This window comes from Lissotriton vulgaris, chromosome 9 (genome assembly GCF_964263255.1).
Source record: "Lissotriton vulgaris chromosome 9, aLisVul1.2, whole genome shotgun sequence".
Classification (NCBI taxonomy): Eukaryota; Metazoa; Chordata; class Amphibia; order Caudata; family Salamandridae; genus Lissotriton; species Lissotriton vulgaris.
Window position 1 is genome coordinate 20,904,110 of NC_141697.1, and position 144,179 is coordinate 21,048,288.

The 144,179-nt window shown below is 49.5% G+C and overlaps 1 protein-coding gene across 1 annotated transcript; it reads right to left on the reverse strand.

Annotated features, from left to right (window-relative positions):
* Positions 1-50,091: 50,091 nt before the first annotated feature.
* Positions 50,092-108,670, reverse strand: FAM177A1 (family with sequence similarity 177 member A1). Its single transcript, XM_086936939.1, has 8 exons — positions 108,585-108,670; positions 76,088-76,258; positions 74,696-74,762; positions 68,600-68,697; positions 59,527-62,264; positions 56,583-59,371; positions 53,634-55,506; positions 50,092-52,055 (listed from the first exon to the last, which is right to left on the reverse strand). The coding sequence occupies exons 1-5, from the start codon at positions 108,627-108,629 to the stop codon at positions 62,064-62,066; spliced, it is 582 nt and encodes a 193-aa protein (XP_086793065.1). The 5' UTR covers positions 108,630-108,670; the 3' UTR covers positions 50,092-52,055; positions 53,634-55,506; positions 56,583-59,371; positions 59,527-62,063.
* Between the last annotated feature and the right edge of the window lie 35,509 nt (positions 108,671-144,179).

Genomic DNA, 144,179 nt, shown 5'->3' on the forward strand with positions numbered 1-144,179 from the left:
CGTCCGAGGAGGTCAAGACGAAAATCTAGGACAAGTGAAGGAGAAAGACCCTCCACAGACCAGACATATGATGTCCAAGAAAGACAAGAAGAAGACCAAGACAACCTAGTCATTAATATTTCTGACATTCACCTAAATAAATTACAAATGAAAACTCTGCAAAAAGGAACGTCATTCGTACCTACAGCTCACACCAACCACCTAGAAGTGAATATACGTTTTTTTAAACTTATGAGAAAACTCAGATTGCGTCATTTTTTCTCTAACATAGTAGGAGAACAACAGGATCAACAACAAAGTAAGGAAGATTCCCTTAAAGGTCTTACCACCACTAGCACCTATATGGCTCCCATCAGCCATAAGACTTTGCATTTGTTCGAACAACTGGTCAAACAAGATTTAAGTAAGATCAACTACCGCAAAAAAACTAAAAGTAAAAACCTCACCCAGAAAGAACTGGCTATTCTTAAAAACATAGCATCCAATCCCAACATCATTTGCCAGAGAGCGGACAAGGGTGGCGCTCTGGTCATCATGAATAAAGATTACTACAATTCACAAGCTCAAATTCATTTGAAAGACGAGAATACCTACATGGAACTTAATACAAACCCCACCAAGGAAATTCAAGTGGTACTACAAACCATAATTACGGAAGGCATCAACAAAGGATGCGTGGATGACAAAATGAAAAAATACCTCACCATGGATCATCCCAAAACACCCAGGTTTTATTTAACACCAAAGATTCACAAGAACCCTTTACAACTACCTTGTCGCCCTATAGTATCAACGTGTGGCAGCATACAGGAACCTATTGGCAAACTAATTGACAAATATCTTCAACCCTATGTCATCACCATGAATTCTTTCATTAAAGATACCACAGATTTTTTAAATAAGTTGGACAACGTGAAATTGGATCCTAATGAAAAAATACTCATGTGTACAATTGATGTACAAGCATTGTACACCTCTATACCCCACACACTAGGGATAGAGGCCGTGGAAACAGCTTTGCTTCAGATGGAATATGATGAAAACATGAAGATATTCCTACTTGAATTACTTAATTTCACATTGATGCACAGCTTCTTTAAATGGGAGGACAAATGGTTCTTACAAAAGTCTGGCACCGCCATGGGAAATCCTGCAGCCCCAGCATACGCGAATATTTTCATGCACCAGTATGAAAACAAATACATTCTACAAAATCCGCAATGGCAACAAGGGTTACGTCTATATTTGCGATATATAGACGATATCTTTATCCTGTGGAAAGATACAGAAGATCAATTGACCAACAACATCCAACTACTAAACCTGATTAATCCTAGGATCCAATTTACCCATGTAGTACATGAGAAACAAATCAACTACCTGGATGTGACCATCCTTAAAACAGATGAAAAGTTTGAAACCACTTTATACACCAAGACAACTGATAGAAACAACCTGCTAGCCTACCAAAGTTTCCACCCTACCCCTCTCAAACAACACTTACCATATTCACAATTACTTCGCGTACAAAGGATTGTCTCAGACCCGAAGGAATCCAAGACACAAGCATTAATCATGATCAACAAATTCAAGAAACGAGGATACCCAAATGAGGTGTTACAGGATGCCCACAAAAGAGCCACAGCAAAGAACAGGCAGATGTTACTCTCTTCTCAAAAAAGTAAAAAAACAACTAAAATCACATGCGTAAGCAAATACTCTACAATTACTCCACAATTCAAGAAAATCATCAAAAAACATTGGTGTATGCTCAAAACAGAACTGGATTTCAATAACATTTTCCAGGATGAACCCACTTTCGCATTTACCAGAGCCAAAAATCTCTGTGAAATCATAAAGAAACCAACCCTCACAAAACCTGCAACAACCTTCAAAGGTACCATCCCATGTAGAAACTGCAGTAATTGCAATAACATCATGGAGGGTAACACCATCACTCACCCCATGCGGGGCAACAAGATCAAACTACAGGTTAATGGCACTTGCGATACAAAAAACATCATTTATATGCTAAAATGCCCATGTGGAAAAGCTTACGTAGGACAAACTGAACGCAAACTAAAAACAAGATTAACTGAACACAAAAGTAATATAAGAACAAAAGTGGCTAAATCAGCGGTTGCTAACCGCTTTATTGAACAAAATCATCAGATTAACCAGATCAGAGCATGCATATTGGAAATTGTGGAAAAAAATGAAGAGAGATAACAGAAAGACTTTACTGAAACGTGAAAATTACTGGATATTTCATTTGCAAACCTTACGCCCTCAGGGGATAAATGAAAGAACTGAATTTAGTTGTTATTTATAATTCTGATATAATTATGCCTGTTGTATATCATGATACATTGTCTCCATGGTACTATACATTGTAACTATTATCCCTGTCATTTAACTTTAGTACTGCTTTGCACTAGACACATATAGGGACACTGGCCCTTTAATGGATACAAGCGCGCCTTTAAAACATCTTAGCACAGCCCACACGCGTCACACGCCAACTTGCATCGCGCGGAGAGCGTCCCGCTTACAGCGCCGATTGAATCCAGTTTCCTGCACATTCGGTAAGCAGGATTCACGTTTATATGCCCGTAGCCCACCCGTAATAGTTCGCTTTCATTTAATATCGGAAACGCGAGCGTTTGTTTTAAGCGCTTACAAACACTAGCAGGCTAATGCATCATGCCACTTAACTTGGTCATAAGTTCAAACAGTAACGTTACTACGTTACACCGAAGGCGTGTAGCCCACCCGAGGCCGGTTGAAATATTTTAGCATTAGAACCGCGAATATTGGTTTAAAGCGTCAACAAATGTTTGTTAGCTAATGCGCTACGCCAGCTAAACTGTTAGCGAGATTAATTCACTATGTTACTAGGTATGAGTGAACAGCAAACACAACATGCATGTATATGACTTGAACATCGGATTATAAATCTGCACGCGTAAATACAAAGGGTTACTTTAATAGTCGAATGTAGCAAAGTATGTACATCAGTTGAAGGAGTCAGATAATATGTAACAAGATTTAATGATTTAAACATTGTTTGTTTTGAAGAATTATTAGTGACAGATACCACTCCTTGTTTCATAGATTTCCCAGATGAAGGCCAGTGGGCCGAAATGCATTGGAATGAATCGTTTGGAACATACGGATTGTTGTAAAATTGAGTGAACTATCGAATATTTTCATGAATACATCTTCATAAGTATGAATAAAATACGGCAATGAAAAGCAACTTCAAGTTTGGAAAACTTTATTGATTAACATTTGCTGGTGGATCCAGCACATCGAAAATCAGTGCCCTTTGTGACACTTGCACTGGTTAGAGCTAGTGCTTTCCTCAGTTCATAATATATACTCCAAAGCAGGGAGTAAACGAAGGAGCACGATTCACGCCTTAAACCTAAAGATTACTACGGAGCTGTGCACGACTATCATGTAAAAGACCCTGCATTCTTGTCATCACACCCTTCTCCTGAGAGCTTGGTGATTCAGGCTGCATGTTCTAAAAAGTCGATTGGGGCTTTTCCGCAGGTGCCTGGCGACAGAGAGGCCAAGAAACAGGACCAAATTGCTAAGAAGACTTTTTCTTCGGCTAGTATGGCACTGAAATCTTCTAATGCCACTTGCCTTATGGGAAGATACATTCATGCTCTAATGGACTCTACACGTTCATTAATCCCTAAGGTTCCTGAGGATAGCAGAAAAGACTTTGAGGAAGCCTTGTCTGACTCTCAAGCGGCTGCCCGTCAAGTCATCCAAAGCGGGCTTGATACTACGGATTCAGTGGCAAGGATCATGGGCACGGCGGTTGCCACTAGGCGTTCAGCCTGGTTGAAGTCATCCGATTTTTCAACTGATGTGCAATCTGCTTTATTGGATTTGCCTTTCGATGGTGAGGGGCTCTTTGGAAGGAAAGCAGATGCGGCCTTGGAAAGATTCAAGGACAGCAGGGCAACGGCTAGATCTCTTGGCCTTCAGGTCAGAGGTTCTACGACCAGGAAATTTAGAGGTTTTGGCCGCTCCTTTCGTTCATATAGACAAGGACAGCAGCAGCAGCAGAATACCTTGTATAGATCATACAGGGGGAAGCAGAGACCACGTCCACGAGGGCGTCAGCCCAATTCCTCCTCCACCTCCACCAACCCCCCAGCCACAGAAAAGCAGCCCTAGATCCGCCATTCAGGATCATGTAGGCCCAGTGGGGGGCCGGCTTACCCACTTTCTACGAGATTGGGAATCGGTTACATCAGATCTTTGGGTTCTCAATCTCGTAGAAAATGGGTATGCCCTTCCCTTTCGGGAATTCCCTCCCAATTACCCTCCTTGCCAAGGGTATTGCTCAGAGGAACATCTGTTTCTCCTTCAGGAGGAAGTCCAAACTCTATTGAGGAAGGGGGCGATAGAGGTGGTCCCAGAGCGGGAAAGGGGTCAGGGATGCTACTCCCGGTATTTCCTGATTCCGAAGAAGGATGGCAGGCTTCGTCCTATCCTGGATCTCAGGATCTTGAATTTTTACCTGAAGCAGGAGAAATTCAAGATGCTCACCCTTGCTCAGGTTCTTCAGGCTCTGCTGGAAGAAGACTGGATGGTGTCGCTCGACTTGCAGGATGCGTATTTCCACATCCCCATCCTGAAGTCGCACAGGAAGTATCTCTGTTTTACGGTGGGGTCGCAGCACTATCAGTTTGCGGTCCTTCCGTTTGAACTTACTACTGCACCTCGAGTCTTCACCAAGGTGATGGCAGTGGTGGCGGCGCATCTCAGAAGGTCGGGGATTCCTGTATTCCCTTATCTGGACGACTGGCTGATCAAAGCGGAGTCGTCGGAGATTGTGCTTCATCATCTGCAGGAGACAACCCAGTTGTTGTACAGGTTGGGTTTTTCGATAAATGTACCCAAATCTCACCTGGTGCCCTCCCAGCGCAACCTGTTCATTGGTGCTGTACTGGACACAACTGTATGTCGTGCATTCCCTCCTCCTCAAAGGATTCGCGACATACAGGAAATGGTCCCTTTATTTTACAATGGAGCGGTTGTTCCGGTCCTGAAGGTCCTTCGCCTGCTCGGTCTGATGGCTTCTTGCATTCTCCTGGTCAACCATGCACGCTGGCACATGAGGGCACTCCAGTGGTGCCTCCGCAGGCAGTGGTATCAGCACAACGGAGATCTCAGGGAGTCAATGAAGATCTCCAGAGAAACTGCAGCGGATCTGTCTTGGTGGGGCGTGGAAGGCAACCTGTCTCAGGGGAAGCCTTTTCATCTGCCTCCTCCGGTGGCCACGGTGATATCGGATGCATCCACTCTAGGGTGGGGTGCTCATCTGGGGGATCTGGAGGTCAAGGGTCTTTGGTCTCCAGAGGAAAGGTTGCTTCACATCAACCTTCTGGAATTGCGGGCGATTCGTTTAGCGCTCAAGGCCTTCCTTCCTTCCCTTCGCGGTCAGTCAGTTCAAGTCCTGACGGACAACACGACCGCGATGTGGTACATCAACAAACAGGGAGGAGTGGGATCGCAGTGTCTCTGCAGAGAGACTCTGCGTCTCTGGTCCTGGGTTCAGGACCATCAGATTTGTCTGATGGCTAATCATCTGGCCGGAGTTCTGAACGTTCGAGCAGACGGTCTCAGTCGGCAGTTCTCTGCCGACCACGAGTGGAGGCTTCACCCGGAGGTGGTTCAATACATCTTTCGGATGTGGGGGACTCGGGTGGACCTGTTTGCCACTTGCGAGAATGCTCACTGCCCGTCATTCTGCAGTCTCCAGTATCCGATGCAAGGAGCCTTGGGGGACGCGTTTCAGTTGAGTTGGGGAAATCAACTCCTTTACGCGTTTCCTCCCATACCCTTGATTCCTCGGGTTCTGAGGAAGATTCGCCAAGACCGGGCCCAAGTTATATTGGTCGCCCCGGATTGGCCAAGAAGGGTGTGGTACTCAGATCTTCTCCACCTCTCCTCTCACCGGCCGCTCCGTCTCCCTCTCAGGGCAGACCTCCTCTCTCAGATGGAGGGGCAGGTTCTACACCCCCACCTCCAGACATTACACCTTCATGCCTGGAGATTGAGCGGGGCAACCTGAATTCCTTTTCCCTCCCGCCTGACATTGTGGATGTCATCTTATCCGCCAGGCGTGACTCCACTAAGTCCATCTATTCTTATAGATGGTCGAAATTTGTTGAGTGGTGTAGGGAGAAGTCTATTGACCCTGTGAGAGCCCATTTGTCTGATGTTCTCCAGTTTGCCCTTTCTCTGGCGCAACAGGGGCTTGCTGTTGCTACTGTGAAGGGCTACCTTTTGGCTCTGTCGGCATTTCTCTGCTTGCCTGACCAGCCGTCTCTTTTTAAATCTTCCGTGGTTTTGAGATTTTTGAAGGGCCTCACAAACAAGTTCCCTCCTTCACCTTTTATTGTGCCTCAGTGGGATTTAAATCTTGTTTTGTCCTTTCTGATGGGTGCTCCATTTGAGCCCCTTCACAAATGTCCCATGAGGCTTCTTACTTTTAAAACAGTCTTCCTCGTTGCAATAACCTCGGCAAGGAGGGTAAGTGAGCTTCAAGCTCTGAGTTCTAAGCCCCCTTTCCTGACCATTCATGCTGATCGAATGGTTCTCAGGACCAGGGCTGCTTTTCTGCCGAAGGTGGTGACTCCCTTTCATTTGAGTCAGTCCATTACCCTACCTTCCTTTTATCCTCCCCCTCACCCTTCTAAGGAGGAAGAGAGACTGCACCGTCTGGACCCTAAGAGGGAGGTTTCCTTTTACTTGGACAGATCCAAGGATTTTCGTTTGGAGGACCAGCTTTTCGTTGGGTTTTCTGGTTGCAAGAAGGGAAGAGCGGTCCATAAAAGAACCCTATCAAGATGGATCGTTCTCTGCATTAAGATCTGCTACTCTTTGGCCGGTAAGGAACCTCCAGAGGGTATAAGGGCTCATTCTACAAGAGCTAAGTCTTCGACCTCTGCGTTGGCTAGAGGTGTGCCTGTTGAGGATATTTGTAGAGCGGCAACTTGGTCTTCCCTCCACACTTTCGCGAAGCATTACTGCTTGGATACCGATGTCAGGAGGGACGGCCACTTTGCGCGCTATGTCCTTCAGGATTTCCTGGTTCAGAAGAGTGGACACCCTCCTCCGGGAGTGGGGACTGCTGTGGGACTCTATTCACAAGGTGAGGAATCCACACGGCAGATGTATCTATCAGAAGAACAAGTTACTTACCTTCGGTAACGCTTTTTCTGGTAGATACAATATCTGCCTGTGGATTCCTCACTGACCCACCCGCCTCCCCGTTGTCCACTCTTCTATGCCAGAGTTATTGTACTGTAATGTATATTTATTTTGTTGTCAAAGAAATTTTTCATTTGCTTTCCTGCATTTGCTTTACACTGTGTGTTTTGCCTTGACTATTGTATACTGTGTATACTTTGTATATATCTACTGTCATTGGTCCGTCCGTGTGCCTCGATGGCACGGAAAAAAGGGCGGAACTGATGTCATCACGCCGGCGTGGGCCTATTGTAGGCGTCGGTGACGTCAGCGGAGTCGCGAGCGATGTCGTGTCTCTATGACGTCTGAGTCCACGTCGGCGCGAGGCTACAAAAGAATTTCCGAATGTTGCTGACGCAAGGGGGATATTCACAAGGTGAGGAATCCACAGGCAGATATTGTATCTACCAGAAAAAGCGTTACCGAAGGTAAGTAACTTGTTCATCAGGGCTCAGGGTCCATGACTTCAAAGAGGGGAGACGGGAGCTTGGAACTGCTGGCTGGAGTCGTGTGGACGGCTTGTGAGTACAACGCTTGGCAGGGCTTCAGCACCCCTCCCCCCGGGGTCAATCGGCTGGTTTTGGCTCCATGTACGAAGGCTTCTCTGTGGTGTGGAGCAACGAGGGCAGCAGATTATTGCAACAAAAGGATCATAAAAATGCCATGCCCTGCACCGAGACGGCTATGGTGACTCTGAGCAGAAACTGGAGTACAGACACCGAGATTTATTTTAAAAAAACAGGGACTCATGCTCTGTCCCGCTGTATAAGGCTGCACAAATATGCATTTTTTTTAGCGAGCTTTGGCGTATGGAAACCTATGAAAATGTGCATTTTGCCACGATTTTTTCGCCTGGGGCAGACACCTGCATGAAAATTGCCGTTTCTTTTGCATATAATACACGTCGCGAAAGATAGTGTTTTTATCTCCCACAATGTATTGTGTGAAAAAGCTCTGCAAAATGTAAACTTGGGGAGTAATAATTCAACTTACGTTTTTCGGTGTGGTTCTATGACACGGATAAGCAAGTAGCCTGAATCGCGTTCCATGTAACACGCTGAGTAACAAGAGAACACAAAAGAACACTACAAACCAATTTATAATCTTGCTTCTAGCTTTGACTCAAAATGAGTACAGTCACATTTAAGAACACTTTCTCGAGAGCGGGGCTGCTCGGGTCAAGGCATGCTTTTACTCACCGGCTTCCTGGACTTGCAGCGCGTCTCCTTCCACCGCGGAGGGGGCAGGCACCAGCAATGTGCCTCTGGCCCCCTCCACCTCACGGACACAGCTGCTGCAGGGCACGGGGCTCTCCTCCTCACCCGGGAGCCCCGACACGGAACAGGCGGCTTCTCTGTGTCCCTGCTCCTTCTCCTCACGGCTGCAGGCGGGGCTCTACCGTAACACGGGAGCCCCACGGACTTCACCTCTCTGCTTCACTCCTCTGCACCGGAGTGCGGGGTAGGCTCCCGTCCCTTCCGGTTTCTCTGCCCACTACTTCCGGGTCGTTGCGGGCAGCGCAGCGGCCCGGAGGGAGAAAAGTGGATTTCGGCAGCAATCCGGGGTAGGCACCCGGTGTCAGGATTCAGCCCCTGTTCGGCACTGGGCGGCACGGAACTACAATTCCCATGATGCTGGGGTGCTGACAGGAAGTAATAAAACATGTTATGTCGCGCGAGAGGTTGCGCGTAATTCTTCCTGTTGTTTGTTCCTTGTCGGGTTGGCGAGGATCGTCCTGATTCCGGAGAGAGTGTTGGGAGCTGACGAGGCTTGGACGGAGCATCGGCGGAGTCCGTGAGTAACGGTGCGGTGCCTGTGATGCACCGCCTCTCCCCTGCTTGTGGTGCTCTGTTAGCGGACGCTTGCCGCTTTCGGATCCCCTCTATTGAGCACAGCGGGTTACTGCGAGCCTTCCGCCACGTAGCGCCGTATGTGCAAAGTCATTAGTGCCTCATAGATAGACTTTACAGCGGGTTACTGCGTGCTAGGAGGCAGCGTAACGCCGTCTGTTACGAGTGATTGGGAAGGTGTTTTCTGGACTTTACAGCGGGTTACTGCGTGCGGCTGCAGCGTAACACCGTCTGTATTTTGGGATCCTTACCAATCAGTGCTTTATGTGCGGAGCTTGGCGGTGGTCGCAACCGCAGGTTACCGTAACTTGTGGTATTTCCTTTGGAGTGAACCCTTTTGCTTTGGCTGTGAGCGTTCTTGATTTGTTTAATATTTGAAGATACTATCTTCCTAGGTAGGGGGGGTAACCAACGATTAACTCCACGGAAAACTTCAGTATTGTTTCATTGGGTAGCCTTCAGTCAGGGTGACTGTCAACCTTGTCTTGCTGCCTTTGGATTAACTGTTCCCTGTTGGTTCCCAGTTCCTGCATTGCTCGTAGGAATTACAAGCAGGGTAGGGGTCTGGCTAAAAGCATTTATGTAGAGTTTGTTGATAATTGAAGATACACTGATCTTTTATTCTGCTTTCCTCATCAGATGGTGTTACAGGGGGTCATATGGTGTTTTGTTCTAATCATATGCAGAGGACGTACAGGTATTCTTGACAACTGTGATTTAGCGAGAATTGATGAGAGTAGTTTGTGTAAAAGTATCTTACTGTGGTGTTTTTGTCTTTCAGAGCCTTTGTCCCTGCTGACCCCTCCCCTACCTGGTGTCCCTCACTTGATAACTCGAAGACCCTGGGGGGGAACCCCATGTCAGGGTACTTGGTGATGTCAGGAGATGGTCCTTTATTCTACTGCAGCTGAATCCTGCGAAGCCAAACCTGACACCCGGTAGATGAGGGATCAGAACGGCGTGAGCACCCGTATTTTAAGTAATAAAACGGGGCTAAGCACAATTTTAAAAGAAAGCGCTCCTAAGCGCTAGGGGGCACAAAAACGGCAGATAAGCGGTATTAGAGGGCTTTACACAACGCAACCGATTCATATGCAGGTCGGGCAGAAATGGCTGCCGCAAAGCTCCGAAATTTTCGGAATCGGGGCGTGTTTTTAGGTTTGAGTGACGGATGACGTCACAGATAGAAAGAACCTAAAAAACACGCCCCCGAATCTGAAAAAGACGGGGCTTAAAGGGAGTGACACCCCTCTCCTCCTATGGCTGGCCTGCATTTATGAGGCCAGCCAATGGAGAAGAGGGGCGGGTTCAAGCCCCCTACACCAAGAAACATAAAATCTGCGGAGCTCCGCCCACTGCTTACAGCAGTGCGACGAGTCCTCGACCTAAAAAGGCAGAATTGTTCATAAAGGCCTTTGATTAGATTTCACACAAGTTGGCTGCAAACTACAGAACTTGAACAACTACCAATCAGCCTTTTTGGTGGCAAAAGGTGCCAACTAGCTGCTACCAGACTCAGTTATCACCATTGATGGCTAGATATAGAACGCACGCTATGCGACCCCTACCAGACTGCCTCCACTATCACCATGTCGGGACATACGGTAACAGACCCTCGACAAGTACTTCCAGATACTATCAAAGCACTGAAATTATTGGACAAACACATGCCAAATTCCATTTCTAACTCAATGTTAGCTTTCATATGGCATAATTTATAGTAGAAGCGACCTGGGAGAACATCATGGACTAGCAGAGGCCTAGGGTTTATCAAAGACCTGTGTAATGACAACACCACTCCCTGCTCTTTTGTGGAACTCTAATATTTGGCCCAACTGTTTTTTTTCTACTTTTTTGAGACTTAAAGTGAAATTATCTAAATTAGGCCCGTTTGACCACCCTCACATTGTATCACACTTGGTAGCAGCCCCACTCCAACGTCACCAACACCAATACTAATGAAATGAGCTTAACAACTAGAAACCCTGCACATAGTCTCCTTCAGAAGAAAACTTGGCAAAAATCTGTGAACTAGCCGTGCGAAGTAAGGTTGTTCCCGCACTCACGCAATAAACATTTTTCACTATGAACCTACTTCACTAGACACCGATCAGTTTACATAAACTAAAAGTTCGAGGCATGTGGGCTGCTGAATTCATATCTGTGCATAGATCGCCGCCTAGTGTTGGGTCCGGATGATTGCACATTGTTGTCCTGGAAGAGTCTTCGAAGTATCACGAGATAGGTGGCTCCTCCCCTGGACTACAGTGCGCATGGGCATCGCCTCCATCCCCAGATTGTTTTTTTCCGCCATTGGGTTCGGATGTGTGTCGGTTCCCTCTATCGGAACCGATAGTTGTTAACTCTCTTAACTCGAGACCAAAAGGTCTTTAGGCTTGGCGCCGGTATCGTTTTTCGTTCGGGTTTACTGTTTCTTCAGCTCCGAACTCTCGCTGCCCTTCCGCGTGCTGTCGGCGCGGACGGGCCTACACGACGCTCCAGACATGGAACGGACTCCGTTTAAACGGTGCCCGGTGTGCAACGCGAAATACTCGCACCTCGACGTGCACCCAGTGTGCAACACTTGTCTGTCGCCGGACCACGACGAGGCCAGGTGTATGGCCTGCTCAAAGTTCCGGTGCAAGAAGACCCTCAAGATTCGTCGGGCTGCGAGACTCCAGGCCAAAATGTCTGCGCCCCCGCCGGACGACATCTTCGAAGAAGAAGTTGGAAGCGACAATGTCCAACAGGTTTCGGACTCTAGCCCTGCGTCCGAGGGGGGGGCCTACGACGCAGGAGACGAGGAGTTTGACGGAGCCGGCGACGAGGTAGGGGACGACGATGAGGCCATTGCCACCGTGGGGGATAGCTCGGAGGAGGAGCATCCCCGGACTGACTCTGGGGTCGACCCCCTTCCTGCGGCCCAGGTCGAGGGATCGCCTTCGGGCCTTACCCAAGACCCCGTTATTAGTCCAGCAGCCCCGCCTACGGGCCCGGCCATGGACATTTTGGAGGTGCCACTCACGTTTCCGAAAACGAAAGTGAAGCCTTCGGGATCAACACCTCAGGTTTCAAAACCGAAAGTGAAAGCGGTACAGATAGCTCTTGAGGCGTCAAAGCCTAAGAAATTCAAAATGGCCGACATGGAGAGTCCCGCCAAGATGGCCGACCCGAGGGCCTCAGGGTCGGTGCCGAAGGCGAAGTCGTCCGACGCGGCTGCGTCGGCGCCGAAGATGGTCGCGGTCGATGACCCGAAGAAGGCTTCGAAGAAGCGTCAAGGCGATCCCAAAGCTCTGGCTTCCCCGGCTCCGGCCGTCGGAGCCAAGGACGGTACCGCGTCGACTCCGAAAACGGTGACTCTCGCCGACACCACTCCCAAGTCAGGGAAATCACGTGAGGCGGTCAATCCCTCTCCAGGCCTTTCGAGGAAGGTCGAAGAGTCCCTGCAACGGATTCGGAAGGTCGCGGAGCTTCCCTAACCTGAAGAGGGGGTGTCGAAGCCCGCGCAGAAGCCGTCGAAGGCACAAGCGCCCATCCGCTTCACCCTGCCGCCGAAGTCGACACCGAAGGCCTTCGCTTCGAAGCAGGGGGCTGGGGTGCCCTCGAAGGAGGGGTCGACGCCCAAAGCGTCTCCAGTGGTGTCTAAGCCTCGGCTCCAGCCACTCGCGGAGGAAGAGAGTCGTGAGGTCATCATCGACGCCAATACTGGGAAACTGTCCCTCCTCAAGAGGAAAATCACCGCGGAGCTGGTGTTGGAACACTTTCGCATTCCTCTCAAACACAAGAAGGACTCTGCGGGTACTTCAGCACCTTTGGCGCCGACGTCTCCAAGTGACCTGCCGCGTTCGCCAACTCACTCCAACGCGGGGGATGGTGACGAGGAGGAGGTCGAGTACAACTATCCGGACTCGGATCCGGAGGAGGAGCATGAACCTTGGTCTGCCGGGGGCGACCCTGAGGACCCGCAGTCGGGTCAGGAACCGCAACTCTTTGCGGCGAAAACTTCGCCAACAGAGGACTCTGCTGCCTTCAACGCTTTGATCGAGAGAGCTGCAGCTAACCATGATGTCGAGCTGCACTCTGATCCTGTGGATGTGGACTTTTTATTTGACACTTTCTCTGTGGCCGAACAGTCAATCAAAACTTTGCCAATGCTCAAGGGAGTGCTCAAGCACGCGCAGTAGGTCTTCAAGGAGCCCACTCGGGCACGTGTCATCAATCCACGCATTGATAAAAAATATAAGGCAGCGCCCTCGGATCCAACATATATCAAGGGACACTTGCCGCTGGACTCTTTGGTGGTATCCAACGCTCGCAAGAGGGCGAACTCACAGACAACTGGTGGCGCTCCTCCCCCAGACAAAGAGTCGAAAATATTTGAGGCCTCAGGGAAACGGATTGCGGCACAAGCAGCTAACATTTGGCGCATCTCAAACACGCAGGCCCTACTTGCACGCTACGATAGGGCTCATTACGACACCCTAGAAGCACTGCTCCAGCACTTGCCTGACCAATACAAGGAGGCAGGGGAAATGTTAATTCAAGAGGGAAAGCTCATTACAAACGCTTCCATCAAATGTGCGCTAGATGTGGCCGATACAGCCTCCAGGGCAATCAACACCAGTGTGTTGCTCAGAAGACATGCATGGCTTAGGATCTCAGGGTTTAAACCTGATATACAAACAACCATCCTTAACCAGACGGTTAATCCTGACCACTTGTTTGGACCCGAGGTTGATGCTACGCTTGAAAAAATGAAAAAAGATACAGACACTGCTAAGTCTATGGGGGCCCTCCAGTCTCAGCAGTTTCGGGGTGGTTCCTTTCGCCGCTCCAATACCAGAGGCTCCTCAAGGGGTCAGGCATCGCAATCCACCCAGTACTACAAGAGCAATACCCAGACCTCATACACCAACAAGGGTAGAGGTGGCTACAGAGGCAACAATGTCAAGGGCAGGGGACGTGGAAACAACAGCTCCAGGTCCACCGCCGCCAACAAGCAGTGACGCCTTGTCACTGCCCCCCGACCACACAACACTGGTCGGGGGGAGACTCCAGCAGTTCCTGCCCGTGTGGAGATCCATCACCACGGACAGGTGGGTCAAATCTCTTGTCCAGTACGGTTACTGTCTGGAACTTACTTCCACTCCACCAAACATACCTCCAAGAAGCCGTCCTATGTCCGGCGAGCACTTGCACTTGTTGCAGCAGGAAGTTCAGGTCATGCTGCAAAAAGGAGCAATAGAGCTCGTCCCACTGCAGGAAAGGGGAACAGGGGTTTACTCCCTGTACTTTCTAATCCCCAAGAAGGACGGATCCCTACGGCCCATCCTGGACCTCAGGCCCCTCAACCGGTACATTCTCTCGGAGCATTTCCATATGCTCACGTTGCAGCAGGTACTCCCTCTGCTTCAACAGGGGGACTTCCTGGCTACGTTGGATCTAAAAGATGCATACTTTCATATCCCCTTGCATCCTTCCCACAGGAAGTATCTCAGATTCACAATTCAAGACCAGCACTACCAGTTCAGGGTCCTGCCGTTCGGGGTCACCACAGCGCCAAGGTGCCTAGCGACTGTGGCGGCGCATCTACGACGCCAGAACGTCCACGTCTACCCTTACCTGGACGACTGGCTTATTCAGGCAAAAACAGAGCAGCAGTGCGCAGACCACGTGTCCCGCACCATTCATCTCCTGCACGATCTGGGATTCTCTCTGAACTACCCGAAATCCCATCTCCAGCCCGCCCATGTACGACAGTATCTGGGCGCGTCAATAAACACTCTGGCAGCCACTGCGCAGCCAAATTCAGTGAGAATCGCCAGTATCCAAACGCTGATCCAACGATTCAGACCTCAGCACTCGCTTCCAGCGAAGATGTTCATGCAGTTGATAGGCATGATGGCCTCCTGCATCTCCATCGTCCCGCACGCGAGACTACATATGCGTCCGCTTCAGGAGTGCTTAGCACGTCAGTGGACTCAGGCTCATGGGCAACTGACAGACCTAGTGTTGGTGAGCGGTCGGGCATACAACTCTCTGCATTGGTGGAATCCACAAAACCTTTGCAAGGGCCGACCATTCCAAGAGCCCGTGCCACAGATTATCCTGACGACGGACGCTTCTCTCCAGGGATGGGGAGCGCATGTACTCCACTACACGGTGCAGGGACTATGGACACTACAGCAAAGGAAGATGCACATCAATGTGTTGGAACTGATGGCAATCTTCATGGCCTTGAAGGCGTTCAAAGTACATCTGTGCAACAAAGTCGTGTTGATCCGGACGGACAACATGACAGCCATGTACTACATTCAGAAGCAGGGAGGCACACACTCTCCGCAGCTGTCTCATCTGGCTCAGAGCATGTGGAAGTGGGCCATTCAGAGGAACATCTTCCTCATGGCAGAGCATCTCCCGGGCAAGGACAACCAGATGGCGGACCTGCTCAGCAGGCACAGCCATCAAATGCACGAGTGGGAGATACATCCATCAGTACTCCAACCGTACTTCCAACGGTGGGGTCATCCAGAGATAGACCTGTTCGCCACAAAGGAGAACGCAAAATGCCAAAGCTTCGCCGCCAGGTTCCCACACCCGCAATCACAGGGCAATGCGATGTGGATGAACTGGTCAGGCAGATTTGCGTACGCTTTTCCCCCAGCACCTCTGATACCGCTGGTGGCACGAAAGCTCAGGCAGCACTCGATGACTCTCATCCTGGTTGCTCCAACGTGGGCTCGCCAACCGTGGTACACCACGTTTCTGGAACTCTCCGTGGTACCGCATCAAAGGCTTCATCTCACTCCCAGCCTTCTGACGCAGAGCCATGGCGACATTCAGCACCCAGATCCGCAACAGCTCAACCTGGCGATCTGGCTCCTGAAGTCCTAGAGTTTGGCTACCTCAATCTTCCTCCCGATTGCATGAACATCATTCGGGAGGCAAGAAAGCCCACTACTAGAGCTTGTTATGCGGCTAAATGGAAGAGATTTGTCATTTACTGTGTTAACCACGATATTGACCCGCTAGATGCTTCCATTCAAAACATCATTTGTTACCTGTTCCACCTGTATCGATGCAATTTGGCGTACTCTTCCATCCGCATTCACCTGTCTGCTATGGCAGCATACCTCCAGAATAGGCAACGCCTGTCCCTTTTTAAGGTCCCTGCTATCAAGGCTTTTCTGGAAGGACTCAAGAGAGTCATTCCGCCAAGGACCCCACCAGCTCCAGAATGGAACCTCAATGTGGTTCTTACGAGACTGATGGGTCCTCCCTTCGAGCCACTGCACTCTTGTGAGCTTCAGTTTCTGACTTGGAAGGTTGCTTTCTTAGTAGCAATTACATCGCTACGGAGGGTTAGCGAGTTGCAGGCGCTCACCATCCAAGAACCTTTCTTCCAAGTACATGCTAACAGGGTTGTGCTCCGCACTAACCCTAAATTCTTACCCAAGGTTGTATCTCAATTCCATATGAACCAGACAATTGAGTTGCCGGTGTTTTTCCAAAACCCAGAGACGCTGGCGGAGCGGATGCTCCACACCCTTGACGTTAAAAGAGCCTTGATGTACTACGTGGACAGGACAAAAGATTTTCGCAAAACCAAGCAGCTTTTCGTTGCTTTTGCCACACAACACAAGGGAAACGCTATCTCCAAAGCTGGGATCGCTAGGTGGATCGTGAAATGCATTCAAATCTGTTACGCTAAAGCTAAACGCACTCTCACTATCCCACCAAGAGCCCACTCCACCAGGAAGTTGGGGGCCTCTATGGCTTTCCTAGGTAACATTCCCTTAGAAGATATTTGTAGGGCAGCCACATGGTCTACCACACATACTTTCACTAAACATTACTGTGTAGACGTGCACTCCAAACAGCAGGCTGCTGTTGGTCAGGCTGTTCTCAAAACACTTTTCCAGACTGCTGCAGCTGGCACGGGCGGCCGCCGCTAATGGAGGGACTGCTATATATTCTATGCACAGATATGAATTCAGCAGCCCACATGCCTCGAACTGCAAATGCTACTTACCAGTATGCATCTGTTCTTGGCATGTAGGGCTGCTGACATTCATATCGCCCACCCTCCTCCCCGGTGCCTGTAGCAGCTGCAGTACTCATACACATGTATGTATACATATGCTCATAGCATGGGCATCACTCACACACTTCACTCCATCTCTGCCAATGGCTAAAAACAATCTGGGGATGGAGGCGATGCCCATGCGCACTGTAGTCCAGGGGAGGAGCCACCTATCTCGTGATACTTCGAAGACTCTTCCAGGACAACAATGTGCAATCATCCGGACCCAACACTAGGCGGCGATCTATGCACAGATATGAATGTCAGCAGCCCTACATGCCAAGAACAGATGCATACTGGTAAGTAGCATTTGCATTATGTGACAATGATAAGTGTTGGAACTGCGATCTCTCCCCAGGTACAGCAGAACACATATTCTTTCATTGCACCCACCTTAGCTCATTTGGTCAACGATTGAAGATCAGCTATCAAAGAGAGTCTTAAATTTCCTGATGATCGACCTAGGCCCGTGGGCCTCACCGACCAATTTACGGGCCAGACGTACAAAGATGGTATTTTGCATTTCCTAAATACTGATTATGTAGAAATCGCTATTTGGAAAATGCAAAATGATATGTACTGATTTTGTGATTTCCTAATCGTGATTCCTACAAAGTAGGAATGACTATTAGGGAATCGCAAATAGGAAATGCCTTTGCATTCCCACCTATGAGTAAAATAAGAAGTGGTTTGCATTTCTTAAATTGCGATTTACTAATAGGAAATTGCAATTTAGATCAAGCCAAACCCAAGGGTGCCTCTGGCCTTAAGCCCCTTCTGGAGGTACTCCTAAATTCGTAGTGCACATGTAAGTGCACATATATCCCTGCATATGTGTGCTTCATGTTACATTAAAAAATGCATTTTTTTATTTTGCAGATGGTTACCATCGACTTCAAGACGATAGTAATAGCATTTCCTAAATGCCCAATTTGCATTTAGGAAATGCTATGTACATATGCTTTAGGAATCGCAAATAGGGAATCTCTATTTGCGATTCCTAAATCACAGTTGCGATTTTTACCGAATAGAAATAGCAAATTGCGAACAGGCCTTTGTACATCTGAAAAGACCATTTAACATTTCTACAGGCTGAAATAGCGATTCGGCCCCTTAAGAAATGCTAAATGGCTTTGTACATCTGGCCAAAAGAAAAATGCAAACAGAACAATTGATGGACAGAATGCAGAACAATGTCATACATTCACCCCAGTACAGAGATCTGGGCCTAAATCCATTGGTTTTGTGCTCCCCATGCCATTCCAGTTTGGACCCAGCCATATGCAAATCAGTCTTGACCCTGCGCCCAATGGGAACAGTCCAGCCTGAATGGCCAGCTCCTCGCTGGACTGAAAACAAGCATCCTAGGGCCGGTTTCACCTCTCATCAGTCAGGATAGCTTGACTCCAGTGGTGTGGAGAGCACGGGACCCACGTCTGAGCATACCCGTCCCACTCGGAGTGACACATGCAACAAGCATTTGCAATGCAATAGGTCTCGCATTAGGAAAGTCTGAGCTATTGGTATTGTAAATGACACATTTTTTATTTATGTGTTGGTTTTGAAAATAGCGAAATTAATAGCTTTGTCATTTACAATGCCAATAGTTAAAACTTTCGCAAATGTGACACCTATAGAATTTGTAATGCAATACGTGTTGTATTTACGAAAAGTTATTGTAATTTATAATGGCAATAGCTTAAACTTTTGTAAATAACTTTTGTGAAGATTATGTTCCGTGTATTTTATTCTGACAAAAATACAATAACAGAAGTGAAATATTAACATCTTTTTGTGACATTTGTAATAAAGCTTGAAACATTGAGAGAACATATTTGAACCAGTGATGCTGTGGTGGTGCTGAGTGATGCTGTTGTTGCACTGGGTGATGCTGTGGTTGCGCTGAGTGATGCTGTGGTTCGTTGAATGATGCTGTGGTTGCGCCAGTGATCCTGTGGTTGCGCTGAGTGACGCTGTGGTGGCGCTGAGTGGCACTGAGTGACGCTGTGGTGGTGATGAGGGATGCATTCTTGGCCCTGAGTGATGATGTGGTGGTGCTGAGTGATGCTGTGGTGCTGCTGAGTGATGCTGTGGTGGTGCTGAGTGATGCATTATTGGCCCTTAGTGATGATGTGGTGTTGCTGAGTGATGCTGTGGTAGCCCCGAGTGATGCTGTGGTAGCCCCGAGTGATGCTGTGGTGGCCCCGAGCGATGCCCCGAGTGATGCTGTGGTGGCCCCGAGTGATGCTGTGGTGGCCCCGAGTGATGCTGTGGTGGCCCCGAGTGAGGCTGTGGTGGCGCCGAGTGAGGCTGTGGTGGCGCCGAGTGATGCTGTGGTGGCGCTGAGTGATGCTGTAGTGGCGCTGAGTGATGCTGTGGTGGCGCTGAGTGGTCCTGTGGTGGCGCTGAGTGGTCCTGTGGTGGCGCTGAGTGGTCCTGTGGTGGTGCTGAGTGATCCTGTGGTGGTGCTGAGTGATCCTGTGGTGGTGCTGATTGCTCCTGTGGTGGTGCTGAGTGATCCTGTGGTGGTGGGCGAATAAGGAGGGAACTGCAACTCTTAGTTAAAGTGAAAGTACAATAACAGCTAATGTCTCCTTGCAAAAAACTAAGAAAAATATATATCTATTGACAGAGTGCGCAAAACAACTAGTAAATAGTAATAAAACACAATAAAGACATAGCCGTGCACAAGTAAATCAAAAATGGCAATATTTCCAAGCACACAACACACGCCTGTTTGTCCCAGTAAAAAACAATAATAACTAATTAATGCTTAAATTGCGAAGCACACAGCTAATGTTACCTTGGCGTTTTATAAGAATACAAGATAACAAAACAAGCATGTGTGTGTTGTGTGCATGGAAATATTTCCATTTTTGTTTCCCTCGTACACGGCTAGGTCTTGATTGTGTTTTATTCCCAATAAAAGAAAGGCCGTGCACGAGTGAATAATGAATGTGTAAATTGCCAAGCACACAGCGAATGTTACCTTAAACTTGTGTGAAAAGAAAGTGTTTCCGCTAACCGCCACCGAAGCATGCAATTTTGCTATTCTCGGTCGGATGTGTGACCTTGAACATGTTTGATTGATGTAAAACAAGACTTTATGCTAAAAAGTGGGCCCACATCCTCCAAACAAGAATATATTGAGATATGGGTCCAATTTCTCCGTAGCAAATGAGCATCTTAAACAAGCCAGACGACATCAGACATGCTTAGCATATGGCGTAGCTCTGTCGAAAGTAGCAGGCATCGGTTGGGCTGGCAGACTGACTAACTGCATGTCATGGGGTGGAGTTGTTCGAATTCTGCGGATTTGGTTTTGTTGCATCAGCTTGCGAACATACAGCTTTTTGCCTGTCTCCTCCCTGCATCCTACATTTAACACAACTGATGCAAGCGCCTCTAGCGATGAGCAACTGCGAGGTGATTCATTCAGCTATCCAGGGCGGTTATGCACTTAATCTGTCCCCATTGTCCTAGTCGGTTATTTGCCCTTTGGAATCAAAGGCGTTGGTAACAGGCCGTCTTTGTTTACGTCGAACCGTGCGTTTAGGGCTCACCTAGAGACTGCGTTCTCCGACGATGCAAAACATCCCCGCCCTTATTTCAGTTCTCACAGACTCCTGATGTACAACCATCAATACAGTGGTCACATTTGTACTTCAATAAGGGGGCTGCTGTTATTCTTACAGTTGTAATCTGCAGCTAGATGCCTGGCATTTTCTTGGTTTCTCTGGCCATGGCCCGATGTCTTGTGTGGGAATGTTTCGTTTCCCATTGGTGACTGAGGCCCACCAGCAGGGCCGGCCCTAAAACGATTGGACCGGGACAGCGCCCTGGAAAGAACATTTGGGGTTTGTTGTGGGGGTGGGGGATCGTTGCTGTGTGACGGCAGGAGGTGCGAGGAAGATGGGAGGAGGGCAGGAGGTTGAAGGGGTGCTAACAAGTACGTGGAGGAAAATGAAGGGCTGACTGCACAGGCTTTCAGGGGCCCGGTTGAGATCAAGTGGGATGGGCGAGTTCTATTTGCATGACATAGGCAGCGCTCCCCGGAATATTTGGCGCCCCAGGCCTGGGGCCCCTACCTCGCCCAAGGCCGGCCCTGCCCACCAGTGCTACAGCGCTTACATTTTATAACCCAGTTACTACCATTAGGCACTTCACTCTCCTGTGTTAGTAAATTCAAGGTGTACACGAGTTGGCGGTAGAGGTTAGCTACCTAGATGCACTATGACACAATAAATAAGGGAATAACAGTCCAGCCAGTGCATTAGCTTCAGAAAAGGATTACACTTTTATTTACAGGGGTTTGAAAAGGATAAAGTGCTAGAGGATTTTTGGGGCTGAAACTTGGTTTTCGGTAACAGTGGCTGTGTTGCTAAAGTTATGAGCTGGTGCTGCCAGTCGGTTGAGTGTGAATGTTAGGGTTTCATATGTTGATAACACTGTCTTTGAAGGTTCCGAAAAATGGACAGAAATACCAGCCAAAAATAAGTGTAACAACTATGTCTTGGCTTGTTTTTTATTTATTTTATTTTTTGCTGCAGAGTTTCTCATACGCACAAACAATAAGGGTAGCTCACCCAGGTCACGCATATTGATTTCAGTGTCCAAAGTCTCGGTGTCTAAATTCAATCACGAACACGGAGCTGAACAAAATTTGTTGTAGACTCTGTCTGCAAGCCTATTTCTCAGTAACGTTTGTTGTTTTTAGGTCTAGTTTACTCGACATCACTGGGCAAAACCTGGCGATGGCTGGGGGGGCGGGAAGAGCTGCTCTCGAAGAAGGCTTTGGAACAGATGGTAATTTAACGGAGAGCAGGGGGCTGAGCGGGAAGAGTTCCTGGCGTGGGAGGGTGATTGATGGGTGGGGCAGTGCTTGGGAAGCCTTTGATGTGGCCTGGCGGCCGTGGAGAAATGCTGCTGGTAGTGGGAGGGTGATTGATGGGCGGGGCAGTGCTGGGGAAGCCTTTGATGTGGCCTGGCGGCCGTGGAGAAATGCTGCTGGCAGTGGAAGGCTGGGCATGCTCGTCCACGATGAGTCACGTGACTCTCTCGTGCACTGTCCAAAATCCGCCGAATCCGCCTGTTAGGAAAGGAATTTTTTGGGTTGACAACAATAGGTTCGAGTAAACTCGACCTAAAAAGAACCGAATTGATGGACAGAATGCAGAACAATGTCATACATTTACCACAGTACTGGTGGCCATACATCTTAACACCCATGACATTGCACTCCTGGATTTCCTTCTAACCATTGCCACCAAGATTATCCTCACATAATGGAAATCATTCAAAGCCATATCCTACCGCACTTGGTGGGCATGGATAACATACCTCAGGAGCGCCCACAGCTCCCAGGAGACACTGCCAGGTAATCCCAAAATCTCACAGAAAGGATGGCAGACATTAGATAGATTTACAGAGCACAACAGTATCTCCCGTCACCCATGACTACGTCTCTGCCTCAACAATTACAACACACATATAGTGCTCACTGGGACTGTATTGACTTAACATTCACTGGATTCCCCTGCCCTCCACTTGTTTCATGCTCTCCCTCTATTATCCTTATATCCTGCGATACACAAGTCTAACCAGAACAAGAGGTAATACAAACTATACCTGAAGGTTTGCAGGCAATATATCTGGGTCACTCTCTATGCCCATTGGTAGTGCAAATGGTTATTTTCTTTTTTTTTTTTTTCTCCTTTTAATGCACAAATGCTGATTTCTTATGATCTGACTGACCCGACTAAGCTGTTAATATGTACGGACATAATCTTCCTAAACTGTAATGAGCTATAATGTACATTGTGGACAAAATGTGCCGCCTCGTTGGATGCGATGCATTTTCTTTGTTACTGTAGGGTACAATAAAACTCAACAAAGATTTACGGAAAAAAAGAAGATCCCAAAGACAGCTTGTATGATGGTCTAGTGTATTCCAGTGGACTGGACTCTCCCCCTAACGTGGCTAAGGAGGAGAGCGCCTCATTCGCAATAGTGGTGCGGAGGGCGGCTGAGGTCTTGAGCCTTACGCTAACCATAGTGGCAGTCAAGATAAAGGTTATGATTGAGGGGCTTTAGCCAGGGGTTGCGGCCACCGAACCATTACTCTTATTCAATGAAGCCTTTACCAACGTACTAGGTGGGGCCTGGTCCAAGCCCTGCACAGGGGTTCCTTGGCATAGGATAATTGCCTGCTGCAATCGCCCCACCCCAGATGACCCAAGTTTCTTCACCCAGCACCCCATTCCGGAGAGCTTGGTGGAGCCAGTCTACCACCCTCCGGGCATGATCGCAAGTACCACAACGAGACGCTACACCCACCAGATGGCGCCTTGGTTAATTCGGCGGCATTTCTGAATTTGTCATTAGTTCAAGGTCACCTCTCCGGGACCCCAGCAGGTGATCGGCGTCCCGACCCTTTGACGGAAGCACCTCTGCAGTTCGGTCCTCTGATACGGCTTATCCGCTTTGATTACTCAACCACTTTTCACAACAGCATACCCGACTTCACGACAGCGTACCCGACTTGACCGGCATTGCCTGTCTGTCTCCCAACACACCGAGGAGTGTTTCTCCAGCAGTTGGCTCATTCTAGCCTTCTCGGTTACTGGATAGCTCTTGGACCACACTGAGCGCAGTGCTCCCTGGCCACATCACTTTCCGAATTTGGCAACCCGGTCCTGTTGAAGATCCTGACTAAATAGGATCGAAACGCCGTTGACCCAACGTACAGCATGACTCACAGCACACTCTCAACTCTGGTTCTCAAACAAGAACATGTTTTCCATTCATTGATGACGAGCAATTGTTTCTGTACATATTGTCTTCCACTTTGTCCCCTTGCATCCTTCGCTGTGTTTTTTCACCTGTCACTCGCGCCACAGCATCTTATGCCAACAGTGCTTCTACAACTGTCCTGTATAAGATGTATTTTAATATATGATGCTACATGCACTTTCTAAAAATTTGATACTGAGAGTCTCTCTTTCTTTCGCGATCTTGCAATGTCTTGTATATACACGTATATTTGCCTTTCTCATTAAATCCGATTGAGATATTGTTGCTCTTAAAACAGATACACCCAGATCTCGATCCGGTCTATGGGTTACACTCCTGTTGTTCTTTCCATCATGGCCATCCAGTGGAGGGCAGGGTACAAAATCACCTGCACCACTGGAGGTCAATATCATCCGACCGTTGAGTTTTGCAGCTAGTCCAAAGGGACTTCTCCCTCCACTTTGTGACCAGCCATGCCACTTGCCTGTGACAAGCTGACGGAGGACCAACTTTCCTTGCTTCACCAGGAGGTGTTAGCCCTCTTGGCCAAGGGGGCTCTAGAGAAGGTGCCAGCATCAGAAGAAGGTCCTGGTTGATATTCCTGCTAGTTTTTGGTGCCCAAGAAGGACATAGGCCTTTGTCCTTTTTTAGACCTGCACCTTCTCAATCTCCTACTGAAAAAGGATAAATTCAAAATGCTCACATACATCCTGTCCCCAGGAGACTGGATGGTATTGCTAGACTTACAGAATGCTTGTTTTCATATCTCTGTCCTGCCCGCCCACAGGCGCTACTCGCGGTTCATGGTCCGACAAGAGGACTTTTTGTTTGCTGTGCCGTTCTTTGGCCTCACCAGCACCCTTTGGGTGTTCCCCAAAGTGGCAGCGGTGGTTGCAGCTCATCTGCAACGGTCAAGGATTCAAGTCTTTCCCTGCCTCAACATTTGGCTGTTGAAGGCGAGCTTGCCCCAGGCATTCGTCTCCCACCTTCAGACTATGGTAAACCTTCTTCACTCACTGGGGTTCACTATCAACATGAACCCAAAAAGACTGCACAAAAGAGTTCTGGGTGGATAATCAACTCTTTGTGGGGTACGTCACCTCCAAAAAGGAAAGGCAGTGCAGAGGTGAAGCATCTCACAATGGATCATGCTCTGCATCAAAATCTGCTATGCATTGGCCAAAAAGCAACCTCCTGAAGGTCTGCATGCTCACTCCATCAGAGTCAAGGCTATGACCATGGCGTTAGCTTGCGGAGTACCTGTCCTGGATATCTGCCAGGCAGCAAAGTGGGCATCTCTGCACGTGTTTAGGAAGTACTACTGCCTAGACAGTCCGAATTGGCGAAATGGACATTTTGTCTGTTTGGTCCTACAGGATTTTGTAGTATAAATCTGTGTCGCTGTCCCACCTCCTGGGAGATATCGCTTGGATGTTTATTCTAAGGTAAGGAATCTGTGGCTTAACATTTCTATCAGATAAACAAGTTGCTTACCTTTAGTAACTCCTTATCTGATAGAGATTCTGTCTAGCTTCAGATTCCTTACCGACCCACCCATCCTCCTCGCTCTGCAAATGGATTTCGGATTAAAGGATGTTTCCTTTTAAAGGACCCAACCTTGACGCACCAGTGGTTGGTGTTATTCGTGGGTTGATGCCTATGTAGGCAACATGCACCTCACTTCTCTTGGGGACGACACCACCTACTGGTGTGCAGGGAAACTGCTCCCACTTGTATAGCTGGGGACTTCTATACCCAAAACCAGACAGGAAATGTGTATTCAGTGTCATATACTGTACAACTGATTTAGGGTGGGTCTACTTTCAAGTGTCCTTTCCTGCCGCTGTGTAGAGTGATGCTTCTCACTCGAGGTTATTCTCAAATCTGAAGCACTCAAACAAAGGTGCAAAGAAGTGTGAGGTTTCTGCACCTGGCGGTCATCAGCCAAACGGAAGGGCATTCTCGGAGGGTTCCCTCACCTTGCACAGCAGAGGCTATAGTAACACCACTCACTCAGACTATCCACTACATGGCAGTGTTCAGGAAGCAACCCACACGAGGACTCTCAAGCGAACACCGCCTCGCAATTTGCCCCCAGCTCCAAGACATTGAAGCCGCTCCCGCAAGTGCACTCCACCCCCCCCCCTACCCTTTCCCCTTGCATGTTCACATGTTTACAGTGTCGGACTCCCGATTCCCAGCTGTAGCCACAACACCCTTCCGCGTCACGGTGGAAGGGCGCCACTAACCGCGCCCCCGACGGCACGTCCAGGCACGGGCGACATTTGCCACAACGACAGCTGGGCTGCTCCACTTGTCTGCTACACACGCCGCTAGCCAGGCCGATGACCGGCGTGGCGCCACGGCCCACAGGAGCTGTCCCCCATCAAGTCCGCGATTATTTGCGCATGCACACCACTGACCACCCGATACACCACACCATCATCAATGCACACTGTACTGCCTGGGGGGGGTCTTCTTTTTGGCACCATGCAAGCAGGACAGGCATGACGCGGCGCAGCCGTGAAAGGAACAATGGGACACGCCGATACGAACTGTTCTGTTTTCGTTTGCTGTATTCATGGTTTATTTATAGTAAAATTGTAAAATAAGACGTCAATTATGGAACTGTTTATTTGTTGACCTAATGTGATGTGAAGCACAATACCTGAAGTCCAGAATCCCAGAGACAAGTGGGGCGCAGCAGCGTACCCTCCCCTGCAGGCCTTCATCCTTACGTTCTACCGCCTTTTTTGCAGCCGGCCCGCAGGGTTGTAGGCTTTGCTATATGTACTGTACCTTTGAACACTAATAAACGTCTTACAAAAAAAAATAAAAAAATAAAAAATGGCAGTGTTCAGGAAGACAAGGCAGCAGTTTCTTGCTATGCCACCGTCCCCACTCCCCTCACTTCAGTGTCTAGGTCTCTTCTCTCCAGCCTCAAGAGTGTGAGTACTACGCTTCCACTGCCTGGGAAAACAACTCGCACCGCCTCTTGTGCAAAAGCCAGGCCGGTGGTATCCGAGATTGATCCCAAAGGCCTCCTTTATTCTGGCTTGCTCACGCACCATGTGTGCACCAAACAGGCTACACACAGGAACACACATTTGGGATGTTACCACAAAGGACTGGGTAATCGCGGAGGAGCAGAAATTTACACGAGTGGGTCAGTTGGCCTCCGCTTCTGTGACACATAATAAAGTCTGGTCACAATATGGAATCTCAAAACAAGGTATACCTCAATCAGTGCTCTATGTCCTAAACCCGGGGCAGGGACAGTCGTCCACTATTAATCATTGAGGGCACTCTTGGTGTGATACTCCGAGTCACCACAGGACAAGTCCAGGGCCTACTCATGTCAGGGAAAGGCCTAGACATCTTCCACATTAGTGTTACAGCAGGGCCAAAAATCAAACATCAGGATAGCAGATCCTCGCAGTTGGCTCTCAGTGCGGGGAACACGCCTGTTCACCACGCAGGAGACATTTCCGATCACAACCGGGATTATTTATGATAATGTATCTCCCCTGCTTAATAGGACGGCCCTGTAGAGGTAGCCCGCCCAGCCAGGAGAATATTATTTGTTGGACTGAACTGTTCCTCAGCATTTGAATGTATATCATTTATAGCTTACAGCGGCCATTTGTCCCTTTCCATATAAAGCATGTGTAGACTAAAATGCCTAATAACTGAGTTCTACTTATTGTCACATTTTTATCATCACGCTTTTAAATATTTCCCCAACTTATCTTGTAGCCTACGTAAGACAGCCATAGGTACACTTATCCATGTTTTTCAGAAAAGGTGATCAACAGCAGGACCAGTCCTCTTCTGTTCTTCCTCAGGTCCAGAAAGTGCTTTGTCTTCTTCTGATCATCCTCGGGTCCCACAAATATGCTGGGCACAAGCTAGTGGGTGGAAACGAATACTGGGCACTGCCTAACCAATGGGGTAAAAGTTGCCGGGGCAAACCCTACCCCCTTTGGGCATTTTGAAGATGGCAAACATCTTCCGCCACACTCTACTTGAGCTATGATGGCTGAGGATGTGTGTGGGGAGTGTACTATGGTAATCCAAGTGTCCTCCCACATCTCACATTAAAGTCCAGTTTGAGGCAGCCACTGTACCTCCAATAAAACACAGAGACAAGAGTAGGGTTTTATATCAACCTGAATTGTTTTGGCATCCTGTTTCCCTTCCTTTCAAGTGCACCTCCAGTGTTTTATGTAAAACCCCTAGACAGACGTTTGGCAGGACAAAGCAGGTGTTTCAACAACCAGAAAATGAATAAACAGGAATTAACTTAGCATCCTGTTCCCTGCCTTTCAAGTGCACCTCAAAGTGTTAATACGTAACCCCAGCAGACGTGTCAAGCAGTCTCTGACACTGTACTGTCAAAAAGGATTCTCACAGCCTCACCACCCTACATACTCTGGATGTTCAGAGGAGTCATCCCTGCCCATTCAGTTCAATTGTTTGCTCCTGGGGAGCACTCCGCTCCTATTCAAATGCTAATTACTGGCTGGCAGAAGTGGGTGAAATGGGGAGTGGAGTCCAGTAAGAACACCACTTCACGATCCTACCAAAGTATCCAAAGATATTGGAATAGAGGCCTCACTCGCTGAATCGTGGCCTGCTTCATCATTGGTGCCTATCCACACCCTGGTAGGGTGATACCACCAGGGTGGACTCAACCAAAAGAATGGGGGTTCTTATATAAGGTTTTTCCATAGAATGCAGGGATCCAGACAGGAGAAATAGAATTAAAAATACCTCACGCGATACCCAAAAGGCAATGAAAAATCCAGGTCAGTTGAATAACTGAAGCTCAATTAAAAAAGCTGGGCCTTTTTTTAGGTCGAGCCTATTCTATTCCGCAGGAATGGTAGGCTCGAATTTTAGTTAGCAAAAAAAGTTCTCAAACCACGGGCGGATTTCAGCGGATTTCCAACAGTTCACGTGAAATCATGTGACCACAAGCACGCGCATTTCCCCACCTCTTTGCCATCAGCCTCCCTCCCAAAGGCTTCCCCAGCGTGCGCAGTGCTCGCTGGCCTCCCTTCTCCTCCCCCCTAATTGCTTGTTTTCACGGCCGCCAGGCCGTGAGCTACATCAAAAAGTTTGGCTCCCCGCCCTTCTGCTTCACGGACGCTTCTCAGGCTCCGACATGCAGTGATCCGAGTTTCTCAAATGAAAACCGAATTCAGAACACCCACCCAATCCCCTCGGGCGTTTTTCTTTCCCTCGTTAAACAATCTTGTAGTCTCTCCATTTCGCCATGCTCTGCCTAGCTCCTTGCACGCCCCTCGCCTCCCGCTCAGCTCTCCCGTATTACAGCTGGTTCGCACCTCCAGCCTTCACCCCCTCCCTCCACTCCACAGCCAGGCTCCATTTCAAAGGCAGCCAACCTGGGAAGCCACCTCTAGTACAACTCGCACACACTAAACTATTGATTCTTTAGCACAGTTTCAATCTCCTGATGCATATATTAATGTTTTGCCCTCAGTAATGTTTTATGCTAATAATAACCATCGCAGCGTGCACGTTTTTTTTATACAACTCAATGGAGGCATTACCAAACTCCGCACTACCCAAAACGCACGTCGCCTACATCTCCCACCTCCGAGCCCCTCCATCCCCGGGATTCGAACCCCCTCCCGCCTAATCTTGACGTGTGCGCGTGCTTGCAGCCCACTAATCCTATTGTCGTCTCCCCGCATCGCATCCCTTCCACTAATCCCCTCTTTGTCTCCCAGCTAAATTTTTTTCTTGCGCTGAATGTCTCTCGCTTTCTTTCTTTGACTGCCTGTCTCTCTTTTTCTTCCATTGACCTTCTGTCTGCCTGTCTTTTCTACTTGGCCTCGCTCCTCTCTTTATGCTTCTATCTCACTCCAATACCTGCCTCTGCCTCTCTCACTAACCACTGCCTGGCTTGCCTCTCTCTGTGACTGCCTGTCTCAGCTTCTCTTTTTCTTTGACTGTCACTCTCCTCTACCCCTCCCGTGCCCGTGCTCTCTCTTGAGTCTGCTGCGGTCTCTCTCTCTTTGACTTTATCCCCCCCCCCCTTGCGTGCTCTCTCCCCTCTACAGCCCCCCTCTGCCTTGTGCTCCATGCCGCAGTCTCTTCCTTTATGTTTCATTTATGGCTGAGGCCCCACCAGCAGAACCAAAACCAATCTCAGAAATATTTTGGAACGGGGCGAGGGATTCTGCGAGTCAGCTTTCCATGAAACCTTGGCAAGCGCAACCTACGCAGGATTAGAAGATCGCTTCTTACTCGGACCAGGAAGGTCAGAGTGGGTGCTCCTTTTCAGGGGAGCGAGGGCCAGTCCAGAGCAACTGGACTGGCAGAGCAAATTCAAAGGTTCGTCGGTACTGGGGCCACTAGCCAACGGGCAAGCGACCGGACCACCGGGTCGAGCAGGAAAATGCAGAAGGGCCCCACGCAGCACTCGAGGAGTGTAGAGGGTTGAGCTTCGGTGCAAAAGCTGCTCGGGGCTGGGGCTTCTCAAACCCCAATGCACAGCGTCGAGGGAGCCTCGGGAGCTGCACGGTCAGCACTTCGTGGTTTTCCAAGATGGCCGGCCCCACGCTTCAGGTCGCCTCCACGGGTCTCAGATTCGCTGGGACTGTGGATCGGGCAGTTGGAAGGCGAGAAAGCTGGGTCTTGTCGATCTCCGTCGCTCGAGTTCCAGCGGGAACTGCAACAAAGCAAACGGTGAGGTGCTGGATGGTGCCTGTTTGCACAGGGTGGTCACTCCTTGACCACAAGGGAGAATCTTCAGTCTTCTACGTCGAGTAGGATGTCGAAGGGTCCAGAGTTTCGTTTCATAAGTTTCAGTCAGGATAATCTGCGTGCACTAGCACTGCTCCAACCTTTATTCCAAATCTGTGGGCTGGATCACCTGCTCTGGTGTAATCCTTGCATTCACCACCTGTCATCCCCCAGCCCTGTCACTCACACAACCCAGACAGTCAGATACACATACTGCAGAGGCGGGCTGAAATGGTTAGGCAAGCAAATGCTAGCTTTCTAAAAGTAGCATTTGCAAACACAGGATATTAAAATAAACTTTACTAAAAGATGTATTTTATTATTCTGAGTTCAGGCATACTAAACTTTAATTTCTACCATGTTCCCTGAGCCCGCTGGGATTATAGAGTGTAATAATTCCAGCAGCCCATCTTGGCCTAAGAGAACAGGTAGCCTTACAATAGTGAAAAACGAATTTGGCTGTAATTCACTATTAGGACATGCCACACACATCAGGGCTTGTCCTACCTTACACGTACAATGCACCCTGCCCTAGGGCCTACCATAGGTGTGACTAATATGAAGTTAAGGGAAGGTTTAGAGGCTTGCAAGTGTGTGCACTTGCCCAGCCAGCATAACAGTACCAGACTGCACGCAGGTTCTGCAATGGCAGACCCAAGACACATTTTAGAAGGCTGCTGGTGTGGGTGGCGCAACCAGCGCTGCAGGCCCACTAGCAGTATTGGCATTTACAAGCCCTGGCATACCTGGTGCACTTTACTGGGGACTGACAGTAAATCCAATGAACCAATCAGGACATCAATCACAGTTACACTTTACATTGGGAGAGCATATGCACTTTAGCACTGGTCAGCAGTGGTAAAGTGCCCAGAGTCATTAAACCAACAAAAACAGGTCAGAGAGAGTATTGGAGGAAGGCAAAAAGTTTAGGGATGACCCTGCCAAGAGGGCCAGGTCCAACAGGTATTTGGAATAACAGTTCAGACAAAAGCGGAACGGAGTGCGTTCCATCAGCAGCACATTTTTTGTTTGATCTAGATGAAGGGAAAAATGCCCAGCCGGGCGTTGCCCAAAGGCCGCTAAGGCGAGTCGAGTGATGCAACACAGTGAATTGCTTCTCTGCTTGAGAAGGAAATGAACTACGCAATTGAGACAGTACTGTTGAGTTATTCGAACCACCACTGGTAAACCAAAGGGAAACCAAAACAATCTTGAATCGGAGGATGAGAGGGTACATCCGAACCCGTTGGCGGAAAAAAAACAATCTAATAATGGAGTGAATGCCCATGCACAGTATCACCAACAGGAGTCCTAAATCCTTGTGACTTGAAAACATTCTTCGAAGAAAAACAACTTCCAATCATCCAAGCCCAACACTAGATGGTGAACTTATGTACAGCAGGTGTATCTATAGCCACAAATGTCTCAAACAGCCTTTTTCCTTACACATGTATTATATTATTTTTAAAAACGGGTGGGTACCCGCTCCCACAGCTATGTGCGCTGACACAGTAGATCTGGCACTTGGCGATCTGCAACAAGATCCATCTTTTAGTGGAACACCTATCGGCAGTGGATAACAACTTTGCAGACCTGTTAAGCAGGGTGAAGCAAGTCAACGAGTGAACTTCTCCCACAAGTTCTGCAGAATTGTATTTCTGTTCTCTCCGTGCTGTTGTGCCCCTGACTGTTTGCCTGCTATTGCTGTCTCCTCCCTCTGTTTTCACTGCTGTGCCCTTGATTGTATTTCTGTTCTCTCCTTGCTGTTGTGCCCCTGACTGTTTGCCTGCTATCGCCGTTTTCCTCCCCCTGTTTTCACTGTTGTGCCCTTGACTGTATTTCAGTCCTCTCCGTGCTCCCGCTGACCCACCCCGCTCTCCGCTCCCTGCCGCTGCTCCCCCGCGACCCCACCCCGTTCCTTCAGCCTCACCTCGCATCGCTCCCCTCCCCACGCCCCACCCCGCTCCCGCCTCCCAGCTGCTCCTCCCTCCCACTGAGTACTTAGGTGGGGTCCGCGAGGCGGGAGCTGTGACCTGACCTGACCTGGTCAGTGCCGGTCGCTCCACCCGCCGCGTGGCCCACCTGCGTGTGCCCAGTCCCTGTTTGCCACCGCCAATGCTAGTAACTTTTCTTTTTTCACTGCTGTGCCCGTGATTGTATTTCTGTTCTCTCCGTGCTGTTGTGCCCCTGTTTGCCTGCTATCGCCGTTTCCTCCCCCTGTTTTCACTGCTGTGCCCGTGATTGTATTTCTGTTCTCTCCGTGCTGTTGTGCCCCTGACTGTTTGCCTGCTATCGCCGTCTCCTCCCCCGGTTTTCACTGCTGTGCCCGTGATTGTATTTCTGTTCTCTCCTTGCTGTTGTGCCCCTGACTGTTTGCCTGCTATTGCCATTTCCTCCCCCTGTTTTCATTGCTGTGCCCGTCATTGTATTTCTGTTCTCTCCGTGCTGTTGTGCCCCTGACTGTTTGCCTGCTATCGCCGTCTCCCCCCCCTGTTTTCACTGCTGTGCCTGTGATTGTATTTCTGTTCTCTCCTTGCTGTTGTGCCCCTGACTGTTTGCCTGCTATTGCCGTTTTCCTCCCCCTGTTTTCACTGTTGTGCCCTTGACTGTATTTCCGTGCTCTCCGTGCTCCCGCTGACCCACCCCGCTCCCTGCCGCTGCTCCCCCGCGGCCCCACCCCCGTTCCTTCAGCCTCACCTCGCATTGCTCCCCTCCCCACTCCCCACTCGCCACCCTGCTCCCGACTCCCAGCTGCTCCTCCCTCGCTCCGCCCCCTCCACTCTCCATTTATGGCAGAGTCCGTGCGTACGCGCAGTGGGTGCGCCAAAGGCAAACCAGTCTACGCCCGTCCGCGCCAGGACCACGCCCAGCGCCAGACCCCCTGGCCCCCGCAGATGCCATCCCACCCGCCGGACGTACAACACCGCCACCCTCAGTGCACTCAACACCGGACGCCTGCCCAGCTGCCACCGAGCCACCCCAGGACGCACCCACGGACCCTTCACCTGCCAATCCTGCAAGTTCGCCTGCATCCGGAGCTGCAACCCACCCGCACCCGCCAAGCCAAGCACCAACAGCAACCACCTGAAGTGCATTCTGCTCAATAACCTCTCCGTCCACAGACACGCCGTGGAACTATGGAACCTGCTCAACACCACATCCCCGGACGTCGCCTTCCTCACGGAGACCTGGATGAACGCCTCATCAGCGCCCGACATCGCCATAGCCATCCCGGACGGATACAAAATCACCCGGAGGGACCGCGTCAACCAGACTGGAGGAGGCATCGCCATCGTTCACAAGAACACCATCCGCATCTCGACCAACTCCGAAGACACCCTCAGAGCCGCCGAACATCTTCACTTCCAGATACACACCGACCCCAAGACCACACTCAGAGGCACCCTCATCTACAGACCCCCAGGACTCCGCACACATTATTCAGCGAAGACATCGCAGACTTTATCAGCCCACACGCCCTCCCCTCCGCTGACTACATCCTCCTAGGGGACCTCAACTTCCACCTGGAGAACAACAACGACAACACCACCACCACCACCCTACTGGACAACCTCGCTAACCTCGGACTCAAGCAACTGGTGAACACCCCCACCCACTACGCCGGACACACACTTGACCCAATCTTCTCCATCAGCAAGCACCATCTCAGTCAGCCACTCCACCGGACTCCACTGGATAGACCACAGCTGCGTCCACTTCAGCTTCAGAAAGACCACAACTCACCACCTCCCGCAACAGGTTCCCCGCAGGAACTGGAACAAGATCACCACCGACCAGCTCATCGCATCACTGAACCAGAACCCTCCCACCAGATCAACGGACCCCAACCAAGCAGCCCACAACCTCGCACAGTGGATCACCAACTGCGCCAACGACCTTGCACCCCTGAAAACCCATCCCAGCAGGCCTGGAAGCAAGAAAGCCCCGTGGTTCAACGACGACCTCAAGAACTCCAAGAAGAACTGCCGCACCCTCGAGAAAGCCTGGCGAAAGAACCCGACCACATACAACATGACCGCCCTCAAGCACGCCACCCGCAAACACCACCAGCTGATCCACACCACCAAGAAGACAGCATTCAAGGAACGATTAGACGACAACAACGCACACAACAGCAAGGAGCTCTTCAGCATCGTCAAAGAGATCTCCAACCCCAGCGCCGGAAACAACAACATCACTCCCTCACAAGACCTCTGCGACTCACTCGCCACGTTCTTCCACAGCAAGATCGCAGACATACACAACAGCTTCGGCGAACAGACCACGCACCCAACAACAGAACCGACGCCCCCACCACCACCCTCCACGACTGGACCCCAGTCAACACCGAAGACACCATCCGGACGATGAACACCATCCACTCCAGTTCACCAACCGACCCATGCCCTCACCACGTCTTCAACAAGGCCGACTCCGTCATCGCAACCCACCTCCGGGACATCATCAACTGCTCCTTCAACACCGCCACCTTCCCGGAGAGCTGGAAGCACGCCGAACTCAGCTCCCTCATGAAGAAACCATCAGCAGACCCCACCGACTTCAAGAACTGCCGCCCCATCTTGCTGCTCCCGTTTCCCGCCAAAGTCATCGAGAAGACCGTCAACAGGCAGCTGGCCGCCTTCCTCAAGACGAACGGATCCCTCGACCACTCACAGTCCGGCTTCCGAGCCAACCACAGCACTGAGACCGCCCTCATCAAAGCCACTGACGACATCCGAACCCTGCTCGACAACGGGGAAACAGCGGCCCTCATCTTCCTGGACCTCTCCGCAGCATTCGATACGGTCTGCCACCGCACCCTTGTGAAGCGCCTCAGCAACATCGGAATACGAGAGAAAGCACTGGAGTGGATCATCTCGTTCCTCGCCGGAAGAACCCGGAGAGTCCGCCTCCCCCCGTTCAGATCTGAGGCCACCAAAGTCATCTGCGGCGTACCACGATGATCATCACTCAGCCCCACCCTCTTCAACGTGTACATGAGCCCCCTCGCAGCCATCGCACGCCAACACAGCCTCAACATCATCTCCTACGCCGACGACACCCAGCTGATCCTCTCCCTCACCAACGACCCCACGAAGGGATGAAAGAAGTAGCCGAGTGGATGAAGAACAGCCGCTTGAAACTAAACTCTGACAAGACAGAAATCCTCATCCTTGGATCATCACCATCTGCCTGGGACGACTCCTGGTGGCCCCCGGCCCTAGGCAACGCACCCAAACCAACGGACCACGCACGCAACCTGGGCTTCATCCTGGACTCCTCCCTGTCGATGACCAGACAAGTCAACGCCGTCTCGTCTTCATGCTTCAACATCCTACACATGCTCCGAAAGAACTTCCGATGGATCCCCACCAAAACCAGGAAGACGGTCATCCAGGCACTTGTCACCAGCCGACTAGATTACGGCAACACCCTCTACACCGGAACCACAGCCAAACTATAGAAATGACTCCAACGCATCCAGAACGCCTCCGCACGACTCATCCTGGACATCCCCCGCCACAGCCACATCTCCGGACACCTGAAAAATCTGCACTGGCTCCCCGTCAACAAGAGGATCACATTTCGCCTCCTCACCCATGCACACAAAGCCCTCCACGACCTAGGCCCCAGGTACCTCAACAACAGCCTGACCTTCTACACTCCCACCCGCCAACTACGATCGACCAGTCACGCCCTTGCCGCCGTTCCACGCATCCGAAGAGCCACCATGGGAGGAAGATCCTTCTCCTACCTGGCAGCCAAGATCTGGAACTCCCTCCCCATCCACCTCCGTCTTACCCAAGACCACCTCTCCTTCAGGAAGCAGCTCAAGACCTGGCTGTTCGAGCAGTACCGGTACCCCCCCCCCCCCCCCTCTCCCCCCTCAGCGCCTTGAGACCCTCCGGGTGAGTAGCGCGCTATACAAATTTCTTGATTGATAGAAGTATTTTCAACAGTGAGGAACTCCAGCCATTGACCTCTTGCTACCTCATAAAATGCAAAATGCACAAGCTTCATCACAAGGGACCCACAGTCAATGGGCTATGAAGTGGTCACGGATATGTTCTTATGCTTTTACTCCTCTCGGACTCATCTTATACAAAGTGAGGAAAAGGAGGCAGGTATCCATAAATCCCATAGAGGTGGCCCCAATTTGGGCCAGATAGCCCTCGAACTCCATGCTCCTGAAGATGTACACCAGTCCCCATGAGACGCTATCGACCTGGCAGATCTGATCATCAAAAATGCAACCAAATCAGGCACCCTGATCCTGAGCAGCGAACCTCGCAATCTGGCGCCGGAGGTCTTAAAAGTTTGCCTACCTAAACCTCCCTGAAGAGTGTATGACTATTTTGCGCGAGGCACTTGGGCCTACTGCACACATATTTTATGCAGGCAAGTGGAAGAGATGTGTCCATTACTGCATCTCCAGGCAATTAGCCCCCTTCAAGGTCCAGGTTCAAGATATCTTCTGTTACATTTTACACCTTCAGAAAGCAGGGCTTGAACATTCTTCTACCCGCCTCCATTCAGCCACTGTGGAGGCACATTCAGGAAGGTGAACACTATCCCCTTTCAGGATTCCTGTTGTTAAAGCATTCATGGGAGGGGGGGGGAGGGGCTCAAAAGGCTAATACTCCTAAGGACACCTCCAGCCTCAATGTGGAACCATAACATAGTTCTTACAGCTAAGGGTCCGACTGCACCTCCCCGGGAGCCACCATGGCTTTCCTGGGGGCAGACATCTGCAAGGCAGTTAACTGGTCAACATCAAACACCTTTACAAATCATTACTGTGTGGTAATCCTAGTCCGCCAACAGACTAAGGTTGTCCAGCCTGTGTTAAGAGCATTATTCCAAACATCTGCATCATCTGCACGCTAGCCACCGTTTGGGAGGAAACTGCTTTACATTGGATGCAGAGCAGGTGTATCTACAGCCACACATTCTATGGATGGATAATGTTACTTACCCTGTAAGCCAGTATTTACCAAACTGTGGGTAGTAACCTAATTTTTGGCGAGTCACAAAATGCCCAAGGAATAAATTAAGATGCCTTTACATTCTGTATTTATCTTGTTACATTTACCGCGCTTTAAAGACAAAGGTCAAATTTCAGGGTGTGCCTACAGACAAATTGCAGCTTTTTTTTAACATGGGGATTGGTGTTCACAAGCTCCTTTTGCCCTGCAGTCAGAGAAAGTAAAGTTAATTATGTGACAATCTTGCTTGTGTATAAGGAGGTGAAACGACAGACTATAGGATGTAATTGTTTGAACCGCACAACAAAATGTAAATGCCTGTAAATGTACAGTGCGCATTCAGCAGTTATGAAAGCAAAAATGACGCACTTTTTTTGTAATTCTCAAGTGTGATGGAAACAAAGATGTTAATAGGATCAAAATAAAGCAAGCCGCTTTACTTGGTGACCTACAAATAATAAATATTCACCGAATTCCACACTATCATTTGTGCGCGGTATTGTTTTATATTATCAGTAAAATAGTATGTCTGTGTAAGTTGAGTGGTTTTTTCCAAGGAAAATGTGATTTCTGTAATGAGAGTGCGCTACCACACAATGCTTTAGTAACATTAACCCCTTGCGTGCTCCCGTCGGCCAACGGGAGCACTCCCTCCCTGGTGCTGCGAAAGACCGTTGGCTGTCGCAGCCCCGCCCACCCTTAGAACGCCCGCACCGCGGCGGAATTGCCGCCGCAGTTAAGGTGTTAAAAAATCTAATGGCTTTTGTCCATTAGAGTAGGTGAGCCACAAAAGTTTGTCGTTCTAAAAATGTAATCATGGTTCTAAAAAGTTTGGGAAGAAATACTGAGAGCATTCGTTCACAGCTTGTGCACCCACTCCCTTGTTCACAAACCAGCAATGATGGCACTTTTTTTTACCTTACAAACACAATAAGATGATGGACGGAGCGCTAAAACTTTTCAGACAGCCACCCCCAGTCACTGTTAGATCAGGGTTAAATCCATCAACATTTGTCTGCTCACTTCACCACCCCAGTTCAGACCCAGTCATAGGCAAATCAGTCTTGACCCAGTCCCTCATGGGAACAGTCCAGACCGAACTGCCAAGCTGACTTTCATGGACCGGAAACAAGCATCCTGGGACCAGTTTCGGGGTGATACCCTCATTAGCCAGGCTAGCTTGATTTCGGTGGCAAAGTGAGCAAGGGACCCACATATGGCATACCCTGCCAACTTAGGGCGAACAAAGCAAATGCATGAGGAATATGGTCAGGACTAATTTGCATATGGCTGGCTCTGAACTGGGTTAGCGAAGTGAACTAAATAACGATGATGGATTTAACCCAAATCTAATAGTGAGTGGGGGTGACTGTCTGAAAAGTTTGAGCACGCCAGCCATCATCTTATTGTGTTTGTACTTTTTTTTACTTTCACACTATTTGCCAACTTGCAATGCACATTTCAGATCCTAGTAACCGTACTCTACACTCCACTTTCACCCACTGAGCAAAAAACAAATCTAAGGTTGAGTCGTTGCTGCTGCGCATTGTGAGCTAAGGGAGGATTCACAGCACATCCCATAAATCTAAGAAAAACAAGTTGTAATATCCACCCCCGACGCTAGACGGAAGCAGTATGCAAAGTATGTGAATCTACAGCACCACAAGCTACGAAAATATGCTTAGAGGGTAAGTAACATTTTCTTTACCAAGCTAGGAATGGCAATGCAGGAGATCAAGAGTTTACAGAAAAGCCGAGAAGTTCCCACAAAATGAATGACAAAATGATACACCAGTCCGGCAACTTTATATACCTGTGGTGTGATAACTCCTGATGAAGGACAGCAAACGATCGGAAATGCTTGGAGTGAATTGCAACTGTTTATTACTCAACAAAAGTTGAATAATTTAGGTTAATGAAGAAATTAAAGAATAAAGCAATAAAGCCCTGATTACAAGTTGAGCCCAATATGGTCCCCAAATCCAGTAAATAATATTAACCCAGGGTACAGTATTTATTAGATGTTGTAAATCTAGACTACTATTATAAAGGAAGAACTTTGAGGCGGGTAAACTCGGGAACCACAGCACCAATCCACACACCCGATACATCGTTGTAATCCTCAGGGTGTGCAGATGGACATAGGCTATATAAAATTAAAAAATACGTTATTTTGAAAAAGTTTATATCATAAAAAAAGTAGTCCCTTCGAAGCAGCGCCGGCCGCGACCTGCGTGCTGACGTCAGGAGCGCGGGGAGGTGCGGCGTCCAGGAGCGCGAGGAGGAGCAGCGGACACGGCGCGGGGGAGGAGCGGTGACGAGCGGCGGACATGGCGCGGGGGAGGAGGTGAGCAGCGGATCGGCGGGAGGAGCGGTGACCAGCGGCGAGGAGCGGTGAACTGAGGAGCGGCGGCTGAAATAAGCGGGCAGGCGGGGGTCAGGGCAGGCGGGGGACAGGGACTTACACCAAAACAGAAAGGAGAAGCGGTGAACTGAGGAGCGGCGGCTGAGGTAAGGCTCCGGGAGACAATGTCGGGCAGGCGGAGGTCACGGCAGGCGGGGGACGGGGACTTACACAAAAACAGAAGGATAGAATTTAGATCGGCTGAGGTAAGGCTCCGGGGGACAATGTCGGGCCAGGCGGGGGTCGGGGCAGGCAGGGGACGGGGAGGTACAACAAAACAGAAGGGTACAATTTACATTGGCTGAGGAAAGGCTCTGGGGGACAATGTCGGGGCAGGCGGGGGTCGGGGCAGGCGGGGGACAGGGACTACAGCATCTGCCATGGAGATTTATGCAGAGCGCCTCAACACTGGGCCTTAGTGTCATCCGGGGGACAAAGTCGGGGCAGGCGGGGGACAGAGCGGCCGGGGGCCCGGGCTGCTGGGCAATGTAGGGGCAGGAGGGGGTCGGGGAAGCCTGAATGCTTCCAGACAAGGTCGGGACGGGCTGCTAGTACTTTGTAATCTGAGTTTTCAACAACTAAGATTTGATCGCTTAATGAAAAACAGTGGTCGCAAGATATGGCTGTCCGTATCTCCCTTAGTTCACAATCATTTAAGGTGATTGAATTTTCTGCCCACTGAGAAAGTATCAACAAACTCCGAAGAGGTCTTCTTAAAGGGCATTTCTCCCTTAAGATAAGAGAGTTTGGGCTATTGACGTTCCCTGTGGCCATTAAAGCCAACTAAAACTTCAATTCCAATGATTTAAACAAGGAACATCAAAACAGGCAGCTCTTTCCAAACATCTAGCTCACAAGACATCTTGTGCCCAGGTTTTGGACACAAAGAAATAGTGACAGACTTTTCTTGTGGTGCATATCTGGCAAACCATGATCTGAAGAAGCGACCCTTAAATCAGCAACATCATGGAGGAGAAACTTGACAGGCAGCGTTCAGCAAGGGTGACTCGTGTGTTTCTCTGAAGATAAAAACTGATGACTTTTTTATTCCACTAAATCTACCTCTCACCGAAAGAATAACACAAATGTTCCTATTTTCGTAAATTGCAAAATATTGATGTGGCTTTTAGTGTTTGTGTATGCACTTTTTTAATAGATACATTCATTTGACCTAGTTACAGTTGAAAAAAAGGTGACACTCAAGTCAAGTCAAGTCAAAAAGATTTATATAGCGCGCTACATACCCAGAGGGTCTCAAGGCGCTTGTAGAAGGGTGGGGAGTTACTTGTCGAATATCCACGTTTTGAGTTGCTTTCTGAATGCTAGGTGGTTCTGAGTAAGGCGAAGGTGAGTGGGAAGTGAGTTCCAAGTTTTAGCTGCTAGGTAGGAGAAGGATCTACCTCCCATGGTGGTTTTGTTGATGCGAGGTACAGTGGCAAGGGCTTGGTTGGAGGATCGTAGATGGCGGGAGGGGGTGTAGAAGGATAGTCGTGTGTTGAGGCATTCGGGTCCGATTTCGTAGAGTGCTTTGTGTGCGTGGGTTAGGAGCCGGAAAGTGATCCTCTTATTGACGGGGAGCCAGTGGAGGTTTTTCAGGTGATCAGAGATGTGTTCTTTACGCGGGATGTCTAATATGAGCCTGGCTGAGGCGTTCTGGATGCGTTGTAGTTTTTTCTGGAGTTTTGCGGTGGTGCCGGCGTGGAGGGTGTTTCCGTAGTCCAGTCGGCTCGTGACCAGAGCGTGGGTGACTGTTTTTCTAGTTTCGGTAGGGATCCAGCGAAATGTTTTTTTGAGCATGCGAAGAATGTTGAAGCAAGATGAAGAAACGGCGTTGACTTGTCTGTTCATCGAGAGTGAGGAATCCAGGATGACGCCCAGGTTCCGTGCGTGGTCCGTCGGGATGGGTGCTTTTCCAAGGGCCTCTGGCCACCAAGAGTCGTCCCAGGCGGAGGGGGAGGTACCTAAGATGAGGACTTCAGTTTTGTCTGAGTTCAGTTTCAGATGGCTGTGCTTCATCCATTCGGCTACTTCTTTCATTCCTTCGTGTAGGTTGGTTTTGGCCGTGTTAGGGTCTCTGGTGAGTGATAGGATCAGTTGAGTGTCGTCGGCGTAGGAGATGATGTTGAGGTTATGTTGTCGTGCGATGGCCGCGAGGGGGCTCATGTAAACGTTGAAGAGGGTGGGACTGAGTGAGGACCCTTGAGGTACGCCGCAGATGACTTCAGTGGCCTCTGACTTGAATGGTGGAAGGCGGACTCTCTGGGTTCTTCCGGAGAGGAACGAGGTGATCCATTCCAGTGCTTTTCCTTGGATTCCGATGTTTTTGAGGCGCTGTAGAAGGGTGCTATGGCAGACTGTGTCGAAGGCTGCGGAGAGGTAGAGGAGGATGAGGGCGACTGTGTCTCCATTGTCCAGTAGAGTTCGAATGTCGTCTGTTGCTGCGATGAGGGCGGTTTCGGTGCTGTGCTTGGCTCGGAAGCCGGACTGTGAGGAGTCGAGGGATTTGTTTGTTTCGAGGAATGCGGCGAGCTGGTTGTTGACAGCTTTCTCGATGACTTTGGCCGGGAATGGAAGGAGTGAGATAGGGCGATAGTTTTTGAGTTCGTTGGGGTCAGCTGTGGGTTTCTTCAGGAGGGCGCTGAGTTCGGCATGTTTCCAGCTTTCCGGGAAGGTTGCGGAGTTGAGGGAGCAGTTGATGACGTCTCGGAGGTCTCGGAGATCACTAACTTTTGATCCACCAGCAGAGGCACACAATGTTCATAAATAGTAAATGTAAATGTAAATGTAGGTGTATTTATATAGCGCAACCTGTCACCCAAAGGGCATCCTGGCGCTTGCCTAGGGAACCCGTCCTGGTATTCCCCTGTGGGAGGCCCCGGCAGGGTGTCCACAGGGTGAAAGCCAGGCATCCCGCCGCGAGGGGCCGTCGTGGAGATTAAGCAAGCTATTGCCCAGAGTTGCAGAGTGAGATCCCGTGAGTCGAGTAGGCACCGGAGCGAGAATTGTCGAGGCCGTGGAATTTTTGAGCCCGAGACCCGCTGAGGCGGGGAATCGAACCCTGGTCCACGGTCGATCCCAGCTCCGGGTCTGCCGCCTCTAACCACTGAGCCACACTTCTCCGGACACAAATTAAGTCCCTCCAAAGCAGTCGCAGCCCAAGACAACAAACAACACAATGTTTTCCACATATACTCCATACATGTACAACAAATATAACATGTATGAGAATTATACCATGACAGGTTCAAACACAAAACTGGTCACTTGCTTCATCTATAACTTGCATCAACTGTAAAACAAATTGAGCTAAACCACCTAATACTGTGCAGTGGAGTATCAGGCCATGTACAAATTGCATTAAAAGGTTTAGCACATTAAAAAAAGCTCTGAGATTATTTTTGTTTAAAGCCTACTCTGGCACTTTTAAGTCCTTACGAAGGACACTTAGTAGACAAAAACAGGCCAAAACATGTCAGCCTCAATAAGCAGATGCAATAGAAGGAAAAGGAATACAGTTGCTAGTCCAAACATTTGTTACGACAGTAGTTGGAAGTGTGACATAAATAAAACCTCTCAATCATTTTATTGATCATAATAACAAATTAGCAAATGGAAAATGCAACTTACCAGTATGCATCTGTTCTTGGCATGTAGAGCTGCAGATTCTCTCACTTAGCATTAGAGCTCCATCTGGTGTTGGGCTTGGATGCTTGCACGTTGTTGTTGTCTCTGAAGAAGTCTTTGTAGTCACGAGATAGGTGACTCCTCCCTTGGACGATAGTGCGCATGGGCATAAACTCCATCCTTAGATTGTTTTTCACCATGATGGGAAATGATGAAGTTAGTAGAAGGAAAAAATATGTCCATGTATGTATATCTAATTAAGATAGAGCTGGAACAGATACTGGTCCCGGGGAGGCGAGTGGGCATGGGAGACTCTGCAGCTCTACATGCCAAGAACAGATGCATACTGGTAAGTAGCATTTTCCGTTCGAGGTATATGAGCTGCAGATCTCACACTTAGCATAGACTATACAGCAGTATCTCCCCTAGCGGTGATCACCAGTATCCGTTTCAGTAGTTTGAAAGAGTTTTAAGAACAGCTTGGCCCACAGAAGCTTGCTGCTTGGCTTGCACGTCAACACAATAGTGTTTAGTGAAGGTGTGTGTTGTGCTTTACAGATGTCTTCTAGGGGAATGTTCCCTAGGAAAGTCATAGAGGCTTCTAGTTTGCGTGTGGAGTACGCTCTAGGAGGAATTGTTAATGTGCGTTTTGCTTTTTGGTAGCATATTTGGATGCATTTAACGATCCACCTTGCAATCCCAGCTTTAGAGATAGGATTCCCCTTATGCGGTGGGGAGAAAGCTACAAACTATTGTTTTGTTTTGCGAAAGGATTTGGTTCTGTCAATGTAATAAAGAAGGGCTCTTAACATCTAGGGTGTGTAGAGCTCTCTCTCCTACGGAATCTGGGTTTTGAAAAAACACTGGTAACTCTACTGATTGGTTAAGATGAAATGGAGAGATGACTTTAGGAAGGAATTTTGGGTTTGTCCTAAGGACCACCTTGTTATGATGTAATTGTAAAAATGCTTCCTGTAAGGGTTAAAGCCTGGATCTCCCTTACCCTTCTAAGAGAGGTAATGGCAACAAGGAAAGCTACTTTCCATGTGAGGAACTGTAGTTCGCATTTGTGTAAAGGTTCAAATGGGGGTCCCATGAGCCTAGTAAGAGCAATACTTAGGTTCCACACTGGAGAAGGTGGTAACCTAGGAGGAACAATTCTTTTTAGGCCCTCCAAAAAGGCTTTAATTGCCGGGACTCTAAATAGTGACCCGTGTTGTCTGTTTTGAAAGTAAGCAGCAAGTGCTGCTAGATGTAAACGTATAGATGAGTATGCTAGATTACATCTCTGCAAGTGCAGTAGATAGCAAATGATATTCTGGATGGAAGCATCCAGTGGATCAATATGATTATTGGTGCAGTAAATGGCAAATATTTTCCATTTGCAGCATAGCAAGCCCTAGTAGTAGGTCGTCTGGCTTCTTCAATGATGTTCATACAGTCCGGTGGTAGGTTAAGGTAACCGAACTCTAGGACTTCAGGAGCCAGATCCAGCTGACCAGGATGTCTGATCTCTCCATGGTTCTGCATTAGCAGGGATGGTGACAGGCACAGTTTTTGGTGCAGAACTAGTGAGAGTTCCAACAGTGTTGTGAACCACGGTTGGCGTGCCCATGTCGGGGCTACTAAGATTAGTTTGAGACTGTTGACGGAGCTTGCGTACCACTAGTGGAATCAGTGGGAGTGGCAGAAAAGCGTACGCAAATCTGCCTGACCAGTTCATCCATATTGCATTGCCCTTGGACAGCGGGTGTGGAAACCTGGCGGCGAAGGTTGGGCATTTCGCGTTGTCGTGTGTGGGGAACAGATCTATGTCTGGTTGGCCCCACATGTGGAAAAATGGTAGAAGGACTTTGGGATGTAGTTCCCATTCGTGAATCTGTTGTGTATGTCAACTTAACAGATCTGCAATCTGATTGTGAACTCCTGGAAGGTGTTCGGCAAGTAGATATATATTTTGTGGGATGGCCCATTTCCAAATGTTCTGTGCAAGCTGGGATAGTTGCAGAGAATGTGTGCCTCCTTGTTTTTGTATGTAGTACATGGCTGTCATGTTGTCTGTCCGGATCAAGACAGCTTGTTTTGTACATGTACTTGGAATGATTTTAGTGCTAGGAATATTGCTAGTAGTTCCAGGTGATTGATGTGGAGCACTTTTTGTTGAGTGTTCCATCTGCCCTGAGTTGTATGTCCGGGGAGATGGGCTCCTCATCCTGTGAGTGATGGGTTTGTTGTAAGTACTATCTATGGAACAGTTACGAGGAACGGCCGCCCTTTGGACAAGTTTTTTGTGTCCCACCACTGCAGAGAGCGATGTATGCTGCTGTCTACCAACACCAGGTCTGTAAGTTGTCCTTGAGCCTGATTCCACTGATGTGCTAGACATTCCTGTAATGGATGCATTTGAAGTCTTGCATACGGTACAATAAGAATGCAAGATGTCATCAAGCCTCTGAGCTGCATTAACACTCTGGCTGGGAGAGAGTGTCGGGCTTGAAATTTTGTGACGAGGACTTGTATGCTGGCTATCCTGGCTGGACTGGGATAGGCTAGAGCTGTGGAGGTGTTTATTGTAGCCCCCAGATATTGGTGTATATGAGAGGGCTGGAGATGCGACTTGGTGTAGTTGACCGTGAACCCCAAGTTGTGTAATGTCTGAATGGTTTGGTGAGTGTGTTGAACACACTGATTGAATGACTTGGCTTTTATTAGCCAGTCGTCTAGATATGGAAAGACATGGATGTGTTGCCTTCTGAGATGTGCTGCTACTACTGCAAGGCACTTTGTGAACACTCTGGGTGCAGTGGTGACTCCGAATGGAAGGACTTTGAACTGATAGTGTTGTCCGTCCAGTACAAACCTTAGTTACTTCCTGTGAGAGGGATGTATGGGAATGTGGAAGTAGGTGTCTTTGAGATCTAGTGTGGTAAGGAAGTCGCCTTGTTGCAGCAGCGGGAGCACTTGTTGGAGAGTGATCCTATGAAAATGATCTGAGTGTATATATAGGTTGAGGGGCCTGGGATCGAGTATTGGTCTTAGAGTCCTGTCTTTCTTGGGTATTAGGAAGTACAGCGAGTAAACCCCTGTTCCTTGATAATGTGAGGGAACAGGCTCTATTGCGTGCTTTTGAAGAAGTGAGAAAACCTCATGTTTCAGGAGCGTGAGATGATCTGTGGACATTGGACGCTGCTTGGGTGGTATGTGTGGGGGGATAGCTGTAAGTTCCAGGCAGTAACCAGACTGGGTAATTTGTCTCACCCCCTTGTCTGTTGTGATGGAATTCCAGACCGGTAGGAACTGTGATAATCTCCCCCCGACTGGAGTGGGATGGTCTGGGGCGGGCAGAGGGAAGTCACTGTTTTGTGGTGGGGGAGATAAGAGTGTTATTACCTCAACCTCTTCCTTTATTGTTATTTCCTCTGTATCCGCCTCTAAAGTATCCTCTATTGGGGGATGCTTGTGTAGTGGCTTTAAATGAAGAGGAGGTCTCTGCGCCCAGGCTCTTGGAGGCTCCTCTATAAAAGGAGTGACGGAAGGAGCCACGTGTTTGTGGAGACTGTAAAGCGCCCATGTATTTGGCAGTCTCAGTGTCTTTCTTCATCTTTTCTAGTGCAGTGTCCACAGCCGGGCCAAAAGGTTGTTGTTGGTTGAACGGCTGGTTGATGATGGTACTCTGGACTTCCTGCTTAAATCCTGAGATGCGCAGCCAGGCATGACGCCTAAGGAGCACACTGCTATTAATGGATCTAGAGGCAGTGTCTGCTGCGTCAAGTGCGCATTTAATTGACACGTTTGAAATTAGCTTATCCTCCTGGATAAGATCATTTGCTTGTGTTTTATATTGATCAGGCAAATGTTGTAGTGGGGCTTCTAACTGGTCGCAGTGAGCACTATCATATCTTGCGAGCAGTGCCTGCGTGTTGGATATGCGCCTGTGGTTGGCTGCTTGCGCAGCTACCCTTTTGCCAGAAGCGTCTAGAAATTTGGATTCTTTATCAGGGGATGGCGCCTCCCTGGAGGTTTGGGAGTTGGCACGCTTTCTAGCGTTGGAAACTACTAGAGAATCCAAAGGCAGCTGTCCCTTAATGTAAGCAGGTTCTTCAGGGGCAGGTCTATACTTTTTTTCTATTCTAGGATTAAGAATCCTGGCACGTACAGGATCTTTAAACACTTCGGGGGCATGTTTAATGACTCCCTTGCTCATTGGCAATATTTGCACTGTCTTTTGTGACTGTTCAAATGTATCCAGAAGGAAGTTCTCTTCTGCTGCATCTGAGTGCATTAACTGTCCAAAACCAATATTATCGTCTGGGGGAGATGGTTTTGAGAGGTATGTGTGTGGGCTTGGGACGTCTGGTATATCTGTTGGGACAGGGTACTCCCAATCATCTGGGTCAGTTGGATACGTGAAAGGGTCATTTGGGTCACCCCCCACACTTAGGTCATCATCTGGGGGTGTATGAGGTGGAGAAGTTTTAGGCCGAGGTGGTGTAATAGATTTAGGGAGAGGAAGTGGGTTAGAAGGAAGTATAGGAGAAGAAGGAGGCATAGGTGATGTGGCAGAGTCCTTCTTCACAGGCACTGGAGGAGCAGGTGCTGTGTCTAACTTCCTCTTCTTACATGACACAGCCGTGACATGTCCTGTTTCTGGATTTATATAAATCTTTTTCTGCTGAGGATCGACAGGATCCGGATGAAAAAGATCCTCTTCCTCAGGAACCACTTTCGGCACAGATTTTTTCGGTACCGAGTGGGGCTGGTGTTGACTTTTATTGTCTTTGGCCTTAGAAGGCGTGGTAGAGTCATTAGGCTTAGGTTTTGGTTCCGAGGCTCTTGGTTTCAGACCCGAAGCGGGATCTTTAGGCTTGGAAATGTTCAAAGCCGGGTCATCCACGGGCCTCAAGGTTTTCGGGGCCGATTTGTCTTTGGAGGTGGAAGGCATCGGAACCGATTTCGGAGCCGATAGTTCTTTTGATTTCGTGCCCAAGGTGCCGGTGGGATTGGTACATGCAGTTTGCTCGGTCCCGAGCTACTGGAAGGCTTTTATTTTTTCTTCTGAGCCGGGCCTGGAGGCGGGGCTTCTGAAGTGTGTTTTCGGTCGCGACTGGGGCAAGCAGGAGAAGTCTTGACCATTGCCTTCGGTTTTGGTGGTGGGGTTCTGGGTAGGGGCAGTAGTACTCACTCGTTGACCAGGAGTGATGGGGTCGTCCAAGTCTTCTGCCTCCGATACGATTTTGAGTTTTTCGGAATCTTCTTCTAGAACATCTGGGCCTTCGTCGAGGATGTCCACTGGTTCCGCCTGATCTCTGCGCTATGATGTGCCGTTGAGCCCTTCGATCTCGAATGGTTGTCTTCGATCGAAAGTATGCGCAGGCTGGACAGCTGGCCTCGTCGTGTTCAAGTGATAAGCACAGGTTACAGACCTTGTGATGATCACTGTGCAGGAAATTTGTTCCACACTGGGGGCATTTCCTGAATGGCGTCCTTTCCATGTGCCGTAGGTCTCATCGCGTGAATAAGCCCAATGGCCCGCGCCGACTACCGGAATCAAGCTGATGAAAGTTGCGAAGATGTTCGATGTAAATCCGAAGTGTTTGTGGAACTTTTTCATGTCGAAGTAGATTGAAATAGAGATTTTGAACTGGAGCGCAAAAGTTGCATCCGAACCCAATGGCGGAAAAAAACAATCTAAGGATGGAGTCGATGCCCATGCGCACTATCGTCCAAGGGAGGAGTCACCTATCTTGTGACTACAAAGACGTCTTTCAAGAGAACAACGTGCAACCATCCTAGCCCAACACCAGATGGCGATCTAATGCTAAGTGTGAGATCTGCAGCTCATATGCCTCGAAAATAATTTATTGAAAATTTCATCTGAACTAGCAAATTCCTGTATTTGTCCATAAAATAAATATATGGATGTTCGCAAACAATATAAAGGCACTGCTATCAAGGAACATCTCCCTAATTAAAAAGTGTCACAAAATGAATTCCAATCTGGGAATACCAACTCACATGCTAACTTTTAACTGTTCCAGATATTGTTTAATTAAAGCTAGGAGAAAGCCGGAGTATTTATAAGTATTTTTTTTAATTGCGGGTAAAAGAACGGAGTGTAATCCTGTAAAATGCATGCAGCTGATTGGTTAAAGAATGGTGCTTACTATCAGTAGTGCTTCATGCAGCATGCAGTGCTTTTTCATTCCTTTCAAAACCTAAGATGGAGAAAAGTCAAGAGCAGGCCACAACTTTCAGACAACTATAGTTTCAATCAAATAATTAACAAAGAAAGAATAGTCTGCTTTGTTGAAAGTTTATTAAATAAAAAAGAGAATATTAAACAGTTTTGTTAACAGCATTTACAAGAAAACAAACAATCAATGCACTTTTCACATCGCGCACCTACGGGCAGGGCAATGACCCAAGTGCTCAGTCTAAGGCACAGTGTGTTACAGAGGCGGGTTTTACCCAGATGGACTATAAACACCAATACTTAGGCACACTGAGAAGAGCTCGAGGAATCTGTACGCAGGGCTTCAAGTGAGCACAAAGCAGGATCAGAAGATTGAAAAATCCTACTTGGGTTCTGCTTGTAGATTTCAGCTCTCGCACCAGGAAATCCAACTGCATGCACTTAGTAAAATCTGGGTCTGACCGTTGCTACATTAAGGGACACCCAGGGTACAACACTCAGAGGTGTGCACTACTTCCCAGTCAGAGTGCGGGCTACTGCGGCACACATTCCAACTCATCCACAAGGGAATCGGCATTCTTGATTCCAGTGTGCCATTTCTGGGACGATGGATCCAGGCTACTACCCAATGTCCCAAGTCAGAGGACTTCTGATAGTCTTACCTGCGCGTTTTATACCTTGATCGGGTGCTTACCTTCACAAGTCAGAAAATGTCTTGGAAGCGCAACACCTCTGCCGGCCCAAACACGCATGTGGTAAAAGAGGCTCAACAGCACCACAACTATGCTGGAAGCGCTGGCCCATTGCAGATAATTACTCATAAAGGTGACAGGGATCTGTTATAGAGCCCACCTCCTCATGCTACCCATTGTGCAGGGGTCCACAAAGCTGGGGAGCCTTCTGTGTGCCCGACTCAAAGGGGTGTCTGGGGACATGCAGAGTGGTGGCAACAAGGTTGACTGCGGTGACCTCAGCCACCTCACAAATGATTCTGAGGCAAAACAAAGTTTTAAACGGCATCAATAAACATCGCTGAAATGTTTTAAATATTAAATAGTAAAGTAATTGTAAAAGTCTTATATTATATATATATCCTCTGTGCTCCCCACGCAGCCTCACAAATCCTAAGATATGTGGAAGGTGTTTTTCTTTCATAGTGGTACTGTTCCAGTATGATTTTTACTAGTGAACTGGTCACGTCAGGGATCACCTGTGTTCTGACCCTGTCCAAAGAAATGAATACCAAAGCTGAATATGCTCTGATGAGCTGCTTGGACAAGAGGTGCCTTTGCGTTATCAACACAGGAAAAAAAATGTTTCATGGCTTGCCAGCCAGCAACAAAAATGAGATGGCGACTCAACTGTGAAAGAAATGCACAGCGCAAAGCGTTGTGCCTACTGGACAGTTCTTCTTAGGTGGAGATCTAGCATGAACACTCGCCAGAGGGCCATCACAGCACTGGTTTTGGTAGAAGTCCTCCAGGGAACATACATCAATGAAGTCTTGCACCCCTGAAGTTGTGTGAACTGGTGACAAGAGGACCTCCTGACCTGTAAATAGCTCCAGCTGGGGGATGTGTCCATCCCTCCTGCTTGTGTTACACCACTTTCCTCCAGGCCCAACAGCCCACGACTTATCATCTGATTCCAGGACAAAATCAATCAAAGCAGTGTAGACTGATGAACCTTTGTCAACCATCAGAGGATGCTACAAGGAGGAAGCACACTCAGCTTTGTAGTTCTTAAAGGTGGACTTTTAAAACAACAAGTTACACTGCTCTTTTGTTTGAACTGCTGTGAGTCGGTGTGTCACAAAGGAACTTGAACCATCCACTAGATTCCCTTGAAGGGCTAGACCGCGCGCTAAATTTGGAATCGCTCCTTTCAAGGCACCGTCGATGCCACAGATTCTATCCCGCCAGTTCCAACTTGGGATCTCTGTGGTCTTTGTGTAGAGCTCTGTGGCAGACACGGTACATATATTCTCAGACCTGACCCTCTTGTGTAGCTAATTTCATTTTTGGGTCTTCCTCTGAAGCTACTTTCAGGCCCAGGCCGCCCTGGGCAGCTAACTTTAGGCCCCGGCTTCCTGGCCCAGCTACTCCAGTTCCAGACCTCCTTGAACAGCTGTGTTTGGACTGAGGCCTCCTAAGGTAGGTTATTTCAGAACCAAGATCCATTTGTCAGCTAACTTCAGGCCCCTGCTTCCTGGGACAGCTACTCCAGTTCAAGCCCTCCTTAGACAGCTAACTTGAGGCCCCTGCTTCCTGTGACAGCTACTCCAGTTCAAGCCCTCATTAGACAGCTAACTTCAGGCCCCTGCTTCCTGGGACAGCCACTCCAGTTCAAGCCCTCCTTAGACAGCTAACTTCAGGCCCCTGCTTCCTGGGACAGCCACTCCAGTTCAAGCCCTCCTTAGACAGCTAACTTCAGGCCCCTGCTTCCTGGGACAGCTACTCCAGTCCCAGCCCTCCTTAGACAGCTAACTTCAGGCCCCTGCTTCCTGGGACAGCTACTCCAGTCCCAGCCCTCCTTAGACAGCTAACTTCAGGCCCCTGCTTCCTGGGACAGCTACTCCAGTTCAAGCCCTCCTTAGACAGCTAACTTCAGGCCCCTGCTTCCTGGCCCGGCTCCTCCAGTTCCAGACCTCCTTGAACAGCTGTGTTTGGACTGAGGCCTACTAAGGTAGGTTATTTCAGAACCAAGATCCATTTGTCAGCTAACTTCAGGCCCCTGCTTCCTGGGACAGCTACTCCAGTTCAAGCCCTCCTTAGACAGCTAACTTCAGGCCCCTGCTTCCTGGGACAGCTGCTCCAGTTCAAGCCCTCCTTAGACAGCTAACTTCAGGCCCCTGCTTCCTAGGACAGCTACTCCAGTTCAAGCCCTCCTTAGACAGCTAACTTCATGCCCCTGCTTCCTGGGACAGCTACTCCAGTTCCAGCCCTCAGACAGCTAACTTCAGGCCCCTGCTTCCTGGGACAGCTACTCCAGTTCAAGCCCTCCTTAGACAGCTAACTTCAGGCCCCTGCTTCCTGGGACAGCTACTCCAGTTCAAGCCCTCCTTAGACAGCTAACTTCAGGCCCCTGCTTCCTAGGACAGCTACTCCAGTTCCAGCCCTCCTTAGACAGCTAACTTCAGGCCCCTGCTTCCTGGGACAGCTACTCCAGTTCCAGCCCTCAGACAGCTAACTTCAGGCCCCTGCTTCCTGGGACAGCTACTCCAGTTCCAGCCCTCAGACAGCTAACTTCAGGCCCCTGCTTCCTGGGACAGCTACTCCAGTTCCAGCCCTCCTTAGACAGCTAACTTCAGGCCCCTGCTTCCTGGGACAGCTACTCCAGTTCCAGCCCTCAGACAGCTAACTTCAGGCCCCTGCTTCCTGGGACAGCTACTCCAGTTCAAGCCCTCCTTAGACAGCTAACTTCAGGCCCCTGCTTCCTGGGACAGCTACTCCAGTTCAAGCCCTCCTTAGACAGCTAACTTCAGGCCCCTGCTTCCTGGGACAGCCACTCCAGTTCAAGCCCTCCTTAGACAGCTAACTTCAGGCCCCTGCTTCCTGGGACAGCTACTCCAGTTCCAGCCCTCCTTAGACAGCTAACTTCAGGCTCCTGCTTCCTGGGACAGCTACTCCAGTTCCAGCCCTCAGACAGCTAACTTCAGGCCCCTGCTTCCTGGGACAGCTACTCCAGTTCAAGCCCTCCTTAGACAGCTAACTTCAGGCCCCTGCTTCCTGGGACAGCTGCTCCAGTTCAAGCCCTCCTTAGACAGCTAACTTCAGGCCCCTGCTTCCTGGCCCAGCTCCTTCAGTTCCAGACCTCCTTGAACAGCTGTGTTTGGACTGAGGCCTCCTAAGGTAGGTTATTTCAGAACCAAGATCCATTTGTCAGATACTTTCCGGCCCAGGCTTCTTTGAGCAGACAGATCCAATCCAGAGGAGTCACCGCCAGTTTGAGCTCTGGCATCTTTAAGCGTTATGTTGAGCATTGGGAGAAAGGGCAGGTGCCCATGGGCAGCTGGTTAGGGACCCTCTGGCATTGTTCAGCTCCTCATATCAGAGGAGGCAGATGTGTCAGACCTGCTGCAGACCCCATGTTGAATGAGGCACAAAGCGTGTCAGTCCCACCTCTATGTTCACCAATATGTTGTACCCACAGGACAACACGGAGTCCATCGGATTGTGATGCATATTCTCAGTATGGAAAGGTTTCGCCCGCCACAGAGCTGTGAGCGCAAGCACCTACAAGGGTGACATTCTTTAAAATATGTGATTACATCAGAAATAAATATTAGTCTAAGGACAATAAATTAATTTCAGAACAAATTATTTAGTGCAACACCAATATCTCTAGCTAAAGCAAAGCTCAATCTTGCCAATGTTACACTGACAACTCTGGGTTCAAAGTAGAACTTCCTTTAAAAAATGTCATAAACGGGACGGTTGGTATGAACATTGGCAGCCATCATTCTTGTCATATATTCAGAAAATCCGGAGATCTCAGGGAATTGAAAGTCGTAGGCATGTCCAGATGTGAACTGGAAGTATGTGCAGAGCTACTCTTAAGCCTCCAAGTAATTTACAGAAATATTTGTAATTCTTTAGGGTAAGGAACAACTGTCCAGTAACTGGATTACTAGTTTCCCTTCACTGGAGCCTTACAGGAGACCCGGAATGACACGTGTGGCATATATATCCCTTTCCAGTTACACAATGGTAGCAGCATATGTGGGACTCGGTCACTGCTTTGCATAAACGCACCGTGCCATCTCCACCAAGCAAGGATCGGAAACCAAACATTTCTACAAATATCACAACATCCTGCAAACCCACACTCCAGAAGAGCACAGCACGGCGTGTGCCTTAGACGGGCTCCATCTGGTGGTGTGGGTGAAGGTGTGGAGAGGGGATTCTCTGTACTGAAGACTGGGGTGTGTACGAATGGCTGGTGTTGGCAAAGCTCGCAGTCACGCAGTAGTACGAGACAAGTGAAGCAGCACTCTACAATGACATATGTACGTACAGGTGTGCTGCAGAGGAGAGCGCTACCGGCAAGGTAAGATATAAGGCAAGGATACGTGATTGTGCCAGATGCACACAATCACAACATCCAGGGAGTGCACACACACAGCCTTTTGGATGGGATTCGAGAGAGGCCTATAGACAATGTCCAGCAGCCTACTCTGAACTCAGGGGGCATTCACACACTGCTGTAACCACCGCCCTACATGTCCAGAGGGCACTCACACACTGCGGTAATACCACCTTACATGTCTAGAGGGCACTCGCACACTGCTGTAATACCACCTTACATGTCTAGAGGGCACTCGCACACTGCTGTAATACCACCTTACATGTCTAGAGGGCACTCGCACACTGCTGTAATACCACCTTACATGTCCAGAGGGCACTCTCGCATTGCTGTAATACCACTTTACATGTCTAAAGGGCACTCGCTCACTGCTGTAATACCACCTTACATGTCTAGAGGGCACTCGCACACTGCTGTTATACCACCGTACATGTCTAGAGGGCACTCGCACACTGCTGTAACCACCGCCTTACATGTCCAGAGCACACTTTCACACTGCGGTAATACCACCTTACATGTCTAGAGGGCACTCGCACACTGCTGTAATACCACCTTACATGTCTAGAGGGCACTCGCACACTGCTGTAATACCACCTTACATGTCCAGAGGGCACTCTCGCATTGCTGTAATACCACTTTACATGTCTAAAGGGCACTCGCTCACTGCTGTAATACCACCTTACATGTCTAGAGGGCACTCGCACACTGCTGTTATACCACCGTACATGTCTAGAGGGCACTCGCACACTGCTGTAACCACCGCCTTACATGTCCAGAGGGCACTCACACACTGCGGTAATACCACCATACATGTCTAGAGGGCACTCGCACACTGCTGTAATACCACCGTACATGTCTAGAGGGCACTCACACACTGCTGTAATACCACCTTACATGTCTAGAGGGCACTGGCACACTGCTGTAATACCATCTTACATGTCTAGAGGGCACTCGCACACTGCTGTAATACCACCTTACATGTCTAGAGGGCACTCGCACACTGCTGTAATACCACCTTACATGTCCAGAGGGCACTCTCGCACTGCTGTAATACCACCTTACATGTCTAAAGGGCACTCGCTCACTGCTGTAATACCACCTTACATGTCTAGAGGGCACTCGCACACTGCTGTTATACCACCGTACATGTCTAGAGGGCACTCGCACACTGCTGTAACCACCGCCTTACATGTCCAGAGGGCACTCGCACACTGCTGTTATACCACCGTACATGTCTAGAGGGCACTCGCACACTGCTGTAACCCCCACCTTACATGTCCAGAGGGCACTCACACACTGCGGTAATACCACCGTACATGTCTAGAGGGCACTGCGGTAATACCACCGTACATGTCTAGAGGGCACTCACACACTGCTGTAATACCACCTTACATGTCTAGAGGGCACTGGCACACTGCTGTAATACCACCTTACATGTCTAGAGGGCACTCGCACACTGCTGTAATACCACCTTACATGTCTAGAGGGCACTCGCACACTGCTGTAATACCACCTTACATGTCCAGAGGGCACTCTCGCACTGCTGTAATACCACCTTACATGTCTAAAGGGCACTCGCTCACTGCTGTAATACCACCTTACATGTCTAGAGGGCACTTTTGCACTGCTGTAATACAACCTCACATGTCTACAGGGCATTCACACACTGCTGTAATACCACGGCCTTACATGTCCAGATGGGACTCTCACACAGCCTCAGTGCTTGCAGTTCCAGGCCCACAGCCTCCTCCACCTTCTTCTGACTGAATGAAATATTTATGAATGTTAAAAGCCTCGCCTTACTTAGGTGCATGCAGCCTCCCTGCGCTGTAACTATTTCATTGGAGAAGTAGGTCAGCTGAATTCAAGGTGGCGGGTGGGCAGTGCGGGCTAATGTTACATCTGCACGGGATGTAGCAAGAGTGTGCTTTACATGTTGAAGGGAGATTGTAATCGTTGTCGCCTCCTGGGAGGGATTTTGGTTACCTTTGCTTTTGCGTCACTCTTACCACTGGTCAGGGACTGCAATCCAAAGGCCAACAGCTCAACAAGAGACAGTTCCTTCTGGGCTGCTCTGATGAGCTGACCAAGATCGTGCTTTGGGGTCTACGGGTGGTCAGCCACCCTGGCCAGCCTTCAGGCAGCCACTGGTAATGCACAACACGGTGCGCGACAGGTAAAGACTGGATGTTAAAGACACGGAGAAGCTGCTTTGCACCTGTCCACCCACATTACTGCTCAGTATGAGACAGTAGCCTCACTCGCGGCCACAATGGAAGCTAAGAGTTGTTTCTGGTTATTTAACAGTCGCTACTTTAAAGAAATGTCACCGCACACCTGCTGCAGTTTGGAAAAAAGTGTGGACTCAAAGAGCCAGACCTGAGGAGCACAGACACTCTGCCAGGAGCCACTGACAAACCATAGGGGAAATATACACTGAACACTGGTATTCTCATGACTAGACTGAACTCCGGATAAGAACTGCAAGAATCTGTAATCAGACCACGTGTGAGGAGGATCAGAACTCCAGAATCCCTCGAAAGTAAGAGTGCCTTCAGATTAACTTGTCCAATAGGCCTGCAAGCTCAGCTCAAGTGTTTCTCGTGGTCAGATATGCGTTGTGTGTGCGACAGTCATATTTACCTAGAAGAAAACCTCTACTTTTGTAACAAGAACCTGATGTAAAGGAAAGAAGTAAAAGAGAGATAAGGGTTTAGAGTTGAAGAATACATTCTTAACACCTCTTCTCCATCTAAGGTATCTCGCTGGACGTCAACAGTCCAACAGTTTCATGTGGTGCACGTATGTACCAAAGGTAATGTTGCTGCCTTGTATACAAGGCTCCCTCTCGTGGAGTGCGGTCTTGGAGTATAGACTAACTAGATGGCAGCTGAGTGGTGCCAAAAGCATGCACGTTTTATAGGCTGTGTCAACAATCATTGACAGGATTTTCTCTTCACAATAGGTCTGAAAACCCCAAAAAAACAGAAATAGTCTGTCTTACAGAGTAGTAATCTCCATCAAAAACAGTCCTGGTAGAATCACTGGATGCAATCTGTCCAGAAAATGGAGAAAAGTCACTTGTGTTTTCTTACTGTGAAGGCATCGTACAGGCAGAGCTATGGTTTAAAGGCCTCTTGCACTGCTTCCACTTTAAATGAATCTGTCTGTCAGTGTTTAAGTAGTCTGAGTACTGGATACAGAACATTGTTTATTCTCAGTCTTTGATGGAATCACCCTGAAAATGAGGTAAATAAATATCTGCGGCTGCTGAGGGCAGGAAACACTATGCATTACAAGCATTAGACCAGAATGTAAGGACTACTTGCATGGCATAGACCTGCTCAAAAGGAAGACATTAGGAAGCCTGTCTATGTCCTCTTAAGCAAATATCCATTCCAAAATGATCTACGCCAGCCAATCACAGGCCTGGCTCATCCTAGTCAATGGTTTAAGACCTCGCCATACGCAGGCTTGGATTCCAGTGGAGTTTTCTTTTTTGTGGAGGGAATATCCTCCCACCTAGAGGTAATGAGAACACCTCACTGAAAAACACTCCAGTGTTTTTAGCATCGGACGTTCAAGCTTGAGGGTCTATCGTCATTTTTAATAGAACGCAAAAACCAGTTAGGGCGAGTGTTTTGAAGACTTTGAGTCAACAGCTTTCAAAGTACATCGCTATTTGCACGAAATCCTGGATTCTGAGCATGTGTCAGCCGATGTTTTTGGTCCCTGGTAAGATGTTAAGAAGTTTCAAAGATAGCCTGACACATTCCCCGCCCATGATATTCAATCCATATTAAGTCAGCCTCCCACCTGTCCTTCTAAAAGAGCCTCACTGACAGGCCTGCGATTCATCGAAAGCGGTCTCCCATTCTCCCCTCCTTTCCAGTTGTTTGTGGGTCTATGTCTGGAGTCTTAGGCTGGAGCTTGTGATAGGCCTTTACACACCCCAGACTCCTAAGAACCTGAAATGTGAAAAACAGCAGGCCACGTCTCTCCCTGCAAAGAGCTGCTCCGATTTACTGCTGTCCTGCAATCCCAAATCACTGCTGTGCTGCCTCTTAAATGTTGTCTGGAGGAAACGATGCTAGAACTCTCAGCGCTGTTAATTCCTGCATCAAACAATTATGTCTGATTACAGAGTCTAATTGGTGAAGCTTCTAAAGCTCCGTTCAACATGAAGAAGGATTTGATTTGATCTGGGGAGATGAGCTTCAGCATGAGGGTCCCGGGAGCACCCTCATGCTTCACGAGCTTCAGTCTGAGGCTCCACAGAGTGCGCTCAAGCATCACAAGCTTCAGTCTTCAGAGTGCGCTCAAGCGTCACAAGCTTCAGTCTGAGGCTCCTCAGAGTGCATGCAAGGGAAACAAGCCTGTCTGAGGGTCATCAGAATGTATTCAATGGAGACAAGCTTCAGTCAGTGAGTCTTCAGAGTGCGCTCAAGTGTCACAAGCTTCAGTCAGTGAGTCTTCAGAGTGCACTCAAGCGTCACAAGCTTCAGTCAGTGAGTCTTCAGAGTGCGCTCAAGCGTCACAAGCTTCAGTCAGTGAGTCTTCAGAGTGCGCTCAAGCGTCACAAGCTTCAATCTGAGGCTCCACAGAGTGCATGCAAGCAAAACAAGCTTCTGTCTGAGGGTCATCAGAATGTAATCAATGGAGACAAGCTTCAGTCAGTAAGTGTTCAGTGTGCGCTCAAGGGAAACTAGCTTTATTCTGAGAAACTAGTACTGATACACCTCTAAGTTCTACTGGATGTCTGTGGCACTATAGTGTGCCCTTTTCTGCCTATGTTGGGGCGCTATAGCCCTGTTCTGCCTAGGCCAGGGAGTTCTTGAAAGCTTCTATATTACCGGGTACATTCCCTTTCTGTGATCCACTTGCATTCACTGGTAAAAGACGGCCACTGGATCGTTCTAATGTAGAAAACTGTGCTTCGCAGCACACTGGAAACCTTGTACAAACAGTTGTGCTGGTGACTGGGGTTAAGGACCTTAAGGTAGTAGCCAGAGGGAATCTTTCTACCTAGGGACTGAAGGAAAACATGTCTGAGAAAAAGACCAGTTTGGGGCGGCAGATTAGTCCATGCATACCAGAACCCCAAACAGTGTGCACAAATGAGTATATAAAGATTACAACCAATCCTTTGATCGACACCCAAAAGGTTGTGTTAAACAAATGTACTACAGATCCAGCTATTAAAAGCTATCACCAGCTAAAGCATGTGGTAATAGCACAGAGGTAAGTGAGTCACTGACTGTCTATGGACAGGCCCGGGGAGACAAGGGCCGCAATGGGCAGAGCCTAAGAGGTTCCATATTTCTGCTGACAAACGCAGTCGACTTCCTGGACCTTTACCAGATTGGTCAAGGCCCTCGACCCATCCAGATAGACATCAATGAGACACTGCTTCTGGCCTGTCAGACACACCCCAGACAGAGAACAAGGCATCTTCGGCTACTAACGGAGGCCAGGATTACCCTGAACCACTACATAGAGAACTCAGGACTGCCTTTAAACAATACAGAGACATACCAAGAGTTTCAATGCTCCAAAAGCCACAGGTCTGCAGACTTTGAATGTTGATGGACGGAGTCTGAGAAGCTCAAGGCCTCTAGGGGCTGAACATAGAATGTTCTGGACTTGTATGAACACTGCTCAGAGAGCATCTTTTCTCATGGGACAGGGAGGGCCTTAGCCTCTATGGACGAAGCTTAAGAGGTTCTACTGGTTCAATGGAGGCTACTGTGCAGGGTCCTCCTAATGGAACTATATCATCCCAGAGGGACTGGTCAGAGTGGGGTACTCTGAGACACTGGAGGAAGCAGACAAAGGTGCACCTGCGGCACCAGGAGCCAGTCACAGAATAGGTTTAGCTCCACCACTACATGATACACATTGTTCAACAGTGACCAGTTTATCCGACCTTAAGCTGTGTGGGTGGAAGGAGTAGGGAAAATGACTACAATCAATTTAATTTGCTACAATGCCCTATGCAAAACTCCAAAATCAAATAAACAATGATTAAGGGACACAATTTTCAGCCGAAATTAGCTAAGAATATATCTCCATACCTGAAAATATTCAAAATGCCTTAAACCTACAGCAGCTACAGAAAATTGAACTTTTTTAATCTGAGGATATAGTGCCTGAGTTAGTGTTTGGTGGATGAGTTACTTCTTCACAATCGTGATGGATATACCGTCCGCCTCATTGAAGAGTATTCTAGCCTACGGCACTGGTAATAAGGGGGACAGGTTATCCATCACATTTGTGACGGAGTAACCCATCCGTCAAAGTTTAAAATGAGGCTGTTAGTCTTGTATATCACCAGTTCTCAAAAAGGTGTTTTGACAAAAAAGGTTGCATTATCTTGAGGCAATGCTTCAAAATAGAAGACGTCTTCTTTAAAGCGAAGGCTGACCTGAACAGTACCATACAGGAGACAACAGGTCCAGGTGGACGGACCATTTGCCTGCCAGTAAACCTGGCGGTGAAACATCTGACCAAAATACATTTGAGGTATTAGATTGTTAACTTTGCAAGACAGTATGTTGGATTAAAATGGAATAAAGAATGACGTTATTAATTCCATCTACCTCTGGTCAAGCAACTCCTGGGATACAGAATGTGCAGCAGAGAAGGAATGGCTTAGATAACAATACATGGGCGTAAGACTAATCAGCACCCCAAGTCTGGGGCACTGCAAACATAACAAATAAACTGCAGGCAAGAAGGCAAAGAAAGGTGAAACAGTCGCTCTACATCATGACCATGAATGCTCACAAAGAGACTGACAATTTTACACAATGCATTCATCGTCAGACCTCCTACCCATGCAGGCCCTCACAAAGGGAAGAAAGTATGCACTCTCAGTCCGGGGACACGGCAGACGAACGACAGTTCTTCATTGAACAAGAGTGGTTACGTAACAACAGAGCCTGTGAGAGGCTTCTATTCACCACAGTAGGAGAGCTCACTTTCCAGTCTACTACACGGGCACATTCGGCAGGTCGGGCATGCGTCCGGCAGCTGCCGACTCCTCTCCTTCCATCTCAAAGTTGGCGTTGACAAAGGAGCCAGTGCCTTCAGGCTGCGCAGTGCGAGCAGGGTCGTTGCTGGACTGCTGCTGTTCTTGAAATCGCCTTTCTGCCTCTTCAGACATCTTGTTCTCCTCCTCTTCCTCCTCCTCCTAATAACACCGACAGAGCTTCATAAAACTTAACATATGGGACAATATTACATGCCAAGACCAGGGCACTAAATTTTAGAGCAATCAACTTTGCAAAGAAAGGGATTTTGCCAAGGAAGTCCTAGCAAAAGTGCAATGATGTGAAAAAAATAAGAAAGAAATTAAAGGGAGCTATTTGAAAAGCTTCAGGCCTCTGCGCTAAGCAATTAGTTGTATTAAAAGAAAGAAATAAAAACAAAAGGAAAACACAATAGTTTTTAAGGTGTCACAAAAACAAATTTTAAAACATTAATCAGCATTGTGCTGAAAGATTTGAGAGAACAAAGAACAGTATGAAAAAAATGGCAGGGAGTCAAAGGCACAATCACAGCATGAAAGTGTCAAAAAGGATGAAATGAAGATAACGTTTTGAATATGGAATTCAAAAAGCTTGTGCAAGGGCAGAACAGGTGTAAACACATTCTGTAAAATCTAAAGTGCTGAAGCAGTTTTTCAGTACAGAATTCTTAACAAAAAACAACTATGGAGTTATAGATGAATCACGAAGAGCGGGTGGGAGGTGGGTGGGTGCAGGACTCCTCACAAGAAATATGGTTTGGTTGCAGCTCGCAAAGCTGAAGCTGGATAAGGCACTGGGTATGATGGCGTACAGCGTATGCTATTAAAGTAAAGTAAAGGCTGTGCCAACACAGAGAACAGCCCTGATTAAACTCCCTCTACAGACGAAAGCTCCAAAGTACAGTGACTATAATCTCACCTCATGAAAGGAAGAGCAGAGAAGGGAGACTAGTCAGTCAGATCACTCACTCTCCAACCTTGGAACGATCGGGCTCACTGCACATCTTAGCTGAGCACTCAAGGGACACAAGGTTCCGTCTGAGGGTCTACAGAGCACCCTTAAGGGAGACAAGCTTTAGTCTGAGGGTCTACAGAGCATGCGCAACGAAGATGAGCTTTAGCTGGAGAGTCTACAAAGCACGCTCAGGGGACACAAGCTTCAGGCTGAGGATCTACAGAGCGCGCTCAAGGGACACAAGCTTCCGTCTGAGGCTCTACAGAGCACGCTCACGTGTGATGAGCTTCGGCCGGAGGGTCTTCAGAGCACACTCAGGGGATACAGTCTTCAGGCTAAGGGTCTACAGAACGCGCTCAAAAGGTGTGAGCTTCGGCTGGAGGGTTCACAGAGCGCACTCAGGGGACACAAGCTTCCACCTGAGGGTCTACAGAGCGCGCTTAAGGGAGACAAGCTTTAGTCTGAGGGTCTACAGAGCATGCTTAAGGCAGATGAGCTACGGTTGGAGGGTCTACAGAGCACGCTCAGGGGACACAAGCTTCAGGCTGAGGATCTACAGAGCGCGCTCAAGGGACACAAGCTTCCGTCTGAGGCTCTACAGAGCACGCTCACGTGTGATGAGCTTCGGCCGGAGGGTCTTCAGAGCACACTCAGGGGATACAGTCTTCAGGCTAAGGGTCTACAGAGCACGCTCAAAAGGTGTGAGCTTCGGCTGGAGGGTCTACAGAGCGCACTCAGGGGACACAAGCTTCCACCTGAGGGTCTACAGAGCGCGCTTAAGGGAGACAAGCTTTAGTCTGAGGGTCTACAGAGCATGCTCAACGAAGATGAGCTTTAGCTGGAGAGTCTACAGAGCACGCTCAGGGGACACAAGCTTCAGGCTGAGGATCTACAGAGCGCGCTCAAGGGACACAAGCTTCCGTCTGAGGCTCTACAGAGCACGCTCACGTGTGATGAGCTTCGGCCGGAAGGTCTTCAGAGCACACTCAGGGGATACAGTCTTCAGGCTAAGGGTCTTCAGAGCACGCTCAAAAGGTGTGAGCTTCGGCTGGAGGGTCTACAGAGCGCACTCAGGGGACACAAGCTTCCACCTGAGGGTCTACAGAGCGCGCTTAAGGGAGACAAGCTTTAGTCTGAGGGTCTACAGAGCATGCTTAAGGCAGATGAGCTACGGTTGGAGGGTCTACAGAGCACGCTCAGGGGACACAAGCTTCAGGCTGAGGATCTACAGAGCGCGCTCAAGGGACACAAGCTTCCGTCTGAGGCTCTACAGAGCACGCTCACGTGTGATGAGCTTCGGCCGGAAAGTCTTCAGAGCACACTCAGGGGATACAGTCTTCAGGCTAAGGGTCTTCAGAGCACGCTCAAAAGGTGTGAGCTTCGGCTGGAGGGTCTACAGAGCGCACTCAGGGGACACAAGCTTCCACCTGAGGGTCTACAGAGCGCGCTTAAGGGAGACAAGCTTTAGTCTGAGGGTCTACAGAGCATGCTCAACGAAGATGAGCTTTAGCTGGAGAGTCTACAGAGCACGCTCAGGGGACACAAGCTTCAGGCTGAGGATCTACAGAGCGCGCTCAAGGGACACAAGCTTCCGTCTGAGGCTCTACAGAGCACGCTCACGTGTGATGAGCTTCGGACGGAGGGGCTTCAGAGCACACTCAGGGGATACAGTCTTCAGGCTAAGGGTCTTCAGAGCACGCTCAAAAGGTGTGAGCTTCGGCTGGAGGGTCTACAGAGCGCACTCAGGGGACACAAGCTTCCACCTGAGGGTCTACAGAGCGCGCTTAAGGGAGACAAGCTTCCGTCTGAGGCTCTACAGAGCACGCTCACGTGTGATGAGCTTCGGCCGGAAGGTCTTCAGAGCACACTCAGGGGATACAGTCTTCAGGCTAAGGGTCTTCAGAGCACGCTCAAAAGGTGTGAGCTTCGGCTGGAGGGTCTACAGAGCGCACTCAGGGGACATAAGCTTCCACCTGAGGGTCTACAGAGCGCGCTTAAGGGAGACAAGCTTTAGTCTGAGGGTCTACAGAGCATGCTTAAGGCAGATGAGCTACGGTTGGAGGGTCTACAGAGCACGCTCAGGGGACACAAGCTTCAGGCTGAGGATCTACAGAGCGCGCTCAAGGGACACAAGCTTCCGTCTAGGCTCTACAGAGCACGCTCACGTGTGATGAGCTCCGGCCGGAAGGTCTTCAGAGCACACTCAGGGGATACAGTCTTCAGGCTAAGGGTCTTCAGAGCACGCTCAAAAGGTGTGAGCTTCGGCTGGAGGGTCTACAGGGCGCACTCAGGGGACACAAGCTTCCACCTGAGGGTCTACAGAGCGCGCTTAAGGGAGACAAGCTTTAGTCTGAGGGTCTACAGAGCATGCTCAACGAAGATGAGCTTTAGCTGGAGAGTCTACAGAGCACGCTCAGGGGACACAAGCTTCAGGCTGAGGATCTACAGAGCGCGCTCAAGGGACACAAGCTTCAGGCTGAGGATCTACAGAGCGCGCTCAAGGGACACAAGCTTCCGTCTGAGGCTCTACAGAGCACGCTCACGTGTGATGAGCTTCGGCCGGAAGGTCTTCAGAGCACACTCAGGGGATACAGTCTTCAGGCTAAGGGTCTTCAGAGCACGCTCAAAAGGTGTGAGCTTCGGCTGGAGGGTCTACAGAGCGCACTCAGGGGACACAAGCTTCCACCTGAGGGTCTACAGAGCGCGCTTAAGGGAGACAAGCTTTAGTCTGAGGGTCTACAGAGCATGCTTAAGGCAGATGAGCTACGGTTGGAGGGTCTACAGAGCACGCTCAGGGGACACAAGCTTCAGGCTGAGGATCTACAGAGCGCGCTCAAGGGACACAAGCTTCCGTCTGAGGCTCTACAGAGCACGCTCACGTGTGATGAGCTTCGGCCGGAAGGTCTTCAGAGCACACTCAGGGGATACAGTCTTCAGGCTAAGGGTCTTCAGAGCACGCTCAAAAGGTGTGAGCTTCGGCTGGAGGGTCTACAGAGCGCACTCAGGGGACACAAGCTTCCACCTGAGGGTCTACAGAGCGCGCTTAAGGGAGACAAGCTTTAGTCTGAGGGTCTACAGAGCATGCTCAACGAAGATGAGCTTTAGCTGGAGAGTCTACAGAGCACGCTCAGGGGACACAAGCTTCAGGCTGAGGATCTATAGAGCGCGCTCAAGGGACACAAGCTTCCGTCTGAGGCTCTACAGAGCACGCTCACGTGTGATGAGCTTCGGCCGGAGGGGCTTCAGAGCACACTCAGGGGATACAGTCTTCAGGCTAAGGGTCTTCAGAGCACGCTCAAAAGGTGTGAGCTTTGGCTGGAGGGTCTACAGAGCGCACTCAGGGGACACAAGCTTCCACCTGAGGGTCTACAGAGCGCGCTTAAGGGAGACAAGCTTCCGTCTGAGGCTCTACAGAGCACGCTCACGTGTGATGAGCTTCGGCCGGAAGGTCTTCAGAGCACACTCAGGGGATACAGTCTTCAGGCTAAGGGTCTTCAGAGCACGCTCAAAAGGTGTGAGCTTCGGCTGGAGGGTCTACAGAGCGCACTCAGGGGACACAAGCTTCCACCTGAGGGTCTACAGAGCGCGCTTAAGGGAGACAAGCTTTAGTCTGAGGGTCTACAGAGCATGCTTAAGGCAGATGAGCTACGGTTGGAGGGTCTACAGAGCACGCTCAGGGGACACAAGCTTCAGGCTGAGGATCTACAGAGCGCGCTCAAGGGACACAAGCTTCCGTCTAGGCTCTACAGAGCACGCTCACGTGTGATGAGCTTCGGCCGGAAGGTCTTCAGAGCACACTCAGGGGATACAGTCTTCAGGCTAAGGGTCTTCAGAGCACGCTCAAAAAGGTGTGAGCTTCGGCTGGAGGGTCTACAGAGTGCACTCAGGGGACACAAGCTTCCACCTGAGGGTCTACAGAGCGCGCTTAAGGGAGACAAGCTTTAGTCTGAGGGTCTACAGAGCATGCTCAACGAAGATGAGCTTTAGCTGGAGAGTCTACAGAGCACGCTCAGGGGACACAAGCTTCAGGCTGAGGATCTACAGAGCGCGCTCAAGGGACACAAGCTTCCGTCTGAGGCTCTACAGAGCACGCTCACGTGTGATGAGCTTCGGCCGGAGGGGCTTCAGAGCACACTCAGGGGATACAGTCTTCAGGCTAAGGGTCTACAGAGCGCACTCAAAAGGTGTGAGCTTCGGCTGGAGGGTTCACAGAGCGCACTCAGGGGACACAAGCTTCCACCTGAGGGTCTACAGAGCGCGCTTAAGGGAGACAAGCTTTAGTTTGAGGGTCTACAGAGCATGCTTAAGGCAGATGAGCTACGGTTGGAGGGTCTACAGTGCACACTCAGGGGACACAGTCTTCAGGCTAAGGGTCTACAGAGTGCGCTCTAAGGGTGTGAGCTTCGGCTGGAAGGTCTACAGAGCGAGCTTAAGGGAGATGAGCTTCGGCTGGAGAGTCTACAGAGCGCGCTCAGGGGACACAAGCTTCCGTCTGAGGGTCTACAGAGCACGCTCAAGGGAGATGAGCTTTGGCTGGAGGATCTTCAGAGGACACTTAAGGGAGATAAGCTTCGGCTGGGGGGTTTACAGAGTGCACTCAAGGAAGACAAGCTTTAGTCTGTGGGGCTACAGAGCGCGCTTAAGGGAGACGAGCTTCGGCTGGAGGGTCTTCAGAGCACGCTTAAGGGAGATGAGCTTCGGCTGGAGGGACTTCGGAGCACGCTTAAGGGAGACGAGCTTCGGCTGGAGGGTCTTCAGAGCACGCTTAAGGGAGATGAGCTTCGGCTGGGACACGAGCTTCCGTCAGAGGGTCTACAGAGCACGCTCACATATGATGAGCTTCGCCAGAGGGTCTTCAGAGCACACTTAAGGGACACAAGCTTCAAGCTGAGGGTCTACAGAGCACACTCAGGGGACACAGTCTTCAGGCTAAGGGTCTCCAGAGTGTGCTCATGGGAGATGAGCTTAGGCTGGAGGGTCTTCTGGGCGTGCTCAGGGGACACAAGCTTCAGGCTGAGGGCCCTATGGAGGGTGTCCGTGTTCTTCCAGGTCAGTGCTCTATGGAGGGTGCCCGTGTCCTGCCTGGTCAGAGCCCTATGGAGGGTGCCTGTGTTCTACCTATGTCAGAATCCTATGGCTCTGTTCCGCCAACACCAGGGAGCTCTAGAAAGTCTCTATATTGCCAGGCACACTCTACGTTCCCTTCCTGCAATGCAGCTGCATTCGCTGGTGAAAGACGGCCACTGGATTATTCCAGTGTAGAAAACACACTGGAAAACGTGTACAAAGATTTGTGCATTATCTGGAGACTCCCAAGGCGATAAGGAACTAAAGGTAGTCAGAGGGAATCTTTCTACTTAGGGACTAAAGGTGAGCAGGTTGGAAAACAAGACGTGTTTGAGGGAGATCGAGTAGTACATGCATACAGAACCCCTGAAGAGTGGGCACAGAGGAGTATATAAAAGCAGGACCACTTAGAGGAGTGAAGGAAGTACAGACAGAAGAGAACGCCTGTGTATATTTGAAAGAAGGAATCACACACCTCTTTCTGCATCCTGTAGTACTCGTCAATGGCGTACTGGTACTTTGGCGTGCTGATGCCAAGGACGGACGCGATTTTCTCCCCAAGGAAGTCACACACTAAGAAAAAGGAAAGATTATACACCACTGCCCGAAAAGGATATGAGATACAAAAGAATATTGATAAAGCACTGGTGCAAATTTAGGCATGGTTTTAATACCAGACATAAACACTGACAGAGGAGTGCTGCAGGCTATGGCAACGGGGTATTGGAGCAGCCGGCTGGATGCAAGTCTGACCAGGCTTGCCTATGGTGGGCTGTTTTTGAAATTCTGGACAGCAGATGGTCTGCATGCCGCTTATAGTCAGCCTTCACTATGTTAGGATGCACTAGGCTAGGCCTCAGGCCAGATCCCCCGGAGTGATAAAATACAGAATGGGAATGCTGAATACACATAATAACCCCCTTTTGGTTTAGATCGCTGAAATGTGTGGAAGATGCAAATAGGTAGTACAAATAAACACAAAGAAAAAATAAACTAGGACCAAGCGGTCCACATCTGAAAGTTTAAAGACATCATAACCGTAAAAAAAAAAAAAGAACGTAATCAGGGACCTTTAAATTCTGTTTCTTATTTTGTTATATAAAAGTAGGGGCAACATGTCCCAAAGTGGAAGCAAATATGTAAAAGTGAAGAAAACCACAACTTCAGCGTTAAGAAACCTCTCACTCCTTTAGTACGAATGCTCAACCTCACTGCAATTGGAATCCACCGAGTACCGAGACCGGAGACTGGACTCCGCCAAACACCGGGGCCGGAGACTGGGCTCTGCCAAACACCGGGGCCGGAGACTGGGCTCTGCCAAACACCGGGGCCGGAGACTGGGCTCTGCCAAACACCGGGGCCGGAGACTGGGCTCTGCCAAACACCGGGGCCGGAGACTGGACTCTGCCAAACACCGGGGCCGGAGACTGGACTCTGCCAAACACCGGGGCCGGAGACTGGACTCTGCCAAACACCGGGGCCGGAGACTGGACTCTGCCAAACACCGGGGCCGGAGACTGGACTCTGCCAAACACCGGGGCCGGAGACTGGACTCTGCCAAACACCGGGGCCGGAGACTGGACTCTGCCAAACACCAGGGCCGGAGACTGGACTCCGCCGAACACCGGGACCAGAGACTGGACTCCGCCGAACACCGGGACCAGAGACTGGACTCCGCCGAACACCGGGACCAGAGACTGGACTCCGCCGAACACCGGGACCAGAGACTGGACTCCGCCGAACACCGGGACCAGAGACTGGACTCCGCCGAACACCGGGACCAGAGACTGGACTCCGCCGAACACCGGGACCAGAGACTGGACTCCGCCGAACACCGGGACCAGAGACCGGACTCCGCCGAACACCGGGACCCTTGAATGGACTCCGCCGAACACCGGAGCCGTCAACTGGACTCCAGAGGGGACACAGGGGCCCATCAACTGGACTCCATGGGGGGATACAGGGACCCATCAACTGGACTCCAGGGGGGACACAGGGACCCGTCAACTGGACTCCAGGGAGGACACAGGGGCCCGTCAACTGGACTCCAGGGGGGACACAGGGGCCCGTCAACTGGACTCCAGGGGGGACACAGGGGCCCACAACAGGACTTCAGAGGGACACAGGAGCCTGCGACAGGACTCCAGAGGTGAGAGACAGGGGACTGCGAAAGGACTCCAGAGGGGAGACAGGGGCTCGTGACAGGACTCCAGAAAGGAGACAGGGGCCCGCGACAGGACTCCAGAAAGGAGACAGGGGCCCGCGACAGGACTCCAGAAAGGAGACAGGGGCCCGCGACTGGACTCCAGAAAGGAGACAGGGGCCCGCGACTGGACTCCAGAAAGGAGACAAGGGTCCGCGACTGGACTCCAGAAAGGAGACAAGGGTCCGCGACTGGACTCCAGAAAGGAGACAAGGGTCCGCGACTGGACTCCAGAAAGGAGACAAGGGTCCGCGACTGGACTCCAGAAAGGAGACAAGGGTCCGGGACTGGACTCCAGAAAGGAGACAAGGGTCCGCGACTGGACTCCAGAAAGGAGACAAGGGTCCGCGACTGGACTCCAGAAAGGAGACATGGGTCCGCGACTGGACTCCAGAAAGGAGACAAGGGTCCGCGACAGGACTGGACTCCAGAAAGGAGACAAGGGTCCGCGACTGGACTCCAGAAAGGAGACATGGGTCCGCGACTGGACTCCAGAAAGGAGACAAGGGTCCACGACAGGACTCCAGAATGGAGACAAGGGTCCGCGACAGGACTCCAGAATGGAGACAGGAGCCCGCAACATGACCCCACAGGGGACACAGGGGCCCGCAACCGAACTCCAGATTGAACACAGGGGCCCGCAACCGGACCCCAGAGGGGACACAGGGGCCCACAACCAGACCCCAGAGGGGACACAGGGGCCTGCTACCGGACCCCAGAGGGGGCACAGGGGCTTGCTGCCAGACCCCAGAGGGCCCGCTACCGGACCCCAGAGGGGACACAGGAGGCTCTCATCGGGACCCTAGAGGGGACAAAGGGGCCCGCAACCGGACCCCAGAGGGGACAAAGGGGCCCGCAACCGGACCCCAGAGGGGACAAAGGGGCCCGCAACCGGACCCCAGAGGGGACACTGGGGCACGCAAACGGACCCCATATTGGACACAGGGAACGCAACCGGACCCCAGAGGGGACACAGGGGGCCACAACCGGACCCAAAAGGGGACACAGGGGCCTGCAACCGGACCCCAAAGGGGACACAAGGGCCTCGCTACCAGACCCCAGAGGGGACACAGGGGCTCGCTACCGGACCCCAGAGGAGACACAGGGGCTCGCATCTGGACCCTAGAGGGGACAAAGGGGCCCGCAACCGGACCCCAGAGGGGACAAAGGGGCACGCAACCAGACCCCTAGTGGACACAGGGGCACGCAACCAAACCTCAGAGGGGACACAGGGGCCCGCAACCAGACACCAAAGAGGACACAGGGGCCCACAACCGAACACCAGAGGGGTCACAAGGGCCTGCAACCAAACCCCAGAGGGGACACAGGGGCCTGCAACCAAACCCCAGAGGGGACACAGGGGCCCGCAACCAGACACCAAAGAGGACACAGGGGCCCACAACCGAACACCAGATGGGACACAGGGGCCTGCAACCAGACACCAGATGGGACACAGGGGCCTGCAACTAGACACCAGATGGGACACAGGGGCCTGCAACCAGACACCAGATGGGACACAGGGGCCTGCAACCAGACACCAGAGGGGACACAGGGGCCCGCAACAGGACTCCAAAGGGGACACAGCAACCTACAACTGGACTCCTGGCGGGATACAGGGGCCCACAGCTGGCCTCCAGGAGGGATACAGGGGACTACAGCTGGACTCCAGGAGGGATACAGGGGCCCACAGCTGGACTCCAGGAGGGATACAGGGGCCCACAGCTGGACTCCAGGAGGGATACAGGGGCCCACAGCTGGACTCCAGGAGGGATACAGGGGCCCACAGCTGGACTCCAGGAGGGATACAGGGGCCCACAGCTGGACTCCAGGAGGGATACAGGGGCCCACAGCTGGACTCCAGGAGGGATACAGGGGCCCACAGCTGGACTCCAGGAGGGATACAGGGGCCCACAGCTGGACTCCAGGAGGGATACAGAGGCCCACAGCTGGACTCCAGGAGGGATACAGGGGCCCACAGCTGGACTCCAGGAGGGATACAGGGGCCCACAGCTGGACTCCAGGAGGGATACAGGGGCCCACAGCTGGGCTCCAGGAGGGATACAGGGGCCCACAGCTGGACTCCAGGAGGAATACAGGGGCCCACAGCTGGACTCCAGGAGGGATACAGGGGCCCACAGCTGGACTCCAGGAGGGATACAGGGGCCCACAGCTGGACTCCAGGAGGGATACAGGGGCCCACAGCTGGACTCCAGGAGGGATACAGGGGCCCACAGCTGGACTCCAGGAGGGATACAGGGGCCCACAGCTGGACTCCAGGAGGGATACAGGGGCCCACAGCTGGACTCCAGGAGGGATACAGGGGCCCACAGCTGGACTCCAGGAGGGATACAGGGGTCCACAGCTGGACTCCAGGAGGGATACAGGGGTCCACAGCTGGACTCCAGGAGGGATGCAGGGGTCCACAGCTGGACTCCAGGAGGGATACAGGGATCCACAGCTGGACTCCAGGAGGGATACAGGGGTCCACAGCTGGACTCCAGGAGGTATACAGGGGCCCACAGCTGAACTACGGGAGGGATACAGGCGCCCACAACTGGAGTACGGGAGGGATACAGGAGCCCACGACTGGATTTCAGGGGGGACACAAGCCTGCCACTGGACTCCATGGAGAACACAGGGGCCTGCAACTGGACTCCATGGGGGACACAGGCGTCTGCAACTGGACTCAAGAGGGTACAAAGGGGGCACCAACTGGACTCCACTCAAAACTAGGAACCTGCGACTGCACTCCTGAGGGGCCACTGAGACCTGTGATTGGACTCTAAGGACGACACTGGGGCCTGTGGCTGGACTCCAGAGGGTACTTTGGGACCCATGACTGGACACCAGATAAGATGCTAGGAACGACAACTGGATGCTAGATGAGACACTGGGTGTTGCACATGACACCAGAGGGGACCCCAGGTATTGGGACTGACCTCAAGAGTGGACACTGGGACCTGTGATTGGATGCCAGAAGGGATACTTAGACCCATGACTAGAAGCCAGAGAAGACTCTGAGGCCGAGACTGGACTCCAGAGGGGACACTGGGACCCGCGAATGTACTCCCGAGGAGACACTGGGGCTTGGAATGGATGCCAGAGGGGACTCCGGGACCAGTGATTGGACTTCAGAGGGGGCACCTAGACTTGTGTAGTTACTTGAGAGGGGACAGAAGAGCAGCCCCGTATAAATTAATTTGTGGTGGTCGACTTTACAGAATTGACTGAAATAGTGACAGGTGTTTGTATTAACGCCTTTTCCCCGTTTTTAGGTCATTCTGTAAGGAAAATGTTACTTACCCTGCAAGAACTGTGTGTGGCATGTAGTGCAGTAGATTCACATGCTGTACATACTCCTGCCATCTTGTGTTGGGATAGGATAAGTTCAACTTGCTTTTCTTCAAACATCTCTTCGAGTCACGAGGTATAGGGACTCCATCTATTGCTGATAATTCTGATTGACTTCATTGTTAGAATGCTTTTTTTCCGACATAGGGTTCAGACTTGGTCTCACCAAGCTGTGGGTTGATGTCTCGTGGTGTTGTCGCCGGGCCCGTTCGTATACTCTAGACCAGGGGTCTCCAAACCGGTCCTGGAGGGCCGGATCCATGCCAGATTTTTGGGATATCCCCATTGAGATACATGTAGTAATTTAAAAAATCTGGCATGGATCCGGCCCTCCAGGACCGGTTTGGAGACCCCTGCTCTAGACTCTTCGGTGTAAATAATTGTTGCGTCTTCTCTTCGTATCGAAGCGGTTTGCAACCTGATCCGGTTCCACAACCGAGACTTCTCCGCGCCCATTCAGGGCTTCACAACTCAGGGGTTTTCTCTGCAGTTCGACACCGAGAATATCCTATCCATGAAGGAAAGGACTCCATTCTGGAACTGCCCAAAGTGTCACACCAAGTATGCGTGGACAGCCACATGCTATCAACATTAGATTGATCCATTCTTAATGCACGTACAGTCTCTCATGTATGTTTGTCACACTGAGAGTGCAACATACTTGAGAAGACGTATAATAGTGCAGAAGCCCTCCTGATGGTCAAGGATCTGTTAGAGCTGTGCATTTTGCAGTGGTATCAACCTGCTAGTCTGCAATGGTTTTGATAGGTGATGCGCTGGCTGTAGGGAGATGTCTTGGACGCATGTAGGCACCATGCATTAGAATTCAAGCTTTGTGACATTAGTGAGCAAACTATTGTAAAAAGATAAAAGAGCAGCACCTGGTGAAAATACTGCCTGTTGTATTTACCAGAATGCAGACAAAACACAGCAAAGGATTACAGCTAAACCCACTGAAACACAGCCTCTTGCGCATTGCTGGAGACACAAGTCCTCCCTCCATACATCTGAACATACCTGTAAGGGTGGATGTCGCCATGCGGATCATGTAAAACCACAAGTACGGTCCCCAAGTGAGCCTTCCCTGGGAATAAAGAGAGTTATGAGATCAGACTGGAGGAGAAAGGAAATTAGCAAACACAAGCTACCAGATCTTAATCAAAACAAACACAAATGTAGTTTAAACACGAGTCTGTTGTGAAATTAACCCTTTCTATGCTGATGACGGAACCGCTCCGTCATCAGCTGCGGTGGCGCTGTGCTGATGACGGAGCGGTTCCGTCATGGCCCGGCCGCCGCGCCTGCGCGGCGCTGATTTTGTGCCTGCGCGGTGCGTTCTATTGAGCGGGCGGGGCCATGACGGAACCGCTCCGTCATGAGCACAGCCCAACCGCTGCTGATGACGGAGCGGTTCCGTCACGAGCATGCGGCCGCCGCGCGGCTGACCCGCCCCTTTAGCACTGCGGCGGAATAGCCGCCGCAGTGAAGGGGTTAAACTGCACAAAGGGCAACCATGGGCTTAGAACCCCCCTTTTGAAAAATTACCATCTGCAAAGAAACCACCGACCTGCTGTGTGTGGCACTAAGGCCACTTTCTGTCCCACGCTAAGAGGGTGGATCGCACTAGCTCCACCAGGAGAAGAGATCTGCCCAGCCACTGCATGAGGAAGACAGGAAATCATGGTTTACCTGTAGTATATATTTCAAATGTTGAGCACCATTGTCTGGTCTGGGCCCTTACGGCTCACGACACAGGCAGATTAATTCATGTCACAGACATTAAAAGTCCCAACTGATTTCAGGCTCTTCTGGCCACTTCAAGATGCAAATAAGTGCTCCTGCTCAGTACATGCCACTGTTCTTAAGCGTCAAAGAACCTACCTACGCTGACGGTAATAAAACAAGGAGCTCATATAAGGTAAAGCAGATAACCACCATCTAGCAACGAGCTGCATCCAAGTTCCTGTGGCCTACATACGAAGTAGACAAAGGCTGGGCTTTTGCAAGAAAGTGCACACCATCACAGATCGCCAGCGCAGTGCCCTATCACTATGGACAATAACAGTCCTACAAGCAGAAACCTCCGGTAATAAAAACACAAATATTTGATGTTCAGAAAAGCAAGGCACCAGTTGCTGTTTTGTTCCCAGAAACACAGATTATTAGCTTAGCATTCAGACACACAGAGCTATTGAAGCCCAGACAGGGCCGAAGGGTCCTAGCATGTCAATCACTGCATGAAACAAGTGTCTGGGGTCAGTAAGAGGCTCAACAGCTGCAGTATAAGTGACAAAGTATGGATTCCCAAATACATCCGTATGGAAACCGCAGCACCGCAGAACCTGAAATGCTCAGCCCTTGGATCACACCTTAGTCTGAGACCAACCCTGGCTGAATATATGCACTCACAGGGTCAATAGCAGGCAGCAGGTCCTTCTTCTGCTCCTCTTCCTCCTCATCAGTGCTGTACTCCTCCATCGTCTCTCCACTGGCAAAATGAATCACCCTGCGTGGCACCTTCTTCTTCCCCACGACCCCCAGCTCAACGCTGTCATACTCTCCAGCCCGTCCAGGCTCCATCTAGAACAGGCAACAGAAAACATTAAAGAGTAGCATGTATTCATGATAATAATGCCCAAACCATCCGTCTAACACCAGGATGGAAATGACTATGTCCGACCGTCCGTCTAACACCAGGAAGGACAATACCGTGCCAGACCCTCCTTGAACACCAAGATGGACATGACCATGCCCCAATCCTCGCTTCACACCAGGATGGACATGACTGTACCTGACCCTCCTGTAACACCAGGAAGGACATGACCGTGCCTCGACCCTCCCCTAACACCAGCATGGACATGACCGTGCCTCGACCCTCCCCTAAAACCAGGATGGACATGACCATGCCCTCACCCTCCCCTAACACCAGGATGGACATCACCGTTCCCGACCCTCATCCAACACCAGGATGGACATGACCGTGCCCAGACCCACCTCTAGCACAAAGCTGGACTTGACCGTGCCCGACCCTCCTCTAACACCAGGATGGACATAACCGTGCCCCGACCCTCCCCTAACACCAGGATGGACATGATCGTGCCCCAACCCTCCCCTAACACCAAGATGAACATGATCGTGCCCCAATCCTCGCTTCACACCAGGATGGACATGACCGTGCCTCGACCCTCCCCTAACACCAGGGTGGACATGACCGTGCCTCGACCCTCCCCTAACACCAGGATGGACATGACCATGCCCTCACCCTCCCCTAACACCAGGATGGACATGACCGTTCCCGACCCTCATCCAACACCAGGATGGACATGACCGTGCCTCGACCCTCATCCAACACCAGGATGGACATGACCGTGCCCAGACCCACCTCTAGCACAAAGCTGGACTTGACCGTGCCTCAACCCTCCTCTAACACCAGGATGGACATAACCGTGCCCCGACCCTCCCCTAACACCAGGATGGACATGACTGTGCCCCGACCCTCCCCTAACACCAAGATGAACATGATCGTGCCCCAATCCTCGCTTCACACCAGTGTGGACATGACCGTTCCCGACCCTCCTCTAACACCAAGATGGACATGACCGTGCCCCAATCCTCGCTTCACACCAGGATGGACATGACCCTTGTCTAACACCAGGGTGGACATTACCATGCCGGACCCTCGTCTAACACCAGGATGGACATGACCGTGCCGCGACCCTCCTCTAACACCAGGATGGACATGACCTTTCCCGACCCTCGTCTAACACCAGGAAGGACATGTTCGCGCCCGACACTCCTCGAACACCAGGATGGACATGACCGTGCACCGACCCTCCTTTAACACCAGGATGGACATGATCGTGCCCCAAACCTCTTCTAACACCTTGCTGGACATGACCGTTCCTGGCCCTCCCCTGACACCAGGATGGACATGACCGTGCCCCGACCCTCTACTAACACCTGGATGGACATGACCGTACCCCGACCCTCCTCTAACATCAGGAGGAACATGACCGTGCCCAGACCCACCTCTAGCACAAGGCTGGACTTGACCATGCCCCGACCCTCCCCTAACAACAGGATGGACATGATTGTGCCTCAACCCTCCTCTAACACCAGGATGGGCATAACCGTGCCCCGACCCTCCCCTAACACCAGGATGGACATGACCATGCCTCGACCCTCCTCTAACACCAGGACGGACATGATTGTGCCTCGACCCTCCTCTAACACCAGGATGGACATGATTGTGCCTCGACCCTCCTCTAACACCAGGATGGACATAACCGTGCCCGGACCCTCCCCTAACACCAGGATGGACATGACCGCAGCCGACCCTCATCTAACACCAGGATGGACATGACCACGCCCAACCCTCGTCTAACACCAGGATGGACATGACCACGCCCAACCCTCGTATAACACCAGGATGGACATGACCGTGCCCCAACCCTCCTCTAAAACCAGGATGGACATGGCCGTGCCCCGACCCTCCTCTAACACCAGGATGGAAATAACCGTGCCAGACCCTCCCCTAACACCAGGATGGCCATGACCGCACCCGACCCTCATCTAACACCAGGATGGACATGACCGTGCCCAGACCCACCTCTAGCACAAAGCTGGACTTGACCGTGCCTCAACCCTCCTCTAACACCAGGATGGACATTACCGTGCCCCGCCCCTCCCCTAACACCAGGATGGACATGACCATGCCTCGACCCTCGTCTAACACCAGGATGGACATGACCGTGCCTCAACCCTCCTCTAACACCAGGATGGACATAACCGTGCCCCGACCCTCCCCTAACACCAGGATGGACATGATCGTGCCCCAACCCTCCCCTAACACCAAGATGAACATGATCGTGCCCCAATCCTCGCTTCACACCAGGATGGACATGACCGTGCCTCGACCCTCCCCTAACACCAGGGTGGACATGACCGTGCCTCGACCCTCCCCTAACACCAGGATGGACATGACCATGCCCTCACCCTCCCCTAACACCAGGATGGACATGACCGTTCCCGACCCTCATCCAACACCAGGATGGACATGACCGTGCCTCGACCCTCATCCAACACCAGGATGGACATGACCGTGCCCAGACCCACCTCTAGCACAAAGCTGGACTTGACCGTGCCTCAACCCTCCTCTAACACCAGGATGGACATAATCGTGCCCCGACCCTCCCCTAACACCAGGATGGACATGACCGTGCCCCGACCCTCCCCTAACACCAAGATGAACATGATCGTGCCCCAATCCTCGCTTCACACCAGGGTGGACATGACCGTTCCCGACCCTCCTCTAACACCAAGATGGACATGACCGTGCCCCAATCCTCGCTTCACACCAGGATGGACATGACCATTCCCGACCCTTGTCTAACACCAGGGTGGACATTACCATGCCGGACGCTCCTCTAACACCAGGGTGGACATGACCGTGCCCCGACCCTCGTCTAACACCAGGATGGACATGACCGTGCCGCGACCCTCCTTTAACACCAGGATGGACATGACCTTTCCCGACCCTCGTCTAACACCAGGAAGGACATGTTCGCGCCCGACACTCCTCGAACACCAGGATGGACATGACCGTGCACCGACCCTCCTTTAACACCAGGATGGACATGATCGTGCCCCAAACCTCTTCTAACACCTGGCTGGACATGACCGTTCCTGACCCTCCCCTGACACCAGGATGGACATGACCGTGCCCCGACCCTCTACTAACACCTGGATGGACATGACCGTGCCCCGACCCTCCTCTAACATCAGGAGGAATATGACCGTGCCCGGACCCACCTCTAGCACAAGGCTGGACTTGACCATGCCCCGACCCTCCCCTAACAACAGGATGGACATGATTGTGCCTCAACCCTCCTCTAACACCAGGATGGGCATAACCGTGCCCCGACCCTCCCCTAACACCAGGATGGACATGACCATGCCTCGACCCTCCTCTAACACCAGGACGGACATGATTGTGCCTCGACCCTCCTCTAACACCAGGATGGACATGATTGTGCCTCGACCCTCCTCTAACACCAGGATGGACATAACCGTGCCCGGACCCTCCCCTAACACCAGGATGGACATGACCGCAGCCGACCCTCATCTAACACCAGGATGGACATGACCACGCCCAACCCTCGTCTAACACCAGGATGGACATGACCACGCCCAACCCTCGTCTAACACCAGGATGGACATGACCGCGCCCAACCCTCGTCTAACACCAGGATGGACATGACCGTGCCCCAACCCTCCTCTAAAACCAGGATGGACATGGCCGTGCCCCGACCCTCCTCTAACACCAGGATGGAAATAACCGTGCCAGACCCTCCCCTAACACCAGGATGGCCATGACCGCACCCGACCCTCATCTAACACCAGGATGGACATGACCGTGCCCAGGCCCACCTCTAGCACAAAGCTGGACTTGACCGTGCCTCAACCCTCCTCTAACACCAGGATGGACATTACCGTGCCCCGCCCCTCCCCTAACACCAGGATGGACATGACCATGCCTCGACCCTCGTCTAACACCAGGATGGACATGACCGTGCCTCAACCCTCCTCTAACACCAGGATGGACATAACCGTGCCCCGCCCCTCCCCTAACACCAGGATGGACATGACCACGGCCGACCCTCATCTAACACCAGGATGGACATGACCGTGCCCCGACCTTCCCCTAACACCAAGATGAACATGATCGTGCCCCAATCATCGCTTCACAGCAGGGTGGACATGACCGTTCCCGACCCTCCTCTAACACCAAGATGGACATGACCGTGCCCCAATCCTCGCTTCACACCAGGATGGACATGACCATACCCGACCCTTGTCTAACACCAGGGTGGACATTACCATGCCGGACGCTCCTCTAACACCAGGGTGGACATGACCGTGCCCCGACCCTCCTCTAACACCAGGATGGACATGACCTTTCCCTACCCTCGTCTAACACCAGGAAGGACATGTTCGCGCCCGACACTCCTCGAACACCAGGATGGTCATGACCGTGCACCAACCCTCCTTTAACACCAGGATGGACATGATCGTGCCCCAAACCTCTTCTAACACCTGGCTGGACATGACCGTTCCCGACCCTCCCCTGACACCAGGATGGACATGACCTTGCCCCGACCCTCTCCTAACACCTGGATGGACATGACCGTGCCCCGACTCTCCTCTAACACCAGGAGGAACATGACAGTGCCCGGACCCACCTCTAGCACAAGGCTGGACTTGACCATGCCCCGACTCTCCACTAACAGGATGGACATGATTGTGCCTCAACCCTCCTCTAACACCAGGATGGACATAACCGTGCCCCGACCCTCCCCTAACACCAGGATGGACATGACCATGCCTCGACCCTCCTCTAACACCAGGACGGACATGATTGTGCCTCGACCCTCCCCTAACACCAGGATGGACATGATTGTGCCTCGACCCTCCTCTAACACCAGGATGGACATAACCGTGCCCGGACCCTCCCCTAACACCAGGATGGACATGACCACGGCCGACCCTCATCTAACACCAGGATGGACATGACCACGCCCAACCCTCGTCTAACACCAGGATGGACATGACCGCGCCCAACCCTCGTCTAACACCAGGATGGACATGACCGTGCCCCAACCCTCCTCTAAAACAGGATGGACATGGCCGTGCCCCGACCCTCCTCTAACACCAGGATGGAAATAACCGTGCCAGACCCTCCCCTAACACCAGGATGGCCATGACCGCACCCGACCCTCATCTAACACCAGGATGGACATGACCACGCCCAACCCTCGTCTAACACCAGGATGGACATGACCACGCCCAACCCTCGTCTAACACCAGGATGGACATGACCGCGCCCAACCCTCGTCTAACACCAGGATGGACATGACCGTGCCCCAACCCTCCTCTAAAACCAGGATGGACATGGCCATGCCCCGACCCTCCCCTAACACCAGGATGGACATGATTGTGCCTCGACCCTCCTATAACACCAGGATGGACATAACCGTGCCCCGACCCTCCCCTAACACCAGGAGGGACATGACCGCGCCCGACCCTCATCTAACACCAGGATGGACATGACCGTGCCCCAACCCTCCTCTAAAACCAGGATGGACATGACCGTGCCCCGACCCTCCCCTAACACCAGGATGGACAAGATTGTGCCTCGACCCTCCTCTAACACCAGGATGGACATAATCGTGCCCCGACCCTCGCCTCTAACACCAGAGTGGACATGACCGTTCTCGACCCTCGTCTAACACCAGGATGGACATGACCGCGTCCAACCCTCGTCTAACACCAGGATGGACATGACTGTGCCCCAACCCTCCTCTAACACCAGGATGGACATGACCGTGCCTCGACCCTCCCCTAACACCTGGCTGGACATAACTGTGCCCTTACCCTCCTCTAACACCAGGAAGGACATGACCACGCCCGACCCTCATCTAACACCAGGATGGACATGACCGCGCCCAACCCTCATCTAACACCAGGATGGCCATGACCGCGCCCCAACCCTCATCTAAAACCAGGATGGACATGATTGTTCCCGACCTTCGTCTAACACCAGGATGGACATAACGGTGTCTCGACCCTCCCCTAAGACCAGGATGGACATGACCGTGCCCCGACCCTCTCCTAACACCAGGATGGACATGACCATGCCCCAACCCTCCTCTAAAACCAGGATGGACATGACCGTGCCCCGACCCTCCTCCTACACCAGGATGGACATGACCGTTCCCAAACCTCGTCTAACTCCAGGATGGACATGACTGCTCTCCGACCCTCGTCTAACACCAGGATGGACATGACCGTGCCTCGAACTTCCCCAAGACCAGGATGGACATGACCGCACCCGACCCTCATCTAACATCAGGATGGACATGACTTTGCCCTTACCCTCCTCTAACACTAGGATGGACATGACCTTTCCAGACCCTCGTCTAACACCAGGAAGGATATGACAGTGCCCCAATCCTCCCCTGACACCAGGATGGACATGACCGCGCCTCGACCCCCATCTAAGTCCAGGATGGACTTGACCGTGCCCCAACCCTCATCTAAAACCAGGATGGACATGATTGTTCCCGACCCTCCTCCTACACCAGGATGGACATGACCCTTCCCGACCCTCGTCTAACACCAGGATGGACATGACCGTGCCTCGAACGTCCCCCAAGATCAGGATGGACATGACCGCACCCGACCCTCATCTAACACCAGGATGGACATGACTGTGCCCTTACCCTCCTCTAACACTAGGATGGACATGACCTTTCCAGACCCTCGTCTAACACCAAGAAGGACATGACCGTGCCCAGACCCTCCCCTAAGACCAGGATGGACATGACCGCGCCTCGACCCTCGTCCAACACCGGGAAGGATATGACCGTGCCCCAATCCTCCCCTGACACCAGGAAGGACATGACCGTGCCTCGACCCTCCTCTAACACCAGGATGGACATGACCGTGCAACGACCCTCTTCTAACACTAGGGTGGACATGACTATGCCGGACCCTCCCCTAACACCAGGATGGACATGACCGTGCCGGACCTCCTTTAACATCAGGATGGACATGACCGTGCCAGACCTTCCTCTAACACCAGGATGGACATGACCGTGCAACGACCCTCCCCTAACACCAGGATGGACATGACCGTGCCGGACACTCCTCTAACACCAGGATGGACATGACCGTGCCAGACCCTCCTCTAACACAAGATGGGCATGACTGCTCCCCAACCCTCGTCGAAGACCAGGATGGACATGACTGGTCCCCGACCCTCCTCTAACGCCAGGATGGACATGACCGTGCCCTTACCCTCCTCTAACACCAGGATGGACATGACCTTTCCCGACCCTCATCTAACACCAGGATGGGCATGACCGTGCCACGATCCTCGTCTAACACTAGGGTGGACATGACTGTGCTGGACCCTCCCCTAACACCAGGATGGACATGACTGCTCCCCGACACTCGTCTAACACCAGGATGGACATGACTGCTCTCCGACCCTCGTCTAACACCAGGATGGACATGACCGTGCCTCGACCCTCCTCTAACACCAGGATGGACATGACTGCTCCCCGACCCTCCTCTAACACGGGGATGGACATGACTGCGCCCGACCCCCCTCTAACACCAGGATGGACATGACTGCTCCCTGACACTCGTCTAACACCAGGATGGACATGACTGCTCCCAAACCCTCCCCTAACACCTGGATGGACATGACTGGCCTTCCATGGATGGGCATGACCGTGCTTCGACCCTCCTCTAACACCAGGATGTACATGACTGCTCCCTGACACTCATCTAACACCAGGATGGGTATGACTGCTCCCCGAATCTCCTCTAACACCAGGATGGGCATGACTGGCCTTCCTAGGGATGGTGGCCAGCTGGGCTCAGCAGACCAGCATGTCAGGGACTGCTTTTCAATAAAGCAGTTTTTTTTCTTCAATTCAGCATGTTTTCCTGAAAGGAAAACGGGATGCTTTTTTTTAATGAAACACTTTTGTTTCATTTTTTAAGGGCAGGCAGTGGTCCCTGGGACCACTGCCTGCCCCTAAAAATAATTTCCCCCTGCATTTGTAAAGGGGAAAGGTCCCCTGGGATCCCTTCCCTTTTGTGAGTGCCTTAATTTGCAAGTGTTTTGCGACTGCAATTACGGTTGCAAAACATTCATACATGCCTTTGGGGTCACTATTAGGAAGGGATTGCCCCTTCCTAATAGCGAGTCGCAATTCCTAAATAGAGAGTCGTAATTAATTTGCGACTCACCATTTAGCAATTGTACATGGCCCTGTGAACCCGTTGGCGCATGCAATTTAGGATCGTACATCTGGCCCGAAATGACTCCAGGGTGATGGAATGAACAGACAATACTAGGCATGGAAGTTACACCTGAATTAATGTACTTCGGTTGATCTCAAATACAACTACAAATTTTCAAACGTGGATTACAGAGTAGAACCTAAGATCGAGTCTACACACAGGATCTCCCAGGCACCATCACACACTAATTCTCACCACCAACCTGGAATCTTGAAAACCAAAGCTCTTGCTAAGCTCTTTCACTAGACTTTGTTTACCATTTTGGCCACAGATTACATTAGATCTACTTCTTGAGAATAGCAAAGAATGACAGTGCATTCGATCCATTTCATATTTAATTAGCAGCATTGAGTTTTCAGTTTAGTTGCAGTTTTCATTAGCGTGACTGTATGAAAGAGCCCCTTCTTGACATTGTTACCTCCACTTTCTGCCTGGTATCTGATGCAACTTTGACTGAAAATGTACTGGTTTCCTGCTAACCAGGTCCCCAGTACCAGTGTTCTTTCCCTAAACTTCTTTCCCTATTTTAGGCTCCATGTAAGTTCCTAGTAAATGGTACCCCTGGTACCTAGGGCATTTGAACTAAAGAGGGTTCCTAAGAGCTACAGCACAAACTGTGCCACCCAAAGGCACCCCTCACCACGCTCATGCAAACTGCCACAGCAGCCTGCGTGTCTTGCTGCAGATAAAAACAAAGAGTCGACATGGCACACATCCCTGTGTGCCATGCCTACACAGCACTGCATGAGGTACAGGTAAGTCACCCCTAAAGCAGGCCTTACAGCCCTAAGGCAGGGTGCCCTATATTCAGGTGTGGGCATATCTGAATGAGTGGATGTGTCCCTGTCTCATCTAAGTTCACCCTTAGATACCATAAGTGCACAGGGAAACCATACTGAGTACATGGGCTGGACACTCGTGATTACAAGTTCCCCAGCTACATGATGTCAAACATCTCGTCTTAATAAACCCACAACGATGTCAGTGTTGGATTTATTTTGAACTGCACCCAGAGGGCACCTTAGAGGTCCCCTGAAAACTTACTGACTCCTAGTGTGTTCACTGTCTGGTCCGGGGTATCGGACGTCCTGCACCAAGCACCAACAGTGAGAGTCCAGGCTGGATTCTCACTGCATCACGACCTAGCAGACATCGAGGGATGTCAGAATCACTGAGACCTACTTCGTGAGTGGCCCAGCTGTCCTGATTTTGCCCCTGATAGATGTTGGTACTTGACCACGAGGAGCCTCTTTGCACACCATCCCAGCCCCCTAACCACTCTGCACCTCAGGCGCCCAGCCTGGGTACAGAAGAACCCAAGTCTCCATTCGAGAACTCTCCGACTCCTACTCAAGTCCCCATGTGCAGCCTGTTTCCAGGTGCCCCCACGCCCCTTCACTGTAGCATGCCCAGCTACAAATTCACCAGCACCCTGCTGCTGGTGAAACCCTAGCAGTTCCCAAAGAACTGCTGGTAGTACTTTGGACCATGGCTGACTACAACTCCTAACCTAGAAGGTGAACCCCTGAAATCGACTGTACTTACCTTTATTGCATTTATGTTTTTCCAGGCGCACGACTGTAAAGTATTTACTTAACTGTAAAAATTGATAACAAAGAAAGTACTTACCTTTGAACTAAGTTTTTGGTTTTGAAACATATATAAAAAGTGTTCTTTTTTTCTGAATTGGTCTCAGATTTATTCTGAGTGTGTGTCTCATTTATTGCCTCTCAGTATAACAAATGCTTAGCACTACCCTCTGATAAGCCTTAACTGCTCGCCCACACTACCACAAAAGAGATTATTTGGCACTTTAGCCTTTGAAAACCAATTGGGGACCCACTGGACTCTAGTCTTCATATTAGTGCACTATATAGAGAGTCTACTTCCTACAGTAACCCAGATCATAGGGTGCTCCAGAGCACTTTAATAGGGTTAATGCAATTGCTGGGGTGGGACTCGGTACACCGGCACACATCACCAGCAGCAGTAGAGGCCTGATTGGTGATGCTTAAAGAGCATCTTGGGTCTCCTGTGGCACGTTAGGCGATCAGGCGTACCCGGCTCAAGGGCAGACCTGTCTGCAGCCAGACGAGGTTGTGCCCAGTCTCTTGGCTCCGGACCTTGGCGCGTTTGGTGTCTTCGCATTTCCTGGCCCTGCCAATTGCATACCAGTGACCTTTCGAATATCAGGCAAGCTTCTATTCCTTTTATTACCGTTGCATGACTGTACTTTGTAGTCATGTGAAAAAAGATTACTACAACCAGGAAGCCCCGAGGGGATAGAGAGGGCCCCCACACAGCTCCAATCAAAACCTATTTAACTTCTGCGATTAATGCCATCTCCTCTGAATTGGAGTGTATAGAAAGCTGCATTGATGCAGTTCAAAAGTTCATGGTTTCAAAAGATTTGTTAGATTCTCCCACAGTGATTGATGCTTATTCTGTGAGTCAAAGGGTCGTTGCACTTCCCCTGGGTATACCCTTGGAACCAGTTATTGTTATTCAAAACTCACAAATCAAAGACTTCCTGACCAACCAAGCCCTCACCCAAGCCTGCTCACTCCCAACCCACTCGAAAGGCGCCACCCTTGACTGGATCATCTCCAAGGAATCAGCGGTCAAGCTTGTCTCCTTAGCCCCATGCGACTGGTCTAACCACCACTCTATCACATTCCTACTGCCTGGCACCCACAAGACATGGTCACCTCATCCTGTGACTCCCAAACGCTGGGTTAGAGACACCAAAACCTGGATCACAGGAAACTGGCTGCCCGCTGTGAGGCTGACCTCCCCTCGCGTCTCCACGGTCAAAAACCTCACTCCAACATTCTCGATGACCTTGCTCCGTTAAAACTAAAAAGAACCCAGATCAAAGACAGGAACCCTTGGTTAAATGGATCCCTCAACAATGGGAGGAGATCCCTCGGGCAGGCTGAACGCAACAGGAAACAGCACCCATCAGCAGCCCATCTACATCTTCTCCGCCAGTCCAGAAACGGATACAGTAGGAAAGTCTGCAACTCAAAACAAGCATTTACAATGCAATAGGTCTCGCAGCATTAAAGTTTGAGTTATTGGCATTGTGTATAACAATGCCAATAGTTATAACTTTTGCAAATGTGACACCTATAGCATTTGTAACGCAATATGTGTTGTACTTACGTGACTTAGATTTATTGATATTACCAATAATAATGGCTGTTAATATTTTTAATAATTAATACTTAAATAAAAGTTATTGCAATTGAGTCGATGGAAAGGTGAAGTGGGTCGTGTCCCCGAGTGATGTTGTGGTGTAAATGACAATGCCTTAACAATGTCTTCACTGGGGCTTAATGCAGCGTGCCTTCACACATAAGAGGCAGTATTTGTTTCTTCAGTAATGAACCATTACCTCAGAAGCTACTGCGGTTTCTGTGCACACCTTAGGGACAGGGAGCTCGAACCAGGGCCTACTGCAGCTTACCCAACTCCTGACAATGGCCCAGACACCCCTCCCTCTGCACTTCCTCATTCCCCTGCAGCCACGAACTTCTCTGCCAATTGGGGGACACCAGAGTCGCCGTTCTTTGGCTTTCTGTTTTCAAAGTAGTCAGACAGACTGTCATCACCAGTCCTGGTGCACTATCGCCAGCTCTGCCCGGCCCGCTCCTTTGGTACTCTGCCCGGTCACTCCCGGTATATTAGTGCCCGCTCTGACCGCACTGTGCCGGTCCGGGCTTATCTTACGTCAGAATCCACAGTCCAAAGAACTCTCTCCGTGTCCCCAAGTAGCCCGGCTCGCTGTCTTGACAACTTGCACCCACTAACCCGGCGTCACGGCGTGGTTGAAACATTTCCCAGAGCAACCGGCTCATGCCAGGGAGCAACTGCTGCCTTTAACCACGTGATGCGCATGCACTGATTAAAACGAAATCAGTGGTGGCGGGGCGGGCCACAGCAAAGCAACTTCCACACACAGCAGAGAGCCCGAGGGAACACAAACCCAAAACACACAGCATTAGTTTCAAATCGCAGTGTCGGAGGGGTGGTCGCTAAGCCTCACCTAGCAGTCTCTGGGCAGCTGAGACCTCGGGTGGCTGTGGTCTCCTCTCTGGGCTCCGGCAGAGGTCGGCTCCTTGTTTTGGCCGCCGGTGTGGTGAAGCAGCTGTCAACCTGCGGGTGTCCCCAGCCCTCGTGGTCCGCTATTTGCTGGTCCGCCCGCTCTGGAGTCTGTTGTTCGTCCTCTTCCCCGGGCGGGCGCTGCACCGGGGGCGGGGCCTGGCGGCGGAGTCCCGCCCTACACGGACTCCGAGGAAAGCCGGTCCTAACGCTGCTGCCGCTGCGGGCCCCGACGATGAGAGAACCCTGAACCGCAACTCCCCCCGCTCCGCTCCCCACCCCGCGGATAATTAGAACAAGCACGGACTGCACCACAGAGGAGCCGGCGCGCGCACCAGAGGAGCGGGGGCAATGGAGCGAGAAGACACGCTGAGATGAGGTAGGAGATGTGTGTGTGTAAGCGCCGGGGGTTCTGTGTGTGTGTATGCTCGGCGGGGGGGGGGGTTCTGTATGTGTGTGTATGCGCGGCGGGGGGGTTGGGCTGTATGTGTGTTGTGCATGTGTTGTGAAGAGCCTGCCGGAATCGGAGCCCAAGTTCATGCGCGCGACCTGATCCGATTCCGGCAGGCTGCGTGCGCGTAACAGTCTCTTGTCCGCTCTGCCTAGTTCTTGAAAGCAAAAACGGACTGAAACGATTACAATAGACTCGCTCTGCGACAGCAGGGGCTTTCGCCCCTGCAATCGCAGGTGTGAGACCTAAAGCCAAGAATAGACTGCGCAAGCTATTCGAGCTGGTCAAACTCCAATCTAACAAACTGGCTAAAACCTCCAAAGAAACCCCTAAAGCGCCAATAACATGCAAGGAATTTTCCTCCTTCTTCTGTGACAAAATCTCTGCCCTAGGAAATGATCTTAAATCTGCAACGCTCTCCCAAACCTCACAGGCTTCACCTCTTCTTTTTGCGCTGACTTCCCAGACTTCACCCAAAAACCTAGTGCACTGGTCCAACTTCAAAGTTTACGAGGAACATTCTGTCTCAAGAAATCTGTCTTCCTTAAACCTGAACAATCACTACAACGATCCTCTCCCCTCTAACTGCCTAACCACCACCTCTCAAGCTATCATCCCTCTTGGGCTGCAACAATCAATGCGTCCCTCCTACAGGGAACAATACCAGACTCTCTTAAAGCCGGCCAAGTCGTCCCCATCTTTTAAAAAACCTACGCTGGATCCTGCTTCCCCTGACAACTATAGACCTATATCCAACCTCCCACTCTTAGCAAAAGTTCTTGAGAAATGAGGACAGCAGCAGCTGAGCCAACACATCACCAACTTCCACCTACTAGATGACTTTCAATCCGGTTTCAGACCTAGTGACAGCACTGAAGCCACCATCCTACACATCGTGGATGATGCCTTACAAGCCCTTGACCAAGGCAAAACATGTCTCCTAATTCTTCTTGACCTTTCCTCAGCTTTCGATATGGTTAACCACGAAACACTCCTCGAACGCCTCAAACTCAGGATGGGACTGGATGGCACCGTTCTAGAATGGTTCAGGACCTTCCTCCAGAATCGTTCACAGAGAATCCTAATCAATGGTACCTTATCCGCTCCCACTCCGATCACGGTTGGAGTTCCCCAACGATCAACCCTTTCCCCAACCCTCTTCAACCTTTACCTTGATCCGCTCACAGAGGTGCTTTGTACCGCCAATATCGCCTACCACATGTATGCCGACGACACACAGATCTACATTAAAATCTCTTCTCCTGAGGACTGACTTAAATAAATACATCCATATCACAACCATTCAAACACATACACACTCTCACAAACTCCATACAAACAGCATCTGAACAAGGTGAAGGTTATGTGTGACAAAAAAGCCTCCACAACCAGATTGATTCTTATGTTCAAAGCACAAGGCTGAGCATAGGGTCGACGCGCATTTCGGCGGTATATGAAGAGTAGTTAGACCATTTTCATCAGGACCATTCCAGGTACCCACATCAATTTCACAGCAACCAGGGGACAGGGGCAGAGGATTTGTAGAGTCAGGACCAATAGCTGCTATTCATACGTTCTATTTATCAGGGGAGGCACCTTCCCTTATTCACGAAGAGTGATGCCGATCTCTCCAAGGCGATATCCTTGGCAAGTGCGCGATCCAATATGTTTTATTCCTAACGACTAGTGCGGGAAGAGGCCGAAAATTTTCAAGAAGTGTGGAGAGGAAATATAAAAGGAGACCTTCTTCACGTTATCCTTCATCGGTTTATTTTCCACAGTTGAATTTTCAAATTTTATTCACTAAAATTTTGAAGTTGCTGCACAACTGGTGCGCTTTACTGCTTCCCAGGATACAGTTGTCTTCACAAGATGCCCTACTTTTCTTTAATCAAAGTACCCTGTTTTTTGGGCACCACTTTTAACAAACGTTTTTCGAAGAGTAGTGTTAGGTCAGATCTCTTCCACTTGGAAGGACTCTACTATAGTCACTGTTTTTAACAAGCATTTACAATGCAATGGTTTTGCCTTTGTTAAAGTTAGAGCTATTGGCATTGCTCTTGACATTATTTTTATTTATGTTTTTTTTTAACAAATAAATGGCATTGTCATTTACAATGCCACTAGCTTTATCTCTCGCAAATGACACACACAAACACACACAGAGCCCCCACACACACACACCGAGCCCCCCACACACACACAGCCCCCCACACACACAGCCACAAAGAGCCCCCCACACACACACAGCCACACAAAGCCCCCCACACACACAGCCACACAAAGCCCCCCACACACCCACACAGAGCCTTCCACACACACCCACACAGCACAAGCAGGCAACAGGGGCACACGGAGGCACAAGCAGGCAACAGGGGCACACGGAGGCACAAGCAGGCAACAGGGGCACACGGAGGCACAAGCAGGCAACAGGGGCACACGGAGGCACAAGCAGGCAACAGGGGTACACGGAGGCACAAGCAGGCAACAGGGTCACGAAAACAAGCACAAGCAGGCAAAAGGGTCACAAGCAGGAATTGTAATTTAGACGGGGCTGAAGTGGAGAACGGTCAGTAGGGAAGTAGTGCGGCTGGTGCAGTGGTACCAGGCCGAAAGGTGAGAGGGGCTGTCTGCACCCCAGTTTGGACAGTTTCCACTACCTAACAGGGATTGGTGGGAGGGGGGCGTACTTCTTGCTTGCTTTAGGGCTGTTACTTCGGGGACGCAGTGCACGCTCTTGCCTGCTGCCTGCTGCCACCGGGACACGACAACAGGCAGGGAGAGGACAGAGAAGCCAGAGGAACATGTGTAGCCTCAAAAAACAATGCACCAGGCTTATAAGACGGCAGAGCAGCATGTGTGGCATCAAAAAACAATGCAGCAGTCTTACAAGACAGCAGAGCAGCCAGAGGAACACGAGTAGCCTCTAAAACAATGCACCAGACTTACAAGACAGCAGAGCAGTATGTGTGGCATCAAAAAACAATGCAGCAGTCTTACAAGACAGCAGAGCAGCCAGAAGAACACGAGTAGCCTCTAAAACAATGCACCAGACTTACAAGACAGCAGAGCAGCATGTGTGGCATCAAAAACAATGCAGCAGTCTTACAAGACAGCAGAGCAGCCAGAGGAACACGAGTAGCCTCTAAAACAATGCACCAGAGCAGCCACAGGAACATGTGTGCCTCAAACACAAAGGGCTTATTGCCACTAATTACAAACATTTTAATGAAAGATTTTGGCAGTATGGATGCAACAAATAAATAAACAAAAACTTTGTTTTAGACAGACATCAGATCAAGCAGTGGGTCAAAGAATTTGCTTTACAAACTACTATTGTACAGTAGGATCCGCAGGTCTGCGCACATTCACTACAATTATCACGTAGTCCAAGTGCCCCTGACCCGGAGTCAACTGAATTTCTTGAAGTTAAAAAAATCTCAATACTTGAATCACCCACTATTGGAATGTACAAATAACTGTTTACTTTTGTGCAACAATATATTCAATGCAACTCAAAGATCACCATATTTGCAGCATCTATTGTATTTTTAACTCTTGACAATCACTTAAGCTAGCACATAATGTGTATTTGCAGCTCTTAAGCACTGGCAAAATCAATATGCCTCGGCTCTGTGACTGAGATCCATCAGCTTGGTCACTGGCTTTTTGTAATGCCGTACAGTGGGGTAATTTCCCCTCAATGCTGTGCAATATGGTTACAAAACAATAAGTGTGATGACACGACTGACATGTCATTCTGGTGATATGTGTATCACGACCCATGCAGGTACCTTGTCAAAGTATAGAGATTCGGCTTTAGGCAGACTCCTATTGTTGTGTTCTATGTCTGGAAGGAATAACAGAAAACGCACACAGGTACCTAAATACTGGTCAGGTCATGTCACATGATGGGTGAGGCCTACAATATTAGTTTACATGTTTTAAGCCACCCTTAATTACATAGGCCATGCCTCTTGGATAGGATTCCTTGCAGGTCACCCAAAGCACTGCTCCAAAGAGTGACCGAGGGCTTACCTGACCAGGCCTCCATGTTGCTGCATGTAGATGCTTTCCTTGCCTTCACCCGCACAGATCTCCGAAGCAGAGGTATCCACAGTGCAAAGAACCAGACGCAAGTCTGAGGAGGTTGATGGCACCGGATCCACACCATAAATGTACACACAACCTCTCCTGACGTCCTCCAGTAGCCATTCTCCGGCCGACCTAATCAGCGGGAGGAGGGCGGGAACAAACACGGACAGCGGGAGGGGGGCGGGAAAAAGACAGCGGGAAAGTATTTACCTACATTCCACATTAAAGCTCTGTCGGGCTGTTTGTATGATTAAGGTAGACGGCGAACAGCATAATGTACACCTCTGCCAGCAAAGGGAACGCGATGCCCTGCTCCTGAAAGTGGTTCTGTCCTAGCCTGAAAAAACCCTCAATCTTCATCCGTCAGCGAAAACGATCAACAACCTCCCTCACTCTACAGCCCGCTAATGCCCTCATTTCCGTGGGTACTGAAGGGGCCATGAAGCTGCCTTCTGTGCTTACCACCGCTTGGAAAGCGGGAGGGGGACGGCGGGAGGAGGGACACGGAGAACTTTGAAACTCGGGACTTCCGGCTTGCTTGCAGCCCGGCCGGACCAGATTCGGGGGCGTTCCCGGCTTTTGGCTGACGTCGCGTGACGTCGGCAAAAGCCAAAGAATCTCGGGAACGCCCCCGTGTCTGGTCCGGCATTGACGGACAGGCCCCTCGTCCAATGGCTAGCCTCCATTTATGGAGCTAGCCAATCGGAGGAGGGGGCGTATCCCGACCCACACACACAACTCAAGAGGTTTTTTTGGCACATGCGCAAAGCGCATGGCCAGTCAAAACCTAAAAAGGATGCAATATTTCCTGCTGTGCAAGACTATCTTTCTCAAAACGGAAGACAAACTTTAATTAGTCCAAAACTGCCAGTCACAGAAAGGATTATTTACTTTTCATATAGTAAGACCAGTTCTTTACAAAGGTTGTTTCTTTATGTATAATAGGTTAGTAACAACTCTCCTTAACCAGAATAAGATTATTTTCAAGTATCCCTCTCAGATCGTCTTAGAACGACTATTTTACTTTCAGCAGATCATTCTGCTACATGACACGTAAAATGAGAGAGCATGTGCACTTGGCAGCACAACAGCTATGTATAAAAGAGGACAGCACTAGTACTTCTCAGCAGGGCTGTTGTAATTTCAATTGGACCATAAAGGTAGGAAAGCTGAAAAAAGTTCAGCGTAGAAGCATGGGCATCTCTTAATGGGGGCATATTTTTCTTCGGGTGTATTGGACTGCACAGAAAGCTCTCAGAAGGATCCAATGATGCAATTGGGTAGTAGGAATGCCATATTTTAATTGAGCAGTACTTGCATCCCTCAGTGTTTCTGCTTTACACGTAATGTGACAGCATAAGTACCTTTTGTCAAGGCTTTTATACTTTATTGGGGCAGTGACAGCATGTCTCACCGTGCCGGATGTCCTTTTAATGTGTAATGTTTAAATTGACTTCTTCTCAGCAGGGTGGGTTTAATGAGCTAATACTTGCACCCCCCAGTAGGGCTTCTGTCATTTAAATGGGCAGTAAATGTAGTTCTTAGCAGCACTGCTAGTATTATCATTATTAATTGGGCAATAATGGGTGAAAGGGTCACTGCCAGCACTTCCTAAGAAGACTGCTTTGATTTCACTGGGAGAGTGTCAGCACTTGTCAGCAGGGGTCCTACACTTTAAGAGAACTAAGCCAGCCGCTCGTCTGTTCCGAAATCCCACAGTTTTAACTGGACAGCAGCAGCCCGTCTCGGAAGCGTGGCTCTGCTTTAAATGGGACACCGCCAGATCCAGCACTTCAATGATGGGCTGCCGACCGGACAGGCAGGTCTCCAATGAAATACAGCACTTCACTTCTCAGCAGCAGAGACAAACTACTTGTGGGAATCCCTGGAAAGGGTGCCTTGCGCGTAATGTGACTGTTGGGCGCGTCTCTGCAAGCACTTGTACATTTACTGGAGTGGTGTCATCACTCACTGGACAATTTCTGCCCTGCTGGGGAGGTAGTTCTTACTCAAATTACTCAAATCATAGTAGTACCTAGGTTTTTTATTCCAAGTACTGTCATTTTAACCAGGCCTGTGACTGAACACCTGATTACTATTTACTAGTCAATGGCTATATACTGCCACTGTCCTAACCTCATTCTCCGTATCCCATCCAGGCACTGCAGTGTACCACAGGCTGCACCTACCATGCACACGGTGAGGTAGAAATGGTGTCCATGTAGAGGATAGCAGAAACTTCTGCATTAAACTATACTCAATATTCAGTACACTAGATGGGTACTTCAGACATTAAAGGAATACTTAGTTAGAATAATTTAAGAGGGCTCTGGAGGGATGCGTAAATCGTTGATACTGATAGAAAAACTTTTAAAAGTGCCCTCGGCGGATACAAGAGTGCTCGCTCCTCCGGCCCACACTTACTTCTCCTGGCCCTGGTCGCTGTAGCGCGAGACGAAGAGCCCGACCAGCGCCTGGCTCAGGTGGCCCCGGTAGTCCAGCTGCAGGCGGTAGCGCTGCCCGGGCCGCAGCGGCTCCTGCAGCTCCAGCACCAGGTAGTGGTGGGTGGCCGAGAGCCAGCGCCGCTCGATGCCCAGCTCCCGGCCGCGGCTCTCCCCCTGCAGCTCGAGCAGCGCAGCCCGCGTGATGTTCAGCTCCAGGCTGTGCAGCAGCAGCACGGAGCCCCGCTCCTCCGGGCCGCAGCGCAGCGTGATGTTCACCTGCCCCGAGAAGGGGAAGTTGCCCTCCGCGTCCGGCTCCAGCCGCGGCCACAGCTCCAGCTCGTAGTGCTCGGGTACCAGTGACAAAAGGGCGGGGGGGGGGGGGGGGGGGGGGGGGGGGAGGAGACCACGGCAGGGAAAGTAAACAACGGCCGACCTAATCAGCGGGAGGAGGGCGGGAACAAACACGGACAGTGGGAGGGGGGCGGGAAAAAGACCACTGCAGGGAAAGAAAACAACGACCGACCTAATCCTATCCGGATGACGTGGCGGAGGCTCGGCCGGCTGGGCCAATCCCAGCGCGGCCCTGGCTGGAGACACACGGCTGCTTCATTGGGGCCGGATCTCGCATGGAGCTGGGGGGCCAGGGTCGAGTCTCGGCGGCAAACTGCACCAATCTAAATTACTGCCCATAAGGCCCCCTTGGATAGTCCTCAGCCAAGCCCCCTATTTACATTGCTGGAATCAAAGTGCGAGCGGGAGGGGCGACGGCGGGAGGAGGGACACGGAGAACTTTAAAACTCACCGACTGCTTAGGCTTTCATTACCAGGCTCCGGGAGGAAGACAAGACCACACGGAGAGCGGGAGGGGGACGGCGGGAGGAGGGACACGGAGAACTTTGAAACTCGGGACTTCCGGCTTGCTTGCAGCCCGGCCGGACCAGATTCGGGGGCGTTCCCGGCTTTTGGCTGACGTCGCGTGACGTCGGCAAAAGCCAAAGAATCTCGGGAACGCCCCCGTGTCTGGTCCGGCATTGACGGACAGGCCCCTCGTCCAATGGCAAGGCTCCGTTTACGGAGCCAGCCAATCAATGACGAGGGCCGACCCAAAGCCACACACACAACTCAAGAGGTTTTTTGGCACATGCGCAAAGCGCATGGCCAGTCAAAACCTAAAAAGGGCAACAGGAAATTACCTACTTGTTACAGTCCCATATCCTTCTTGAATTCTTCGGCTACAATCTTGGGGAAAATAATCCTTCATCTCCTTGAGGAAGGGCTAGTGACACTAAGTTTTTATAGGAGGTTCAATTTGGCTTCTGCCCTGCAGTTGTAACAATCTTTGAACCTCCTTATAATTTCAGGTAAATATGAGCAAAATAAGGGTGGGGCAATCCACACAGCTTTGATTGATTTATCCAGTACTTTCGATTTGGTTGACCGGGAAAAGCTCTGGACAAAGATGGGGAAAGCTGGCGAAAATCCAGCATTAATCGACCTTTTTATCGGACTGCATGAGGGGACGAAGACAAGGGTTCAATTTGACACCAATGTAGACTGACCCCCTTTCTTTTTTTCCAATAAAGGTATCAGACAGGGCTGCATTTTGTAACCCTTTCTTTTTAACACAAATATCCTAGAGAAGAACTGATACTAAGACCTAAAGATCTCACAAGGATTGGGGACTGCCCAGATGAAGTGGTCCTTTTAGCACGTACTGTAAATGGGTTTCAGCTGTTTTGGGACCTTCTTTAAAGATTTCATGAGGGAATTAAACTTGAAAATTAACCACGTGAAGTCATATACTATGATTTGCGTGCCTAAAAAGACCCTTTATCGCTTCACAGCATTGCAGGGACTTCTATTACTGTAGTCCAGATTTTTAACCACCTTTGGATAATATTCTCTTCTGGTTTAAAATGGGAAAAAACTTCTGACCCCGAGTAGGCAGGATGGAGGGGCAATAGAGGCTATATTCTGTTTTTAAAAGAAATTAGACCATAAACTGATTCAGGAGTTAATCGCCCAGTATAAAACAAAATGCGTCCCTTTGGGAACATATGGGGCAGAAGTTTGGGGTCACATCTCGCCTAGTATATTACAAACTATTGGGAATACGTTTCTCTGTAGACTGTTGGCTACACCACGGAGTACAGTCAGTTTGGTCTCCCTTTGGAATCTGGCCTCCCTTTTCTTGAATATGTTGTTTTATCCACCCTCTGCTCCTGTGGATGAAAATTTAGACCTTCCCGTTTTGTTCATTTTCCAAAAAGAACTAGAACAAGCAAATGCCATTTCCAAGTTGTCCTACGTTAAAAAATCTTTCTTGGACCTAGAACACCCTCATTTTTTTCTCTCTCCAAATGATCTCATTGGTGGTGCAAAAGGTGGTGAAAACTGCCTTCTACCAATTGAGAATGGAGATGAGACTTCGTAATCAACCTTCTTCAGTTACAGTATTGAACTATTTAGCTCTTAAACAAGCGATGGGAATCGAATGCTATCTCCTTTGGGGGGACCAACATAGAACAAAAGTTCTATCTTACCCGTTTTAGATTAGCTATGGTCCACTTCTTGGTAGCGCACTGTAGGAGAGTAGGGTCTGCTTTCCTATGGTCACCCCAATTTTTGCTTTTTGCTTCACTGGTTTTCGACTTAATGTGGCTGTGGGCCTGCTAATCAGACCCACAGCCTGCTGTTCTCTCTCTAAATTAACATCCATGTACTTTAGGTACATAACCAATTGGACATTGGGTCACCTTATCAGCCCATGTACAGTGTACTATAGGTACCCAGGGCATAGGTGCATCCAAGGCCTACCAGGGGCTGCAGCATATCTTTTAGCCAGCCAGGCTATCTTTTGGATAGCCTGGCTGGCTATCCAAACTGACACAACTGGCTGATCACTCAGCTGGGGCATGGTGGTGTAATCACCCCTTGCTTAGATATAGTATACCTATATCTAAACCTATATCTGGACACATATACACCTATAAGTCACTCCTATGGCAGGCCTTATCAAGATTCAAGATTCAAAAATACTTTATTCGGTTAAAAAAGAAGAATAACCATAAAAGTAGCATGAAAAGTACAATTTACAAGGGGTCAAGTAAACATTTTTTAAAATCACAAAGAAAAAGAAAACACCAAAATTAGGCACATATGTACAACATAGAAAATTAATCCATTTGAATTGATTTACGACACTTAAAAACTGATTTTAAAAATTCAGCAAGTGAGGCTACCATAAAAACAGTTTCCATTTTCTGGCACTCTAAAAACGCTAGGCGACATCTATATACATTTAAATCTTTAAGGATAGGGATGATGAGTTTCCTTCGGAAGAAAGTATAAAATTTACAGAAAAATAATATATGTATATCGGATTGTGGGGATACATCATCACATGGACAAAGACATAGGTCCTTCGACCAACAATTCATCACAGGGAAAGACAATGTCCTGAAAACAATATTAAATCTAAACCGGGTCAAAAGGAAACGTTCATGGTTGGACATATACAATGATAAATATGGCTGTAATTTCTCTCCACATAAAATAATATCCTGATGGGCAGAAACAGTCTTTTTTCTCGCCTCCTCTAAATATCTTTTTTCCCTGAGGTACGACATACACAGATTTTTCAGATCTCTTCTAGATATGTATGCCATTGATTGTGGGTCCTCAAAGTATTGGGGGCAACTTAATTCTTCAAGAAAGTTTCTGACGTAGCAAATCCATTTAAAATCATTGATATTGTCCAATGCTAAGATATCCTTTAAAATAGCCCGGTTAACCACACATTCATCATTTGTCCAAACCCTATGCCAAAGAAGGATTGGCTGAATTTTGATAGTTTCAGTAACATAAGGTACTCCCAATTCAGCATGGCATATCATCGTTGCAGTACTTTCGGGCACGGACAGAATGTGACGTAGGAACTTATTTTCCATAGTTTGAATTGAGCTAATATTTGAGTAACCCCACAATCCTGCACCGTAGGTAACTACAGATACACAAGTCGCATTGTAAACAGTTAAAATCTCCTTTATGGGTTTTTTTCCTAATTTTTCATAAAGCATTTTAGGGCCATAATAGTTTTGGAAAATAACAAAGATCTAGCGTGAATGGCATTAGTCCATGAGCCACTTTCATGAAACAATATCCCCAGATATGGGAAGGTGGGGGTCCTTTCTAAGGGATTGGAATTTATAAAAATTGGCTTCAGATGCTTGCTTGTTCTTGACCCACAATACATAGACAGAGTTTTAGAACAATTAATTTTCAAATCTAAACCAAGCATGAAACTGTTAAAAGATGTGACCAAAGTTTGTAAAGCCATTGGGGTGCGTGCCATCAAAACAGCATCATCAGCGTACATCAGGGCAGGGACAGGCCTACCTCCCACCATAGGCATGTCCCTGCCCTCCTGCACGAGGTGCTTCTCCATTCCGTTTATATATAACAAAAATAAAAAAAGGGGCTAAAACGCACCCTTGGCGCACACCCCGACCAATTCCGAATTGTCTACTACTTTCACCGTTTTTCCCATATCTGACACTTGCGGTGGCCCCGGAATATAGATCTCTCAGAAAGCATATAATAGCATTGTCTACCCCTAGTTCGGCCATAATTGACCACAGTTTATTATGTGACACACAGTCAAAAGCTGATGATAAATCAACAAATGTGAGGTATAGACGTTGTTTTTTAACCTTTATATACTTCTGTTGCAAGGTGAACAGATTCAATCCTTGCTCTATGGTCCCTAAACCCTTTTGGAACCCAAATTGAAAATCACTTAACACCCCATTATCTTCAGCCCAGCTTTGCAATTTAGCTAAAACCACTCTCCCCAAAATTTTTATGGAAGAGTCCAATAGGGAAATTGGCCTATAGCAAGTACAACTTAGCCTGTCCCCTTTCTTAAAAATTGGGACTATGACCGATGTAAACCAAGTAGGAATTGGGCTATTTGCCAAAGCAACATTAAAAAGCTGGACTAGCAGTGGCCCCCATAATTCGATGTTAGCCTTATAGAGGTCAGCTGGTATGCCGTCTGGTCCAGCCGCCTTACCCCCCTTAGTCGCCTTCAAGCTCGCAATAACTTCAGGAAGGGTTACAACCAGGGTTTTGGATGTATCTAAATTTAGCAGCACTGCGTCCTGGCCTGTGTCAGGGGTTGGTTCCACAACCCTATAGAGGGAGGAAAAAAGAGCCACCCACTCATCTTCTGAAACGGCGATTTCCATGCGTGCTTTTTGTTCGTATAGGAGGGGGGTGTTAATGACCTTCCAAAAAGCAGCCGGATCCTTTGATTGTGACGCCGCACATAAGTTGTCCCATGCCTCCCTTTTTATCGAGGCCTTCCTGTCCTTCAATGCTATATTATAATCCCTCCTTGCATTTCTAATTAGGATTACATCCCGTGGTCTTTTGTGAATTGCATGTCTAAGCTTTGTTAGGGCTTTAGTGCACTTTTTATCAAACCATTTCCTATTGGACTTTAGGGAATTTTTCCTTGCAACCCACAGTGCTTCCTTAAGTGTGGTAGAGATGTGGCAGGCCTTATCAATCCTGGAGGCAGAGTGCTTGGTTTTATGTGCGATGGTGCTCTAGCATGAGCTGAGCCTGTCTACAGCTTTCGGGACCAACTCCCTTAGCTGTTCTGGGATATTGCCATACCATATACTCTTAAGTGCATTATAATCCTCGCGATTACTTGCTAACTTTGGCTTGGCTTTATCAAAACATGTTGTGTAAGGTGTTATACGCTTTGGAATACTACCCCCTCGCCAGTCCTGGCGACTGGGGTAGCATTCCACCCTTCTAGAGGGAGAACGCATGTTACTTTGCTTAAACGCGGTTAAATCTAACCAGAGCCCCAGCATCACAAAATGGATGGTGCTGCCACAGACACAAGTCTGGCCTCCTGCTGCTGACCGAAACTCCGGCAGGGGAGGCCTGGACAAATGGAATCCTGTCACAGGGAGGTGTTACACCACCCCAGACAGGAGATAGTGGATTGTAGCAGGGAGGGTTGAATGAAACTAGGCACTGCCTGGGGAGCACAAGGCGTCCCATGCATAGCCCAGTTCAAACCGGTGCTGGGGCACTCCAGCCCCAGCTCTGGCGCGAAACTGGACAAAGGGAAAGGGGTGTAACCACCCCCTTCCTGGGTTCCACCCATAGGAGGGACCTAGCAGGTGATCCAGCCCCTTGATTTGGAATAAAGGTAGGAGCTATGCCAATGCAACTTAGATCATCCTGACTGAAACTTTGAAACGAAACTCTGGACCCTTTGACATCCTACTCAACGTAGAAGACTGAAGAATCTCCCTTGTGGTCAAGGAGTGGCCACCTTGTGCTAGCAGGCACCATCAGCGCATTGAGACTTCCTTTGCCGTTGCTCCCGCCGGAGCTCGAACGACAGAGGCCGACAAGACCTGGACTCCCAGACTTCCAACAGCCCGATCCACAGTCCTAGCAAAGCTTAGACCTGTGGAGGCGGCATGAGACGTGGGACCGGCCATCTTGAAAAGTCGACGAAGTGCTTCCTGTGCAGCTCCCGAGGCTCCCTCGACGCTGTGCATTGGGGTTTGAGAAGCCCCAGCCCGAGCAGCCTGTGCGCCAAAGATCACCTCTCCACACTCTCTGAGTGCTGCGTGGGGCCCTTTTGCACTTTTCCTGCTCGACGCGTTGTCCGGACGCTTGCCCGTTGGCTAGTGGCCTCTGTGACGACGAATCACCGAAACTACACTGCTGGTCTGCTTGCTCCAGACTGGCCCCAGCTCCCCTGAAAAGGAGCCATCGATCTGACCTTCTCGGTCCGATTAAGAAGACATCTTCGATTCCAGCGTGGGTTGCATTTGCCAAGGCTTGGTGACTCCGAATCGAGTACAGACACCGCCAACAGCGAGAGCCTTCCTGGGACAGCCCCTGACTACCTTCTGGACGTCCTCGATCCTTCCTGGTCCACGTGGCAGCGGAGACAAACACCTCGACATCACCTGATCGCAACCCGACATCGCCTGGTTCCTTCCTGGTTCCTCGCTGGTCACTGGCTAGTGACCTGAACTCTGTCCCCTCTGCTTTCAGGTACTCTACATGTTCGATCCACCCTTGGATCCATCCGGACTCTTCTCTCCTGGCCGCCTGCAGCATCTTTATCTCCAGGCTCCATAGAACTCCACGACGAAACCCGACACACTTTGGCACCTATGCACCCGCTTCCTGTGGGTGAGGTAACAAGTTAACTCTGGTGCTCCCATAAGGGATTACACCTCTAGTGTCCTAGTTTAAAGTGGCTAAGTTCTAGTCCATTCGGAAGACTCCTAAACCTATAACTTTCTGATTTTTACGCACCATTGACTTGTATGGTAAACGCGGTTGCCTATAGACTCTGCACCCATATCCTGTGGGCCTCTCCCGACCTAACCTTCGTTAGTCCAGTGTAGGCCCAGCGATTCCCAAGGGCCTAGGCCTGTTCATTGTTCGTGACGTGGTTCTTATACCACTTTCTTAATATATGGTTTGAGTGGCCACCTGGCCTATCCATAATTGTGCAGCTTATTGTATGTTATACTGTGTTCTTTCTTTAACGCTTGTGCTTCTGTGCTCATAAAGACTATAGGGGATTATTCTAGAAATAAATACATATATTTTTATAATATATAACTTGTGTGGTGTCCTTTCATTTGGTATTAAAAGGATTGCATATGGTAAAACAGCTGGCTTCACATGCCCTCTGGAGTTTAGCCTAAGACTGCTTTGTCCATGCTACCCCTAGGATAGCTGGTCTATAAGGTTGACTTACAACCAATCACCATAAGGGTCGTTTGGACTGGTACAAGGTGCTCACTAGAATTAGTGGTCATCATATACCAGGCCAACTTCTCACACGCACCCTTAACAGGAATCATGGTGCTATAGTTTACCAATCTGTCCCTGTGATGGCATCTCAAAACAAACATTTGCCCACGTGTTATTTTGTGGTTTCAACATCCAACCTAGAAGGTCTTTTTTTATTTTCTTTATTTCAGGAGTATTTTATGGAGCATTTTTCATAAACAATAAAGAGCAAACAAAATAAAAATAAAAAAACAATAATAAAAGGGACCAGTCTGAGATATACATTTCTGTAGCGTACAGACCTGGGTGGTTGGTAACAGTTGATGAGCACAAGAAAAGCAACATATGATGTCTCGACGGGCCCTTAAGTGTAATGGTCTGACATATAATAAATGATAGGGGTAGCTAAAGAGAGAAGCAAGGGGTGCTAGTAGGTATAGAATCGGCCCGCTCTGTCTGTGGGTAACATCAAGGGGGCTCATAGAGCAATTAGTTTCAAGTGGAGTTATGTGCTCCGATCCCTCAAAGGAGTCATCGCCGGGTTTATGAAGGCGATGTTGTCAGGTCTAGTTACTCTCATGTTTGTGAACGTGCGAGAAGGGGAGATATACTGTAATGTAGAGGTGGATCTCCTGGTGGGCTTTCATGGTGGTTTACAGGTAGGAAAATAATTGTCAAGGGAGTTCCAGATCGGTGTGCTGCGTACAATCCACAGGGAATTTTGAAGTGAAATGTTATATGCTCCTCTCCGAAAGGAGACCCAGTTTAGCCAGGATCGGAAGGAGGTGACGGATGTGTTCTTCCAATTAGCTAAAATAGATTTGCATGCAGCAGTAACTAGGATATCAATTAGTAGACTGCATGAGATCGTATGTTTGGGTCTAAAAACCCCTGGAGTAGAGTTAAGAAAGTCCGCTCTAGAGGAACTTCACAGGTGGAATAGATAAAGCTAAACACAGAGTCCCAAAAAGGGGAGACTGTGCTACAATAGAAGAGGAGATGAGGGAGATCACCCATGGGATCATTGCACTTCCATCAAGCTGGTGACTCTCTAAGGAAGAGTTTGTGGAGGGTTGCAGGGGTCCAGAACGTCCTGTGTAATAACCAGAATTTCGTCTATGCAAGTGTAGGGGAGATTTTATATAAGACCACTGATCTCCATATCTGAAGTCAGGATTGTGGCGTAATCTTTTCAGTGGTCTTTTTTATGACCCATCCTGCAATCTTTTGATGCTGGATTTTATAGCACTTTTTTGTGTTGCCTTTTATGCTTATAGTCAGAATTATGCTATCTTGCCATCATTAGCTTTATATGTGGAACCTTAAAAATTAAGAAATCTCCAAGTTAAAAAGGCTCATTATAAATTGCAGCTTTTTAACTCTACAAGAATATTGCACTTTGATTATTGACCATTTGAACTTTATATTTTTTTTATGATGATTCTCTCTCTTAAGGACTTTTATTCGTTGTCCCTCTTTTTTTTTTAAACAAGTTTCTGTCTATGCGGTATGTTTCTATTATGGATTTATGCAGACCCAAGTAAAACTGATTAATAAAATATCTGACACTTAGCCGTCAAGACATCCTGGGCAACTAGGTGAATCCCTTATGTGTCCTCTTTATGGACAATTTGGAGGTTTTTATTTCCTTGATTTTGTCTTGGCCACAACGCACTTTATTATCAACCAATGTATTATAACAAATGTATTCTATACATTTTGTACTGTGCTCTGCATTCATCTCGTTTTACATTTTTTATTTTGTGATTCGTCTGAGAAGAATAAAGACGATTGACTGACTGTCCTGTAAAACATAAGCCAATGCACTGTATCCTCCCCACGTCCTAACTTATGGTTACATAATCATTCCTCTGGATTAGGTTCCAGTTTGTATCTGCCACAAAGAGAATTTTCAATTTCAACAAGTATACAGGTTTTATTGCTTATGAAATCGCCACTGAATAACTCTTTGACAAGTTTTTTTTAAATTAGTCTAAATAGATAACTATGTGCAATAGGATACAAACTTCCACAGGAACAATTCAAAACATACTAAAATCAAAGTCAATACATCTAAGCGAAATCTACTTGCTTTGTCAATTTTCTTTTTGCCATTTTTGCAACTTTTGTACAAGATGATAATTATAATTATATGGTAAGACCCATCATTGTATAGTAGAGTATGTTGTGTCATTGTATGCAGTATAGAATGATTGTATAGTACAGAATGGTATGGCGTGTCACTAAATAGTATAGTATGGTATGGCTTGTCGTTGGGTGGTATGGAATGGCTGGCCACTGTACGGTATGATATGATATGGCCTGTCATTGTATGGTATGGTATGTCATTGTATAGTATGGCCAGGGCCCCGGGAATTTTGTGATTCCATGGGTGCAGCGTTTCAAGCATAATTATGGATCTTCTGCATTTGCCCCATAATGCACAAACTGAAGGTATTAATAGGAAAATGTTTCCCGCTCAAATGGACCAAAAGTTACAAAAATCGCAGTGACATGCCGCACAGTTTAAGGCTGCATAGTGGAAGGCCCTACGCAAAGGTTGGTGATATATATTATTTTATTTGGATATTACATTGGTACTAATGGAGCCACAACAATGCCCAGAAAGTGTTAACATGGGAAAATGTCACAAAATGATGACATAATATCACAAAATGTGCTGCATTAGGTCGCAAAATGTGTTATGTTATGTTATCTGTGTCTTTTATGGCGCTCGGCTACTCCAAGGAGTGTCCCGGCGCTTTTATTTTTACCCTGTAACAGAGAACATAACGGGGCAAAAGAAAAAGAGACCAGAAATCAAAAAAGAGCAAATCTAGAGAGCAAAAAGCCAAGTTTTAAGGCCCTTCCTAAAAGCTAGCAGGTTGGAAGTGCTACGCAGTGACACGGGCAGAGTGTTCCACAGCTGTGGAGCCAGCAGCCTAAAAGACCGGCCCCCAATACGTGCCTTTTTTACCAGAGGGACCACGGCCAGGGACAAAGACTCGGATCTCAGGGATCGGGCCGGAAGGTAGAAAGCTAGCCTCTTTTGAAGATATTTCGCTCCAGATGCATAGAGAGCCTTATGAGCCAGCGTCAAGGCCTTAAAAACTATCCGTTTCCGGATAGGTAGCCAGTGAAGTGACTGCAGGAGGCCAGATGTTCTAGTTTGCCCGTGGAGGCCAAAAATGGCCCAAGCTGCCGAGTTCTGGACCACCTGCAGCCGTTGCAAAAGATACTCAGGCAGGCCGAGATAGAGGACATTGGCATAGTCCAATCTCGAGCCAATTAAGGCCTGAACCGTGATCTTCCTGTGATCTACCGGGAGCAGAGGAAGAAACTTGCGGAGCATCCTGAGGAGGCCAAAGCAAGTTCCCATAAGGCCCAGAATCTGGGATCTCAATGTCAGGCCGTTATCGATCTTCACCCCCAGATTCTTGGCTAGCTGGGAAGAACCTGTTGGAGGGAACATGTTAACAGGCCACCATTCCTGCCAATCTGGATCAGACGGATGTGCCTTTTCTTGCTGCATCATTTAGTGAACCCTGCCGTATAGTTTGATTCTTCAGTGCCACAAAATTCCAGTGGCCCTTGGTATGGCCTGTCATTGTATGGTATGGTATTGTATGGTTTGGTATGGCCTGTCATTGTATAGCATGGTATAATGTGGTCATCTTTGTTGCACATTAATCTATACGAGAGGTCAAACAAGCATAAAAAAAGCTTTACAACATAATGTTATTTTCACACTACAATGTTCTATCCAACCAGTAAACATGCAAACATAAACCAATATAATTAAAACCCTGTTTTTGGCATATAACATTTAATCATGCCCAGGACATCCTATAAACGATGAAACAGGTAACAAAAAGCACTTATACCAACTAAACAAGTGAATTATTTATAGCAAAGCCATTAAAGTATTTTGAAATAAATGTTAAAAGAAACGCCAACAACCCATTGGCGCCTGGTGTTGTTATATTTCACCAAAGAGGAGAATGGGAAAGGGTGAAGTGTAAAAAGAAACAAACATGGGTAAAAGCAACAGCAAAACCAGGAGCAAGACAACCTACAAACACACTCACTCATAGAAAGTGCAGCAAGTGGAAGCAAAAAACAGGCCACGACTGCAAGGGGAAACCTTGAGAGGGGACTCCAAAAAAGGAAGCAGTACTTGGTCAATGCTCCAGGGGCGAGGACACATAATCAGAAAGTGAAGCCAGCATGTGCAGACCAAACAGGAGACAGAAAATGAGATTTACAATGAAGCCAATAAATGGTACGGAATTGGTGGGCTGGGGCAGATTTACAAGGACTGGTGCATCCCTGCATATCAGCAGGGATGTGGCAGGTAAAATGCTTCACGTAATTCTACTCTTGCGGCACCACAGATGAGCCGCATTTACAATGTGGCATATCGTGGCGCAAGGATAAACAGATGCGTGACGCATCTGATGGCGTAAGGGTGGCGCATTGCTGGAGTTGTGTCGCAAGCGAGACGCAACTCCAGCAATGCTCTGGGGCTGCCCATACCCAACATGCTGCGTCACGCCTTATGCCTGCTTCAAGCAGGAGCAGGGTTTTGATGCAGCAGCGTCGGAAAAGTGACTCCGTGAAATCTTGCAGACTTCACGGCGTCACTTTTCCGAGGCTTTTTCCGACAGAACGCCCACCCTGCATACATTGTACCTGACGCAGGTTTAATGTGGGGCATGGCTTTACAACGTGACGCATCTCCCAGAAGCGTCACCTTGTAAATAAGGCGCAACATGGCGCATGGTTTACGAAGACACTGCGTCACAGAAGTGATGGAACAGCAGCATAAAAGTGTTGCAAGGGGCTTGTAAATCTGCCCCCCTGTATGTAAACAAAATCTCCCTGCCCTTCCCAACTGTCCCATAGCCCTCTACCCCAGCTCAATCTGTCCCCATCACCCTCTGCCCATTCTCACCCTGCCCGCCCTACCAACAAGCGCCCAGTGCCCTCCCCGGCGTATCCTCTCTGCTCTTGTGCCCCTCGGAGTCACTGCCGGCTCTGACCACTGCCCCTCCGGACCCCCCAACCCACTAGAATGCCCCCCCCAGACCTGGCCAGTGTAGTTCCGGGTTACCGCCTGTAATCCGTTTTCCATCCCGAGCACCTGCTGCCGGGCAACCAATCACCGGAAACGACCTCACTTCCGATTTACTGTCTCTGCGGGGGTTCCGCCCAGCCAGCCGAAGTACGGCCCAACCCAACATGGCGGTCGAGGAAGGTGCTGACATAGAGAAAGGACAAGTGAACGTACTACTAGAGCGCTAACTTCCTGAAAACAAAATAACAAAGGTGAGGCAGCCGTGGGCGCCATGTTGCTAACACCGTGGCTTGAACAACAAAAATACAAGCAATGTGTTGTTGATTTAGCTGTTTTTCTTTTTGCACGTGTGGATATTTCTGTTTCTACATTCCTTTTATTAACAAATTGCAAACCATAGCTGCCTAGTTGTGATGGCTTATGTGTGACGTTTCTATGTTTTAGTGTGCTTTAGTGTGACATTTCTTTATGCATGGGAATTCAAGTGACAGTTTATTGATCGCAGAAGGAAGCAGATATGTTCAATATCAGAAATGGCCTAAATAGTAATGCATAGCTCTGAATGCATAAACTAGGTTTCTCACCTAAGGGAACATTTCCTAGCTAGCAAGGAAGATTTAAATTCTCTTAAGGACACTGAGGCGAAGATTATGGTTTAATCTTCCTTTACTTTTCTCACAGCAGCCATCACAAAAAGCAACAGACACAACATATCCCATGTGAACTATGTAAAACCATAAACCGTGATCCCTTCAACTAATCAAAATATCCTCAAAACAGTATATTACCTGGCTTAATCGTCCGCTCGTCCTCTTTCTTTGTGCGAAAGGTAGCTGCCAAATATTGTCAAAAGATTATTATTGAATCTCATTGCATTAGCTGAAACAATAGAACACAATTAACCTGCCATCCATACTTAATAAGAATCAGATAAAAAACAAATTGAGAGAAATTGTAACAGTTAGAACTTAAGAATAATCAATCATATAATACAAGTACTTAAGAAAACATACTTAGGCTGACACCAGTCGTGATCCACTTCATAAACACAAGCACTTCGCAATGAAAAAGGATGTGATAATCTTCTACTCCGTGTCCTTAACAGTATTGAAATTTTTCTTCACGCTAGTTAGAACATTTTTTATTCTATGATGTGACCATGGCAACTCAATTATGCTTGTCCAAAACTTACTTACCACCACTGAGGCTAACTGGAGACTAGCTTGAAATAGAACCCCTTAAACATGGAATCAAATGACCAGTCTACTTTTCGCAAAATATTCCCCAGTCAAACCCCTAAATTGTATGTTTTTGGGGACACTGCGCTCCTGGCCGAATGAGTCCCAAACATGCATCACTCATCTTACCCATCTAGCCATAGTGGGCTAGGCGACCACTTGTTGTGGTTTTGTAACTGCAATCAACAACTGTTTCACTCCTCTGGGTTGCAGCTCCCTAGACACACTCTTATACTCTTGGAAACACTACACTACACCCAATTTGGGAGACTCTGGGAACACATGAAACAATACTGACCGCATGTTAGTTTTCGTGTGATTAGAAATAGAAAACATAAGTCCCACCAGAGTAAACGCCCTACCTGTTAGATCTAAGGCACGGACATTCGATACCCTTTTGCATGATATAAGACATAACAACATGGTCAATTTGGAAAAGAGTTGCTTTCTACAGAGTTCTGCATTTTTTAGCCACCTTGTAAATAAATGTGCCACTTGGTTGACGTCCCGGGTCTGGATGTATTTAGGTTTTGGAGGATTAGCCAACCTGATGATTTTCATTCGTTTTAATATTAGGGAATGTGAACTGATTGGCTTAGCTGCAATTTGAAGGTGTCCAGCTGAAATGGCCAATCTGAAGTAGTTGATGGTGGAGTATGCTCTACCTACCTGTAAAACATGTACAACGTTGAACCCACAGGATCCAAGTGTCATTTCAAACACCAACTGCTCCAGACAGACCATGCCAACCTGTATAGTTTATGAGTTGCTGATGCCCAAGCTTGTGCCATAAATGCAGAAGACGATTCCAAATGGCCCGACATGCTCCATTGTCACCTGATATTCTCCATGCCATCAAGGTTGTGAGAAGTTAGCCTGATGTATGATGTCCACAATTCTGTGGGCACCTTGTATCAGTCCAAACAATCCCTTATGGTGGTGGTTGTAAAGTCAACCTTTTAGACAAGCTATCCTAGGGGTAGCATGGACTAAGCAGTCTTAGGCTAAACTCAAGAGGGCATGTGAAGCCAGCTGTTTTACCATATGCAATCCTGTAATATCAAATGGGGTCGGCCGGAACCATGGGCTAGCAACAGAAAATACTACCAAATACCCTGATCTTCCAAGAGCTCCAATTACCGACTCTAAGAAGCCCGGACGTTCCGAGGCTGTCGGTAAAAAGGGCGCTGTTAATTCTAGAAACTCAGGAACCAGCAAGACTCCCGAGCTAGTTCCAACCAGAAGAACTAGTTCCATTCCTCCTCCTATTATCCTGCCTGATGCTCCCCCCCCAAAGAGGCCTCTAGAATACCACCTATGAATTTGCCCCCTGATTGTCATCCTTACGTTGCTGTTCTTACCAACGTACCTCCCTTGTCGGCTGGGCAGCCAGAATCCTACCAGATGTTAAAAAACAAAACTATGTACTGGCTAAGGACAAATAGACCCTGCCCAGGGAAATAGATGGGTTGATTCTGGGTGTTAGAAGGGTAGGGTGGGGTATGGTTACAAGCGCTTTGAGGGGGATTGTGTTGTGGTACATTTTAAGGATGATAGGGTTGCCGAGTTAATTTGTAATCAGAACCCAGGGATTGGTGGTGCCGGCATTGGAGTGGTAGATCTGTCCTACTTTTATCCGAGATCAGTAGGCAATCATCTTAGTGTGAACCCGGTTGGTAGAGGGAGGTGTAATTTTACCCCCCCCCCCCCGGGAATGCTTTCTTCCCTTTGGCTTACCAGCCAGTTGCATGGCAGGGGACATATGGGAGGTTGCCAGGATACTGATATGAAACTCCCCGCGGGCTGGTGCCCCTGTCCCCGGGTTCGGGACCTTGGACGGACTCTTATGTCTTGGAGACCACTGATACCAGTCTGATATCCCCCTTAGTTTTCTGTAGCCCCCAAGTAGGGGATATCAATCAGAGCGCTGGGTTCAAGCAAGGAGCAAATACACCTCGGATTCCCCTTGATGGGGAGGGGGTCCCCAATCTTGTACTTTACAGCGAGCTAGCTGTGGCGGTTCCAGTTTTAAGGATTCTCAGCTGGAACGTTGCGGGCATTTCGAGGAACCTGGCTGTACCAGAATGGAATACCTTTGTGGAAGGCTACTCTATTTGTATTTTCCAAGAAACATGGAGTAAGGAGCCTTGCCACAAGGTAGGCTACTCGTCTTTTTTCTTACCAGCATTGTCATCCCCTTCCGGGAAGGGCCGCCCCTCAGGAGGCCTCCTCATATGGGTCGCCATCTCACTTGGTTGTCTAGTTACTCAGCAAGTATCAAACTCCCTTGACCTTCTGAGTATATCACTTAAGGGAATCAGGAGAGGGCTGAACCTAGATATTCATAACATCTATGCTAGGAGTATGAAGGGAGGTTCGTGTTCGCCCACAGTCACAGAGTTGGAATCCTTACTTAGGCAGGGTACTAGTAGTTCTCATGTCCTGGACGCAGGGGATTTCAACTGCATGTTTGAGCCCCTTGGATTTGAGGACACCCTGGGGACTGTCGATGAAGATATTAGGAGAGGGATACCTGCCTTAACCTTACCTCCTATCAGAAGGTGGTCCCAAGTGGCGGTCATAATTTACTCCCTAAACTTAGAATTTGGCCTTATGGCGGTGAATGGTAGGACGACCTCGGATTTATTTGGTGCGCATACTTACAACAGGGTGGACCATACGTCTAGGATAGACTACATCCTACTTGACGTAAAACTCTGGGGCTATCTACAGGATATGGAGGTACTCCCTTCGGTCAAGAGTGACCACAATCCCCTATCTCTTGCCCTCCGTCCCTTGTGGACGGGGAGCCTGGGGGTGCCTAGGTCCTATTTGGCGTCTGCCCACCAGGAAGTATATCCTTCCAATTGTGGTAGACGCCTAAAGTGGAGTAAGCTCAGTATGGATGAAAAGAAAGTGTCAGCTATTTCGGCTCTCTTAGATACTGCACAGTCCCAACTGGACTCAATGATCCCCCAGTCCGAGGGAGTCTCAGTCCTATTTTGTGACACCATCAAGGCTCTGAGTGAGCTTTTTTATCTCCCATGTAAGGCCCTTCGAGCCGTTAAGAGTGAGAATATGTCGAACTCATATGGTTGGTACACCGAAAAATGTAGGGAGAAGAAACGCTCCTTGATTGGTGCTGTCAAAAGCAAATCCTTGGCTGCTATAAGATTGGCAAGGAAAGAGTACTCGCAGACCACCTCTGCAGCCAAGAGAGAATGGGAGGACAGGTTCTGGTCGGATCTTAGGAAAGCGAGTGCAGACAGGGATGCTAGAAGCTTCTGGAACCTTATAAGATCTAGGGATAGGCCAGATAGCACCTTGATGATGTGCAACATCCCTGCCCAGAGCTGGTTCAACCATTTCTCGTCTCTCTACACTTCTACTGAGTCAATTACTCTCTCCACACTCTCTCTGGCTGCTTGCCCATTGGGTTCGGAGTTTGTTCCTTTTACGGCTAGAGAGGTGGAGGACGTAATCAAGACTTTGGTGCCCTTGAAAGCAGCTGGGCCTGATGGGATACCGGGTGACCTATTACGGGCAAATCCTAAGGTGTGGGGGAAGATTGTCTCATCACTGTTAAACGCCATTAGCGAAGGTGCGCCAGTACCCGAATCCTGGAAGGGGGCAGAGGTTGTCCCGATATTTAAAAAAGGGTGTAGGGACAACCCTGCCAACTACAAACCTATAAGTCTGATTGACTCTTCCCAAAAAGTGGCAGGGAAGGTGATTCTGGGAAGGGTACTCCAGTGGGTGGACAACAACCACATTCTGTCGGACCTCCAAGCCGGATTCCGTTCTGGCACTGGGACCATCGAACAGGCCTTCAGATTGGCTCTTCTACATTGGAAGGTGGTGGTGCTGGGTGGGGGCATCTCTATTTGGCCTTTATAGACCTTAAGACTGGCTTTGACCTGGTTCCCAGAGAGGAGCTATGGAGGGTCCTGATAGAACTGGGGATGCCCGTGTATATTCTCTCCCTTTTGGTAAAATTACATGCTGGCAATTTTGCGCAGGTTCGTTGGGGTACGAAGGGTGAAAAAACCAATAGGATCCCTGTGGGTAGGGGGGTCCGTCAGGGATGCGTGTTAGCACCCACCCTGTTTTCTCTTTATGTAAACGGTGTGGTTGAGCATTTGCTAAGAACCCCCTCGGACGCTCCATCCCTGGCGGGCAAACGGATCCCAACACTGCTTTTTGCAGATGATACTCTTCTTATCTCAAAGTCCCCTATGGGGCTCCAGACCCTGCTGAATAGTTTTCAGGAGTTTTGTCTGTTGAGGGGGTTGGTAATCAATACTGATAAAACTAAGTTCCTGGTTATGAATCCCCCAAAGAAACTTGGACAACCCCCGGCTTTGAATTCCGATCCATTGGAGAGGGTGTCTGAATTCGACTATCTGGGTATTCACCTTAATGATTCCTTTACTTGGAACTCGCACATTAAAAAAATGCTTCTGGGCCACAAAAGGGTGGGAGGCACCTTACTTAAGGAACAACGATCCTCCACAAGTAAACCTATAGCCCCGGTAGTGGAAATATATAGAGCCAGAGGGGTTAGTGCTGCACTATATGGGGCGGAGCTGTGGGGCACCTGCAACCTGGATGTACTGGCAAGATCGGAGAGCAAATTTTTGAAAGATCTGATGGCTCTCCCTTGGAGTACACCAACTGTCCTAGTGCTATTGGATCTAGGTTGCAGACCAATTAAAGACCAAGCACAACTCCGCCCTTTGCACCTTTGGGCCCGGTTATGGCGAGTGCCCGAACTAGCCTCTTACGTGGAAGCACTATCAGAGGTTATGGCCATGATAGATTGGTCCAGGATCAAATGGTTGAGAGATGTTAAATGGTTATTAGCGGAGATAGGGTTAACAGACGCCTGGGCAGCGAGATCTGCCCCTCCCAAAGCTATGATCAAAAAGCTGTACTGGAATTGGGTCTCATCTAAACTACTTACAGACCCACGACAGTGCAATTCCACTGCAGCTTTGGTGAGGATCAAAGACGTGGTGGCCTATGAACCCTACTTAGATATTATCTCCATCCCTTTTGACCGCACTTTGTACTTCAAGTTCAGAGTGGGGACTCTCTCAGTAGGCGAAGTAGTTGCCCGCTGGAAATTGCCCTACCAATCCTCTCCGTTTTGTGCGTTTTGTCCCTCTCGTGTAGAGTCGGTAGCCCACATTCTTTTCGAATGTCCGGACTACCGTGCTCCGAGGAGCCGGTGGCTCAAACCTCTATGCAGACTCCTAGGCACCCGTCAGCATTTAGTGGCAATGCGTTTTTTTAATGTCTGACACTCCTACTGTGATTGTATGTGCTGTGTCAAAAAATTTTAAATGGTCTTGGTTGATTCTTGCAAGAAGGCTTTCTTTGTCAGTTTAATCTTGTCTTAACTGCTTTTTACATTCTCTTGGCTTTTAACTTTTTGTACGTAACTAGAATGTGATTGTTTTTCATGTTGTATTTTGTATTCTTTGTACACGCTTTTATGTCAGTCAGTCAGTCAAATATCTTTATTTCGGTTAATTAAAACCATAAAAGCAATACACAGTTCATTATTAAACATACATACATTATACAAGTAAAATTTACAAATATACAAATATACACATGATTGCAATTCATACGTTCATTCTTAAAACACTTAAAATCTTTGATACAAAGAGTAGATACTAAGCAGTATAGATTCAAAGAGGCCACCCCTGTTTCCCACTGTTCTTAATACATTTTTCCAAAACGTAGTTGACAGAATATCAACCTAGTTAATTGTTCGTCTGGGTGAGTCTTATTTTGTTTATTCGAGCTGCCGCTACCAAAAAACTGGCTACACTATATGTGACCTGCACAGAATTAAGCATTTGCAAATGTAAAAGTGCAGGCCTCACCTGGACAAAGTTAACATCTTTCAAAATTGGATATAATTTTTTTTGCGGGCCACCAGATAGTGTTCACAAAACATCACTAGATGAAGCGTGTCCTGTGTAGAAAAACTATCACAGGTACAAGGTGGGGTATTTTCCGGGGTCCCCCACTTTGTATAGGCACCAAGCACAAGGTGAATGAGGTTGAACCTGAACCTAAGTAAGAGAAAACGATGGTATGGTTTAGTCACGTATTTTAAGTAAGGTTCCATGACTGGGGAGATTGATAATTGATATATTGATCTCACCATTGGTTTACTAAGTTCGACCTCCTTCCTTTCTGACTCCAGCAATTTACGGAAATGCAGCTTGACCCACCCTACATCCTCTTTCCTGAGGCCCTGTGGTAATGAATACATGTCCGGACGCCCCAGCCTCACGCATGCCGCTCTAACATACGCAAGCCAGGGTATACTATCCGCTTTATCCAAGGCCATACAGTCTTTAAGTATTAGGTGGTTCAGCGTAATCTCCTCATTTGTCCAGGTTTTAACCCATCGTAGCAGGGGGGCCATTTTTAGGAGATCAGTAATAAATCCCAAGCCCACTTCACAGTGGATTGAAAATGTAGGGGATGACTTTGGGAGTGGCAAAAGAGATCGTATAAAATTCTTTTCTATAGTTTGAATGCCTGGTGATGGTACGTAGCCCCAAATATCAGCCCCATAGGATGCAATTGCTAAGCATTTTGATTTATAGATGCGGATCATAGCCCCCATGGGTCTCGAGCCAAGTCTTTTAGAGAAATTCATAAGACCTGTGGTGGATCTTACAACCCCGTTGCCCTTGAGTTTCAACTGAGGCCACCAGGTTCCTCTTTCATCAAAGGTGACACCTAAGTAACAGAAGAAAGGTACCCTGGAGATTGGTGTTTCATTACATCTAAAAGTTTTGATCTTCATACTTTTCCTGCGTGGACCAGTTACCATGACGTGGGATTTTGATGTATTAATTTTTAAATCCAAGGCTTCCATAAAGGAGCCAAAATGGTCTAGCTGTCTTTGTAAGCCCGTGCCTGTGCATGCAAGTAGGACGGCGTCGTCCGCGTACAGGAGGACCGGAATGGATGACCCTCCCATACGCGGAACGTCCAGGGTGGCTAGGTTCAGAGATTTACCCAGGGAATTGATATAGCGTGTAAATAGGATAGGGGCCAGAATACAACCTTGTCTGACCCCTCTCCCTGATCTGAATTGCTCAGTGCACCTGCCTTCCCTTGTTACCCTAACAGAAGCCGACAAATTCCGATGAAGATCATGTAAAAAATTAACCAAGGTAATGTCCAGACCCATGTCCCGCAAAATAAGCCATAGTTTAGAACGATTAACCAAATCAAATGCGGAGGATAAATCCATGAAACCTAAATATAAAAGCCCCTCCTTCACCACGGTGTATTTACTAATGATAAGGTGAAGATTTAAACATTGGTCTATGGTCCCCCTATGTGCTCTAAAACCATACTGGAGGTCAGAGAGAACCCCACTCCCCTCAAGCCAATCCCCAAGTCTTTGTAAAATGACTCTGCCCAAGATTTTAACGGCAGAGTCCAACAAGGAGATTGGCCTGTAGCAGGCAGGATCCCCCCTGTTCCCCTTCTTGAAAATCGGGACAATAATGGAGGTGGACCAGGAGGATGGGAAGCCTGCGGAGGGTATTGCATTAAAGACGTTAGTTAATATTTTGGACCACAATTGTGGATACTGAATGTAAAGATCGGCAGGGACCCCATCGGGTCCAGGGGCCTTATGTTTACTTGTATCTTTAATCGCCCTTTCCACCTCGGAGATATTAAATTTCATGGTCATGGTGTTTCGAGGAGGCGCTATAACTGGGGAAGTTGGAACCCCTGACTCAGTTTCATAGATTTGTTTAAAATGGTTAAGCCATCTTTCGTCTTCGATCACACAGTCCATATCTGTTTTCCCATCCTCGGTGAAAAATGACTGATTAATAATGGCCCAAAATGCTTTGCTTTCTCTCAGTACGTCTGTGGATAATAGTTTATCCCAGGCTTCCTCCTTGATTTGTTTCTTACGCTTAGCAAGTGCAAATTTGTATTCCTTTCGAAGGCTCACCACAAGTGTCCTATCTCTAGGTCTATGTTTAAGTGCTTTCAGTAAGGGACTATGCGTGAGCGAGCATTCCTTATCAAACCATTTATATGTCTTCTTAATACCTTGTGAGCCGTTCCTGGACTCCAAGTTCTTGGAGATCCTTAAGCATATCTCAACATAGGCAGCCACAACATCAGGCCCTAATGAAGTGGGATCAAGGCAGACTGCCATCTTTGCCTCGGTTTCCTGCGCTAATGTTTTGAAGAAGTTTTCGGGGACAATCTTCTCCCATTTTATCCTCCTACCCTGCTCCTTAGTTGAAAGATCTCTTGGGGCAACCACACCTGTGTCTCTTCCAGTCAGGAAACAATCCAGGTCCACGGTCAGTAAGACAGGGTTGTGATCGCTGAAAATAGCGGTCACCACCCTGTATTCCCGTGCTTTTGCTAGCACCCCAGATGATACAAAGATGTAGTCAATGATGGTGTTTGCGTCTCTCCCAATAAATGTGGGCGCTCTGGTCTCATTATTGCCAAGGCCTAGTTCGAATAAGTTTAAGTTGGCAAGAAGGCTCTCAAGCCCCTCACCCTCCTTAGTATGTTCGAAGTGGGGAATCCCCTCAACCGGTGAGCCTCCATATATGTCATTATAACAATCCCCCTCACAGGGGTGAATATTAAAATCGCCCAGGATAACCATCTCTGGGACGGAAGTGCAATCGTGTTTATAGACTGACAAAAAATCTGACAGGGCAATCAGGTGCTCATTCACAAAAGAGCCCTCCCTGGAATTATAAAAGTTAATAAATAAAAAGGTTTGATGGTCCGAAATAGCCCACTCAATTATTAGCGTATTCATAGGAGTAGGTTCTATTTTTTTAAAAACCCCAACCAGATTAAGTGAAAACAGTATGAGTAGGCCTCCCTTAGCTCTCCCTCTTACACCCAATACTGCTGGGGTGGAGAAACTGTGAAAGCCATCCAGTGAGAAACAGGTTGATATATCCCATGTTTCTTGGAAAGCCAATATATCGTATTGTTTAACAAACCCCTGCCAGATAGGATCTAGAGCCTTAGCGGTTATTCCCGCCACATTCCAAGTAAGGATTTTACAAGTTGTTTTTTGAGAGTTATGCACCCCCCTGACCTCAGCAACTACAGGACCCTTGTCAAAAGTTGGAATTAGATTTAGCTTCTGCATGTCTAAAATACTATTTTCCTTTTGCAGAGGGGTGGGGGAGATATGAGGCCTCTGTCTAATTAGTGAGCCCTGTGTTTGTCAGTCGACCCAGTCCATGGGTACACGCTTTTATGGTATTTTTATATCGAAATAAAGCCTATCAATCAATCAAAGTAATATCAAATGAAAGGACACCCACAAGTTATATATTATAAAAATATATGTATTTATTACTAGAATAATCCTCTGTACTCTTTATGAGTATAGAAGCACAAGCGTTTAAACAAAAGCACAGTTTGCCATATGAAAGTTGCACGTTTATGGATGAGGCCGGTGGCCACTCAAACCATATATTAAAAAAGTGGTATAAGTATCACTATTCGATCAGTGGTAAGGCCTAGGGCCTTGGGAATCGCTGGGGCTACTCGGGACTAGCAGTGATAAAGTCGGGAGAAGCCCGCGGGACTCGGGTGCAGCGCTAAAAGCACACGCATGCACCAATGCAAAGTCAATGATGCGTAAAAGTTACAAAGTTACTGTTTTAGGAGTCTTCCGACTGGACTAGAATTACCAAACTTTAGACTTAGACACTAGGGGCCTCATTTATGAAAAGTGACGCATCGCTGCATGAAAACAGTGATGCGTCACTTTTCATTGTGCCATCCTTGCGACATGGTGGATGCGTCATATTTACAATATGATGCATCATGTCGCAAGGAGTTACAGATACGTCAGTATTTCTGACGTATCTGTGGGCGCAAAAATGACGCATTGCTGGAGTGTGTCACAAAAGTGACGCAACTTCAGCAATGGGCCATTTAACATGGGAAAGTCCCATTTCAATGTGCCTGCGTCAGTCTTACGCCTGCTGTGAGGCAGGCGTAAGATAATGACGCATTTGCATCCTGAGAGTGATGCAGTGGAATCTCATAGATTTCACTGCGTCATTTCTATGAGGCTTACTTGTGTCGGAACGCCCCCCTGCATACATTATACCTAGCACAGGTATAATGTGGCGCAGGGGTTTACAAAGTGACGGATCTACCTAGATGCATCACTTTGTAAATATGACGCACATGGCGCATTTTTTACCTTGCTGGTGCGACACAAAAAGTGACGCACCAGCGTGGCAAAAGTGACGCAAGGGCTCATAAATAAGCTCCTAGAGGTGTAAACCACTACAGGAGCACCGGCGTTCATGAGTTACCTCACCCACAGGAAGCGGGTGCAAAGGTGCCAAAGTGTGTCGGGTTTCGTCGTGCAGTTCGATGGTGCCTGGAGATGAAGATGCTGCAGGAGGCAAGAGGAGAAGAGTCCGGTTGGATCCAAGGGTGGATCGAAGATGTAGAGTACCTGAAAGCAGAGGGGACAGAGTCTGGGTCACTCAGCAGTGACCAGGGTGGAACCAGGAAATGTCGGGCGCTATCAGGTGGTTGTTGAGAAGCTTATCTCCACTGCCACGTGGACTCTGGGGCACCGAGGATGTCCAGGAGTGGATCACAAGCTGTCCCACAAAGGTTCTCGCTGTCGGCGGTGTCGGCTGCCGGATCGGAGTTAACAAGCCTTGGCAAGTGCAACCCATGCAGGATTCAAAGATCGCTTCTTACTCGGAACAGCAAGGTCGGAGCGGGTGCTCCTTTTCAGGGGAGTGAGGCCAGTCTGGAGCAACCAGACTATCAGTGTAAATTCAAAGGTTCGTCGGTACTGGGGCCGCTAGCCAACGGGCAAGCGACCGGACCAACGCGTCGAGCAGGAAAATGCACAAGGGCCCTGCGCAGCACTCGGTGAGTGTGGAGGGGAGAGCTTTGGTGCAAAAGCTGCTCGGGGCTGGAGCTTCTCAAACCCCAATGCACAGCATCGAGGGAGCCTTGGGAGCTGCACGGTCAGCACTTCGTAGTTTTTCCAAGATGGCCGGCCCCACGCTTCAGGTCACCTCCACGGGTCTCAGATTCGCTGGGACTGTGGATCGGGCTGTTGTAAGGCAGGAAAACTGGGTCTTGTTGATCTCTGTTGCTCGAGTTCCGGCAGGAACTGCAACAAAGCAAACAGTGAGGTGCTGGATGGTACCTGTTTGCACAGGGTGGTCACTCCTTGACCACAAGGGAGATTCTTCAGTCTTCTACGTCGAGTAGGATGTCGAAGGGTCCAGAGTTTTGTTTCATAAGTTTCAGTCAGGATAATCTGATGTGCGTTGGCACTGTTCCCACCTTTATTCCAAATCTGTGGGCTGGATTACCTGCTAGGTCCCTCCTATGGGTGGGACCCAGGAAGGGGGTGGTTACACCCCTTTCCCTTTGTCCAGTTTCGCACCAGGACTGGGACTGGAGTGCCCCAGAACCGGTTTGACTGGATTTTGCATGGGACACCTTGTGTGCCCCAGGCAGTGTCTAGTTTCTTTCAGCCAACCCTGCCCCAATCCACTATCTCCTGTCTGGGGAGGTATAGCACCTCCCTGCGACAGGAAACCTTTTGTCAAGGCCTCCCCTGCCAAGTTTCGGTCAGCAGTAGGAGGTCAGACTTGTGTCTGTGGCAGTAGCATCCATTTTGTGATGCTGAGGCTCTGGTTAGGATTAACCGCGTTTTAGCAAAGTAACATGTCTTCTCCCTCTAGAAGGGTGGAATGCTACCCTCGTCGCCAGGACTGGCGAGGGGGTAGTATTCCAAAGCGTATGACACCTTACACGACATGTTTTGATAAAGCCAAACCAAAGTTAGCAAGTAACCACGAGGATTATAATGCACTTAAGAGTATATGGTATGGCAATATCCCGGAACAGCTAAGGGAGTTGGTTCCGACAGCTGCAGACCGGCTCAGCTCATGCTAGAGCACCATCTCACATAAAACCAAGCACTCTGCCTCCAGGATTGTTAAGGCCTGCCATAGGAGTGACTGATAGGTATATATGTGTCCAGATATAGGTTTAGATATAGGTATACTATATCTAAGCAAGGGGTGATTACACCACCTTGCCCCAGCTGGGTGATCAGCCAGTTGTGTCGATTTAAGTACCAGCCAGGGGTGGCAAAAGATATGCTGCAGCCCCTGGTAGGCCTTATATGCACCCATGCCCTGGGCACCTATAGTGCACTGTACAGGGACTGATAAGGTGTCCAGTACCAGATTGGTTATGCACCTAGGGTGCATGGAGTCCATTTTACAGAGAGAGCAGATAGCCTGGGACTCTGATTAGCAGGGTCCCAGGCCAACTAAGTCGGAAACCAGCTAAACACAAGGCAAAAAATCTGGGGTAACCATAGTCAGGTATCCACCTTCCTACAAAGGTCAGTAGATTTTGATTGATCATGGGATTAATTTCTTTCCCCTGTCCCTGTAAAATGTTATGAAACGTCGGGAAGACTCCCGGACAGTCGATCAACATCTTGAGAAGAAGAGGGAAGCAAGATGGACTCGATATCAGACGCCAACGCGTCTAAGCTGCGGGATATTACTGCACTGCTGGGGCTTGCCCCTTTCATTGATAGTCCTACCCACGTTAAAGGACACACGTTAGACTTAATCTTTTCTACGGTGCCGATCGAGGTGTCCTCGCCGCTCCCAGTCCTTTGGTCTGACCATTTTTTAATAAAGTTTGTTATCTCATATGAGACTAGGACTAGTCAAAGAACACAGAAGGAGGTGACTCGTCAATCCAGAGCGTTCCATTTAGTGACAGCAGACATGCTATCGGAGGCGCTCTGTCAACACCCGTGCAAATTTACAGGGAACTTAGATACTGATCTGACTTTGGTTCAGAAATGGCTGCAAACTAGATTTGAGGAGCTAGCCCCAGTGAAGTCAACTAGAACTGCTCCCTGTCATGATTCTGCTCCTTGGTTTACCTCCACACTACGTAAAATGCGCCAAGACTGTAAAAAGGCAGAAAGACTCTGGCGTCGTAAATACGACCCAGTGGAGAAAATAAAGTACCGTGATGCCATAAAACAGTACCATAAACATATTTCCGAAGCCAAAAAGGAATATCTTGAGCACAGGATAGATCGGGCGGACAACATGAGTAGGGAACTCTTTAGAATTGTTAAAGAGTTTTTTGATCCTGCCGCAGGTGCCCTCTCACACTCTCATACGGAAGAGTGGATTAGGCAGCTTGCTGACTTTTTTGTCACAAAAATTAAAACCATTCAGGACTCCTTTCCTCCCGTGGACTCTTCCTTGGTTGCCGATGACTTCGGTAGCAATCGGCCAGTACCATCCTTAGAGGCAGAGCCTGGACCCACACTATCGGTCTTTCCGCAGTTGTCTTGTGCAACGTCGCTGGAGCTACTGTCTCGACTTCAATCTGGCTCACCCCTGGATGCTTGTCCAGCAAAGTGCTTGGGCAGGGTGGCATCGGCAGTGAACAGCTTGTTGAACCCCCTGCTCAATCTGTCTTTGAGCTCCGGAGTGATGCCTCGGGAATGGAAACACGCACTCATTCTGCCGCTGATCAAGAAACCTCTGTTAGATCCTTTGCTGCTGGCTAACTATAGACCGATCTCCCTTCTCCCTGCTCTGGCGAAGGTGGTTGAGAAGCATGTTCAGTATACACTTACCACCTTTATTGAGAATAACAACATTCTCCATGACTCTCAATCCGGTTTCCGTGCTAATTATAGCACGGAGACAGCCCTCGTGGAGGTGACCGACGCCATCAGGGAGACGATCGATCTAGGGGGAAAGGCTATGTTAGTCATGCTGGATTTGTCGGCGGCTTTCGACACCGTCCCTCATGCTGGTCTCCTTTTAAGACTCAGGGAGATTGGACTGCGGGGGACGGTGTTGGACTGGTTTCAATCCTTTTTATCGGACCGCCGACAGGTGATCTGGGCTCCACCGTTCTCCGCTGAAATGCCATCGCTAGAGGTTGGGGCTCCTCAAGGGTCCATTCTGAGCCCCACCATCTTTAACATCTATATGGCCCCTCTGGCGATGGTAGCGGAGGCTTATGGGGCCCGGGTCATCTCATACACTGATGACACCCAGCTCCTGTTTACTTGCAGGAAGGGAGAGGTTTTTGACGGCGACAGAATTAAAGACTGTCTGAGTGCAGTCTTTGCGTGGTTTCAGCGGCACAGCCTGAAATGCAACTCGGATAAGTCTGAGTTGCTCTTCTTTGGCTGTGCCCCTGACCCGGGGTGGAAGTCGTGGTGGCCCCAGGACATGTTCCCCCCTGAGGAATCATCTTCCCAAGTGAAAAATCTTGGAGTGATATTTGATGATCATGGGGATATCAGGGAAATGCTTCGGCATCCTGAAGATGCTGAGGAAGTTTCTTCCTTTGCTCTCCCTACAGTATCGGAAGACGGTAGTTCAGGCGCTAGTAGGGTCTCGGTTAGACTACGCTAATGCGCTTTTTGCTGGTCTGCCCAAGTACCTCCTGGCTAGACTGCAAATTCCAAAACTCGGCGGCCAGAGCCATATTTGGCGTGCCAAGGAGAGCCAGCGCCCAACTGCTTCTAACTAGGCTGCACTGGCTACCTATTTCCAAAAGAATCCGATTTAAAATCCTTACGCTGGCCTTCAAAGCCCTTCATTCTGTCGTTCCGAATTATATCAGGAAGCGTACCGCTTTCTATGTGCCGCGGAGGACGTTGCGGTCAGCCGATTTGGCTAAAATGGAGGTGCCTATTGCCAAACGAGTTCGGATGGGAGGACGGTCCTTCCAACATGTGGCAGCTCGCCTTTGGAACGAGCTCCCTCTCTCCCTCCACAAAGTTAAGAGTCTCCTAGCTTTCAGGAAAGAGCTGAAGACCTTGCTCTTTTCCGCGTAATCACTGTGACTGTAGTGCTGCTGCCTCTGTGTTTTTAGGTTTTAGGTCTCTTTGCCAAAGCGCCGGGACACCCCTTGGGGTAGCCGTGCGCTCTAAAAGTACGGCCTTAACATAACATAACATTAACAAGATTGGGAACTCCACAGCAGTGGCACCAGGATTATCTCTGCTCACCGACGCCTGGTGTCAGTCACCACCCTGGTGATCATGATGAATGGAGGAATGCATAATTCGACCCCTTGCTCCAATCTTGGAGAATGCATCTACTGGGAAGGTTTCCGGGTCCAGGATCCAGCTGAAGAACTGAGGAACTTGCACATTCAGTCTCAAGTCAAACAGGTCCCTCACTGGAAAGCCTCATCTCTTGCATAGAAGGTAGAATCCATCAGAAAACATGAGTTCCAGTTCTCCACTGTGTTGGCAAATCTCCATGTCGAGGCAGTAGTCCTGAAAGTTCTTGGCTATCTCTGCCAGAGTACTTGCTCTCATGCCCCCCAGCTTGTTCTGATTTTGTACCGTTGAGATGTTGTCCATTGTAAATGAAATAGAACACCTTACTCAATCTTTCACCAGGCTGCGAATTGCGAAGGAACCCACGATCAACTCGAGGTAGTTTATATGTAGGTTTAGCTCCTACTGGGACCAACATGCCCCTGTCGAGGCGCTCCCACAACTGGCAACCCAGTGACTGGCATCTGATTCTATCACCACATCCAGGGAAGATCCAAAAATTGCCCAGCTGTTCAATGCCTCCATGTGGTTGAACCACCAAGCCATTTCCATTCTGGACTCTTCTGTCAAGGCTACCTCCTCCAAGTAAGAGACACCCTATTGTAGCTGATAGCACTTCAACCATTGTGGAGTCCTATACTGCAACCGTCCAGGAAAAATGGCTTGGATCAAGGAAGACAAAAGCCCAACTATCATCGCCAGGTCTTGCAGGGAGATGCAATTGCATGCTATGAAGGCTCTCAACTCCTTCTGGATTTTGGTCATGGCGTGCTCCAGCGTTGCTGTTAATGGATTGTCAGGGGGTCCCTGCCTGCCACGAGTCGGGTACTGACATTAATCCCTATTCCTTTCCACCCCGGCGTACGCAGGACGGATACGCTGACGTCATCCTCGTTCCTCCAATCGGGAGCGACGAAGGCGCTGATAACGCGACGTCAGGAGGAGAAAGGGGCGACCAGCACAGGAGAGGAGGAAGCATCCAACGAACCTCGGGAGGACTTCGCCGTACAGCAGGAAAATACAGAAGCTGCGTCGCCGCCGCAGGAGAGGAGAGAGGACACAGACGCCACGTCGCTGCAGGAGAACGAAAAGCCGGGAGGCCAACGGGACCACGCTCCGCCCCGCCACACTTCCGGAGGAGAAGTGTGGCTCCACAAGGTACGGGCAAAACTACGGGGAGGGTTCTTCACAGAGGGAGAGAACGGGTAGGGGTGGTTGGGGTGGTCACGGGACATGCGTGAGTGTGTGCGAGCCTAAACACTTTCACGAGTCTGCATTGCACAAATTGGTTGCGGTCCCTGGTGATCCCCTTCACTTCCCCATCCCCCTTTCTGTCATTACCGGACTATCGGTCACGCCAGTAACCTAGGGTATTCGTTCTTTTCCTTCTTTTTGAGTAGCTTCGAAGCCTGAAGACCTTCTGTTGGACTACACCCTGGGAACCTACAGTGAAGGACCTAAAGCTGGCCGGATATAGATTTTTGTTTGTTATCTCAAGCTACGAGACTCTTATTGTTTACCTTGAAGTATAGCTCAATAAAAACAAACGTGTACCCCACAAAGCTCTCTCTGGGTGAACCTCCTTTGCTCTACGGGTTATTCCCCCCTACCCTGAGTACATCAGCGCACAGTTTGGGAACCACAGCCTTACATGGATCAATGGTGAAATCAAGGAAGTCCATCCTGTGCTTCATTATCAAATCTGAGTTGGAGTTGTTGATAATGAAACCCAAGTCCTCCAACAAGTGGACTGCCATATGAGCTTGATTCACAAGTTCTGCCCTGGGCTATGAGAATCATGTCATCCAAGTAATTTATCAACCGTGCAGCCTCATGAACGCAGCCAGGCTCCCGCTTTTCTGTGAAGATTCAAGAAGTACCAAGGGAAGGACAACTGACTGAAGGGAAATACTTTGGACTTCCATTTTTGAGCTCTCCAAAGGAACTGAAGAAACCATTGAGGGGGTGGATAGATGGGGATCGCCAGATAAGCATCTTTTAAATCCAGTCTGACCAGCCAGTCCACTTGATCCCTCAGAATATGAATGCCCTCCATCTTCAAGTGACATTACACTAACCATTTGTTGAATTCCCGCAGATTTATCACTTTCCACAGCCCTTTGTCCTGGTTTACAATGAAAATGTTGCCCAAAAATTGCCTTGATGGAGGAATGCTGTCTCTATGGCCCCTTTGGCTTTGAATCTCCAAGTATATAGGAGTGGTAACCTCCTCTGAACAGGAATGGGGAAGCGGTCGGCAGGGCGCCTCTGGGTACCCAGAATTCTATGTGGAACCCCTTGTACTGTCTGAAGGACTCACGCATCTGAGGATCTTTCTTCTCGCTTGTGTACACACTGCGCTGTTCCGCCTCCCAATCTTACTAGTGAAGACAATCTCATTCTCACCTGAGGAGCTGTTGTTTCCTTTGCCACCGCCCCTGGAATTGTGCCCCCAGCTGAATCTGTTCTTTGAGGGGAAGAAGAGGGTAACAGTTCTCTGGTCATTTCAGTTGGAACGTCTGAGGTCTTGGTTCCTGTGGGAAACCTGGTGTAAGAAACGGTCGGACGAACTGCCCGGCTCTGTCCAGCCCCTCCAAAACTCTAGGGTTGAACACCTTTTTTTTATAACTCTTTTTATTTGGCAAAACAAATAATGCTCAGCATTACAGCAAGTGGAATATTAGATCTCAAGTACAACAATGGTATTCATTACATTAGGTATCCCAGTCCAGGCTATCTCCATTTCATTTTGTGCCTTCCCATCCATCAACGAGGCCCTGCCGTACCCACCCTCTCCTGTGCAGTTCAGTTGTGGGAGACATGCAGATCTTACCCCGATATGTGTTCCATGCTACCCTCTTACGATCCCATTTTTTGGGGCAACCCTCTATTTTTGAAGACATCTTTTTCCGCTATCATGGATCTGTCCATGTCAGCTTCTCACCTCCCCATTGATGTTAGTTCCCCTACTGCCCACTTTTGTGCAATGTTACGTTTGGTGAGGAACATCCCCAAGGAGACCCAGGATTGTCCAGTGTGGGTTAGGTCAGTGGCTTCCCATATATTAAGTATGCTAAGTTTCGGGGAGGCGGTGAGTTCACGCCCCCCGTCCTCCAGTCTGGATGGGACTTCCGTCCAGAATGGCTTAATGGCTGGCAGTCCCAGATCTTGTGGAATAAGGTTCCCTCCTATGAGCATTGTTGAAGACAGTTTGTGTCTGTTCTCTTCCCCATTTGGAACAGAGCTCCCACTGAGAGGTAGGCTCTATGTAGGATATTAAGTTGAATCAATTTCAGTCTCTTGGGGATGGCTACTTCACACGGCGAGGGCAACGCCTCCTGCCAGTCTTCGTCTTCTAGGTCCCCCACATCTGCTTCTCATTGTTGTCTCAGGTGTATTAGTAGGTCAGGTTGGTTATTAATCAATTTCTGATAGGTGGTTAGAGATATGGCTGTCTTGGGCATAGGGTCTAGTAGCAGCCTGTCTTGAAGTGGGGATGCCTCTGGGAGAACCCCCCTACCGGGAATGGAAGTCTTAAGGGCGTGACTGATTTGCAGATACCTGAAAGTTTCGGATTGTGCCAATTGATATTCCTTCGCCAGTTTAGCAAATGAGATCAGCCCATCCATTTTCCACAGATCCCCCACTGATGAGATGCCAATCAAGTCCCATTTGTCAAACCCCGGCAGGAGCTCAGTCTACCAAGCCACTCTGACTCCCAGAGTGGAGTTGCTTGTGTTGTTCTCTTGTACAAGCCTAGTTTTTTGTTGACTTAGTGCCAGGATACTATGGTGCGGGCCGTGGGTCCTGCGAGGTGTTGGTGCTCAGGGTTGGTATAGAGGGCTCCACGATACCCACACTGTCCCATTGGCCATCTCTCCGTTTGATAGCTTTTTTCGGTTCGAGGGCCGTAGATCCACCGATTGACTTTGGTCAGTTGTGACACCCAGTAATATAGTTTAAGATCAGGCAGGGCAATCCCCCCATAATACCACCCCCCTGGCCAGTTTCTGCAGTGCAATGTGTGGTGTCCTCCCGTCCCACAACAGGTTCCGCACTGCACTCTCAACCTTCATAAAATAGGATCCTGGGACCTTGTAGGGGATATTTTGCAATGCGTACAGAAAACAAGGCAATGCCAGCATTTTGAAAAGGGCCGCCATTCCCAAAGGGTCAGGGGGAGGGTCCACCAATGTTGGACATCGGTGTGCAGGCAGGTCAAGGGGCCCTGTAGATTAGTGATATAGAAGAGCGATGAGTCAGGGGTACATAAATCCCCAAGTATCAGAATCCCTCGCAGCCTGGTGGTAGTTTTGGCATAGGACCAGGGAATAGAAATAATATGGATTTAGTCCAGTATATGGAATATCCTGAGTACTTGCCAAAAATCCGGAAAATATGAAGGATGCGATGGATCGATGCGGTTGGGGCTGCTATATATAATAGTATGTCATCTGCATAGAGGGAAATTCTGACTTTGTCCATTTTAACCCCCGTATCAGGGGGTCCCCCCTCACCCATGTCGCCAACGGTTCCAAAACCAGAGTGAAAATAAGAGGCAACAAGGGACAACCCTGACGGGTTCCAATTGGATTTGTCGGGGTGTGTGGCAATTGACTACTATTTGTGCTTCTGGGTCTGTGTAGAGAAGTTTAATCCATTTTATGTAGGTAGGGCTGAAACCCATGCGCTCTGAGACAGCGAATAGATAGGCCCATTCTATAGTGTTGAATGCCTTCCTGGCATCAAATGACAGTAGAGCAGCAGCCTCTTGGATCGTACAGTCCTTCCTAACACCCCATGCAGACGACGGAGTTTGAGCGCAGTGTTTCGACCTGGCATAAAGCCTGACGGAACGGGGAGACCCATTTTGTTAATTATGGGGATAAGCCTGTTTGCCAATGCTTTGAGGAGGATTTCTGCCTCTGCGGTGAGCAGAGAGATAGGTCGATGAACTGCACTCTTCTGCCGGTTTGTCCTGTTTGTGTATCACCTCCATCGAGGCAAGCCTGAGCTCATTTGGGAGGACACCTTTCTGATAGCGATCCAAATACATGTCCCGGAGGGTGTTAATTTGGAGGCTGTTAGCTTGAAGAACTCAATCGGGAGCCCGTTGGGTCTCACAGTCTTTCCGGAACATATTCCTTGTATTGCAACTTGGAGCTCCTCTTCTGCTAGGTCTCCCTCAAGAGACTCCCACTCTTCGGGAGCGAGGCATGGGACCGGGATAGTAGCTAGTAGGTCTCAGGAGTCAAGAGCGGAGGTAGTAGTAGCGGATGGGTATATTTTGTAAAACAATGCCTCTACTATCTCCTGTGGGTCTTGCAGGTCCTCTCCCGTACCCGCCACAACCAGCGATGGGCCTGATCCTGTCTCTCAAGCCAAACCAACAACTTACCCATCCTCTCCCCATGTTCATATACGTTGTGGTATGCTGCCTTTTGTTTAGATGTAGCTGCCTCTGTCAGAAGCTGTTTGTGCATCTAGAGTTTGTTTGGCTGCATCGTCATTGGTAAGGGCTATTTTCCTCTCCTCTTCCAGGATCTCTCTCTCAAGTGTTTCTACGCGTATTGTCATTTCTTTTTTATGCCCCACCATTAATGCAAGTGCTCTGCCTTTTATGACGGCCCCAAATGCCCCCACAGGGTTTGCGGTGAAGCCGCCGAGCCAATATTTTCACTGAAATATAAATCAGTGTCCTTAAGTAGTTCTGATTTTATATGTGGAATTCGTAGCGACCATGGATTCATTGTGAGGGTTGTGCATCTGGGTTGAGAGTCCAATGTCATCCAAGCCAGGACTGGGAAATGATCAGAGATACCTCTCACCAGGCGCCTGGCTTCGGCAAAATTATGGGCGTCCGCAGTGTGAGTCAGTAGGTTGTCTATACGTGACTGACTATCATTGGCTCCCGAGTGGAATGTAAACTGGTGGGCTGTCGGGTTAAGGTGTCTCCAGGTATTGACAAGGCCGAAGGCCGAGAGGAAGTCTGCAAATTTTGACCCATCATGGGGGTCCCACCTAGGGGGGTGTCGATCAGTCATTCCGTTCACCGTCAGGTTGAAATCTTCTCCCATTACCAAAGTCTCCAGAGGGAGGTCTAGAATGAATTTACTGAGGTCCGCTAGTGTTGGTTGTTGCAGGGCTGGGGGAACATATATGGACATTAAGTTGAGAGGTTTCCCTTCGCATATTCCAGTTGCAGCTGCGAATCTGCCCTGGGTGTCCACCCATGTTTCGCGGATTATGTACGGGCAGTTCATACGGAGGAAGATGCCGGTCTCACGGGAACCAGAGGTGAACCCTGCATAGGCTATGAGTCTATATCCCCATCTATCTAGGGCTTTTCAAGTGTTGTATTGTATTGTATGCGTTCTTATATAGCGCAAACTGCCACCCTACGGGTATCCTGGCGCTCCGATATAAGGACACAACCGTCAAGTGAAAGGGCCGGAGAGACTAAACAGAGAGGAGTCATGCTTTAGGAAAGAGCCATGTTTTCAGGCTCTTTCTGAACTCAGTTAGGGCATTAATCTGTCTGATGCTCTGTGGCAGCTCATTCCAAAGATGGGCAGCAGCCACGGTGAAGCCCCTCCCCCATTCGAGAACGCTTGAATCTAGGCTTTATTTATTTATGCAACTTTTAGAGCGTGAACAATTGCCTGAGGGCGTCTCGGCGCTGTGGATGAAGCAGAATGAGGGGGCGGGGGGGTAGAAGAAAGAAGTTATTGGTTGAAGAGCCATTTCTTCTACAAAGGGTTAGAGTGGGGGCAGACCTAACATCGGGTTCAAGGGAGTTCACAAGTTTGGTCGTTGATATATGGAAACTCCAGTCGCCCCAGGCGACAGTTCGAGTGCGTGGGACTGTCATGATAGACGTATTCATTGAACGGAGTGGTCGTTTGGGAACATGGAATGTGAAAGGGTTAAGAAGAAATCGCGGGCCCTGTTTGTGAGAGGCTTTGTAGGCGATACAGAGAGCTTTAAACTTTACTCTATTTTTGACTGCTAACCAGTGATAGTGTTTGATGGTATGGGCAATTGGTTGGAATTTAGGGGTACCTGAAAGCAATCTGGCCGCAGCATTTTGTATGGACTGTAACCTTTTAATGACTTTGCTTTGGGCATTAACCAGGAGTCCATTGCAATAATCCACTGAGGACATGACAAATGATGTGACCAAGGTTTTACCAGAGTTAGGGGGGAGGAAAGGGAGGATCTTTTTTATGGCTTTGAGTTTGAAGAAAGATGATGAAACAATGGAATTGACATGGGCAGAGTAAGAGAGTTTGTCATCTATGAGTATTCCTAAGTTTTTGACCTTGGTAGCTGGGAGAGGGGGAGGACCTAGGTCGGTGGGCCGCCATGCATCTGGCCAGGTAGGGGTGAGTTTACCGAATGTCATGACCTCAGTTTTGTTGGAGTTCAGTTTGAGGCAGTTTACTGACATCCAATTGCTGATGGCCAGCATGCCCTGCTGAAAATTGGCCGCTATTTTGTCTCCGTTGTCTTTGATAGTGAGGACTAATTGGGTGTCGTCCGCGTAGGATGTTAGGCTCATCCCCCAGTCCTTAATGACCCTTGCCAAGTCAGTGACATAGATATTAAATAGGGTCGGACTGAGGGAATTACCAGCAGACGAGCACTAGAGGAGCGAAGCTGCCTTTTAGGGAGGAACCAAGCAAACCTTTCCTGTAATGGGACTGGGCCCAGTTCGTGTACCGCTCTATGCACCAGACAAAGTGATTTAAAATGAACCCTTTCCTTGATAGGCAGCCAGTGGAGATCTCTGAAAGCGAGAGTAGTAGAGGAGCCGCGTTGCCTATTTAGCCCCAGTTTTTCCGCTGCCGACTGGACTCTCTGCAACCCCTGAAAGATATACTGTGGAGCCCCCAGATACAAGGAGTTGCAGTCGTCCAGTCTGCTCAACACTGTGCTTCTCACTACAAGGGAACTTGAGTCCCTAGGTAGTAGTGGAAGTATCCGACGCATCATACGCATCAGACCAAAACACACACTGGCTGTCTTGTTTGCTTGTGATTCCATTTGGAGATTCTTATCTATCAGGACCCCTGGATTACGTGCTGTGCTGACAGGAACCAATGGTCCCTCCTCGGGGGTAAGCCTGAACTCCATGGTATGTGTGTGAACAACTTTGCAGCAGAGCAATACAGCACCTCAGTTTTCCCTCCATTAAACTGCAGGGAGTTCCTCCGTAACCACCCTGCAGTCTGTCTCATACACTCTTGAAAAGTATCCATGGAAACTGCCTGTTTCCCTTCCATGAAAAACGCCAGTTGCGTATAGTCCGCATAGTTGACCAAGTCAACCCCGAACAATGTAATGATGGGAAACAAAGGTTGCAGATACATATTAAAGAGAACGGGGCTAATAGCAGAGCCCTGCGGTACCCCATAAACTAACGGGGATTTGCAGGATGAGAACGGTGCCAAGGTTACCACCTGCTGTCTCCCTGCCAGATAGGACCGCAGCCACTGCAAAGCCCGTCCCTTCACCACAATTTTCTCCAATCTTTCCAGTAGAATAGAGTGACTCACCGTGTCAAATGCGACCGACATATCCAGAAGGATTAAAACAGGGCATTCCCGTTGTCGGCCCGCATACGCAGGTTATCCATCAGGGTGGTCAGAGCTGACTCAGTCCGTGGCCCGGCCGGAATCCGAATTGGTCCTGGTCCAGTAGTTGAGTCTCCTCCAAAAAACAGGAAAAACTCCTGCTAACAGCCTTTTCCAAGATTTTAATTGGAAAAGGAAGGAGAGAGATTGGTCTAAAGCTTGCTGGATTTGTCGGATCCAGAGAGGGCTTGTTGATCAGGGGTGTCACCACCGCCAGTGCAGTTTGGGTGAACAGCCTGTTCAAAGGCCAGGCCCTGTGGCTAGTTCCAGCTACACACAATCTAAGGCTAAGCATTCTGGGGGCTGAACACACACGGGGGTAGCAGGGATTCTATGGCCGAGGCTCCTGATATGGTTTGTGTAGCCAGCCACAACTGAACAATTTACAGAGGGGATGAGTTTTATTTCAGAACCATAAGTTTGCTAATCACCTCTCAATACTTATGCCAATAAGTAAGAACACCTAAAAGCACAATGTAATTAAACAAGAGTCAAATTCGTCTTTCACAGTGTAAAGGGTAATATGACTCTCAATCCCCATCTTTGAACTTCTTTACAACAGTTGTAATTGCATTGGTCACATCAAGGGTGAGATCTTGGCTTGCACGTATGGATTGAGGTCCTAACCACAACTTGCAAATATAAGTGTTTTTTCTGTTAACATTTGCACTAAGAAACCACAGAAGAGCTAAAATAAAAACACTTCCAGATTATACTCTCCAAACAGCCTACTGTAGGAAGCTTGCTCTGTATATACTATAGCAAAATAAGGTATAGTGTGCACACAGACCAGTGGATCCCTAGAGGTATAGAGGAGGATAAATTAGACAATCACTAACAGCTCTCTTTGTGGTAGTGTATTCGAGCAGTTAGGCTTATCAGGGGGTGTGCTCAGCATTTACGGTATTCCCTCAGGCAAGAACTGATGGCACACACTCAGAGACTGAATCCAGACCAATTAGGAAAGAATAAAAAAGGTATACTTATGTTTTATTTCTAGAACCAAACAGGACTTGGCACAGGCAAGTAGTATAAACTTTGAAATGCAAAACTTTAAAGAAAATGCAATTGTAGTTGAAGTTGGAATCGTTACAGGTTTGTATTTGCTTTAAAAACAGTTCAAAATACAGTGGAGCTACTTTTGGATTACTTTTTAGTTACATCCACTTCTCAGGGTGATATGCCTAGACATCACACCGTGGATCCTACAATACAAAGGTAAGTAAGACACTATTTTTTAAAGCACAGGTCCTTTTGTCACATAGAATAAACAGGTTGACACTGAACATTTTCAGAGGAAAAACAAAATGGATTCTAAAGGGTAAAACGAATGTTATCCGTTTGCAGGTAAGAAAACTACTTAAAATGCTGGGTGTCTGGGGTTAGAACCAAGGTTCAAGTTGACACTCAAAGTGCACCACCAGGATTTTGGCTGCAGGCTCAGTCCAGGAAGTCTTCTGGGAGGAACCAACAACTGGGCAGGTAAGTTGAAGGTCTCGGGGACATAGGTGCACCTCAGGTCGTCTTCTCCAGGGCATAGGGAAGCCGGATGCAGGGTTGCCTTTCGAGGTTGGATTTCACCTTATGGGGCCACTCGGATGCAGAGGTGACTTTTGAGGTCAGATTTCACCTTACGGGGCCACTCAAGGTTGGGGGAGGGGTCACCGTGCAGAGGCTGCAGGCAACAGCAAGAGTCCTGGAGGGGTCAACCCAAGGTGGACTCGGACTCTGGATCACTGGGGGACATGGTTGGGGCCGGTGGGCCACTTGAAATCGGGCCGTAGGCAACGGGTGCAGTGGTGGTTCCAGGCATCGAGTTTCTTCGTCCTCAGCAGGCTCAAAGTCTTTCTTTAGAGCTTCTTTGGACCAGAGCTGCTGTTTTTCAGGAAATCCGGTCTTTGTTGAAGGCAGTCCGTCCTCACAGGGGTCCTGGAGATCACAGACTGCAGGACTAGTTGACTTTTAGTGCAGAATTTCTGGTAACTGCAGATGAGCTGGTAGGGCTGGGACCTAGTCAGTTCTTCTCTACAGTCTCCTCTCCTGTGCAACTTCTTTTGTCCTTCTTTGTAGTCTGCAGGAATCTGCAGAGGCAAGATTCAGGGTCCCCCTAAATACTAAATTTAGGTTTGCTACAGGGGTGTGCAGTTGCGTACCAATGGGTCTTTTCCTTTGGGTGTCTACATTCCTATTATGCCACCCTCCAGTGAGAGGGGAGCATAAGCCTCTCTCTGATTGGACGTTTTCCCATCATCTTCAAGATGGAAGGGGCAGTTATGCGTGCTTCACCTCACTTCCCCCACCTGAGGGATGGGGTTGGCAAAGGTGGGCAATCAATCAATCAATCAATCATAGACATTTATAGAACGCTCTACTTACCCGGAGGGTCTCAAGGCGCTAGAGGGGGGGGAGGGGGGTGGGTGCTGCTACTGCCCGAACAGCCAGGTCTTGAGCTTCTTCCTGAAGGCGAGGTGGTCTTGGGTCAGGCGCAGGTCGGGAGGGAGGGAGTTCCAGGTCTTGGCGGCCAGGTAGGAGAAGGACCTTCCTCCTGTTGTCGTTCTTCGGATGCGGGGGACGGCGGCGAGGGCGTGACTGGCTGATCGGAGGTGTCGTTTGGGAGCGTAGAAGTTGATGCGGTTGTTGAGGTAGCTCGGGCCTTGATCGTGTAGGGCTTTGTGTGCGTGGGTGAGGAGACGGAAGGTGATTCTCTTGTTGACCGGGAGCCAGTGCAGGTCTCTTAGGTGTCAGGAGATGTGGCTGTGTCGTGGGATGTCGAGGATGAGTCTGGCTGAGGCGTTCTGGATCCGTTGGAGTCTCTTCTGGAGCTTGGTGGTGGTTCCGGCGTAGAGGGCGTTGCCGTAGTCCAGTCGGCTGGTGACGAGGACCTGGGTGACAGTCTTCCTGGTCTCGGTGGGGATCCACCGGAAGATTTTCCGTAGCATGCGCAGGATGTTGAAGCACGACGAGGAGACTGCGTTGACTTGCTTGGTCATGGAGAGGGAGGAGTCCAGGATGAAGCCCAGGTTGCGTGCGTGGTCTGTCGGTTTGGGTGCAGTTCCCAGGGCGGGGGGCCACCAGGAGTCGTCCCAGGCGGAGGGCGAGGATCCCAGGATGAGGACTTCCGTCTTGTCCGAGTTCAGCTTCAGGCGGCTGGTCGACATCCACTCGGCTACTTCTTTCATTCCTTCGTGAAGGTTGGCTCTGGCGGCGGCGGGGTCGTTGGTAAGGGAGAGGATCAGCTGGGTATCGTCGGCGTAGGAGATGATGTTCAGGTTGTGTTGGCGTGCGATGGCCGCGAGGGGGCTCATGTAGACGTTGAAGAGGGTTGGGCTCAGCGAGGATCCTTGGGGTACGCCGCAGATGACTTCGGTGGCCTTTGATTTGTACGGTGGTAGGCGGACTCTCTGGGTTCTTCCGTCGAGGAAGGAGATGATCCATTCCAGTGCCTTCTCCTGGATTCTGACGTTGTAGAGGCGCTGCACTAGGGTGCGGTGGCAGACGGTGTCGAAGGCCGCGGAGAGGTCTAGGAGGATGAGGGCCGCTGTTTCTCCGTTATCCATCAGGGTTCGGATGTCATCGGTGGCAGCGATGAGGGCGGTCTCGGTGCTGTGGTTGGCTCGGAAGCCAGACTGTGAGGGGTCGAGGGATCCGTTCATCTCGAGGAAGGCGGCCAGTTGCTTGTTGACGGTCTTCTCGATGACTTTGGCTGGAAACGGGAGGAGCGAGATGGGGCGGTAATTCTTGAGTTCGGTGGGGTCCGCTGTTGGTTTCTTGAGTAGAGCGCTGAGTTCGGCGTGCTTCCAGCTCTCAGGGAAGGTGGCTGTGTCGAATGAGGTGTTGATGATGTCCCGCAGGTGGGGTGCGATGACAGCGTCGGCCTTGTTGAAGACGTGGTGAGGGCAGGGGTCGGTCGGAGATCCGGAGTGGATGGAGTTCATCATGCGGACGGTGTCTTCGGTGCTGATAGGAGTCCAGGCGCGGAGGGTGGTGGTGGGGGGGCGGTGGTTCGGTTGAGTCGGACGTGGCGTTCGTCGGTTGGGTGTTGAAGCTGTTGTGTATGTCCGCGATCTTGTTGTGGAAGTAGGAGGCGAGGGAGTTGCAGAGTTCTTGCTATGGGGTGATGTTGTTGTTTCCGGCGTTGGGGTTGGAGAGCTCTTTCACGATGTTGAAGAGTTCCTTGCAGTTGTGTGCGTTGTTGTCCAGTCGGTCCTTGAATGCAGTTTTCTTGGTGTCGCGGATCAGCTGGTGGTGCTTCCGGGTGGCAAGCTTGAGGGTGGTCATGTTGTCCGGTGTTGGCTCCCTTCTCCAGGCTTTCTCGAGGGCTCGGCAGTTCTTCTTGGAGCTCTTGAGTTCGTCGGTGAACCATGGGGCCTTCTTGCTGCCGGGTCTGCTGGGCGGGGTCTTCAGTGGGGCGAGTTCGTCCGCGCAGTTGCTGATCCACTTCGTGAGGTTGTCGGCGGCCTGGCTGGGGTTCGCTGAGCTGGCGGGAGGGTGCTGGCTCAGGGAAGTGGCAAGCTGGTCGACTGTGATCTTGCTCCAGTTTCTGCGGGCGACCTGTTGCTGGTGGTGGTGGGTCGTCGTTCTTCTGAAGGTGAAGTGGACGCAGCTGTGGTCCGTCCAGTGGAGTCCTGTGGCGTGGCTGAAGGCGATGTCTTTGCTGGATGAGAAGACGGCGTCGAGTGTGTGTCCGGCGAGGTGGGTGGGGGTGGTCACCAGCTGCTTGAGTCCGAGGTTGGCGAGGTTGTCGAGCAGGGTGGTGGTGTTGCGGTCGTTGTTGTTCTCCAGGTGGAAGTTGAGGTCCCCCAGGAGGATGTAGTCAGCGGAGGGGAGGGCATGCGGGCTGACGAAGTCGGCGATGTCCTCGCTGAATTGTGTGCGTGGTCCCGGGGGTCGGTAGATCAGGGTGCCTCTGAGGGTGGTCTTCGGGTCGGTGTGGATCTGGAAGTGTAGGTGTTCGGCGGTAGTCAGGATGTCGTCGGTGTAGGTCGTGATGCGGATGGTGTCCCTGTGGATGATGGCGATGCCTCCTCCCATCTGGTTGGCGGTGCGGTCCCTCCGGGTGATCTTGTAGCCCTCTGGGATGGCGATGGCGATGTCGGGCGCTGAAGAGGCGTTCATCCAGGTCTCCGTGAGGAAGGCAACGTCAGGAGCTGTGGTGTCGATGAGGTTCCAGAGTTCGATGGTGTGTCTGTGGACTGAGCGGGTGTTGAGCAGGATGCACTTGAGGTGGTTGCTGCTGGTGTTCGTCTTGGCGGGTGCTGGTGCGAGGCAGGTCCGGATGCAGGTGAACTTGCAGGCGGTGCAGCAGAAGGGTCTGTGGGAGCACCTCGGGGTGGCACGGTAGCATCCCGGGACTCGTCCGTCGTTGAGTGCGATGAGGGTGATGGCGTCGTACGTACGGCGGGTGGGCTGGGATCTGCGGGGGCCAGGGGTCCTGGCACTGGGCGCGGTCCAGGCACGGACGGGCGCAGACGGGCTTACCTTTGGCGCACCTTAGGCGCTCAGTCGGCGCTCCCGCTGCGCGCGGTCGCTGAGGGGGCGTCATAAGAAGGGATCCGGGAGGGCGGGTCAGGCGGGAGGCGGGGAGCGCGTGGGCCTATCGGCAGGCGGGGGGGCGGGGTCGCGTCAAAAACCGGCGCGAAAATCCAGGCGGGCGGCCCTGCGGCGGCTGGGGCGCCGGGCTGGATCGGCGATCGAGGCGGGCGGCCCTGCGGCGGCTGGGGCGCCGGGATGGATCGGCAGCAGGCAGGCAGGCAGCAGGTAAGGCAGGCAGCAGGCGGGGAGCGAGGGGGCAACCAGGCCGAGGGCACAGTGGTCGCTGCAAGTCTGGGGTCGGGGTCCCCTTAAGAAGGGATCCGGGAGGGCGGGTCAGGCGGGAGGCGGGGAGCGCGTGGGCCTATCGGCAGGCGGGGGGGCGGGGTCGCGTCTCTTCCTAACTTGGTTTTCTCACTGATTCTCCCACCCATAATGGGTCAGAATTGGTGGGAGCCAGTTGCTGGGGGCAGCCAAAGGCATGGTCAGTTAAAGGCGGCAGGCCTTTGAAGCTTCCCTTTCATGGACCCAGCCCATCCTGGGGAGGGGGCATCACACCTCTACCCCGGATGGGCTTTTTTTCTGGACCCAGTGAGTGGAGGCTCTCTACCCAGGGGTCCAGAAACCTGTCTGGTTGTGGCAAATGGCGGGTAGCCATTCAGGAACCACACCAGGGCTGGTAGTTTTTCAAGGGGCATCTCTAAGATGCCCTCGGAGTGCATTTTACATTAAAACCTATACAGGCATCAGTGTGGGTTAATGTGCTGAGAAATGTGATACCACATTTCCCAGGTTTCAATAAAGCCATTATGGAGCTATCGAGTTTGTAACTGCAACTCCCAGTACCATATACTCTTGTATGGCTTTTCTGCACTTACAATGTCTAAGAATGGACTTAGACACTATAGGGGTACAGTGCCTATGCAACTGCACCTTCACCTGTGGTCTAGTACACCCTGCTAGTGGGGTGACCTACCTAGGCCACAGGCAGGGGGTTGTAGGCTTGGCACACAGGGATGCGTTCCATGTCGACTCTTCACTTTCCTCTGCACCCAAACATGCAGCCTGCAAGGGCAGTGTGTGAGTGTTAAGGTGTAGGGTCTCAAACGGTGGCACAATACACGCTGCAGCCCTTAGAGGCATTTCCTGGTCACAGGGCCCTTGGTACCCTTGGTACCTTTTACAAGGGGCTTCCCTGTGAATCGAGATGTGCCAGTTGTGGGTACAAAGGTACAGTTTTTGGAAAAGAACATATACCCTGGGAACCTGATTTGGCAGGGACCAACGGAACATCAAGTCACAGTGCATCAAGTGTCAGGCAAAAAGTGTGTGGGGGGCGGGTTTACTGCAACAGAAACCCACTTTCCTACACATACTCTACGTACTAATAGGAAGTAACATTAAAGTTGAAGGGTAATGTAAGTCCATGAGCAAGCAATACTATAACAAGGCAAGAACGGGGGGGGGGGCACCTCAAACCTTCTGTGTAAAAACTTCAAGACTTGTATAAGAAATGTTGACTTACTTGTGGTCCTGTTTCTGCTTCTCAGGAATAGTCATTGAAGTCATAAATATTCGAATAATTCCACGCTGTGTGTGGGAACCACAGAGAACTTCAAATCCATAATTTGTCCTTATAGTTAAATTCACAGGATGCAATTGTCTATATGAGATACAGCCCTCTTCAGAACAGCGAGTCCACCACAAGATTCTCTCCGAAGTGTAGACTGTTGTGTGCTTCAAATGATCCATGTACACTACTTTGGAGCATTTGTAATGTAAATGTAGGCATGTAAACTACATTGCTGCATTTAAAATGTAAACGCAGGGAAAATCGGTCTATGATTGAGATCCATTGTAGTGTATTTCCTATATCCCTGATAGGCACTACACTACATGGCGCCCCACTTTGGGCACCATGTAGTGTAGTTCCTATATCCCTGATAGGCTCTGCACATTGGAATAGTATACACTATAGATTTGACAAAGGGCTGAGGTCAGTATGTCTCTATCTAGTACATTAAACTTAATTACTTGTGTGTGCCAGCGAACTCAGAGGTCACTAGAAACTTTCTCGAATGAACAAGAAGGGATTTGTTTCTGACAATCGCATAAACATGACAACTTTGTTTCCCGTAGAGTTGGAACAATATCTTTAGAGTTGTAGATACAATAGATTACAGTTTCACTCAGTCAATCGTACATGCTTCGTTTCTACAGAGTTACACAGAAATAGAGAGACAGGCGTTTCAATAAAAAGGGTTTATTGAACAGTCTTATTTTTCATGCAAGAAATATGAACTGCTACAATCGTAAGACAGAATGCGAAGTATAATGCGTACAGGGTTAGCAGTGATATAAAATAATACTGCAATAGCATGGTCTGTAGCTATGACATATTTAAAAATACATACATAAATAACACAGGCTAAAATACTCAACTGGTGCTTCAAAAATAAACCTACCCCAGTGTACCTAACCTAAGTGTAGTACGAGGGAAGAAGTAGGTGCTGTTTAGCTATAGTTTAGTTGTGCCAAGAGTTGCCAAAAGTTTCTAGGTTCTAATCACCTCCATACCTTAGAATGAGAGAGGTTGGCATCTCTTTCCCGGGACTCGATCTCTAACAGCAAGGGGAGTTAGAAACACTGGAGCTGGATTCTCAGCGAGGAGGATGACAGCGTCTGGTCAGTTGGGGAGTTGACTTCCTTCGGGACTTGCTGTGGCGAGCCGCGTCGTACAAGTAGGTAACCAAACCGCACCGTGCTTTGCCATAGCAAGTGAAGGTATATTTATACCTTGAAGGTGTTTAGGAATGTCTGTATTGACGTACAAGTCAGGCATATGAACATCATGAATGAACTCATAAGGAATAGATGTTCATGCATAATAAAGGAGTTCTTGAGAAATCAATATCCAGGCAAGGTGAAGTCCTAAAGGCTTAATAGTCGGGTTTTCCAGTAACTCATTGTGACGAAAAGGATCGGATGTAGTTGAACATGCCTGTATTTTGTTAGCATGAGCAATGCCTAAATAAGGGCTGGATTTCTATGCCTAAATAAGGGCAATGTGATTTGTACCTATATAAGGGCATATATCGGGAAATATATATACGGTATCTAAATCGACACACAACACCATGATTGAGATAAAGTACAGCCAGATCGGCTTTCATTCTAAAGGTGTCAAAATAGACTGCTGTCTCTTTAAGAGGCCATAAACTTTCAAATGCCATGATGCACCATACTGGCAGTGATCTCCCTTAGTCGGTGCTTTTTTACGGTGAGAAGTTAGAGGAATGTAGTCTTAAGAATGTATTAACTGAATTCCTGATGCACACGATAACCCAGCCAAGGGGGGGGGGGGGGGGGGGGGAGGCAGGTGGGTCGTTTATGACTTCAATGAGGATTTCTCCGATACTCATCAAGGACTACGAGTAAATAACTTATTCTGCATCGTATGATCGTCATTGACAGTCGCTAGTGTTAGAATAAAGTAGCACGCTAATGGTAGTCTCTTCATATGCAGTTCTAGGACATAATAAAGTAAATGAGTGGCCTAAACTAAAAGGGTCTGCTATGGAGCTGTTACTAGGCAAATAGGTTCTTGAGAGTAGCCTGACTAACTCTAGCATCAGAATATACACAGTAATGTCATATGAAGGCACCTTCAGATCTCCAGAGAGCTGCTTACAGGACATTTCTAAGTCAGGCTGCAGTTGCAGCTTTCCTCTAGTGGAGAGGGCTGTCAGCCTACCCAGGTATGGCTTGTTTGCCAGCTGGTAACAAAGAAATACATACTACAATCGGATGTGCTGAAATTCCTGAGGATTGTGTCCATAATTAATAAAAAATTGGTTGGATTTTCCAAGTATCTTTGTCTTGTGCACGTAGGACCACAGAACACACCGAACATCCAAGGAAGGAAGGGATAATTCTGCTGGGTTGGAAGGTTTGGGAAGTAAGGGCAATGTCATTGTCAGATAAATGTGAAAATCAGACACTACTTTGCGAAAGAGGTGGGATGAGCCCTCAGGACTACTCAATTGGCGGGTCCACTGCAGACGGGGTTTGACTTCCACCTACTCTCCAAGTGAGGGATAGCGCTCATGAGAATGCAGGATTCCAAAACAAATGCTGAAGTGCAACCTTGTGAATGGGCACCGATGGTGGGCGGGGGTACGGGAGGTGGCATTATTCTAGATAAGACTACGTTGAGTTGCCAAGGGGGTAATGGCTGTCGAATTGTGGGGAAACGTTCTTTAGGCTTACCAGGAATTCTTTGGCTACTGGAATCTTGAAGACAATGGATTGAGGGTCTTTCTGGAGGCTGAGATTGCAGCAAGGTGGACTTTTATAGATGCTAACTGCAATTTTGACTGAACCAGGTGCAATATATAAGGAACAATGACATATTGGAAATAATCTGGGTCCTGTCCGTTGTTTTGGAAACATATGTAGAACCTCTTCCACTTCATAGGATAAGACGGTCGGGTGAATTGTCGTTTTAATTGTTTTAGAATCTCCATACATGCAGGCGATGGATTTTAATACCGGACTTCAAATAGATAAAGGATCCACCCCTGACGTTTGGAGAGAATATTTTGCATGGACAATCTTTTATGAGGACAGAGTGACATGTCGAGGTGGTGGTCTAGGTGCCACCAGAGCCTCAGCCCGTCTGGCACTATAAGAACCAACTTCGATTGAGTGTTCCACAATTTCAGAAGTACTGTTGGGATGAGTGGAATCATCAGACAGGAAATCTCTTCAAGCAGTCTATCAAAAGGACTTTCTTCAGTTCTAGAACCCTGGATGCAAAGCTTCAGTCATTTTTGTTCAAAGCTATTCCAAACAGAAGGAAGGAGTTCCCCACTAAGCAAATATGTCTTGTGTGGTGGCCTCGTCAACGACCCATTTGTGATTTTCTTCGTGAAACTAGCTGAGGAAGTCAGCTTGGTGCTCGAGTGCTTGCTGTAAGTTCCACCCTCAGGGTCAGACCTCTTTCAAGAGCCAAATGTTTTGTGTCTTTAGAGTGTCCTTA

What these genes read in the sequence shown, in the direction of transcription:
- FAM177A1 (XM_086936939.1), bottom strand. Translation starts at nt 108,629, where the DNA reads ATGGAAAACGGATTACAGGCGGTAACCCGGAACTACACTGGCCAG. An exon ending in CCCGGAACTACACTGGCCAG is followed by an intron (nt 76,259 to 108,584) that starts GTCTGGGGGGGG and finishes TGCCTGTTCTAG; the next exon opens with ATGGAGCCTGGACGGGCTGG. An exon ending in ACTACAGGATGCAGAAAGAG is followed by an intron (nt 62,265 to 68,599) that starts GTGTGTGATTCC and finishes CGGTGTTATTAG; the next exon opens with GAGGAGGAGGAAGAGGAGGA.